Here is a 119301-nt window from a genome sequence, read left to right as displayed (position 1 = left end):
AAGGACAGAAGGAATAGGATAACTACAGTTCCAAAAAAGAGTGGGAAACACAGTAGTTACTTGTCCACAGCAATGGTAGAATCCTGCCCAGGAATTATGAACACCCACTGCAGTTGTTACACCTGCATGGTGGTCAGACACCATGGTTAGTACTGCATTTTAAGAGGATGATTACATTGTTCATTGTGTTTAGTGGACCCCAGCTTTGCCTTCTAAATACAAGTTAACTGGATGTTGGAGGGTATTCCCTCTTTAGGGGAACACTTTAGGACTTGAACAGTTGAGGGCATTTGTAGACCAGGTTTTTCAGTGGGATTTTTCTTAACATAATTTCATGGAATATTCAGTAAACTCTGCTTCCTTTACAGACAGTTTCAGGTGCCAATAAACATACTCAAAGTTGTTTTTGAAGTGAAGTGTTAATTGCTCAGTCATGTCCAGCTCTTTGCAATCCCATGGACTTAGCCCACCAGGCTCCTCTGTTCTTTTCTCTAGGCAAGAATACTGGAGTGGGTTGCCATTTCCTCCTCCAGGGGATCTTCCCAACTCAGGGATTGAACCCAGGTCTCTTGCATTGTAGGCAAATTCTTTAATGTCTGAGCCACCAGGGAAGCTCCTAAAGTTTTTTTTTAAAAGTAGTCATTAAATCTGCCCTATATCCTGACTTCCATATGCAACCCATTCTTAACATCTTAATGATGGCATCCTTGAAATCATCTGAAAAAATAAGCTTAAGTGAGAAGAGAACTCTATTAGTTTGATTTTTGCTTCAGTGTATCTTTCCTTTCTGTTGTTTTTTTATGTGTGTTTGCCAAAAAAAAAAAAAAAATCACATTGGGCTCTGAGAAATCTCTAAGCCAAGTTTTCTCTCCTGTAATTTAGGGTTGCACAAGCTGTCAACTTTTTCAATTTAGTGAAGTTCCAGAATTTCCAGACATTCTGTTCTCTGTCTAGCCTGACTTCAAGCTTTACTAAATGTAGTACCTTATGCGTGCGTGCTCAGTTACCCCCGACTCTTTGCGGCCCCATGGGCTGTAGCTCTCCAGGCTCCTCTGCCCATGGAATTTTCCAGGCAAGAAATACTGGAGTGGGGTGCCATTTACTACTCCAGGGGATCTTGGTAACCCAGTGATTGAACTTGAAGCTCCTGTCTCCTGCACTGGCAGGCAGATTCTTTCCCACTAGCGCCACCTGGGAAACTCTTGTAATACCTTGCTGAAAAGTAAAAGCAGCAGCCACATACATAAAGTGGCTCTTTTTCAAGATATCTCCACTAGACCTACAAGCTAGGGAGGGAGGTTCTCTGCCTTTCTAGTTATTGTAGGCAGCAGTTCTACTAAAACTTTTTGATGTGACAAAGCCTCCCTTTTCCAGACTATTATGCATGCTCAACTTCTAAGAGAATACTACATAGTTTTAGGTTTGGTTATAGCAGTGAGAAGAACAAACCTGGATGGCACTGAGAACTTTTTCCCTCCCTCGTTTCAGTTGCTTAACAGGAATCTAGCTGGGCAACTCTGAGTTATGGGAAGTGCACAAATCCTAGTTCTTTTAGCTAGGTCAAACCTTGGGTCGCAGTTCCAACTTCGAGTGAAGTCGCTCAGTCGTGTCCGACTCTTTTCGACCCCATGGACTAATGTAACCCACCAGGCTCCTCCACCCATGGGATTCTCCAGGCAAGAATACTAGAGTGGGTTACCATTTCCTTCTCCAGGGGATCTTCCCGACCCAGGGATCGAACCCAGGTCTCCCGCATTGCAGGCAGACGCTTTAACCTCTGAGCCACCAGGGAAGCTACTAATCAAAATTGTCATGTTGACAAAATTCCTCTAGTAATTGTTGCACATTAAATTTGAGTAGCACCACTTTAGCAGATGTCACCATTAGTAGAGCTCTTCTCATTAAACCCTTATTTAATAAGGCCATTTCCCTGGTCAGACATCTCCTGTTTTCACATAATCAGCTCTTAATAGATGGTCTCTTCCTCCTTACAGTTCCCCTACAGATGTGAAAAGAAGGCTATCCTCGGGTCCTTTTCCTAGCACATCTTCCACTCTGCATCTTGTGTGCCCAGCTCAAATATGCCTTGCTGTAGAAGTAATAATAATAATTTTTTAAAAAAGAATAGATGAGTGTATATGTTCTGCTGTTTTCTGAGCACTGGTTCCTACTCTGAATCTGTTCCATATGTTCTTAGTGCTATTATCAATATTGTTCTAGAGTCACCTTGTGTTTCCCAGACTAGTCCCTGAATCAGCCACTTCTCGAAGAAGGCCTTGTTCCTTTTTTTTTTTTTAATCTTTTAAAAATTTTATTTTTATTTTTTTTAACACCAAAACCATTTTGTATTGGGGTATGGCCGACTAACAATGTTGGGATAGTTTCAGGTGAACAGCCTTTTATGTTTGAAAGTCAATTTTCTTAGATATAATCAACCTTGGCTCACTTTTCCTTAGATTCTTAAGTGTGATACTCTATTTTCCTGAGGAATAAAGCATTGCTGAAAAATACCTCATGAGAGTTTAATTTTCTTTTCTTGTAAATGACCTATATTTTTTTTTACCTAGATGTCCCCCAATTTATTTTCCTCTCATGTTAAGTAATTTTACTAGACTATGTGTTGTTGGTGGTCATTCTGGGTCATTCTCAGGCACACACTATGCTCTTTTAAGACATAGTTTCAATTTTTTTTTCAACATCATTGTCTCTCATTATAATTTCTTGTACTTGCTGTATTCCTTTGGTTTCTTTCTTCAGAAACTACTATATCTATATGTTAAATCTGAAGATCTACCTATCTTTACTACTAGTCACCTTGCCTCAAAATCTTTTTATTCTTCTTATTTTTTAAAATTTCCTCCTTTTCACTCTCTCTGTCTCTTAAGGCATTATTTGTTATTTTAATTTACTTCTGGTTTCCTTCTAGTCTAGTCTTCATTTCAAAAATTATACTTTTATTTCTAATTCTTTCCCGAGTTCCACCACTCATTCTGGGTGTTTCTAATTTTATGACGTTATCCCATCATGTCCTCTGTTGTTTTCTTTTCAATTTCACTCACGAAAAAAGTGTATGAAGGCTTAAAAAAAGGTACCATCTTCTTTTCAGTTTGACTACTGATTACCTTCCCCAGCATGAGTTTGAGCAAGCTCTGGGAGTTGGTAGAGGACAGGGAAGCCTGGTGTGCTGCAGTCCATGGGGTCGCAAAGAGTTGGACACGACTGAGCGACTGAACGGAACTGAAATACCTTCCCTCTTCTGACAGTCACTATCAAATACTTTTTCTTCAGTAATATATGAGAATATGTTTCATATTTCCTTCCTTTTAGATACTTTAGTACCCCATTGCCTCTTTGTGGTGGTGGTGGTTTAGTTACCCAGTCATATCCGACTCTTATGACCCCATGGACTGTAGTCTTCCAGGCTCCTCTGTCCATGGGTTTCTCCAGGCAAGAATACTGAAGTGAGTTGCTATGGTCTCCTCCAGGGGATCTTCCTGACCCAGCGATCAAACTCAAGTCTCATGCATTGCAGGCAGATTCTTAACTGGCTGAGCTACCAGGGACGCCTTTATTCCCTCTTTATTATACCTCAATAAATGGGGCTCTTAAAATATTTTTATTTCTACCCTCTTCAGTCCTAGTGGAAACCTCAGAACATACAGTATTTACTTCTACCCCTTCCACTTCCATTGAATTCCTAGGTTTCACAGAGAAAAGTTGGTAGTTTTGTTCTAGTCCACCAAATATTTTGTTTTCCTTTGCACTGTCTCTTCTATTCAAGGAATCCTTAATTTACCACTTGTGTTATAATTCCCAGTTACATTGTCATTATTCACTTGTACTTCTATATAAATTCAAAGTGAATTACTCACCAAATTTCCTTTCTCTCCATCTTCCTTGTCTTGTTATGAGGTCTCTGTTCTGATTGTTTTGTTGTTTGGTAGTGTTTACTCTGAAGTGGTCCCTCAGATACTGTGCCGGGTAACAAACTTGTGAATCTGTGCATATTCATAAATATCTATCATCCTGACATTTAAATGGAATTTGGGCCGAGTTGCTGTCCTTTTCCCTCAGTGATCTGTAAATGGTATTACGCACAGTCTTCTAACTTCCAGGATTTCAGGTAAGATCAGTGCAGTGGCGCTAGTGGTAAAGAACCTGCATGCCAATGCAGGAGATGTAAGAGATGTGGATTCGATCCCTGGGTCAGGAAGATCCCCTGGAGGAGGGCACAGCAATGCACTCCAGTATTCTTGCCTGGAGAATCTCATGGACAAAGGAGCCTGGCGGGCTACTGTCCATAGGGTTGCAAGGAGTTGGACACAACTGAGCATGCATGCACCAATGCAGTGATTTCACTCTCTTTCCTGCTCCCTCTCTTTTTCTTTCTCCCTCTTTCCCCCCCTCCCTCCTTCATTCTCTATCTCCCCTTTTTCTCTCTTTCTTTATTCTCTTTGAGAGATTAAATAGGCAAACAGGCAGTGGCAAGACCATATATTAAAATAAAACTCTTAACCCACAGTCTACAGCATCTGGACCAAGAAATCAGTTCACCATCTGCATCAACCATCACAGGATCCAAACAGCAGCTCCTGTAGCCTTCAGTCCCAAATAGTCACCACTTGATCAATAACTACCAGATTCCTGAATTTTTGCTCCCAGTTGTAACTTCAGTTCAGTTCAGTTGCTCAGTCATATCTGACTCTTTGCATCCCCATGGACTGCAGCACACCACACCTCCCTGTCCATCACCAACTCCCAGAGCTTGCTCAAGCTACCATAGAGTTGGTGATGCCATCCAACCAACTCATCTTCTGTCATCCCCTTCTTCTCCTGCCTTCAGTCTTTCCCAGAATCAGGGTCTTTTCCAATGAGTCAGTTCTTCGCAAAAGATGTCCAAAGTATTGGAGCCTCAGCTATAACTTAGGACCAACCGAGGAAAGCTAAATATGCCCCCAAACGACTCACATGATACCTCCCTTCAAGTTAGGCTGCTGGCAGCCTCCTCATGTCCACAGCCTCTTATCAGGGCACACCTGAATTCCCTTTTTCTCCACTGTAAAGCTGCCTGCCATTGACTCAGACGCAAGTGATGGTGACCACCTCCCTTATTATAGAAAGCTCTAAATAAATAGTTTTTGCTTATTGTCATTTGCTTGCTTCTGTTTCTACACTTTGTTCCTCCATTTTCTTCCCAGCACCTTGTCTCCCTCTCCCCAACCCCTTATCCTCCTCATTATTCTTCTTTCTTTTTTTCATCTGTTTGTAGGAAACTTGTTCTTTCCACTTGGAAGCTTTTAAAATATTTCCTTAACAGAAATTTCCCTCAAATATGCTTGGATGTGTCTTTTCCCACTGATCTTAGTTGAAATTCAGTGACCCCTTTTATCTGTAGAGGCAAATCTGTCTTTAGGTGAGGGAAATTTTCTAATATCATCTGTTTAATATTACCTCTCTTTTTTTTCGTTTCCTTTCCTTTCTTTCCTTCTGAAACTGCAACTAGTCATATATGACAGATCTCATGGGTATCTCTTCAAAGTGATTTGCCTTTTTCATTGTGATTTCTCTCCTTATATTTTTGCTTTGTTTTGAGATCTCTCTTCCATTTTTTAGCCTGCTTAGCAAGATTCAGTTTTCCTTCAATATATCTTCAATGTTATATTTTAAAAATCATGATTTTCATGTGGATAGTTGTGTAAAAATGTTATAGCTGCTTTATTTATAATAGTGCCAAGGACAGAAATGGTACAGACCTAACAGAAGCAGAGGATATTAAGAAGAGGTGGCAAAAATACACAGAAGAACTGTACAAAAAATATCTTCATGACCCAGACAATCACAGTGGTGTGATCATTCACCTAGAGCCAGACATCCTGGAATGTGAAGTCAAGTGGACCTTAGGAAGCATCACTACGAACAAAGCTAGTGGAGGTGATGGAATTCCAGCTGAGTTATTTCAGATCCTAAAAGATGATGCTGTGAAAGTGTTGTACTCAATATGCCAGCAAATTTGGAAAATTCAGCAGTGGCCACAGGTCTGGAAAAAGTCAGTTTTCATTTCAATCCCAAAGAAAAGCAATGCCAAAGAATGTTCAAACTACCGCACAATTGCACTCATCTCACACGCTAGTAAAGTAATGCTCAAAATTCTCCAAGCCATGCTTCAGCAATACGTGAACCGAGAACTTCCAGATGTTCAAGCTGTATTTAGAAAAGGCAGAGGAACCAGAGATCAAATTGCCAACATTCTCTGGATCATCAAAAAACCAAGAGAATTCCAGAAAAACATCTACTTCTGCTTCATTGGCTACTCTAAGCCTTTGACTGTGTGGATCACAACAAACTGTGGCAAATTCTTCAAGAGATGAGAATTTCTTACCTGCCTTACCTACATCCTATGAAACCTGTATGCAGGTCAAGAAGCAACAATTAGGACTGGACATGGAAAAACTGACTGGTTCCAAATTGGGAAAGGAGTATGTCAAGGCTGTATATTGTCACCCTGCTTATTTAACTTATATGCAGAGTATATCATGTGAAATGCCAGGCTGGATGAAGCACAAGCTGGAATCAAGATTGCCAGGAGAAATATCAATAACTTCAGATATGCAAATGACACCACCCTTATGGCAGAAAGTGAAGACAAACTAAAGAGTCTCTTGATGAAAGTGAAAGAGGAGAGTGAAAAAACTGGCTTAAAACTCAACATTCAAAAAACAAAGATCATGGCATCCAGTCCCATCACTTCATGGCAAATAGATGGGGGAAACAATGGAAACAGCGACAGTCTTTATTTTTGGGGAGCTCCAAAATCACTGTAGATGGTGACTGTAGCCATGAAATTAAAACACGCTTGCTCCTTGGAAGAAAAGTTATGACCAACATAGACAACATATTAAAAAGCAGAGACATTACTTTGCCAACAAAGGTCTGTCTAGTCAAAGCTATGGTTTTCCCAGTAGTCATGTATGGATGTGAGAGTTGGACTATAAAGAAAGCTGAGCACTGAAGAATTGATGCTTTTTAACTGTGGTGTTGGAGAAGCCGCTTGAGAGTCCTTTGGACTGAAGTCAAACCAGTTAATCCTGAATATTCATTGGAGGGACTGATGCTGAAGCCGAAGCTACAATACTTTCGCCACCTGATGTGAAGAGCTGACTCATTAGAAAAGACCCTGATGCTGGGAAAGACTGAAGGTAGGAGGAGAAGGGGACGACAGGATGAGATGGTTGGATGGCATCAGCAACTCAATGGACATGAGTTGGAGCAAACTCCAGGAGTTGGTGATGGACAGGGAAACCTGGTGTGCTGCAGTCCATGGGGTCAAAAAGAGTCAGACACGACTGAGGGACTGAACAATGACAACAAGGTGAAAACAAAAAACACATCATCAAGAAAGTGGGTAAATAAAGTGTGGTATATTTATTCAATAAAATACGACTCAGCATTGAAAAGGAAAAACTACAGATATATGCAACAACATAAATGAATCTCAGAAACAATATGATGAGTGAAACAAGCCAGACATTAAAAAAAAATGCATGTAATATGGTTCCATCTATATGACGTTCTGAATTGGGAAAAACTAATCTATGATAATAGAGAATCAGAAGGTGCTTAAAAAGAAGAATATGGAGAAGGGTAGGAATTTACTGGGAGATAGCAAGAGGTGTAAGTGATGGAAATGTCCCATATGTTGTGGGTTACATGAGGTGTATGGATATATCAAGGCTTATCAGACTGTACACTTAAGATCTGTGCATTTCACTAAGTGTAAAACCTTAATTTTAAAAGGGAACAAAGTCATGCTTTTTGTTCCATAATCTTGGGTGTATGTATTGAATTTAGTCTTCTAGGGTGCTTTTATCTATGTGTTTCTATGTTTATGGTTTAAGTTGTCTCCTGCCTTCCCTCATGGTTTCAAAGGCTATGCTCTTAGAACCTCTGTGGAAGAGACGTTCCAACACAACTGTGTGGCTTCCTCAAAGGTGCTCTGATATCAAGATGACCAACAGATCCTCTAAATAATAGTGCCAGGGTAGGTCTTATTGTTCCACCAGGAGGTCCATAGATGTTCACAGGCTACACTCTCTTTACTATCCATTGTGACAATCTTCTTTGCTTTCTACCTCTAGACTCACTGCACCCTGAGGCTTTATTTGTGCCACCTAATGCCCGCCATGTCTGTCTGCTGGTTCCCCTGTGTTCATGTTTCAAGTGGAGTCATATGGTTGGAAATGGGTGAAAGAGATGTGCTAGCCTGATTGTTTTTTGTAAGCCACCCAGTACCCAGAACTGTGTGCTTTGTATTACGTAATCACTCAGAAAATACTTGTTAAGTTGAGTAAAGAACATAGTTGGATAGGGACTTCCCTGGTGGCCCAGTGGTTAAGACTTTGTCTTCCAACGCAAAGGGTGTGAGTTTGATCCCTGGTCGGGGAGCTAAGATGCCACATGCCTGGTGGCCAAAAAATCAAAACATAAAACAGAAGCAATATTCTTCTTTGTTTTTTTTTTTAAAAAAACATGGAACGCTTCACGAATTTGCGTGTCATCCTTGCGCAGGGGCCATGCTAAGCTTCTCTGTATCGTTCCAATTTTAGTATATGTGCTGCCGAAGCGAGCACCAGAAGCAATATTGTAACAAATTCAATAAAGACTTTAAAAATGGTCCACATCAAAAAATCTTTTCAAAAAGAACATAGTTGGATAAATAGGAGATTCAGAGAATCCCTGCATCATTGAATATGCTAGTGTTTCCATCGAAATCTCCCTTCTCTGGGGGCATTACAATCAAGGAGTAGACAAATCCAAAGCTGAGTAGGAACTCATGTTGAGAAGGTGAAGAGGATGATCCAAATCTGCCACCAACCATGGCAGCAACCAGAAGCAGATATTCAACATGTGTTGTAAAGCAAGAAGTCTGTGGGCTACTAATACAAATAGGAAGGGGTGGGTTGAGAGAGTAAGCAGAAGGATTGTCCTGGGAAAAACTGTGTAAGCCTTGTGGTTCAACAATAGAGACCCTCAAACCCCCTTAATAAAATAACATCCAGAGGACTTCCAGCTTCTGTTTAGCTGGAGAGAGCTGGAAAAAGCATTGCTCGCTACATACAACAGTAATCTAGGTAACCTAAAGAATCATAGATTTTATTAAGCCACTGAAAGAGCTGAGGACATAGGGCAACTCATGACGTGAAATCTCGGGAAAGACAGGTGCTTCTAAATGCAGAGGGGATGCAGGCACCGTGTCACCTGTGGGAGAGAGTGGGCAGGAAGATGGGGCAGCCATACAAAGAGGAAGGTAGAATTCTGCTGAATTTTTAAATACATTGCTAATGACTAAGTGCAGACTGGGGCTTCCCAGGTGGCATTAGTGGTAGAGAACCTGCCTGCCAGTGCAGGAAACATGAGAGGTGTGGGTTCGATCCCTGGGTCAGGAAGATCCCCTGGAGTAGGAAATGGCAACCCACTCCAGTATTCTTGCCTGGAAAATCTCATTGACAGAGCAGCCTGGAGGGCTACAGTCCGTGGGGTTGCAAAGAGTTGGACATGACTAAAGCAACTTAGCACGCAGATACAAGTGCAGGCTGACATGCTCGTAGAACCCTATGGGAACCACAATCATATAAAGAGTTCATATCCACTCACAGGCTCTTCTCCAGGGAGCACCACTGAGCAGCCCGGACAAAGACCGGGGGCAGAGTGGAAGGTAAGGGAAAGACTTCTGTGTCCTTCAAGCCTAGCGGAGAAGAGTGGCTGTCATTGCAGGAAAAGCAGGAAGAAACCCAGACCCTCCTCCCGCAAGGAACAAAAGACTTAAACTGATGGGAGAAGGCAGCAACCCCAGTTGTTCTCCAAGGGACAGGTAAAGCCCTCCTGCAGCTGGAAAAATGGGAAAAATGAAACAAACAAACAAAAGGTCCCCAGAGCAAAACCTCTAATCCTGAAGAGTGGCCTGGAAACTGTCTACTATTAGAGGTCATAATGCTCAGAGAGGGTCAGGATCCCCAAAACCCAGAGACACAGAGCCTGCCTCAGAATGAACCTGTAACAGGACCACAGGAAACTCTCTTCATTCCCCATCACCACAAGCAGTCTAGTAAGGACCAAGTAACAAGCAGATTACTGCTGGGAGGAGGGCATGAGCTTGGAGGGACTCCTCTGAGTGATAAAAGCACAGAAAACCTAAAGGCTGAAAGTGGGACAGTAACACTGAGGAAAAAAAAAAACCTTTAGAAAATCAGCCCCAACTTTAAGCAGAAAATAACTTTAGAGGAATTTGAAAATGATGATGCACTGAAGGTAACCATAGCAACACTAGAACCCAAGCCCAGCTCAACTCCTGACTAGAATAACTCAGCCTCTTACACTAAGAGCTTAGCAGAAAAAGATGCATGCCCATTTCCAGGCATATATAATACTTACCTCCATCTCTCCAGTTCACAGCTTCCGTGGTGGCTCAATGGTAAAGAATCTGCCTGCCAATACAGGAGATGTGGGTTTGATCCCTGGGTTGGGGAACATCCCCTGGAGTAGGAAATGAAAATGCACTCCAATATCCTTGCCTGGAAAATTCTGTGGAGAGAGGAGCCTGGCGGGCTACAGTCCATGGGACCACAGACAGTCGGACATGACTGAGCGACTAAGCACAGCACAGAAGGGCCACAAATGACGCGATTCAGAAGACAGGGGAGTGAGATGTTGCAGTGATGAAAGGGTAGGTGTCTGCACCTTACGTTTTAATGGTCTTCCCTGAAGCTGTACCTTTTCTTTGGGGATAGTTCAGTAAACGCTATCATTCTAACAAAACAGAAATGAAAACCCACTGCTCCCCCATAACATCCTCACACCCATCTGCACATTGCCTTTTCCTTTAGTTTACCCCAGCAGTGATAGATGATGGAACCATTCAGTAATGGTTTCTAAGATTTAACTCAGGGCTTGGGGAGAACAGAAGGAAATTACACGTGTGTGATGTGGCAGACCTAACACTGGTATTGTGCTCAGGGAAGGTAGGCCTTTCTTCTTCCCCTAAGGTAGATCATGGTCGATCTAGGCAGGAGCCTGAAAACGTTTTCTGTTAAGGGCCAAATTGTATTTTAGATATTGTGAGTCACATTGTCCTCTTTGCTGCTTCTGCTTCTTCTTCGTCTTCCTCTTCTTTTCCCCCTTTCCCCCTTTCCCCTTCTTCTTCTTCCATTTACAAGTGTAAAAATACAGAAACATTCTTAGCTTGTGGGCCATCAAAAGCAGGCCGAACATGCCCTGTGAGGCAATTTAATTTGCCAACCCTGCTCTAGGCCATTTATTGTAATTCCATTTCCTCTTGATAATGAATGGTTTAAAACAACATATGCAGTCCAGATCTGGCCAGTGCATCGTGATGGGAAGTCTTCCGGGGGACAAGTTTAATCTTGCCAATAAAAAGTAGTGCAGGGGAAGAAATATCTCTCCCCTGTGGTTAATATTTGTATTGTGTGTCTTATGTCTGTGTATGCTACTAGATGACAGCCACTGGAAGGCAAGCCTGTGGATTAAAACCTTGAGAACTGTGGTATGGCAAGGAGGAAAGAGCCAGGAAGTTTCAGGATATCTTTTCTCTACTGAATTATCCTAGAGAAGTCTACTTCTATGCTATTGATTTTATGAGCTGTGCAGACAGTTCATGGTGGTCCAATGGTTGGGACTCCACACTCCCAATGCGGGGGCCTGGGTTTGATCCCTGGTCTGGGAGCTGGGTCCCACATGCCACAACTAGGAGTTAGCATGTTGCAACTAAAGACCCCTAGTAACTATGACATAGTACAGCCAAATAAATAAATAAATAAAACATGGGGATAACCCATAAGGACCTACATATAGCACTGGGAACTCTGCTCAATGTTATGTGGCATCTTGGACACAAGGGGAGTTTGAGGGAGAACGGATACATGTATATATAGGGCTGAGTCCCTTTGCTGTCTATCTGAAACTATCACAACATTGTTAATTGGCTATACTCCAATACAAAATTAAAAGTTAAAAAAAATGAATGAAATATACAAGCTACTTTTCCTTGGGCTTTCTGTGACTTGCAACTGAAAGCAGATTAGTTACTATAGTCAGTAAGTTACAACTATGTAGCAGATAGCTTTGTGGATAGCTTTGTGAGTTCACAGGCTCCAGGTCAGGGCCAGGTCTAGAATTTTTACAGAGGAAGAACAAAGAATAACAGTTTCATTGGAATAAGGAGGCTAATTCTGTGTAAGCACTGCAATTTACAAAAGATGGAAGGGTCATTTGTTTCTGTCCAAGAAAAGGGGTGTTTTCATGAAGATTATAAAGTACGAAAGTGCTCTGACCTCCTCCCATGCTATACCTGTTTAGGCCGATGTACACTGCATCTTCACATTTTCCTCCTCTGCTGGTTGGAATCAATGCTCCTAATTCTTCATTTCCTCTTTGTACTAGAATTTGTAATACATCCATACCCTTGGCAGTACCTCTCACTAGAATACAAAGAAATATATACCCTCCATCTCATTGATGCTGAGCTTGGTTGTAAGACTTGTTTTGGCCAATGGAACATAAGTAGAAGTGACAGTGTGCCCGTTGATTAAAGGGGGTGTTAGTTGCTCAAGTCGTGTCTGACTCTTTGTGACCCCATGGATTATAGACCCCGCCGCAGGCTCCTCTGTCTATGGAACTCTCCAGGCAAGAATACTGGAGTGGGTAACCATTCCCTTCTCCAGGGGATCTTCCCAACCCAGGGATCTCCTGAACTGCAGGCAGATTCTTTGCCATCTGAGCCACCAAGTTAAAGCAGAGGGGATGTTCAAGCTGGTTTTAGAAAAGGCAGAGGAACCAGAGATCAAATTGCCAACATCTGCTGGATCATCAAAAAAGCAAGAGAGTTCCAGAAAAACATCTATTTCTGCTTTATTGACTATGCCAAAGCCTTTGACTGTGTGGATCACAATAAACTGGAAAATTCTGAAAGAGATGGGAATACTGGACCACCTGACCTGCCTCTTTGAGAAACCTATATGCAGGTCAGGAAGCAACAGTTAGAACTGGACATGGAACAACAGACTGGTTTCCAAATAGGAAAAGGAGTACATCAAGGCTGTCTATTGTCACCCTGCTTATTTAACTTATATGCAGAGTACATCATGAGAAATGCTGGGCTGGAAGAAGCACAAGCGGGAATCAAGATTGCCGGGAGAAATATCAATAACCTCAGATATGCAGATGACACCACCCTTATGGCAGAAAGTGAAGAGGAACTAAAAAGCCCCTTGATGAAAGTGAAAGAGGAGAGTGATAAAGTTGGCTTAAAGCTTAATATTCAGAAAACTAAGATCATGGCATCTGGTCCCATCACCTCATGGGAAATAGATGGGGAGACAGTGGAAACAGTGTCAGACTTTATTTTTTTGGGCTCCAAAATCACTGCAGATGGTGACTGCAGCCATGAAATTAAAAGACGCTTACTCCTCAGAAGGAAAGGTATGACCAACCTAGATAGCATATTAAAAAGCAGAGACATTACTTTGCCAACAAAGGTCTGTCTAGTCAAGGCTATGGTTTTTCCAGTAGTCATGTATGGATGTGAGAGTCGGACTGTGAAGAAAGCTGAGCACTGAAAAATTGATGCTTTTGAACTGTAGTGTTGGAGAAGACTCTTGAGAGTCCCTTGGACTGCAAGGAGATCCAACCGGTTCATCCTAGAGGAGATCAGTCCTGGGTGTTCATTGGAAGGACTGATGCTGAAGGTGAAACTCTAGTACTTTGGCTACCTCATGTGAAGAGTTGACTCATTGGAAAAGAGTCATGCTGGGAGGGATTGGGGGCAGGAGGAGAAGGGGACGACAGAGGATGAGATGACTGGATGGCATCACCGACTCGATGGACGTGAGTTTGCGTAGATTCCGGGAGTTTGTGATGGACAGGGAGGCCTGGCATGCTGCAATTCATGGAGTCACAAAGAGTTGGACAGGACTCAGTGACTGAACTGAACTGAACTGACTGAACCTTAAAGAGGATACCATCTTTCCACTCCATTTTGTTGTGTTCCTGTGATCCATTAGGAGAAGAGTGTGCCCTAGGTAGCTATTGCCCTATTAGCTTGGGCCCAGAATTAAAATATATGGAACAGATGGGAGCCCAACCAAAAGCCTAGGTTCCTACCTAGCCTACCTGAGCCCAGCGATCTAGGCTAAACCAGGAGACAAATAAATGTTTGTGATTATAAGCCATGACAATTTTAACATATTTTATAATTACAATGAAAAGCAAAGACTTCCCTGGGTTGTTCTGAAGGTGAAAGTCACTCAGTCATGTCTGACTCTTTGTAACCCCACGGACTATACAGTCCATGGAATTCTCCAGGCCAGAATACCGGAGTGGGTAGCCATTCCCTTCTCCAGGGGATCTTCCCAACGCAGGGATCAAACCTAGGTCTCCCTCATTGCAGGCAGGTTCTTCACCTGCTGAGCCACAATTCTAGTGGTTAAGAATTCCCTGCCAATGCAGGGGACATCAGTGTGATCCCTGGTCCAAGAAGATTCCATGTGCTGAGGGGCAACTAAGCCCGTGTCGACAACTACTGAACCCCAGCTCTAGAGCCTGTGCTCCACAACTCGAGAGGTCACTGCAATGAGAACCCACGCATCTCAACTAAAGAGAGGCCCCCACTTGCCACAACTAGAGAAAAGCTCATGCACAGCAACAAAGGCCCAGCACAGCCAAAAAGAAAAAAAATAAACAAATTGAATACTTAAAGAAGTCAACTAAAAAACCTCTTCCTAATTTTTAGTCTTTCTGGAGGCAGACATTTTCTTTTCCCAACTAGATGGAAAGGGCCATATTCCTTCAAACGCATTAAACTCTTTGAGAATGTATGTTAATTGCTCAGTCACGTCTGACTCTGTGCGACCCCTTGGACTGTAGCCTGCCAGTCTCCTTTGTCCTTGGGGTTTCCCAGGCAAGAATACTGGAGTGGGTTGCCATTCCCTTCTCCAGGGGATCTTCCCGACCCGGGGTCTGCTGCATTGCAGGCAGGTTCTTTACCATTTGAGCCTCCAGGGAAGCCTGGAACTCTTATGTGTCCAAGTCCGACTAAGCAAGGCTGAGAAAGAAGAAGCACTTCCCTCTCTCTGTGTAAACCCTTCTTTCAAGTTCCCATATCCTGTCTCAAGATGTGCCTCCCAGGATGACTGATATTGGCAATATCTACTTCCTCCAAGGGAAAACCCCATTCCTAACCACAGAGATGGTTATAACCCGAACGGGACAACAACATCGGAACATAACAGAGGAGCCCCTACTTCTGTCCCTTGTAGTAGAAAAACAAAAATGACTAATACGGAGGCAAAGGAATCATAAAGCCAGAGGAGAAGTAAATGAACTTTACTTAGCATCAACAGATGATTTTAGTGGTTGGTTTTGTTTTTTAGATGGTTTGGCATTATTAATCACATCCTGCACCATAAGTGAAAAAACCTGGCATGTGTTCAAAGCGATACTGATTGGCATACGTGAGTCTCAGTCGCTTCAGTCATGTCCAACTCTTTGCGACCCCTATGGGCTGTAGCCCCACCAGGCTCCTCTGTGCATGGGATTCTCCAGGCAAGAATACTGGAGTGGGTTGTCATGGCTCCTCCAGGGAATCTTTCTGACCCAGGGATCAAACCTACATCTCTTGTGACTCCTGCATTGCAGGTGGATTCTTTACTGCTGAGCTACCAGGGAATCCCTGATACTGATCTACATTCCCTTATTCCGAACCCTTGGGTAGCGATGTGTTTTGGAATTGAGGGTATTTTGAATTTTAGAAAGCAAGGGCACAAATTTTAAGAACTGTCTTTTTTTTCCCCTTTTAACGCTAACTTTAATGGATAATTTACACATGTGTTATAATAAAACACATCCATTGTAAGTACACTCAATGTTTAGGCCATGGTATATGCCCTTATGCAACGAAGACCACAATTAAGGTCAAACACATTTCCACCACCTCAGAAAGTTCCTTCCAAACTCTTTAGCCTTTATCAAATTCCATAATCAAACACATTCATATTTCTGCACTGACATATATGTATATTCACATGAGATGTTCTAGAGAACATTAATACCTTATTGTCATATTGCTCTTCCTATTAAATGAGTTTGCCATAAGCTTCCAGAAACTTTTCAGTTTTCAAAACACTTTGGATTTTAAAATTGTTGATAAGGGGTTTGTGTATCTATTATAAAAAGAATTATGTGATAGTGAAAAAGAAATAAAAGTGATGATTACACCTATATAGATTTACACATGATGGTTGCTTTATAGAGACATCTGAATATATGAAAATGGACCCAAGAGCAAAGGAACTTCTAAATAATCTTTTGGAAACGAATATATTTTAAGAAAATTTTATTAACTTGTGTGTAGTTTGTATCTAGCAGTATATCTGGCACATAATAGGTGTCCAGTAATACATTTTGCTTTTTCATCTAAGCAACTCATACCTCTACACCATCCTTTAGTTTTTTGTTTTGTTTTGTTTTAATATCTTCCTGAGAAACTCTTTTTATTTAAAATCTCTTACTTTTTTCTTGTTAGTTTTTGCCTGTTACTTCCTGTAACACTGTGCTGTCTGGTGCTGTAGTCATTAGCCACGTGTGGCTATTTATCAAATTAATGACAATGAAATGAAATGAAAATTCACACTAGCCATGTTTTCCTTTGCTTGACAGCCACAGGTGACAAGTGGCTACTCTATCAGATGGTGTGGATACACCTGGGTACAAACAGTTTCACCGTGGCAGAAAGTTCCATAGGATAGAGTGCTCTGTCCTCTGTCCTGTTCACCACTTCATTCTCACTGCCTTGCTGAGTGTTTAGGATTTGGTAGATGATTAACAAATACTTGCTAAATAAACACTTTTAGTCCATCTGGAAAAGCCCTGAGGCAAATATAAACAAAATTTCCTTTTTGTTTGAACCGTGGTTCTTAGGGGGTAAGAATACTCCCCTTGAAAAAGTAAAAAGTTAGATTTATTTCAGGCTATATTGTAGCTTTGATTATTACTGGTTTTCAGTCATGAGTGCTTACCACATGCCAGGTACTCTTCCATGTGCTTTATACCTTATTAATCTTCATGACAACCTTGTGATGATACTTTATTTCCAGTTTACAGATGAGGAAGCGGAGGTGCAAGAGGAAAGTAACTTGCTTAGGTTCACACAGCTACTAAGAAACAGGGCCAGAATTTGTACCCAGGCAGTCTGGCTCCAGAGGCCATGCAATTAACCACAACACTGAGCTCTTTGTGATTATTTTTTAATAAGGACCGTTTTGTCTCTTTTTTCCACTATTTAAACCTCTCTATTTAATGTTCTTATTTATTGCATTTAGCTAGGATGCCCTGAAAAATGTTAAATAACTGTTATAACCCTGCATCCTTGTGGGTCCCTGATTTTAATGTGCTTCTGCCTTTTTAATGTATGATATTATTGTTGTTTCCTGATGACAATCTTGATCCAGTTAAGGAACTGTGCTTTTATTTCTAGTTTTTACTGAGCATTTTTAAAATTCAGAAATGGCTGTTGAGGGCATTCCCTGGTGCTTCAGTGATTGTGACTCTTCCCTTCCACTGCAGGATGCCTGGGTTCCATCCCTGATTGGAAAATTAGGATCCTGCAGGCCACACAGCAAGGCCAAAAAACAAAAAAAAAGCTCCAATATTGTCTGTGGTGATGGTAGCATAACTTTGTGAATAAACTAAAAACAACCGAATTACACACTTTAAAAAAAGAGAAATGGCTGTTGAATGTTATATGAAACATCTCTAAGAAATATCATTTGGCTCTTCTCCTTTAATTTAATAAAGGTCCTAAGTAGATTTCTTAATGTTAAATCATCATTCTTGGAATGAAGTGTACTTTGTTATGGGGTGAATTTTTTTATTACTCCATTACTGGATTTTATGTCTTCATACTCAATTTTGTGTTTGTAACAAAGTCATAGTGAGAATAGAATTCTCCTTTCCTTTGGTGCTGTTTGCCTTGGGGGGTTTTTAGTATCCAGATTATGCTAGCCTTGTGGAATAACCTGAGAATTTTTCTCCTTTTGCGGGACAGTCTCTGTTTCCCTAGGTTCCAGCCCGGTTTGGGTACCCATCTCACTCTCTTCTTCCTTCCAGAGCTGCCCCATGGTACCCACGAGGATGTTTTCTTCCTGCTGCTGCTGCTTAGCCGCTTCAGTCGTGTCCGACTCTTGTTTTCTTACACTGGCCCGCAAAGCTCTTCATAAATGGAACTCACCTGCTGATCCTTAATAACGCCTGGGCATCATTCCGCTTTCTCAGCATTTTCTTGCACAGACCCGGCCTCTGCTAATTTCATGCCACTTGGCTTGCTTAAATCCTAACCATAGAATTTGGGTGTGCTGTTGATTCTGGCAAAATAGAACTAACGTTTGAGGCAGACAGTGTGTGTAGCTGCTGACACCTCACTTTACATGATCGTCGGGATCCTAGGAAGCTTTGTTATTTTTCTTTTGTAGATGGGAAAAGAAACTTGATAACGTTATATACCAATTAGTGAAGGTGCCAGAATTTGAAACCAGGATTGCTTGACTCCTAAGTGACTGCTGCTTCCACTACAGCATGCCTCACCTCCATTGTGTTCCCAAGCTACAGCCTCCCTCCTTGACCTGTATGTCCTCCGTGCTCCATTAGCAATTACAGACTGTACCACACCATTTATATTATGTATACTCTGTATATATTCTATTGTTTCATCTGCAATTTTTGTCTCACACAGGGCAGTTATTAACGGAATCTCTGTGCGTGTGCTGATCCGACTCCAAATTTGGGTATCTTTTCTTACTTTATAAAAAGAATAGCGGGCAAAATACAAGGAAAAGGTGACCAAATACCAAGAATTTGGATTGTGTTAGTTTTGGCGGTACACTAAAAAAAAAAAGTCCCTTTCAAAATAAGTTTAACTCTGCGTGCTGTTCCAGGGGCTTTTTAGTGACCCCTGCAAAACCAGCGCCTCAGAAACTAAGAGATTTGGCATTATGTGACGACCAATCACTTTCCCACGTAAGCACATCAAACAGCGGCAAGACGCTGGAAATCGCACCTACTGCACAGACTTCCAAACAAGGAAAGCTGGACGATGAGGCAGTCCCTTCAACCGCAGGCGCGATCCCGCGCCCCACACACACCTCCCCCGCGCGCCCCCCCCGCCCCCCCCGGGTTCAGCCGGATGGAACATTCCGTGCGAAAGCTTTGACAGAGCGCCCACTCGGCGTCACGTGGAGCCGGAGCGCACTCGCGGCGCCTTGCGGGATGACGCCGGGTAGGGTTGCCAAGGGGCGGGGCCAGGCGCCGCGGAAGGGGCGGGAAGGAAGCCGGCCGGGGAGGCGGGGCGGGCCGAGCGGAGGGGCGGGCCGAGAGGGGCGCGCGGGAGGGGAGGGCCCAGCGTATTATGGGATGCGGCGGTGGAATGGCGCTGGGCGCGTGATTTTGAACAAACCCGGGTCTGTGTCTCGGAGGCGCCGCCGCCGCCGCGGCTGCTGGGAGCCCAGGGAGCGCGGCGTGAGAAGGAGGCGGCGGCGCCGCCGCCGGCTTTGGTGAGTGTCAGCCCCCCGGGGTGGGGGGCCCCTGGGCAGGCGGGCGGGAAAGGGGACGCGCGGGCGGGGGCCCCGGACCGCCCCCTCCGGGAGCCCGGGCTAGAGGGCTAGTGGCGGAGAGCGGGAACCTGCAGTCTTGGGGGCCGCCGCGCCCCATCCCCCGGGCCGCAGGAGGCGGGAGGATCCTCCGGGCTCTGCCCCTTCCCGCCGGCACTCGAGAGGGCGGCTGTCACCCGGCTGGGCCGGCTCTCGGCCGGCAGCCCGCCCTTCCCGGCGATCCGGAGGAAAGGCTCCCGCGGCTGTTGACACGCACGCTACGCGGCCCGAGGAGCCGCCGTGTCGGCCCCGGGTTTCTGGGAACCGGTTTGGCTGCTGTGTCATTTTGTACCAGCCCCTCCTTTTCCCTGCTGCCCGTCGCCCCGTCCTTCCTGTGCCCCTTTGTAGTGTCTTCTTCGGGTCTGTCCGTTTTCCTCGCGAAGCCCACCGGCCAAATGTCATAATGTTCCCGAGGTGCACGGGGTAGGGAGCGGGCCAGCACTTAGCTTGGCCAAGCAACGGTAAGCACCAAGCGGAGTGCGGGTGGCCGGGGCTGGCGGTGGGGAAGTAAAGTTTACAGATGAAAAAATTGGGAAGGCTGGATACTCTCAGCGTCTAGCCGGCTGCTTATAGAAAACGGCGACTGGGCTGGGTGATGATAGCACTTGTTTAAGCCTGAAGCTATCGACTTTTCTATGGAGTTGTCATTCAAGCCAGGTAAGGAAATGAAATGCCTTCTTCAGCTTCTACCCTTCTCTTCTTAAACTAACTTCTAAAAAAAGACAGTAGAGTGGCTCTGTTCGAAACCTGGAAATTCAGTTTGCTCATTTCAGACAGATCTTTTAGAGCTTATGCTGTAGTTGAATGCTGGGCACAGAATTCACCTTTTAAAAAATGGGTGGTTATCAAATCTGAAATTAGCAAAGGTAGCCAATTTAGTTTTTTAGAAAAATTTTATTCCTTTCAGAAGCCACGCAGCTTGTGTTTTCTTGTTATTTCTTTGATGATTAAAACATGCCTATTTTCTCTTTTAGTTATTTATTAAACTACATGGTGAGAGATGCTGGTAATGCTGAGTAGGTAATTCTAGGGTCTTTTCTAAAGCACGCTGCTTATTTTCACTGTATCAAAAATTTCAGCGGCAGATTTTTTTTTTAATTTGATGACTTAGATTCTAAAAACGTTTGGCAAAAAAAAATTTTTAACTCCGAGTTATATTTTCTGTATTTTAGATATTGTTCACTCATGAGTAGGATCCGTACATTTTAAACCTAGTTGCTCTTTGACGTCTTAAACCAATGACAGACGAACTGGAAGTCACAGTGTTTATGGACAGAAGGGATCAGAGGAAGTTAAGAGGAAACAGTTCGGAACTTTTATTTTGAAAACTTAGACGTCTTGACCACAGTATCTGCATAAGAATCAATGCCTGTAAATTTACGAATGTGTCGGAGAGGTCTGAAGTGCGGTGGGAAGCAGCCCATTCTGTCAAAAGCGGTGCTGGCGGTGGAGGAAAGTGTCAGAGCTGGTGAATGACATTCCAGGTCTTGATCCTGTTGTTGTTTTTCGTGTCTGCGATGGACACAGCGCATCAAAGGCATTCCATCATCTTTCTCTCAAGTTGCCGTCCTGAAAGTGGCAAAGAGGGGAAGCTCTTGGTGGTCCCTCTGCCCCTTTCCGCTTTTTTTTTTTTTTCTTTTTTTTTTCTTTTGCTCTTCAAAACAAAAGTGTGCCGGTCTGGGGGCTCTGCAGGTAGCGCGATTTCCCCTCCGTGGCGGGGTGAAAGGTCTCGGCGTGGGCTCTGTGTGCAGTGGAGTCTCCCCGAGCATTTGAAGGTTGGCGGGGCCGGCGGGAGGTTTCCCCGGATATGTGGGTGTGCGCCTCTCCGGAGGGGAGGGCCGGGGAGGGGAGGAGGAGGAAGGGGGAGGTTACTGGCGGCGGCGGCGGCGGCCCGGGCTCGGGCTGTCGGGGAAGCTGCTGAGCTGTGATGGTGATGACGAGGTGAAAATGGCGGATCTTTCGAAATACAATCCCGGCCCCTGACATACCAGAGGCGGCGGCCGCGGCGGCGTCGCCACCCGGGACTCCGTCCGCGGCCCCCGGGTTCCCCAGTAGCGTTCCAGGTCCGGCAGACGAGGGGAGGAAGCGGCTGGCCGGAGCCACCGTGCACACGCAGAAGCAGCACCGCCCGGGCTCGGGATTGCCCGGGACCTTCTGGAGCCCCCACCTCGGAGCCGGAGGGAGGAGAAAGCGGCCGCCGCCGGAGGTAGAGGAGCCGGGGGCTACCCGAGGGCTGCTCCGTTGCGAGGCCGCTTTATTTGTGGGGAGGGGACGGGTGGGCGAAGGATCGCCCGGCGGATCAAGGAAGGGCTAGTTCAGAGTGCAAAGGATCAGCAGCCTCGTCATGACATCAACATTATTCTTTTGAGTATTAAGAGGACTCGAGTTTGCTCTTATACCCAAGGCTGCTACTGAGGCCTAGAGGAACCGCTAGCAGTTATCCTGGTTTCCTGATTGAATGTTTAAAATATCCACTCCGGCGGGTGTTGGTTTGATGATGTCCAGCAGTTTATGGGGTTGTACGTTTCTTTAGGGAGGCCGAACGTTGGCATTTTATTCGGCATTTAAGCTCTGGGTCTTAGATCATAGTCTGTAACTTGTTGGGGTGTGGATGTTCACATTTTGTGAGCCCGTGGACCAGTTCTGTAATCACTGAAAATGTTGTCTCTTTCTTTGATGGCTCTGTTATCTATAGAGGACTCCTTGGCCCCTGCCATCGGCAGATGACAATTGAGATACTGTCAGTCATATCTGATATCCATGTGTTCCCCTGCCTCTCATCCATTTCAGGAATTCAGAGAGTAAACTTATGGAAGATTTTACAGTAGATTTTATGATCCAAGTGAAATACAGCTTTGGCAGCCCTATTTTGGTTCACAAGTTTTGCCTTCATTGTTAAGAAGGAAGTTGTGATGACTTGATGCTCACACTTGATATGAGTCAAATTTTGAGTTGGTTAAAGACAAATTGAGACCTCCGTTTTATTTAACTTACTGGACTTTTTAGCCCTTTGTTTCAAGAGCTGGAGAATTTGGGCTGATTGAGCTTTTGACAGCCACAGTCTGGTTTGGTTAGGTTGCCTAAAGATCCATGTATGTTTTAGATTGTGGTGTAGATCCCCAACAGTAGTGTTACTGAAAAGTGACATGTGAATCACATTTTTATACATTGATTTGGGGCCCTCTGATTTTTTTCCCCCCAGCTTTTGTAGTGGTAGGGTGGGTCAGTTGAAGGTTGAGTATATGAGTGAACAGAGAGATGAATGTTTAAGAAATGTCTCCTGGTAGTGTTTATGATTAGCAGTGGTTTTCCATATCCAAGTTTCCTACAAAGAGATGATGTCATAGCATGTCATACAGTTTTATTCTTTGTTTTATTCAGAGAGGAAATATTTTGTGTGTATGTGTGTGTATAGCTTGTGCATTGTATGTCCACATTTATTCACTAGAGGACTAAGAGACCAAAGGTATTTTTTCAGGGGAAATAACTAAGAGGTACTCAGAGGTTTTAGTTAATGAGTTTTTAAAATAGTTTTTTCCTCATGTTTTATCCAGTAGGAATTTGATTGTTGTTATTGTTATTTCTTATAGCTCTTACATTGCAGTTGTTTGGTCTCTGCCAACTCAGCTGCCAAGTCAGTACTGAGAATTTTAAAAATAAAAATAAGTGCAAGGCGCTCAGTCGTGTCCCCCACTCTGCAACCCCATGGACTATACAGTCCCTGGAATTCTCCAGGCCGGATAACTGGAGTGGGTAGCTGTTTCCTTCTCCAAGGGATCTTTCCAACCCAGGGATCGAACCCACATCTCCTGCATTGCAGGTGTAATCTTCACCAGATGAGCCTCCAGGGAAGCCCAATAAATAAAGAAGCACACTTATTCTTTGGCTTTTTTTGTTTCTTAAGTCACCCATTGCCATTGTCTTTTGTGATTCCTTGTGATTGTCTTTAAAGACCAGTTTTTAGATGATTTTTGAAAGAGTTGCCTATTAATAGTTATAGGTGTGTTAGAAAGCAGTGAAGAGTTATGCGGGTGGAGTTAGTCGGGTGCCTTTTTTGGTGAAGCGGAGCATTGCAGATTCCCACTACTTTTTTTTTCTGAATGTTACTGTTGGGTATCTACTGTGTGTCACGTACTGTGCTAGGGCTTGGAGACGCCTCAGTATCTTGGCCTTTGCAGACTGTTCATGGGGTTCTCATGGCACGAATACTGGGGTAGTCTGCCATTCCCTCCTCCAGGAAACTTTCCCTTTTGGAATTGGTGGAGGTAACATTGGAAGGATAGGTTGGGTAGGGCCTTGATGCAGAAGGCCGTGAGGGTTACAGAAAGTGTTAGAGTAGAAGAGTGACAGCCTCAGAGGTGCACTCGGGTGAGATAAGTCCTGTGGCTTTTTCTGTGGGATGTGTCGCAGGTAAGAGATAGGAGAAGATAAAGGTAAAAACTATGGTAGTCGGAGATTTAAAAACTCTTGGTTGCAGTGGGGAGGAGGTATTGTGAAGGTGTAATCTGCATGATATTTGACGGATTAAAAATTCTATGGGGAGGGGATTCCCTGGTGGTCCAGTGGTTGGGACTCCAAGCTGTCACTGCCCAGGGCCCCAGTTCAGTCTCTCGTCAGTGAACTGAGATCCCACATGCCATTTGTGCACACCCCAAAATTATAAAAATTAAACAAAATAGAGAAATCAGGAGAAGCTAATTTAGATAGAGAAAGAAGAGAAGAATTTTCATTTGCGCTTTAGCATACCACATAACTGTCTTCACAAGTAACTGCTAGTAAACTGGGGCTTAGAGAGGTTAGTGCTTAGGGCTGCATGATAAGCAATGAGGAGAGTCAGGATTTGGAAGCACATCTTTCTGATTTGAATCTCTATGTTTTTTCCTCCATGTTAGTCTTAAAGCATGAATGATATACAGTCCCCCTTTAAAGGGAAAAAATATTGTGTATTGTCAGGATGGACCTAAATAGTTTCACTGTATTAAAATACTTGATTTTTAGATGTATATAAATGCCTTATGCTTATTGCTTTTAGGGAAGTATAAATGAAATATAAACAAAACTGTAGAGCCAGTAAAATTTAGGGTAATGAATGATGTTTTGATGAAATGGAAACTTTGCTTGCGTAGTCAATATACCATTGTCTGCCTTAACTAGACGTGGAGATTTCTATATGCTGTGTGTGGGCGTGCGGGCTCAGTCACTCAGTCGTGTCACTCTTTGGGACCCCATGGACTGTAGTTCGCCAGCTTCTCTGTCCATGGAATTCTTCAGGCAAGAATACACAGAGGGTTGTCAGGTTCTAGTCCAAGGGGTCTTCCTGACCCCCGATCGAACCGCATCTCCTGCATTGGCAGGCAGATTCTTTACCACTGAGCCACCTGGGAAGCCCCATGCTGTGTATCATATGATAACTCAACTCCTACACTATTTTTCTAAGTTTGAGTGTCACAGAATTTTCCTCCTTAAATCACCGGTTAGGTGGTTTGACTTCCACATGGCTTAAATATATCATTTATCTTTTAAGATCCTTATATACCTTTTTCTTTAGCCCACTCTGATTCTGGTACCACTGATGGTGGTAATCCAGAATATACTTTTTTAAAAAATATATTACTGAAATGAAAATACAAACTTTCCAGCATTTCTTCAAGACTCGTGTCTTACGGTCCACCGCTCCCAGTTTAGTTTGAGAAATGTAATTCTGTACCTAATTTTTGAGTTGCTGATGCTAGACCTTACAAATGAAAGCTAAAATCCAAGTAGTATAGTTAACCAGTTAGTGCTGGTGGTAAGCTCTAGGTACAAAAGTGTATTTCTTTTTTTTTTTTTTTAAGTGTATTTCTTAAACATCCAGATGTTTCTGTCCCAACATCTGACAAGTTATCATCTATAATATAGTGATAGATCACCACTTTATATTATTATGTGCAAGAATGAAAATAATTGTTTACCAGGTTGTCCTCCACCTGTAACTAAGAAAAAGAACAGTGCTTCAGCTCTGGTAATTGTCTCAAAAAAAAAAAAAGTGTGAAAGCATAGAGCATTTGTCATATCTATCTTACATTGTTTTTATGTTGTATTTATTTCTTTTAATGTCCTAAATCAGACCCTCCGTTTATCTCTGTCTTGAACTAATTACTGTAATAGCCTTGTAACTGGTTTCCCTGCCTTCAGTCCAATAAAACACCAAGATGAAGTTAATCCTCCCAAACTACAGCTGTGATCATGCCACTCTTCTATTGACATGTAAGGTCTGTCTGGGCAAGGGCTTTGGTTAATTTCCCTCCACAAAGTTGGAAAGCATTACATATTTGTTAAGTAAATACTGATAAAAATAAAAAAGTAGTTAAAAACTAAAGCTTTAAAAACTTTGTTTTATGAGCAGAAAATATTGGAAGCCTGGAAAATGCATAGTATATTTGGTATTCTTTTCTTTCCATACCTTGAGAGGTAACCCTTCAGACACATGAGGTAAACTACAGCTCCTCTGTCCTATTGGCTTGTAAAGATCCTCCCTGTCTCTCTTTTCTTGGAGTGGTCCTCAACACAGGGGTGATGAGGTTGCATGTGCTAGGGCATATCTTCCATTCCTAAGGGATAAAATTAGAGTGATGATTCATGTCACTAGATGGCCAAACCCTTTCCTGCCATGCCCACAAGCTCCTTCTGAGAGTTTTCTCTTAGCGGAGGCCACCCTGCCCTGCATGTGACCCTGATTGAAACAGCTAGAGATGTCTAATCATAAAGCAGTTATTACAGTCTGCTCAGTGGCCTGTGAGGTGTGCTGGCTCCAGAACTCTGCACAGCCCATGCTACTTAGAGACCAGCCAGACCAATCAGACCTTTTCTGTTTGGAAGTTTGAACTTTACTCCTACTTCCAAGGGAGACTCCTAGCCCTATAGCTCCTGGTCTCTTTTAATAGGACCAGTCAGAAGAGGACATGTTCAACCTAATAACAGAAATACATAAAGAAGTAAAAAGGCACAGGAGAAACAGACAAATCCACAGTCATATTTGAGAATTTTAACAGTCTTTCTCAGTAATGGATAGAAGAGGAAAAAGAAAGACTGGAAGATCCGCATGGCACTCTCAGCCGTTATGACCATTCATGGGGCACTACTCTCAGCCACGGAACACGTGTTCTCTTCAGGTTGCACGTGCACTGTTCACCACGGTGGACCACACGTGAGCCTCAAACAAGTCTCCAAATGTCATCTCACACAGTGGAAATGGTAGAGTATTACATTCTCTGACAATGATAGGAGTAAATTAGAAATCAATAATAAAAGGTAGAAAAATCCCCAAATACTTGGGGATTAAGTAGCATACTTCTTTATTTTCCATGTGTCAAAAGATGCAATCACAAAGAATATTAGAAAAGATTTTAAGTGAATGATAATAAAAACATTTGAGACTAGCAGAATGCAGTTAAAGCAGTGTTGGAGGAATTTTTAACACTAAATGTTTAGGAAAGAAGAAAGGTTTAAAATCAATGATCTAAACCAAGTGTTGACAAACTTTCTATAAAGGGCCAGATGGCAACTATTTTAGGTTTTGTAGGCCCCTCCCCCAACTATTTACAAATGTAAAAATCATTCTTAGATGGAGAGCAATACATAAATGGACTGTGGTCTTAATTTGATCTGTAGGTTATGGTTTGTTAAATCCTGATCTGTGATTCCATTTTAAGCTTCTAGAAGAAACAAAGCAGAAGGAAGGAGATAAAGGTAATAGTCAATTAAATTAAAAATGAACAAACTGTTGGGAAAAATCAATGAAGCCAAATGATTCTTGAAAAGATCAATAAAACTGAAAAATCTCCAATCAGACTGATGAAGAAAAAAAGGAGAAAAGACAGAAACTACCAAAATAAGAAATGAGGTTTCCATCTCTACAGGCATTGAAATAATATTGTATGTAACTTTATGCTAATAAATTTGGCAACTTAGAGGGATAGACATATTCCTTAAAAGATACAAACTGTCAAATATCAAAGGTCATTTGAAAGAAAGATAACCCGAGTAACCCTACATCTAATTAAGAAATTGAATTTATAGTTAAATAGATGGCTTTACTGGTGAATTCTAACAAACAGTAACAGTTCCATGTAGATGCTTCTTGAAAATTGAAAAGGGGCAATGTCCCAACTTATTTTGTTAGACTGGCATTGTCCCCAGAGAGCCATTACAAAAAAACTACAGACCAAGAGCCCTTATAAGTATAGACAAATTACTTAATAAAGTATTAGCCAACAGAATTTGGCAGTATATATAGAATATAATTGTATATAATTTTCCTGAGTGGGGTTTATTTCAGCAGTGCAAAATTGACTTAGTAAAATCAATATAACTCAAAGACTAAAAGAGAAAACGGGCTTCCCTGATAGCTTAGTTGGTAAAGAATCCACCTGCAGTGCAGGAGACCCTGGTTCGATTTCTGGGTCGGGAAGATATGCTGGAGAAGGGATAGGCTACCCTCTCCAGTATTCTTGGGCTTCCCTTGTGGCTCAGCTGGTAAAGAATCCGCCTGCAATGTGGGAGACCTGGGTGCGATTCCTGGGTTGGGAAGATGCCCTGGAGAAGGGAAAGGCTACCCACTCCAGTATTCTGGCCTGGAGAATTCCATGGACTGTGTAGTCCATGGGGTCACAAAGAGTCGGACACAACTGAGTGACTTTCACAAAGGAGAAAAAGCCATATGTTTATCTCACTAGTTGCAGAAAAAAAAAACATGATTAGGTATCCATTTGAAAAAAGAAACAACTACACACTGGCACTATAAGTTGCCTTCCTCAACCCAACAGAGGGAATTTATGAAAAACCTGCAGCTAAGATTAAGATTGGAAACAAGGTAAAGATGTCTGCTCTTACCACTTTTATTCAACATTTTACTGGAGGTCCTAGCCTGTATGGTAAGGCAAGAAAAGAAACAAAAGACGTGCAGAGTGGAAAGGAAGAACTACAGGTTATTATTATAAGTAATAATACCGAGAATTGTTATTCTCAAATAATATGAATTATTTTTCTAAAAATCCTGTGGACTCTACACAAGATTTAGTGAGTTTAGCTAGGTTGTAAGATACATGGACAATGTAAAATAGTCAGTTGAATTCCTATATACTAGCAACAACCAACCAGTTGGAAAATAAGGCCATTTACAATACATCAAAAAACACAAAACACTTAGGGATAAATTTACCAAAATATATACAAGACCTAAACACTCGAAGAACAAAACACGTTGCTAAAACAAATAAGTAGGGAGGTACACTGTTAGGAGACAGCTCCCCGTGGGTCTTTGTAGTTTTGTACTTGTTACAAGCGAGGCAGTGATAGGCCTTTTAAACAGCTTTCTCCAGGATGTTTGTATAGCATAAAGCCTTGGGTGATCGAGTTAGTGACTCCTGTCATAGCAGAGGGCAGATTTGCTTGTACGTCCAGTGTCATAAAGATAATATCTTCCGTTGGACAAAGGGCAGGTGTGTTTCAGCCCCTTATAAACGATTCAGGTTCCTTAGGCTCAGGGTTCCTCAGTGTGAACCCACTGCCTGTGCAGCGTACACCTGGGCGCCTCCCCACGTCTGCCGCGTGGGACGTGGGGGCAGCAAGGAGCCAGGACACACACGGTGCTCCCATTCCTTGCCCTGCTGGGTGTGATAAGTCCCCTGTCTCTGTCCTAGGACTGCCGTGTCGTCTGCCAGTCTCCACGGAACAGTGACAGGCAACTTTGTTAGCTTGCAAGGAGCGTCTAGAATCTCGACTGCCTCCCAGTTCTTGACAGTTTTAAGCCATAAGAATGGCGTGCTGACAGAGACGTGGCTTCTCAAAAGAGGAAGGATGAGTGCCTTGAGGGCTGGGCTGGGGGATATGGAAAGACTGGCTCTGGTAGGGTGACCACGTGGCGGGCGAGGGTGGTGGGGCAGGAGGAGTAGGCGCCCTTCGTGTCCCGCCTCCTGGAAGCTTTCGGGGCTGAGCTGAGGGGTGGCCTGGATGGTGCTTGCTTTGGTTGCTGCACACTCCACTGTGTGGCCCTCGCCGAAAGGCAGCGGGGTGTAGCTGCTGAGTCAAGGAGTCCCCCACGCCAAGAGGAGGAGCTCAGAAATGAGGGTTTGGGTGGATGGAAAACATTAGGAGTTTTTCAGTTGAGCTGCAAGTATGAGTGCGTGAAACTGAAAGTAAACGCACCGCCAGGCCACCGTCTCCCTCTGTGGCGTGGCCTCTCCTCCTCCAACACCTTGACTTAGGGTCTGACCCTGCTGGGGGAGCTTCAGGGAGAAGAGAGTCAAACTTAATGGCTGCATTGGATAGTGACACCCAAGTCATCCTCCTCCTCGTTCTTTGTGGGGTGGAATGTTGAGAAACAGCTGATAGGGCTTGGACAAGGTTTGCAGTGGGAATAGGAAGCTGATGTGCCACTGTGTGTGGGGGTGGGGGAGGGGGAGTGGGTGTAGTTGGTATTGATGTTTCAGCAATCCTGTTCCATGAATTCCCTGTTCTGTAAGTGCGGGAGGGGGACTCTACTGACCAGGAAGAGCCGAATCTAGAGAAGTGCTCATACTTTGGGATCCCCAAACCCTATTGATTTCCTCTAAGCTATAAGTTACTGCAACTGATGATGTGGCAATATGCATAAGGAACTCACCCAACTCAATAAGAAGATTAAAAACCCCAATCTTTTTTTTTTTAATTGGCAAAAGACTTAACACACAGGTACTTTAAAAAAGAAGATATACAAATAGGTAATATTCATATGAAAAGGTGCTCAACATATTTAGTCATCTGGAAATGGCAAATTAAAACCACGATGAGCTATCACTTCACACCCACTAGAATGGCTGCAGTTAAAAAGACTGACAAAACCAGTTGTTGGTGAGGACGTAGAGCAGCTGGAAATCCCATGCATTGCTGGTCGGTGTACAAAATGATACAGCTAAGTTGGGAAGTAGTCTGGCATATTTCATTCAAAGTTTAAAATTGTTGTTGTTTACTCACTAAGTTGTGTCTTGATTTTTGCAACCCCATGGACTGTGACAGCCCACCACGCTCCTCGGTTCCTAGGCAAGAACACTGAAGTGGGTTGCCATTTCCTTCTCCAGGGGATCTTTCTGACCCCAGGATCGAACCCACTTCTGCATTGGCAGGCGGGTTCCTTACCACGGAGCCATAAGGGAAGCCCCAAGTTAAATTTACCTTATGGTCCACATCTAGGTAATTAAATATCTATCCACAAAAGCCTTGACTGATTTTTAGCAATATTATTCATGATAGTCCCAAACAAGAAACAATCAAAATGTCCATCCACAGATGAATGGATAAACAAATCATGGTAGATTCATCCAATGGAATATTACTCAGCAATAAAAAGGAACTGAGCTACTAATTAGTGTAAGAATAAAGATAAATCTCAAAAAGCATGTTGAGGGGAGAGGCTCATCGTTTATACCATGGGTTCACATAATATATGATTCCATCTGTGTGAAGTTCTAAAGTGGGCAAAAAGGCAGCACTAATTTAGTGAAGTTGTAGAATAGACCGGTGGTTGTGTAGGGTAGGAATTTGGGGTAGAGGGTTGGCTGTAAAGGAGTAGACTTATTTTTTAAGGCAGTAAATTGTGTGATTAAAATTATGAACTTTGGTATCATAAAACATATCCTGAGTTTGAGTTCTGGCTCTGTCATTTACAAGCTATGTGACCTTGGGCATAGAGTTTAACCTTTCTAAGTTTCCTCATCTGTAAAATGATGCATCTTGGAGTTGTTATCAGGATAGGTTAAATTATGCCATCACTGGTAGGTAGTAAATGCTCAGTAATGATGATTAATTTTGGCAGTATTAGTTTTTATTAGTGCTACTCAATTATAATTTGCCACTTAAGTCTGTTAACTTTTAATCTTGGAATGGGTATTACATTTTTATATTTTTTTAAAAAAGGGAAAAGAAAGAATTACTGATTAGGTTGCTATGAATCTTTGATGTACTCTGGGCAAATAGCTTGTTTGGTGGTGGTGGTTTAGTCACCAAGTTGTGTACGACTCTTCGTGACCCTGTGGACTGTAGCCTGCCATGCTCCTCTGTCCATGGGATTTCCCAGGCAAGAATACTGGAGTGGGTAGCCATTTCCTTCTCCAGGGAATCTTCCTGATGCAGAGATCAAACCCACGTCTACTGCATTGCAGAAGGATTCTTTACTGCTGAGCCAGCAGGGAAGTCCAAATAAGATATGTAGTCAGTCATAAATATGAGATACTCTTTAATACGTGAAGATAATGGTACTGACTCTTTTATTGGAAGTTTTCATGACCTTTGACTGAAAGCATCACAGTTCTGATTTGTTTGTGATCTACTTTATTATTATCATTACCATCTTTTTTTTCCTTTGTGGGAACTGGTTGTATACCTCTTAACTGGTTCCCTTTTTGGCATTCTAAATAGCTGAGGAGGAGTTGAGAATCTTCTTTCCAAATAAAAATTTCTTTAATATGAAGCTGATGGATCAAACTGGGGACCTATAACCCATTTGACCTGCAGTTGCTGAGGTGGCTTACTCTGGAAGCTTCTTTAACATCAATTTGAGTACTTAATGGATTTTTGTAAATGATATAGTAACCTCATTTTAGAACCTCTTTCACTGGAGGTTCAACTGTATTTTCTAATATCTGTTTTTATTTAAATCTTTATTTGCTTGTGCAAATCAGAAGTTTTCAAGTCTTGTTAGTAGGGAAGAAAAACCCAGAACTGGGAAGAAATAAGATGGTCAGACATGTCAAATATTAAAAGGTTTTATTTATGAGCAGGAATTGGAAAGGATTTTCCTGTAATTATGTATTGCCTGAATGCAGTATACTTTTGGATTGAGATATGGTAAATGAGAATGTTTGCTTCTAGTTTTGTGTCCCATAGGACTTGTATTTCAGATTCTTGAAGGTTGAGTATTTGTTGAAATGGTTTAACACAAATATGCATCAGGAATATCCCTCACTCAGCTTATACATCAGCAGAAATTTTTGTTTTGTCATTTGCATTTTTTCTTGGCTGATTTTTTTTTCTTCTCTTATATCTGTTTTGAAACATAGTAATTTATTCATCTTTCAACTTTTATTGCAGCACCTGATCAACTTTCTCGAAGGAGAACGATCATGGAGGTGGTGCCAGCTGAGGTGAATAGTTTGCTTCCAGAGGAGATAATGGACACTGGTATAACTTTAGTGGATGATGATAGTATTGAGGCTGTTATTGTTTCATCCCCAATTCCCATGGAGACAGAACTGGAAGAAATTGTCAACATAAATTCTACTGGTGACTCTACAGCCACGCCCATTTCCACGGAACCAATCACAGTGTACAGTAACCACACTAACCAAGTTGCAGTGAACACCACAATCACTAAAGCAGATTCTAACACCACAGTGAAACCAGCTTTTCCAAGTGGCCTTCAAAAACTTGGTGCTCAGACTCCTGTGACTATATCAGCCAATCAGATTATTTTAAACAAAGTATCACAGACATCTGATCTTAAACTTGGCAATCAGACCCTTAAACCAGATGGACAGAAGTTAATTTTAACAACTTTGGGCAAGTCTGGTTCACCAATTGTTTTAGCACTACCCCATAGCCAACCCCAGGCTCAGAAAGTTACAACTCAGGCCCAGTCAGGAGATGCTAAGTTACCACCGCAGCAAATTAAAGTAGTTACCATTGGAGGGAGGCCAGAGGTGAAACCTGTCATTGGTGTCTCAGCATTGACCCCAGGAAGTCAACTGCTTAATACTACAACTCAGCCCTCTGTGTTACAGACCCAACAGTTAAAAACAGTACAGGTAAAAAAAAAAAGAGGGGGCTTCTTAATGAAAATGCATGTTAAATATTAAATTGATTCGTAGTTGTATGTGTAGGGTGATTAAATGCATAGTTGTTACTGAATCTTTTTGAATGTTGCTTTTAGTAATTGTGTGGTTCTTTTTTTTGTAAAGTCTTTGACATGTCTAATGCTTTTGAAAATTTCTACCAGAGAACTTAGAACTTAATTGTGGTTAAATTCCAATGTGTAGTGTATTTATAGCTTTTTACTCATTTTGAAACACATTTCATTCTCAGTCGTAGTTTGAGTCCAAGGATGTTCTGCTGGTGTAAAGATGGCAGAGTTGGTGCTGGGCTGTCAAAAAATCATTCAGACATGATATTTTCAGCTAACAGATGGCCAAAGTCTAGGAGAAGTTGCTGCTCTGAGAAACCGTTCGAGCCAGCAGTAATGCAAACCAGCCAGTATGTGCCTCTTTGGAATTTACTGTCCCCTGCATCACTCATATTTGCAGTGTAGAAAGACAGTGCCCTGTGATGGAAGGTTTAGAATTGGACCAGCTGGACTTCAGTCACTTTTCTGCGGGACCGATGGTGCTGTGGAACTTTGGATAGGCTACTTATTTTCTCTGAGTTTTTGACTTTAGCTGTAAGATGGCTATTTGATCATGATGAAACACGTAAGATCAGTACTTGGTATGGGTCTCAAAACACTGAAGATCTTTCAAAATGGTACCCATTGTTAAGTGTGAATAGAAACCCAAGCTAGAAGGTTATTAGAATATATGTTAAGTGGTTCCCCATTTTTCGTGTCCAGATAGGCCTTTTTAGGTCAACACCATGCTTAGAAATACAATGATCCAATTAAGACCAGGGAACAAATGCATTTCCTGTTTTAAAGAGTTGGCTTTTAGAAAAAAGGAGAAGGCATGAGAACTAAAGAATGCATAAAAGGAAGGGAGAAAGATTTGGGGAATTATCCACTCTCAGCTGATACTAGAAAAAATGTTATTATGTTGGCAAAATAGAATCTTATTTTTCGTGGGCTTTTCATTTAAGAACTTCATACGATTTCTCAGACTTTATATATAATTTGCCCATGTCCCTTTTGCCACTGTTAAACATTTAATGTTCTTTGCTTTCTCATTCACAATTGTCTCTCATTTATCTCTGATTTCCTTTTACTACTTTTGATGAGTATCTCTTGAATGAGATATCCTGTCACCATCAGGCACCTTGTCCTCAACTTGTCCTTTTAAAAATCAATTGTGAAACTTGTTTTTACTGGTTTACCCGAGTTTATCTGGCTTTGGGGATGTGGATCATAGCCATGTTTATAAGATACTGATAATGTAAATCAGAATGTCATTTTTGGGTTTTTTTCCCCCATTTAATAGAGCAATGTATGCATGCTGTTTGTAAGACCAGTTTACTTGTATCCACTAGTTTCGTCTATAATCCCCCAAGTACCAACAATAAAAACAAAAACTGGGGTCTAATATTTATAACTTCTCTTATTGTTATTACTTTTATAACATTTGATTCTATTTATTTAAAAAGAACTTCTATTTAAAAACAAAAGAAACCCCATTTAGAATATTGTTCTTCTTGGTCAGTTATTTTTAGGCAACTCAAATCTTTTCAACTCATGAGTAGCCTCTAAAACTCTGAGGCTCAGAAAAAAACAAACAAAAAGCTACATGCCTATCTGTATCCATTTTAGGCACCAGGGTATTTGGTTTAGTATTACATAGTGTGTATGATCATCTCATTTTTTTTCCCAGATGGTCCTCAGCATTGTCTTAAATTTAATCAGATTGAAGCTGTTAGGTAGGGTGTGGACAACAGGAAAGGGTGGAAGGAGACCCATCTTGAAAAATGAAGGAAAGAGGTGACAGTTGAAACCAGAGGCAGTAACAGAGATAGTTACACTTAATTACAGATACATAAACCCTTTCCTGTGATTCTTCTGCATAGTATGTATGGATAATAAATAACTAGCAGTCTTGAACAACATAACTCCTTATTAGTTCCCAACACAGTGCCCCAAATTACCTGCATGTATTATTTGATCACATATTTGGCAGTCTTATTTGTAAATTTCCTTTTCTGATTCATTTTTGTGTTAATCTGTTAATTAGATACATTTGTTTAAAAATGATCCTTTATACTCTGTTTTATTTAATAAAAGTAAGTTTCTCCTAGGGTAGTTTAACTCATGATACAAAAAGCAAGGTTCCTTAACAGAACTGGAAATCCTTATTTTCAGCTATGCTCCATTAAAGAAACAAAACCATACGTGCAAGTTGAGATTGTTCATTTGAGTAATTAATGAGCTTTTGGTAGTAGTGTTTACATTTTTTTCCTGGTTGGTAAGTATTTGTATAGTTGTATGATTGTGAAAATCAGTTAAAAATGGGGAAATACTTTAAGTTCCCAAACTGTAGCTAAGATTATTTTTTTGCAAGATACAGATTTCCAAAAATATCAGTACCTCTGCCTCTTGAGATTCTTAATACTAAGTCAGTAGGCAACCTATTTAACTTATTTTAGAGTTCTAGGCCTGTAAATACACTTGGGAAATATTTTCCCTTTATGTCTCTCAAATTGCATCAGTTTTGTAAAGTACAATTATGGATTTATTCGGGTATGTCAGAGTTTTGCAGTCTGGATATTTTTTAATATATAGTTGTGGATCTCTTTGGTTTGTTTTTTTTAAAGGTGGTTTGTATTTCCTGTACATTTTTGTTTTGTCAGTACTGTGTTCTGAGTGTAAGGAAGTAATTTATTCTAGATGTAAGAAAATATGTTTTTAAGTTTAATTTATAGTTAAAGCACAAAGCTGATATTTACTTGGTTCTGTGATCAGTTGCAGCTTCTAGTATATTTTGTAATTTAAGTTGGTCATGTTTGTTCATTTTGAGTTATTATTTCCAATAATAGTACTTTCAGGGCCTCAATTTTCATATCTGCCAAAGGTAAAGTTGATATTTAATGTCCTTCCTGCTGTGAAAATTTGTGATTTTTGTCATTGCTAAATTTCTGCTTCTGGCTTTAGAAAAAGCTTTTCTTTGCATACATTGATAATTTTAATATAAAAACATCGGTAACTCTACATTCCTTGACTTAGGAAGAGTTTTAGTTCAGGACAACAATGTGCCATGTATCATGTAAAATCAGAGGTGAATAAAACATAGATTCTCCCTTCAAAGAATTTATAGTCTAGTAAACTATAGTAAATCATATTTTAGTCAATAATATTTCAGAGGCTTCACCTTCAGAATAGTCTTTGTTTTGCCAAACATGTCTCTTTGTATCCTAAGGCATTAACTTGTGCAGTTCTTTGTTTATTTGCCCCTGATACATAGATCTAAAGTTGAAGATAAAGTCATAAACCTGTCTTTAATGTGTGTTTATATTTTGCTTCCAGGGGCCAAAGAAATTATATTTACAGATGTCTTTATCATTTGCACTATGCTTTCTTAATGTATTCTACTCCATCTTTTATTATTGAATAATTTGTTATTTGGAAAAGAATACTGCTATGCCATTTTTTGGTTTCATTATTATTTAACATTTATTTTAAACATTATTTTTAAAAATTAATTTGGTTTTCATGATATGCATATGTCTCAGAGACTAAGATAAGGATTTGAAATAAAATTCAAAGGTATTACTACATAATGGCTTAAGGATGTGATGTTAGTATTTGGGTGAGTGGCTGCATTTTAAATGTTTTTAATATTAATACTGAGATATGTTTTTGTTAAATGGGCTGGTTTCACATGTACTTCTCTACATCAGTCTTGTCTAATTTTTATTGAGTAGATGTTTTATAGAAAAATGGTTTTCATAGTTATTTATATATTTCAGATTGCTAAGAAGCCTCGAACACCAACCTCTGGTCCGGTAATCACGAAGCTGATCTTTGCAAAACCAATTAATAGTAAAGCAGTTACAGGACAGACAACTCAAGTATCACCACCAGTCATTGCAGGTTATATTTCTTTATAGTTTGTTAAGCTAAATACTTCCCTTCCTTTTAGTTTTAAAAAAGGCTGTTCTACCACCTTGAAATGTTTCAGTGTTTATTACTATAAATCAAACTGGTTAATGAGATATATTACACTTGTTAAATGTGTGCTTCAAGCAAAATGCCTTATCTCAAAATCAGTCCATTGCTTAGTGTCCTTCGTTTTTGGTGTACCTTTGGCAGTAGTGACGCCTCAAACTCTGATCATACCAGCTAACATTTGCATAATGTTTGCTGTGGGCCCCATGCTGTTCTTAGCTCTTCCCAAAGAGTGATATATTCTCTGGCAATCCTGTGGGGTAGGTACTAGTAACATCCCCATTCTGCCAGTATGGGAACAGGCACTCAACTAGTAAATGGCCAAGTTGGGATTTGAATCCAGGCAGTTTGTCTCCAGAGCACATGCTAAGTCTAGTAAGTTTAAAGTAGTATATGTGATTGTACTTCATGGTTTCTGTTTGAATTTTTGGTTTCAGTGTTTTAATATTTTCTGTATGCAGTTCTCTGTGAAACAAAAAATTGTCGTGATGATGATAATTAACTTCAGTGAGAACAGCATTTTAGTTGTATTACTTTTACCAGCAAATTCTTTAGTGTGGCCCAATTCTTTTATTATATACATTAAAATTTGTCATCACCAATAACACCTCCAAAATCTTGATTTTGAGTATTTCATTCTCTTTATTGTTCTAGTTCATTTGCCTTTGTACTTCCAATCTGGCAATTCTTTCACTTTGAAATCTCTGATCTGTTAATTCTTCCACTCATTAATAATGAGTTCTTTCCAGTCCTTAAATTCATCTCTATTCAGCACAGAGTTCATAACCCATCATTATTGCTCCCTGAAAACACCATTGATTTTCCACTGTCTTTCCATAGTGGCCCAGCTCTCTTATTTCTTCTTGACTGGCAGGTACCTCAGTACTTCTGGAGAATATCACACAGCCATGGTGCTCGTGCTTGGTTACTCAGCCGTGTCTGACTCTTTGCAACCCCATGGACTGTAGCCCACAGGGCTCCTCTGCCCATGGAGTTTCTCAGGCAAGAATGCTGGAGCTGGTTGCGGTTTCCTACTCCAGGCCACGGTGACTGGTCTTTACTTCAGAGCTATGCTAACATTACTCCTTTTACCACTTAGGAACTCATTTCTACTTTCCATTGTGCTAAGAGCTTATGGAAGCATCTCTGGGTGGTAGACTTTGATTAGAGACTTTCAAATGCTAATTACCCATTTCCACTATGTGTATTCTTTATAAAGGTACTTCAGATGTTAACAAACCATCCCTGGGATATGTATTAAAGCCACCTAGTAGTGTCTTTCCCTGTTGACTCAGGTGGTAAAGAGTGCGGAAATCCTGGGTTTGATCCCAGGGTTGGGAAGATCCTCTGGAGAAGGAAATAGCAATCCACTCAAGTATTCTTGCCTGGAGAATCCCATGGACAGAGGAGCCTGGCAGGTTACAGTCCATGGGGTCTCAAGGAGTCAGACACGACTGAGCAACTAAGCATTTTGATAACAGTAGGCAACTCTGAAGTCAGTGGCAAAGACTTGATCATTTTCCCGAGGCTTTGAATTATATGCAGGGAGGCTTCTCTTTTTTAGCAGCTGAGAGAAGGCATGGGGAGGTGGTTGTTTGAGGGCAGTGTTGGGTAAATTCTCTTTTTGTTCTCTTTTTCTTTTGGTCTTCAGTAGAGATTTGGGGTTATGCAGGATGCTTGTGTCTTGAGGGCTGTCATGGGAGCTGGGTATAGTCCCAGAGGAAAAATTGGAAAGGGTTTAGGTTTAGAGCTGCCTCAGGAACTGGGCTTCAGTTGGCTGAAAGTGAGTAAGGCTTGGATATACTGATGATAAAGGGACCCCCAAACCCTTGGAAGGTAGGGTGGGTGGAAGTGGTTAACTAGGAGGACTGTCTCATTGTAAAAGTTCTTTACTATTTTTGAGTTTGAGAGCATCCCTTAAAACTTCTAATTATAAGTGGGGTGGGGGAGTTTGCTAGACAGTTGTGGTTTTGCAGAAGTGTATCTGAGTGAATATTTGGTAATGTCAAGATTGTACCTCTCACATTTGACTGTAATGGATGTATGTCATTGCTCGGTCTTTGGGTCATTTACAGTGTGTTCCACACTAATCATAGCTTCACCTTTTAATTGCAGACATTAGCCCTCCCAAAATGCATAGGGACAGACTTCTGTTAAATTTCACTAGGGTTGTGGGCATTAAGTTCAGTTTGGAGGTATGATTTCAACTGTTAACTAGTAGTTCATAGCTTTTAAAATTCATGTAAGCCAAATTTAAACCACCAGAATAGCTCTCTTGTTGAATTGTCTTATCGAGGCGATTCCATTGTCTTTAAGTTGTAGCTAATGATCTTTCAAACTACATTTAGACTGCTTTTAAATGACATTTGGGCTTCTCATGGAAAATGAATATAATTTTTCTTTCTTTCAATCAAGATGAACTTAGTGTTTATAAAATTGACTTTTCTAAAATTCAAATCTTGTCACCCCTTGCTTAAAATTTCCTTGGTTACACCCATTTCTTTTCCATTTCCTGGCCTTAAATCATCAGGAATAGGTTCAAAAGCCAGAGCTTGCTTAGCATTAAAGTCATTTATTATCTAATACAAAACCTTTTTCATTTTCACCTTCTATTAGCTCCAGGCCTACTGATGTAACTTATTTCTAAGAGATCACCACATTGACCATGTTCTCTTAGAACTTAGGGTCTTGGCAATGTTGGGTTTACCAGAAATGATTTTTGTTTTTACTTTCCTTGTGGCTAAGTCATCCATTTTATCTTTGGATTATCTCCACTGTCGAGTAATTTTTTGATCCTTAGGTTAGCAAGGTACTCTCTCTGACCATCTCCTATGTATTTTCCATAAAACTTGGTTATACCTACCAAATACTTAAATTTAGACTTCTGTTATACTTCACAGTGACTTTTAATGTTTGCGTTAGTCTTGATGTATTGTAATACTTGGTTTTCTTACCTGTCTGTCTCCCCTACTACACTTAAGATTTCTCTCAATAGTAATTTTGGATTTTGTTTGCCATCTAGTTTTTAAAAATTAATTATTTTAAAGAATTGTGATAAATATGCATAATATGAAATTGACCATTTTAACCATTGGTGGCTTTAAGTATATTCATGCTGTTATGCAACCATCACCACTGTCTGTCTCTAGGACTTTTCATGTTGCAAAACTAAATCTCTGTACCCATTAAACTACAACTTCTCAATTTCTTCCTTCCCCCAGCCCCTAGCAGAGACTTTCGGTCTCTATCAATTTGACTTTTCTGTGTATCTTGTATAGGTGGAATCAGACAGTATTTTTCTTTTTATGACTAACTTTTTATGAGTCTCTGGTACCTACAGTTTCTGGTACATAGATGTGTTCAGTGAATGTGTATTGTTGAGTGAATATGTTATATCATGGAGCCAGTGTGGTGTGGTATGTTGGAGGAGCTATTTGGAGACTTGGGTTTTGGTCATGGTTCTTCTATTAATTTTCTCCCTGATCTTGGGTAAATATATTTTCTGTTGCTCTTATTTCTTTCTATAAAATGTTGGTCATTTTATAGTTCTATAAAATAGAATATTATAACCAATCACTTCACATGACTTTTGAGATGGTTAAATGAGGTACAGAAGTCCTCATTGTCAGAGCTCCCAAGGTAACAAGTTGCTATAGTAGAGCTAACTTCATCAATGTTAAAATATTTGATAATGAATTAATCTCTTTAGAATTAGTCCTGGGTCAGGTAAGCTAGCTCCTGCCCCCAGCCTGTCCCATCTGTAGCTTTTTGGATTATGTCTCTTGTCTCTTGGACAATACCTGACAGCAGAGTATGAAATGCCTTACAAACTGATTTCAAAGTGAAACTGTGACTTGTATACTTTTGTGCGTCTCTTGAAGAGCCAAGGATAAATGGGGATTTGGACATCAGGAGAAATGCTATCTGGGTGAAAAAAAAGTAGCCCTTCAAAAGAGAATAATTTGAATTTTAAAGGATACAGAGGGTTCTTGGGAAAACTGATGAAATCCTGAAATATTTTGTCAGAAATAATCTTCTGTGTCATGTGCCCATCAAGTAGGATGTGCTGTCATAAATTTTCAGAAGAATCCTCCCTCAAATTCAAACTCTTTATTCTAAGAGACAGTGTAGTTGAAATTATAAATAGAATTTTTATGAAATATTAGCCAAAAACTTTTAGAGGTTTTTGTTGTTAATTACAGTGACATTTTTGTCCTTGTTTTAAATGTAATTCACTTTAAGTGGCCTTTTCTTTTGATGTACTTACCCAATTTTATTTTTCATTTTAATTTTTAAAATTCTACAGAATACTTGAACAAACCATAATCACATTTTATTACTTATAATAACCTTCTGACTTACTATTATTCCTTTGACAATGATAGAATGCTTAAGGTCACATTGTTTTTATTTTTTGATACTTATTTATTTTTAATTGATGACTGCTTTATGATATTGGTTTGATTTCTGTCATATGTCAACATAAATTAACCATAGGTGTACATATGTCCCCTCCGTCTTGAATCTCCCTTCCACCTCCCGTGCATTCCCACTCCTCTAGGTTATCACAGAGTAAATGGCCTTTTTTTGGTACCAGTTATCCTCAGGAATTGGAGATTTTATATATATATATATGTTTCCTGAAATGTATGTAATACCTAACAAATAAGAAATTGTAGTAATAGCCATAAAAATGAGCATTTTATGGAAATGTGTCTTTATTGGTAGTTTCTTTTCTTAAAATAATGATTGTTAGGGCTTTAGGCTTATCCCATAGGTATTAGTTTTGGAAATCAGAACACATAAACATGTTACTTGAGGCAGGCTCCACACTTGAGGGTGGCCTTCTAAAAATATTTGATACAGATTCATTTAGTTTCTATAGAATTGACTTATTTAGTTATGATGTCAGTCAGTTCAGTCGCTAGGTCGTGTCTGACTCTTTGTGACCCCATGGACTGCAGCACGCCTGGCTTCAGTGTCCTTCACCATCTCCCAGAGCTTGCTCAAACTTGTGTCCAGTGAGTCAGTGATGCCATCCAACCATCCCATCCTTTGTCGTCCCCTTTTCCTCCTGCCTTCAGTCTTTCCCAGCATCAGGGTCTTTTCCAATGAGTCAGTTCTTTGTATCAGGTCGGCAAAGTATTGGAGCTTCAGCTTCAGCATCAGTCCTTCCAATGAACACTTGGGACCGATCTCCTTTAGGATGGACTGATTGGATCTCCTTGCTGTCCATGGGAGTCTCAAGAGTCTTCTCCAACACCACAGTTCAAAAGCATCAATTCTTCAGTGCTCAGCCTTCTTTATGGTTCAACTCTCACATCCATACATGACTACTGGAAAATCCATAGCTTTGACTAGACGGACCTTTGTTGGCAAAGTAATGTCTCTGCTTTTTAATATGATGTCTACTTTGGTCATAGCTTTCCTTCCAAGGAGCAAGTGTCTTTTAATTTCATGGCTACAGTCACCATCTGCAGTGATTTTGGAGCACAGAAAAATGAAGTCTCTCAGGGTTTCCCCATCTATTTGCCATGAAGTGATGGGACCGGATGCCATGATCTTAGTTTTCTGAATGTTGAGTTTTAAGCCAACTTTTTCACTCTCCTCTTTCACTTTCATCAAGAGGCTCTTTAGTTCTTCTTTACTCTTTGCCATAAGGGTGGTGTCATCTGCATGTCTGAGGTTATTGATATTTCTCCTTGCAATCTTGGTTCCAGCTTGTGCTTCATCCAGCCCAGCATTTGTTATGATGTACTCTGCATATAAGTTAAATAAGCAGGGTGACAGTATGCAGCCCTGATGTACTCCTTTCCCAATTTGGAACCAGTCTGTTCCATGTCCGGTTCTAACTGTTGCTTCTTGACCTGCATACAGATTTTTCGGGAGGCAGGTAAGGTGGTCTGGTATTCCATCTCTTTAAGAATTTTCCACAGTTTGTTGTGATCCACACAGTCAAAGGAGTTTTGGTAGGGTTTGCTAGGATTTGTGTTTTGTTTTTTTTTTTTAGCCTAGTTACGATGTAAGTCAGGCTAGAAGAACCCTAGCAAAGCTCTCAGCTGAAATTCACTAAGGAATATGTCTGTAATATAAAATGTAATCAGGAAGTAAAAGAAATTTTTTAAAATATATTTATTTAAAATAATTTTAAAATTCATAAATGCCCAGTAAAACTTAACTCATTTTTTAAAAAGATACGTATACTATTACATTGCTATTAGTAATAGCCCTTACATGCTGACTCTTACATGCTAGTTCTCTGTTAAGTCCCTCCTTTTTTTCCCCTCTCTCCTTCTCCTTCATCTCTGACTAATAGTTGTTGTTTTGTTTTCAGTACTGCTGTAAGTCACGTTCGACTCTGCGACTCCATGGACTACAGCATACCAGGCTTCTTTGTCTGTCCTTCACGGTCTCCTGGAGTTTGCTCAAACTTACGTCCACTGACTCAGTGATGCCATTGAATCACCTCATTCTCTATTGCCACCTTCTCCTCCTGCCCTCAAATCTTTCCCAACATCAGGGTCTTTTCTAATGAGTCAGCTCTTCACGTCAAGTGGCCAGAGTATTGGAGCTTCGGCATTATTCCTTCCAATGAGTATTCAGGGTTGATTTCCTTTAGAATTGACGGGTTTGATCTCCTTGCCATCCAAAGTCATAGCATCTAAAGGGATCTTAGAGATACTTTAGTTATCTACCCTCTCTGTTTCTTGACTGCTTCAGTTTCCTCTTTAGCCAGTGGATTCGATTATCCAGCATCTGTTTCGTAGACCTTCAGTGAGTAGGAACTCACTCATTAAAACAGTCATTTTAACTGGAAATTTTTGTTGGAAGTTCTTCCATACTGATCGACTGAAAATTTTCTGTTCCTCTATATTAGTGCTATGCAGCTCATAGATAACAGATGGTCCTGATTCTTCAACCTGACAGCCTGGATCAGTCAGGATAACCTTGGTTTTTCTGCCATAATAAACAGTCTAAAAAAAAAATAATAAAGAAAAAAAAATAAACAGTCTAACTCTCAGAAGTTAAAGAAGTTTTATTTTAGAGTTTTACTTCAGGGTTATCTACATATCTGTGGTGGGTTAGAAAGGGGTGGGTCTCTTCTCATCATGGTCACTCAAGGACCCAGACTGACAGGAACCACCATCTCAGCCGTGGAAGGAGAGAGGGCCTAGGAGGGTCTGCCTAGGCAGTAAATGATACACATCACTTCTGCCCACAATCTGTTGGTCAGAACTAGTCACATGGCCCAAATCTCACCACAGGGAAGAGGTGGGGGTAGGAAGGGCAGTCCTACTGTGTGCCCAGAAGGGCACCATCGCCCAGTCTTGCAGGAATTTGGAGGAGTTGTCACATCTTTGTAATCCTCTCCTACCTAGGATAAAAATCCCTAATATTTCAACTCCTCCTCATCTGATTTCCAGTTCTGTTAGTCATCCAGGCACAGTGGAGTTTTTCTCTGTTATTCTGGAAGTATATTTCCAGACTGTTCAAGTTAGCCCAGTAACTGCCTGTTTCATGGGTGTGGCCTTAGATCATATGCTGAGGTTTAAGTCCAAACAGGAAGAAGCTGCGGCAGAGAACAGAACTGACGCTTTAAGGCTTGGAGTCACGTCCTGACTTTGGGAACCCCTTTCACAGGACGTGTTTGCATGCTTGTTCTGAGTGCATTTTCTGATAGGTATCACTTAACAGTGTTGATGAGGCCCTTCTCTGGTGGTCCAGTGCTTTCACTGCAAGGGTGTGGCTTCAGTCCCTGGTTGTAGAACTGAGATCCCCAGAGCGGGCAAAAAAACCCCCCCAAAACAGTTTTGATGAGAATGTGAGCAGAGTTGTTTTTGTGGGCTTTCATAAGGTGGTATTAAGATGCTAAGTGTTACTAAGAAGCATTGTTTTGTTTCTTTCTGTCTAGGTTGATCATAGTTCATTAGGTTCACCATGGTTCATTAGACCTCCTTACGTGTTTCAGTTCATATGTGGCTACATGTGAAGTTTTGAGCATATGTACTGAAGTGGGTGTAAATCATCACCACATTCGTTTTTATACGATTATTGAAAAAAGTCAAACTGATGTGCTGCCTCTCATTTGCAGGTAGGGTTCTTTCACAGTCTACTCCGGGGACTCCATCAAAGACCATAACAATATCTGAAAGTGGTGTTATTGGATCAACTTTAAATTCTACAACACAGACACCAAATAAAATAGCCATCTCACCTTTGAAATCGCCAAATAAGGTAAAAAAAAAAAAAAAGAATTAGCCACAAATGCCAAGTATTGTGGTTAATGACTTTATTTATATTCCCAAAGAATTAATAGGTATTTGGTGAATACCAGATTTAGTGATCAAGAATGTGTGACAGATAAAAACTTAACTCTAAACGCATAGTAACACAGTAGTCATTTTGCATGCTAAGATGATTTTCATGGCCCATGTGAATGTGGGTACAACATAAATCTTTTGAATGAAGTATTTTATGTAAGTATGTGATTCCTCTTCAGTTTATATTTGTGCACAATTATTTTCTTTGGGTCAGTCACAGATACAGTGACTGTAAAATGCTAAATGCAGGTTTTTTGAAAATAGGATATTGATGTCTTCTGCTTAAGCTGTCCTGGATTTTATAGAGAGCTGAGATTTTGCTGGGTAACAGAGCACCCAGAGTACTAGAAATTGCCATCAAATGCTGGTTACCATATTACTGGGTTAACACAGTTCACTCAAAGCATTTGAAAACTTGTCATAATTTGTTTTCATTTTAACAGTGTGAAGTACCTATCATTTTAGGTGAAGTAGGTAGTCCTAGCTCACTTTCCTAAAATGTACAGATGTCATTATATAGCACAGCATTTTGAAAAAAGTATATTGGAATGGATATGTTCAAGGGAAAAGCCAGGATTCTATTCTGTAAGGTGCCACCCTTGGGATTCTGGAAACACACTACCATTTGTACCTGCCTTTTCCCTTAACTTGTTACTCTATTCATGAATAGAACGAATGTTAAATGTTTGCCTTACATGTTTAAAAGGTCTAACTGTTGGCTTCTGTTTCAGTAAGACTTGACTATAAGGTATAAATATGGTATCTATTTCAGTTTATTAAAATTATCTCCTACCTGCATAATAATACAGATAATTATTTACTTAAATGGAATGAATTTAACAGAAATTTTGAGTGCTCACTGTTTTCTTCATAGTGATACGCTAAGCATAAAAGCATAGATAAGCTTTGAGCTTCAGGTAGTTGAGTAGGCAAGTTAGACTTAAAAGTTAAAAATTACTCTACAGGATTGTTACGGTTACGAGTGGATTGATGAGCTCCGCTGTGTGTGTCAGCGGCTTTTGTACAAAGGCTGCTGTTCCTAAAAGGTCCTAATCTGAAAGGTGGTTTGGTCCTTGGCTGTAGGTGAATTGAGGTAATACTTTACATGAAAGCATAAAAGCACGGCCCATGTATAAATGTAGTGTCGGGAGCTGCATTGCTTTGGTAGTGTGAAAGCTGAGGGTGCTAAGGTTGGAAGCAAGGTTTCGCTGCCCTCAGGGGAGTTTGGATTTTACCGTTCTTAAAGACTTGCTGTGACTTCCCATTGCTTCTAGGACAATGGGTCTCAACCTCGTCTGCACATTAGAGTCACCTGGGGAGCTCTGATAAATACCAAGGCCTGGTTCTTATCCCCAGGGCCTCTGTTTTAATTGGTCTGGAGTTAGGCCTGGTATCAGGAATTTTTACACTAAGTGATTCTAAAGGGGCAGCCTAGATTGAGAACAACTGCTGTGGGATAATGTGAAATTTGCATTTTTAAAAAGATGACTCTTGTAGCATAATGAAAGATAGTTTGGAGAAAGATAAGCCTGGATTGTAGAAGAGGCCAGTTAGGTTAGTTATTCTCAATCTTGGCTGCACTTGCAAAGCTCCTGGGGACCTCTTGGAAAACCTCATGGCTGGCCTCTGTGTGATCCCATTTAAATCAGTCTCTAGGCTGGGGCCTAGGTATTTAAAACAATATTTAAACATTTTAAGGTATAGGCCACACAACATTGTAAAGCAATTATACTCAAATTAAAAAATAATAACAATAAAGTGTAGGCCAGGGTAGAGAATCAGTAAATTAGATTATTATAGTACTTCAGATTCGAGCTAGATTAGTAGCTCAAGGGCCAGGGAGAAGAGATGTGTTTAAGACATGATGGCCAGGGTGTTCAGAAGAGAGAGACTCTGGGGGATGACTCCTAGATTCCTCACTTGAGTAACAAGAGTAGGTGGTGGCACTGTGGACTGGTATATGGGCTTATCTGACAGCATACGAGTAAGAGCTTGCTTTATCTTCCTTTTATCCTTGACTTTAGCCCTGTTGAATCTCCTTCCCTGCCTCTTTGACAAGACATCATTTTTACTATAAGAATGAGCCATATTGGGATGGTTAAACTCAAAGGTATGAAAAGTCGGCTCCAAACCTTACATCCAGTTGAATGAGGTAACTTACACCCAGTCATGACTCAGGGTCCGTGCAGTGGAGGGGTACTGTGTGTTACTTCACTCTTTTGCTTCCTCCCTCTTTCTGCATTTGGCTTCTGATTGGCAGGAAGATTAGAGGAGAAAGGACAAAGTTTTGCGTGACTGGGCCTGTTGTTGTCCAGCTGCCGGTACCCTCTGTGTGGCAGGTGTCCAAGTGTGGCCTTTCGAGTTGTGCATTCAGGATGGTTTCTGCAGGCCCCACGGTGTGCCCATGTTGCCCAGGTTCCTGTCTGGAACACACCCCAACTGCCTTTGGTAGTCTTCTCGCTCTCTCTTCCTCCTGTAGTCCACCTACAGCCTGTTACTGCTGAGTATCCTTCCTCAAGATGGCACATGTCTTTGGCCTAGCAAATGCTTTATCCCTTCCACAGCATCTCGTTGGCGAATGGGAAACCTATAGAACCTGGTGGTGGAAGCGTAGCTCCTCTAACGGTGGTCCTCTGTGTCCTTGCTCTGCTGTTTTGAAGCTCCTTCCAACCTTTTTTTTTAAAATTACTTACTTATTGATTGAGTTTACTTTTGGCTGTGCTCGCAAGCTTTCTCTAGCTATGGTGAGCAGAGATTATTCTTCACCGCGGTAAGTGGACTTCTCACTGCCATGGCTTCTCTTGTTGCAGAGCACAGACTCTGGGCACACAGGTAGTTGGAGCTCATGGGCTCAGTAGCTGTGGCTTTTGGGCTTAGTTGCGCTGAGGCATGAGGGATCTTCACGGACCAGGGATCAAACCCATATCCCCTGCATTGGCAGGCAGATTCTTATCTACTGCACCACCAGGAAAGTCCCTCCATCTAACCTCTTGCTTTTTACAGGCTGGGACCCATGTTCACATAAGGCCTAAATTCCTGGGGATGTATGTCAGGTCCTTCTGGTGGCTAGACCCAAATGGGCTTAAGAGTTCCTTTATCCCAGTATATCACCAGCCAAAGATTGAGATGACCAGTTTCCTAGTCTGTCCCAGAGATTTTCTGGGGGAACCCCTGCCCTTGTTCTCACTAAGGTGTAAAGCTCTAGTGTTATCTATGTTTATGAATTCACTTCTGTTTCTAGTCTGTTTTGTTTCATTTTCGATAGGCAGCAGATGGATAATAGGGGTACTGTCTTTTAGCAACTCACTCTGGCATGGATGGTTTGGTTTTTTTAGAGCATAGGGAGGTTTATCATTTGTCGTTCTCAGCTTTGAAGGTTGCAATAGAGCCACATTTTAAAACAGGAGAGAACTCCCTTATCCCTTTATCCTAGAGAGGAAGCAATAGCCGGTTTGGGCAAAAAGATAATGTTTAGCTCTTGGAGCTGTTTGTCATTGAAGTGCCCACTGCCTGTCTAAAGGAGGATGTCCATTAAGAAGCTGAATATAGGTAGTGGCTAAAACTGGGCATATGGATGAAGTCAGCCAGGGAGCATGAAGTTGTGTGTGGAGTGAAAAGAAAGGCAGGACTGAACCACAGAATATTAAGAGTGGGTAGAAGAAAAGAAGCCAATGGAAGAGAAGGAATGAGAGAGGTAGTATGAGAAACTTAAAAAGGGGGGAAGGGAAGATGGTCTCAAATTTCAGATGTTAAGACAAATCAGTCAATTAAGAAAAAGACTGAAAAATCAGGATTTGCTGGAGATGTCCTTGCTCCCATTAATCGAAAGTGGTCAAAAGAAACCTCAAACACCATCCTTCCTTCCCTGTCAGCACTCACAATCTGACCATCATCGTCTTTGAATCTGCCATGATTTCTCTCATTATTTATTCCTGTTTATATGGTACTGGCTATCATCAAAAGAGCCAGACTGCTCGATTACCTTTCCTTTCCCACGTCTGATCTCCTTGAAGTCGTCAGTATCTTCTGCCTCGTTACCCACTACCTACCCCCAGCTCTTGAAACCCTCCCCCCATATGGGGTTCATAAGCAAAATAATCCCCTAAACCCTCAACCTCTTCACCGAAGATCCCTTTATCTTTTTTCTCTAACGGATACCTGACTCTTCCTGATGGCACTGTTTCCCTTGAGGGCGGACTGTGCTTCTGCCCTTTATGCCATGGAGCCTGGAAGCGGGGACCTATTATGTGTCCAGATGTGTGTTTTGTTTCTGTTCTTTTCTTTTTAAAGTGCATGCATGCATGCATGCTAAGTCATTTCAGTCAATGTCCAACTCTGCGATCCCATGGACTGTAACCCACCAGGCTCCTCTGTCCATGAATCCTGGGATTCTCCAGGCAAGAATACTGGAGTGGGTTGCCATTCCCTTCTCCAGGGGATCTTCCCGACCCAGGGATCAAACCTGCGTTACTTACTTCTCTTGCATTGGCAGGTGGGTTCTTTATCACTACGCCAAAAGTGCATATGTATCTCAATTTTAAAGCTTCTTGGACCTCTGATTTATTGTCTTTTATTTTTGGAAAACTTTGGACCATATCTCTTCAAGTCTTTTTTCTGCCTCATTCTTTCTTGCTCTTCATTCTAGGACTCCGTTTTCCAAAGTGCTAGACTGAGATCGTTCCGAAGCTCTTGGATGCTCTGTTCTGCTCCCTCCCGCTTTTTCTTTGTTTCACTTGGGTCATTTCTATTGATCTGTCTTCAGATTAATTAATTCTTTCCTCAGTTGTGTGGAATCTACTTAAGGGCCCACTGAAGGACTTCTTCATCCCTGATAATTGTGTTTATCATCTTTCTATCATTTCCATTTGGCTCTCTTTTATAGTTTCCGTCTCTCTACTGACACTCCCCTCTGTTCATTGTGTGTTGTTTTCCTTTCCCGCTAGGCCTGTTAACATTTTGATCATAGTTATTTTAAAGCCCTTATCTGATGGTTGCAGCATTCAGGTTATCTTTAAGTCTGGCTTGCTTTCATTTTAGAATGCCATCTGGGCCTTTTTTAAAAAAAAAACAAGCTTATACACCCAGAATGGGGAAACTGTTCTATGAGAGGTGAATAACTTAGCCCAGCACTGAAGCTGGGTTGTTAATTCTTAGGAAACCTGATTAGAAAGACTTCAGGACAGTTAAATTTTTGGATACCTGAAGTTCAGAAAATGTAAAGATTTGTAGAGTTTGGGTCCTGGAAAATTGGATCAAAGAAACAAGGGTTAGAAACCTCAAAACCCTTTCTTTCTCACTAATTTGGTCTTAGAGTAAGTAAATACTCTTAAAATGTAAGGCCTGGTCACCGTTTACCTGATGTTGATGGGTTCTTTTTTTTTTTCCCCCTATCTTTATATTGAGCACAAATACATTTTCAAAATATCCTGCTCTTTACCTTTAAAAGTCTATGGAAATTATCCTGGACATCCTTGAATCTACCTTATTCACACTCTTGTCAGTTTTTCTCTCCTACCCAGGGGAGTGCTCCTCTTTTTTGGCCTTATTTGGCAAACAGGGAAGATCTGTTGGTAATTGAATCATCACATAGCCATTTAGGATGCAGAATGTACTTCAGTCCCAGGGGAGGAATTTCACAGCATAAGCTGTGTACAAATGAAAAGTTTCTTATTCCTCTGAAATCTATGACCAGTACAACTTCTTGAACTCTTTCTACTTCTGAGTCTTCTAGCTTGGGTAGAATTCTGTAAAGCTTCTATAATTAAACTCTAGATTCAACATTTTACTATAGTTGCTTTATCATTTATTTAACCCATCCTACTCTCCAGTAATCATCTTATTTTTAAAATGCATTTCAAAGTAAGTTGCACATATTCAGTATACTTCTCCCCCCATATTCCAAGCATACCATTAACTAGAATTCTCTGTTTGTTTAGAGGGTTTTCTTTTTTGTTTTGAGGAAAAATTCACATTTACTGAAATATGCAAATCTTAAAGGTACAAATATGCAAATCTTAAACACTCAGATGTTTTCAGCTAAAATGTATACATCTATACAACAAAAAAATTGTTAAGATAAAGAACATTATCACCACCATAAGAAGTTAATAACTAAAAAAATGTCTTTTCCTATTTCTGAATGTATTACGGTAAACAGTGCACCTGTCATGTGGTAGGTTTTGGTCATATTTCCTAGAAACTGATAAACAAATGACTGCAGATTATTAAAGATTATTTTGCTAGTAGTTCAGATAGTTTCCAGTTTTTTTCCCTACTAAATTGAAGGAGAACATAAGTAAGTTTATAAATCATTAGAAATAATTTTTGATGGTAGAATACAATGTGATTTTGGGTATAAAACTCAGAAGGAATTCTAAGTATTAATGTATATTATTATACGTTAAATATCTTTCTGTTCATATATATAGATTTATGAAAATAATGTTTTTCAGTGTTTACTTAAAAATAGAAATAGAATTGATGCTGAAATCTCACTTTAGTGATATATAATGTACATTTATGGATACAGGAAATGATCTTTTAAAATGAATCCCATCAACTTATGGAGCGATGCATTCCAGTAAAATTTTTTTATTGTAATGATCACAGTTTGTAATGTATTTGTTGTTTTCAATGTATACAATAACTGTATTATGAACTCAGTCAAGACAAAATTATTTAACACGTAGAGTTTTACATAAAGGGTAATGTGTGTGCTCAGTCATGTCTGACTCTTTACAACCCCATGGACTGTATCCGGCTAGGCTTCTCTGTTCATGGGATTCTCCAGGCAAGAATACTGGAGTGGGTTGCCATTCCCCTCTCCAACATCAAGGTGATACAAAATGTTTTTAAATCTTCCGTTTATACACACCTTTTTGTTTCATAGAATTATGATAAAAGAATTTCAAGGATAAAAATGTTACACTAGAATAAAATTTTTAGAGGACATGGAATTCAAACACAAGTTCATAGAGAAAATGGAATAATGTAAATTTCTGACTGCTGAAGAGTTCTTTATTTATATTTTAAAAAATATAATAGATACTGATGAGTATCAAATCACTATGTTGATTTGATTCCATTGAATACATTTTAAAAAGTAATGTGACAGTTTTATTTTTTAAATGCTAATATTTATAATGGGCTAGAAATTACAGTAAACTGAACGATGTGCTCAGTCTCCCTGAAGGTTATCTCCATTCCAGCCAACTGGAACAGGGAAAAGTCAGGGAAAAGGTACATGTTGGTAGGCTTTATGGACCGGACCAGATGCATGGTGCATTTTTCACTTCACTAGCTAAAGGTCTTGTGGCCTTACCTTGACTGCAAGGGAGCCTAGGAAATGTAACCTGATTGTATGCCTAGGAAGCAGAAGAGAATATGGATTTTGGTTAGCAGTAAGCAGTTCTATAGCGTAATTGTCCATATATAGAGTAAGTAGTGCTATATTAACAAATTGACATTAATTAGGCAAGAAACTGGAAAGCTGAACAATAATGAAGATTTCCTGTTATTAAGAGTCACTCTTGGAGACTTCCCTGGCAGTCCAGTGGTCAAGTCTCTGCACTTCCAGGGCAGGGGGTACATACAGGTTGGATTCCTGGTCAGGGAACTAAGATCCCACATGCTGCATGGTGCAGCCAGTAAATAGACAGACAGTCACTCTTTCCTTCCTGTTAATGAATGGCTATCAGTAGGTCAGTGTGCTGGGTCCTGAGGCTGTGAAAACTATGGAAGAGCTTACGGTGCTTGGTCAGACAATTGAATGCATGTAAAATAATAATGAACAATGAAATAGGTGCTAAGTTGTGTGTATAGGCAAGGTGAGGTGAAACTAAAGAGAAAAGAAAAAGAAGCCCTGGCATTCCTTCATTTTCCACTCAGCAATACGTTCCATGTGTTAGGGGCTGTACTCTCTGGGGAAATAGAACAAAAATAGACGTGTGGGACCTAAAGTCTGTGGAGGTGCAGGAGGGAGTGTGACAGAAATGACTTTAAGTGATAACAAAAATATAAAATTACAAAAGCTCAAGTGATGACATGAGCTCCTATATAAGGGGATTCAGCTGCAGTTGGTATGATCAGAGAAGGCATCCCTGAGCGAAGATTTTTTTAATGGGTAGAATTGGAGTGGATGTCAGCCACAAGAGTGAAAGATTGGAGGTAAAAATACTTAAAATGTATAAATATGTATACCTGTGAGAGTACATGCATACAGAGTAGTAAGATAGCTACTCTGATTGGAATTAGTAATCCTTTGCAGGCAGTGGAGAACATGTAAGGATAGGGTTAGATTTTGGATAATTTTCAAAACCAAGCAAATTTAGACTTAATTTTGTCATTAAATGGAGACTTATAAAATGTCTCTAATTACTTAGGCAGTGTTTGTGTGGTAGAGTCAAAGCAGGTAGAGATGAATCATGAGCTGATTTTGAATTTGTTTTACATACATCCAGGTAAGAAGTGATATGAGCAATGACGTTATTGGGAAGTTGAGAGAACAATTTTGGGACAGAAGTTTCAGAAGTTGATAGCTTCTGCTTTTGCTGTGAGTCTCTTAAATGAGTTGGGGATGGTCCTGTGAGTACAGTTTGAAGTGAAGGGGATCTGTTTTCCTGATAAACTTTAACATAGGTTGTTTCAAGATTGATTAAGAGTTAGGGTGACTGCAGGTTCTAGTACCATTAATTCAACTGCCTGAGTTACTTTCTAGATAAATATGTTTCTCATATCAGCACCCATTAGCAGAGAATTTCTTTTCTATGTTACTATGTTGGTTTTGTTTTTATGCTTTTATAATTAGTGATGTTTGAATGCCTGTGGGGTCTTGTTGCAATATTATTAAAAACTTTTTTACTATGGAAATTTATAATATGCTAAAAAGTTAGAATAGTATAATTAACCCCTGTGTACCCTTCATCCAACTTTGGAATTGTCCACTATTATGTTATCATCTATAACACTTCCCACTTTTTAAAAAAGTCAATCATTTTATCTGTAGGTATTTTGTTATATATATAAAAGATAGAGACACTTTTTCTTTTAACTTATTCACATTCCATTAATGCCATTAAATACCTAGTTAATTCACATTTCCGCAGGCGCCTAAATTTTTACACTCTGCTTGAACTTGGGATTCAGAAAAGTTTGTGAATGATTGCTGTTTCTCTTAACTTTCCTCATCTTCCTTTTTTCCTCTTGCCCTTTAAAAAAAAAATCAAGTTGTTTACATCCTATATTTTTCATAGCCTGGAGTTTGCTGGTTGCATCGCTATGGTGCCATTTAGTTTTGAGAATTTCTGGAATACAACTTGGATGACTCCTATATCTTTAGACCTTAGCATGTGTTTTATAGGTATTTTCTTCCAGTCTTCGGTTTGTCTTTTTATTTTTTTAACTGTCTTTTACAGAGCAGAAATTTCAGTTTTAACGAAGTTTGACTCATCAGTTTTTTCTTTCATGGATTGTACTTTTGGTATTGTATCTAAAAAGTCATCACCAAACCCAGGGTAACCTAACTTTTCTCCTGTTATCTTCTAGGAGCTTTGTAGTTTAGTTTTATAGTTTTAGGTCTGTGATCCATATGTGAAAAATATCAGATCTGTGTTGAAATTCACTTTTTGTGTGTGGACGTCCTGTTGTCCCAGCATCATTTGTTGAAAATATCCTTTCTCCATTGAATTGCCTTGGTTCCTTAGTCAGAGGTCAGTTGGCTCTATTTGTATGGGTCTACTTCTGTGCTGTCTTGTTTATCAGTCATTTTTAGTTTGCCAACATAACTGATTTAAAGATCTCAAATAGATTTGTATTTTTAAAAATTCTTCATACTTGTGTGTCTTCTGGACTCTTCCTCTGAACTCCGATGCTCTTTGGGTGGTTTGTCTTTTTTGTTTGTTTAGGAACTAGAACAAGCTCATAGCATACTATGTAAAGTACTCCTTTGTTATCAATGTGGTTACAAAACTTTTTCTCAGTTGGTTTCATCTTTTTATTCTTGCCAGACATTTTGCACATTAAATTTGTCAAAATAGTGTCTTCAGTTGTGAATTTTGAGTTTTTGATCTATGCTTAGGTAAGTCTTCCTTACTCCCAGTATTTTATTTATCCATTAAAAAATTATTATCTGGTTTTATGTAATTATTTTCTATATAATATTTTATTACAAATTAAGCACAAGAACAAATAGATTTATTCTTGTTTTTTAAGCATGATGGAATGGTTACATTTATATTCACCAGTCTACCAGTTTGATCCTGACTGATTTATATAACACATCTTGCAGGATGGGCATCTAATTTTTATATTGTGGTAAAATACACACAGCATAAAATATGCCATCTTTGTATATATTTTTAGGTGTTGAGTTCAGTGGTATTAAGTGCATTCATATTGTTCTGCAGTCTTCTCCACCATCCATCTCCAGAGCACTTTCCGTCTTGGAAAACTGAGGCTCTGTACCCATTCTTCCCTCTCCGTAGCCCTTGATAGCCACTAATCTATTTTCTGTCACTGGGATTTTGGCTACTCTGCTTCATAAAACTGAGATGATAGATCATTTGTCCTTTATTTGTTATTGGCTTATTTAACTTAGCATAGTCTCCTCAAGGTTCACCAGTCAGAATTTCCTGCCTTTTTAAGGCTGGATAATGAATGCTCCATTGTATGTATATTCATTTGTGGAGGGACACTTGGATTGTTTCCATATTTTAGCTCTTGTGATTAATGTTACTATGAACATAGGTGTACAAATATCTCTTGGAGACCCTGCTTTGAATTCATTTCTTTAAAATCTCTCTAATAACGTGGTCCTTTTTTTTACTGAATTAAAAAAAAATTTTTTTAACTGAAGGATAATTGAGTCATTTCTAATAAGGTGTATGAACCTAGAGCCTATTATACAGAGTGAAGTAAAAAAGAGAAAAACAAGTATTATACATTAATGTGTATATATGGAATCTAGTAAGATGGTACTGATGAATCTATTTGCAGGGCAGCATAACTATAATTATATATTATAATTCCCTGGTAGCTCAGCTGGTAAAGAATCTGCCTGCAATACAGGAGACCCTGGTTCGATTCCTGGGTTGGGAAGATCTGCTGGAGAAGGGATAGGCTACCCACTCCAGTATTCCTTGGGCTTCTCTTGTGGCTCAGCTGGTAAAGAATCCACCTGCAATGCAGGAGACCTGGGTTTGATCCCTGGGTTGGGAAGATCCCCTGGAGAAGGGAAAGGCTACCCACTCCAGTGTTCTGGCCTGGAGAATTCCATGGACTGTATAGTCCATGGGGTTGCAAAGAGTCAGACACAACTGAGTGACTTTGACTTTCAGTTTCAGTGGGATGCAGACATAGAGAACAGAGCTATGGACATGGGGGAGATGGAGGGGGTGGGACAAATGGAGAAAGAAGCATGGGAGCATATACACCACCACATGTAAAATAGACGGCCAGTGGGAATTGCGGTACGGCTCAGGGAGCTCAGGCAGGGGCTCTGTGACAACCTGGAGGGGTGGGTGGGGGGAGCGGGGAGGGAGGTCCAAGAGGGAGGGGACACGTGTACACCTGTGGCTCATTCATACTGATGTACTGCTTTTGACTCTTTTGAGTGTATACCCAGAAGCTGAATTTCTGGATCCTATGGTAATGCTATGTTTAGTGTTTTGAGGAACCACCATGCTGTTTCCCACAATAACTGTTCTGTTTCACATTCCCACCAACAATGCACAAGGGTTCTCATGTCTTTGTGTTCATGCCAACACTGTTTTTCTGATAGTAGCCATCCTAGTGTACGTGAGGTGGTATATCATTGGAGTTTTCATTTTCACTAATGATTAGTGATGTTCAAGTATTTTTTCATGTATTTATTAGTCATAATATATCTTCTTTGTTGTTCATTCACTCAGTCGAGTCCAGCTCTTTGCAACGTCATGGACTGCAGCACGCCAGGCTTCGCTGTCTTTCACTGTCTCCTGGAGTTTGCTCAAATTCGTGTCCATTGAGTTGATGATGCCCTGATGGTTTAGTTGCTAAATTGTGTTCAACTCTTGTGATCCCATGGACCGTAGCCTACCAAGCTCCTCTGTCCATGGGATTTCCCAGGCAGAAATACCAGAGTGGTTTGCCTTCTGGTAAATCCTTCTCCAGGGGATTTTCCTGATCCAGGGATTGACCCCAGGTTTTTCTGCACTGCAGGCTAATTCTTTACCATCTGAACAACCAGGTGGTGATACTTAGGAGAAATGTATATTCAAATTCTTGGCCCATTTTTGAATTGATTCATTTGCGTTTTATAAGTTCCCTCCATATTCTGGATCTCAGTCCCCCATTAGACATATGATTTGCGAATTTTCTGCTGTTCTGTGAGTTACCATTTTACTCTGTTGACAGTGTCTTTTGAGGCATAAAATTTAAAAATAGCTGCAACACCTAGGGTGGAAGAATAGAGTCCTAAACACTGAACCACAATGAAATTCCCTGCTTTCTGGTTTTTATAAGACTGCTGCCTCCTAAAGCACATTGTCTAAACTTGCCTGATAACGATCATTTGACCCTTTCCTTGAATGCGCCCATAGATTCTAACACATCACATTTATCTTACTTATCTTTGTCACAGTAACTGTGAATAAAGCGTAAATTAGGTTAATATCCATGGAAAATTGTCAAATGAACACCTTACATCTTTTTTGTAATATTTCACCAGTCAGTACATCAGTGCCAAAAGTTGTATCCATCCCAAGGTTTGACTTTGTCTTTAGTCATATAACATTTGTACTATCTATCTTTTCTCATTTTCTTATTTGTCTCTTATAGCTTGAAAGCATTTTTAAGCTTTCAAATTGGTAGGTTTATTTTAGTAACCAAAGTTTGGAAATTAGGATAATATAAACATAGTTTTTCCGTGATGATAAGGTCTATAAACATTCTGTCACAAATTTCTAAAAAGCGTATTAAGATGGAACCCTATAAATTCCTGATTTCAAACTATATTATAAAACTGTAATAGTCAAAACAGTGTGGTATTGATATAAACACAGAGAAATTGATCAATGGACAGAATAGAGAGCCCAGAGATAAACTCACATGTATGTGATCAATTAATCTGTAAGAAAGGAGCCAAGAATATATGGTTGGTATTGAGAAACCTGAACAGCCACATGCAGAAGAATGAAACTGAACCACACACAAAATTTAACTCAAAGTGGATTAAAGGCTTGTATGTAAGACCTGAAAGTATAAAATTCTTAGAAGAAAACATAGGAGGTGGTAAGCTCCTTGACATTGGTCTTGGCAGTTTTTAATTAAGTTTGGGAAACATACACCATACCAGTCTAGGAGCTCTGTCATGCTCCTTGGCATATTGAAGACTCTTAAGAATTTCCATAGCAAAGGCGTTTGTCTAACTTTGTTTACCTCAGGACTTCATAATTAATGTGACAAAAGTAGATTGTTTCATGTACTACCTGATCTTGAAGAGCTTATATTTAAAGAACAACAAGTTTAAAGAACAAACTTTAGTAAGTGGTACCTAACCAGCATTGAGGAAAGTATTATTCTGATTTTGCAGTCGATTAAACAAATAGCATCTTAATATCTGTTCAAAATGGTGAGATTTGTGCAGGTGTCCCAAAGCAGTATAAGAATTTCATTCAGTGGTAACGTTCTCCCCTGCACAGGTAGAGACAAAGGTATAAAGAAGCATTAGGTTGCTTGACAGAGTATACTCAAGATTGAGGCAAACTGGAACCAAAACTTGTATGTCCAAACGTTTGATTCTAAGCTGTGTTTACAAACGGAATCAAATTTCAAAGTGTACTCCTCCCCCTCAAAATAGCTAACATATTTATATGGAGCCCCACAAATTCAGGGTTTGGATATTGATTGAGCCTCTGTCTCTAACTTCACTAAATAAGAATCTTCATTTATAGAACAAGAAGAATATTTTATTATTCCTTTTTTTTCCCTTTAAGGTAAATCTTCAATTAAGCAAGGACTTCTGGTATTTGCTAATTAGAAAACAATAAAGAAATCTATCCCTATATAATTATTACATTAATATATAAAGAAGTCTATCCCTATATAATTATTAATATTTAAATAAAAATGGCTTAAAAATAGTACAAATAAAAAAATGTCAAGTCCGTGTTTTTCAGGACAACCACTGATACATGTTAAATGTAGCTAGTTTGAATATAAATTAAGATATTTGCTTTTTAACCCAGCTGTCAGTGGTGGTAATCAGGAACAGCAATAACTGAAGATTTTTACTGAATGTACGTGAACTATTTTTCTGCTAATGTGGTATGTTCAGAGAGACATGCATTCACATGGAGTTTCTCAGGCTACTCCAAGGAAGGTACCAACTTGTGAATTCTTAAAGCAGTTAAGTGTAGTATTCAAATGCTTTTGTCTTTTACAAAATTAGTAGCTTTGATATGTTACTTAGTTTATTTTAGGTGTTAAAAAATGCAATTTAATCAGTGGTTGCCAGGAATTAGGGTTGTGACTATAGAGGGAAGTGCAATAGAGTCTCTTTGTGGTGATGGGAAAATTTTGTATCTTGATGGTGATGTAGGTTACATGAATTTATACAACCTTCAGTGTACATCCAAAAAAGTGCATAAAAACTGGTGAAATCTGAATACGGTCTGTTCTGTGGTTTAGTTGATCATATTAGACAAAATGTCAATTTCCTGGTTTTGATAATGTCCTATGGTTATGAGATTTTTTTGGAGGGGAGGGGAAAGTGTATATGGGAACTTTGTAGTAGTTTTGCAGTTTCTTGTGAAATCTAAAATTATTTCAAAATTAAAAAGTTTTTTAAAATGCTATTTATACTTCTATTCAGTATTCTGTGGTGGTGATTTAGTTGCTAAGTCATGTCCGACTTACAGTCTGCATGGATTGTAGCCTGCCAGGCTCCTCTGTGCATGGGATTCTCCAGGCAAGAAGACTGGAGTGGATTGCCATTTCCTTCTCCAGAGGATCTAACTGACCCAGGGACTGAACCCTGTTCTCCCACATTGCAGGTGGATTCTTTACCATCTGAGCCACCAGGGAAGCCCAAATGTCTACTGTAGGAGGCATTACAGTGTCTAACTTAAGAAACTGGGCTTCAGAGTTGGCTCTGGTTCAAACCCTAACTCAGCTGCTCTTAGCTATGTGAACTTGGGGAAGTTAACTAAATCTATCTGAGCTTCAGTTTCTCCATCTATAACAGGTATAATGATAATACAAATAGCAGCTCACATTTTTTTAGTGTTATATCAATAATATGTGATTAGTTATTGTTTGCACCTTATATAATTTAGCTCAGTTAATCCTTATAACAATCCTATGTGAAAGGTGCCAGTTTAAGATTTTCAAATAAGGAAACATAGCTCACAGAAGCTAAGTCACTTGCATAAGGTCACTCACCTAGGAAATGTTGGAACCAAGATTAAAACTAAGTCTGTATTTTCTGTTTTTGACTATACAAAACTAGCTTGTGAAGACCCATCCCACCAAGAACAACTAAAAAAGAGAACGTATTTTAAAAATGTGTTTGAAGGCATTGGAGAGCCACCAAGGGACCCAGGACCTTAGAAGTCACCATCTTGGAGTCAAGGGAAGCCTAGAGAAGTCGCCTGGTGTTCAATGTGACCCTTTCCCTTAGGGCATTTTGAGGTGCGGCTGAGAGACTGAGAAGAAAAGCAGAACGTGGTCCCAGAGAGTTGAGGAGCTGAACAGACCTTCAGTCTTACAGACCTCAAGGACAAAACTCTGGGTTCAGGCCCCAACAAGGAGAAGGAAGCTAGGTAAACCCTGGAGCCCTACTTGGAGGGGGAGTGAACCTGCCCCTACTTTTAACTGCCTGCCAGAAGCTGACGTGAATGCTTTCTAGAGGAAAGTAAAAACATTCTGAGCCTCAAATTATTCACTTAATTTTTCATAAACAATGCCTGGTACTTAGTCAGAAATCATTAAGCTTATCAGGCAACCAAACCAAAGTATTCAGAACAGGTATAGGTAGTATAATTATCAGATTGGATTTTTAAATAACTAAGAATAATATATTCAGGAATTTAAAAGCTATGACAAACCTAGGCAGCATATTAAAAACCAGAGACATCACATTGCCAACAAAGGTCTGTGTAGTCAAAAGCTGTGATTTTTCCAGTAGTCATGTGTGGGTATGAGGGTTGGACCACAGAGAAGGCTGAGTGCTGAAGAATTGATGCTCTCAAATTGGGATGCTAGAGAAGAGTCTTGAGAGTCCCTTGGACAAAGCAGGGAGATCAAACCAGTCAGCCCTAAAGGAAATCAACCCTGAACATTCATTGGAAGGACTGATGTTAAAGCTGAAGCTCCAGTATTTTGGCCACCTGATGCAAAGAACCGACTCATTGGAGAAGACCCTGATGCTGGGAAAGATCGAAGGCAGGAGGAGAAGGGGGCGACAGTGGATGAGGTGGTTAGATGGTATCACTGACTAAAGGGACATGAGTTTGAGCAAACTCTAGGAGATAGAGATGGACAGGGAAGCCTGGTGTGCTGCAGTCCATGGAGTTGCAGTGTCGGACACTGCAACTTAGTGACTGAACAACAATTTAACAAGATGAAGAACTCCAGCAGGGAATTAAAAGCTATAAAAAGGATTAGATGAGTATTTTCAAATTGAAAGCTTAAAACTGAGATTAAGAATTCAGTAGATGAGTTTGTCAGCAAAAGAGATACAGATTAAACAAAAAGGATTAAATATTTTTTGAGAAACAAAGGGTAGAGAATTTCTCAGCAGACCTGTACTTAAGGAAATCCTAAGGTGAGTTCTTTAGGCAGAAGGAAAACAATCCCAAATGGAAGCACAGAAAGAGTATAGAAAGGTTCGAAAGGGTAAATTGTGGGTATATTTAAATGAATATCTTACAGAGTTTCAATTAAATGGAGAATTTAAAAATATTTACATATTTCTGTAACACAAAGATGGGGCAGGAATAAATGATGTTAGTGTTCTGTGGTTCTTTTGTTATCTGGGTGTTATTTAAAGTACTCATTTAATTCCAACATTGAACATTGTAATCTCTAGGGTAGTACTATATAAAAATAGTAACATAATATATATAAATAACAAACTACCATGAGGGAAATAAATAATAAAACATTTAACCCTAAATCAGGCAAAAAAGGAGAGAAAAAAGAACAGAAGAGGAAAGATTGTTCAGATAGGAAATAGTTCAATGGTAGATTTAAATCCACATAGTTATTTAACTGTTAGATATAAATAGATGTATACAGATAAAAAAATATAGTCAGATCTGATTTGTCCTCAGAGACCCAGTTATATACAGCATTAAGAGCTGTAAAGTTTTAGAGAAGTTGAGAGAATTCTCTGGCAGTGCAATGATTAGGATGCAGCGTTTTCACTGCCATGTCCCAAGTTCGATCCCTGGTCAGGGAACTAAGGTCTTGAAAGCTGCATGGTAAGCCAAAAGAAAAAGAAAATGAAAGTAGAGTTGGGAAACAGTACACTGTGCAGACTTAACTAAACCAGGCCCAGTTACTTGTGCCATGCTGTGCCTAGCTCATAATGTGATTGTTAGATTCATTTCAAATAATCTTTCTTAGAGTTTTCAGAAGCAATGTCCTCCATGTGTATTAAGTATCCAGTAAATTTAATTTTTTTTTTAAATTTTTTATTAGTTGGAGGCTAATTACTTCACAACATTTCAGTGGGTTTTGTCATACATTGATATGAATCAGCCATATGGTATCCAGTAAATTTAATTATTATCTCTGAAGCAACTTGTTTCTTTAACAAAATTTTTCTTTTTTTATTAAAGACAAATTTTAATTGAAATATAGTTCACTTACAGTGTTGTCTTAGTTTCAAGTGTACAACAAAGTGAGTCAGTTATACATGTATATATCTATTCTTTTTCAGATCATTTTCCCTGATAAGTTATTGTCAGATATTGAATATAATCCCCTGTGCTATACAGTAGGTCTTTGTTGTTTATTTCATATAGAGTAATATGTATCTGCGAATCCCAAATCCCTAGTTTATCTATCCTCCCCCCTTTCCCCTACCTTGTTTCTTAAAATAATATTCTTTTTCCATTTAGAGTTGATACTGTCTCTTGCATCATTATACATCTGACTCATAGGTTGCTTGACTTTTAAGTAGCTTCCATATGTATACATTTTCTTAAGCTTTATGTATTCATTTAACTCAAATGACCACCAACCTGTTTTATCTTTTTTTAAATCTGCTTTGTGGTGCCTCTGCCTAATGATAATATGTGTATTATTTTATGCTGAAGTAATGTACTTTGACTGTTACTTGTAGAGTTGCCAAACTAAATGACACGCTTCCTTTTTCCCCTGTACTTCTATGAAAATGGTCAAATTCTTCAGAATTATTCTCTGAATAATGAATATGAATTGTTATCCATATAATGAATTTGGACTACTTCCCTCATGTCACCTGTCTTAGCATGAAGGCTGTTTGAAAAATAGGTGGGGGTGTAATTCTTTATCAAACAGTACCATAGAACTAGTTAGAGAATTTTGTCTGGACCTTTTCTTTGTAGGATTGCCTGTTGTACATTGGTTAAACATTAACTGGAGACATCTTAAAAGACTTTTGTTCTTTTCTGCCTTTGATGTTTCATTTAGCTTTTGGGAAAGTCACATTGCTTTTTGTTGGACTGAAGGAAAGGATTTTAAATGATTATATTGTCTCAGATCTGAATCATCTAAAATTAGTTTCCCTAGACCAACCAAAATATAGTTGTAATTTTGGACTGAGTTTGGCCTTCTGCCCATAGGCTAGTGGGTACAGTTGTGTCTGTGGGATATTATATATATATATATGCCTTCCAGAATTGGCTAGATTTAATGAAGGCTTTTCTTTTGATTTCTTTCTCCTTTAGGACATGTGAATATGAAATTTGCCATAGTTAATTTGGTGGGTAGCAATAAAACCAAATATCTGTGTCCTTTTTCCCTCTGTGTTGAAAATGAGGCTTAATTCTGAAAGTTTTGAAGTAATCTTTTTCTTACAAATTTTACCTGATATTAACAAAACTGTGTGAGTGCTTGTAATTTACGCAGTAGTTTGTTCATAGCAAGTCATCTGACCTGGACTGTCAAGGAAGTTAACTACTAGAGATGGAAGGTAGAACTCACTGATTTTGGTTACACTGATGTTTTCATTACTATTCATTTCTCTTTGAACAGGTCATTCCTTTCAACAGCTGTTGATGAAATTCAGGAACATACTCTTTTATTGAGCAATTGTCATAAGTGCCAAGGAGTAGGAAAGTGAAATCCCAGATTAATGATAGCCATGTTGTATTGTTTAATAGGCAGTGAAATCAACTGTGCAGACCATCACTGTTGGAGGCGTGAGCACATCACAGTTTAAGACAATTATTCCTCTGGCAACTGCTCCCAATGTCCAGCAGATTCAAGTGCCTGGAAGCAAGTTTCATTATGTCCGACTTGTTACTGCCACAACAGCCAGTAGCTCCACCCAGCCAGTTAGTCAGAACCCCAGTACAAACACTCAGCCTCTCCAGCAAGGTTGGTAACCGTTTCTTTTAAAAACAGTAATGAATGTGTTAAACCTGATCATAGGAAGTGATCCTTTTCTTGCTGAAATCCTGATTAAGCAGGCATTTCAGCTGAGAGTTTGAATCAGCAGCTGTTGCAGAAGGCAGTGAAATAGAATATATCCCAGTTGTATGTAACTAGAGTATTTTGTTCTGCTAGAAGCTGATACATAGCGTGCTGTAGTACCAGGTGATGATTTATCAGTTTGTGGGTAGCCATTTGATTGCTGATTTAAAATCCTACCATTATGCCAGTGGGATTGATTTAAAGGGAACCAAATTATTTATAATCTTTTTTTCTAAACTACAAAGCTGTCTAAACTGCACAGGGTTTGGGATCAGCTGAAATGACCAGTAGGCAAGGTATAAATGATTAGTATGTACTTCATCCTTTATGTACTTTGAATGTATAATTGATAATGAAAATCAGTTAAAATGTCATTTTGCTCGATTTTATTTTTCCTGGGAAGTATTCCTGTTAGTAGTCCTACTTCTATTTGTGCTTAATCCTTCCAACTGCCTGATGTACATACACGGATTCACACATATAACCTTTATCCATATTTATCTACTTGTTAAAAAATTGAAACTGAAAGGATCAGGACAGCTTATATTTAAGGTCTAATTTTTTTCCTTGGAAGATCACTGCATATTCCATCAGTGTCAAATGGCAGGTGAATGATCTGTTGTTTATTGGATGTAGCTAGATGGATTAAAGACCATTTGTTTGCTCCTTCATTTTTATTAAGGGATCAGAGGGTTGGAGCTGTCCATTGCTAATAGCTCGTTCATCTGAGTCTAAGGAAAAGTGGAAGAAAAAACTTGTTTTATAAATTACTGATGGGAGAAAACGGAATATGCCTTAGGGAAATAGTATTTTGGTGTGTATTAAAATTAGACACCTTAAGTAATTATAGTTTCTGTTCTCTCTTTAAACTGATTATGAAAGAAAATCTTTTGTTATAGTGTTCTTAATGAGAGGAAAAATGACATTTGCATGTACTGGTGACTGAGGGAGTCAAATTTATATTCTCTCATTGCCTAGGAAGTGCTGCTCAGGGCTACAGTTTTCTTAGATACATGACGATATAAAGCAGTCACTAGATACAGTTGGTTATATCCTATGTTTGTGTGTTTGTATGTATGGAAATATGCTGAGCATCCACTTCCAGAGTGACTTAACACTGATTTATTCATCATCAAGAATAAGTCTTTGGTGTGAGCAGAAAAGGAAGCTGAAGATCCAAGAAGAATTAGAGGAATGGGTTGGGTGTTTCATAATTCTGGTGTGTTTACTGGTTCCTTCTTTCCCCACCATACGTCTGTCTTTTCTGCTTCCCTCTGCTTCTCTGTTCTCTTTGCCTCCTTGCAATCCCTCACCCACTCCTGCTTCCCCATAGCTTCCTTTTTTGCTTTCCTTCAGTCTCTCTTTGTCCCCCCGCCCCCATCTCCTTCACATCTGTCTATTCCCTCTTCCCTCGTACTTGCATACATACACCACCCATGCTGTTTCCTTTCTATTCACCCAGTTTTCCTCTTTTTGTCTTTCTCTCCTATCCCATGGAAGATCTGGGTGTATGAAAAAGATATTATTTCATAGAAATAACGAATTAATATCTCTATTTTCATTAGAGAGATACTAAATAGTCACTCTAGTTCATGAAACATGCTAAAATCTTTCTGAAGGCTTAGTTCCCTACGAGGGATTTACTTAAAATCCAAAGGGAACTGGGCTCATCTTGTCCATTTTCCCATCAAAGCCATACAGACACCAGTAGTCAAAGGTTCCGCCATGGTGTTTTCTGGCTGGATGGCAGATAGCACGGTGGAAGGACCCAGAAGATTGCTTGGTTCATTAACCTCTTTAGAATATAATCTACAGTCTTGGTGAGTGAGGAAATCGACTTAAGAAACTAAAAGCCCTCAAAGCAGGTATGGTTTCTGAAGTTTTGAAATGTCCAGCAGATTCAAGTGCCTGGAAGCAAGTTTCATTATGTCCGACTTGTTACTTTTCTTTGTAGGATAGCCTGTTGAATCATCAGGATAGCCTGATGAATCATCTGAATCATCTAAAATTAGTTTCCCTAGACCAACCAAAATATAGTTGTAATTACAATCCTTACAATCCTGAAAGGATTGTTCAGAATTCCTATTGAAGACCAAAACATTAAAGATTATGCCAACTTCTGTGAAAGCCGCAGTTGGGATAATGTGGGACCATGCTCAAAAGTTGAGGAGGAGAAATCTAGACTGTTGACTAAGACATGTAACATCAATATGACCACCCCCCATGTATATTTTATCATGTTCTTTTTTTCTGGCCACTATGTTTTCTGTTTTCTCCATTCTCTAGATATCAGTTAAAACCCAGCATGCATATGGCAAGCTAATGTAAACCTGGAGTTCCCAAGTCTTCTAGCTCTTTGTACATGTGTGCGTGCTGGTGTGTGCATGCATGTGTGTGCGCACACATGGGGACATGTCGGCTGTCCTAATCCAAATGAGATCCACTCAAGTCTCCCGCGGGAGGTGAATGAGGGCAAGAGGCATACTCCTTCCCTGTCATCTCACAGCCCACCAGGAAAGTTCCTGCATTTCTGTGCACTCACCTCCACATCACTGCTGCCACACTCACGGAGCAGTGACCAGCGTCACCTTGTCAAGGAACAGGTGGTGTAGAGAGACCCCTTTTCTATGTCCCAGGCATGAATTCAGGCTTTTAATTTCTTTTTAGTTCATCTTTTAATTCTTCATAGTATTGCTGAGACCAGTGTAACCTGTATTAAAATTAAATCAGAATAGGAAACAGTTTCAAATCGGGTGTCAGGTGTCACTGCTCCTGTAATTCATGGTCACACTTTTTTTGTATAGCAACTCTATCGAGATACAGTTCAGATCTACTATAGGATTGACCCTTATGTAAAACACGGGACAGTTTAGTGATGTTTAGTATATTCAGAGAGAGCGCAGCCCCCCGCACTGACCACGCACTCTTTCTGGAGGTCTCTCTCCTCCCCACCTCCCCGCTCCTCCCTAGTCTGTTACCTTGTTGTGGAGGCTGCGCCCTTTCAAATCAGAGTACTCACTCTGTCTCCTGTTCTTCCAGGGCTCTCAATGTTTTGTCTTCAGCCATCAACCCTCCCATCCCTACCAAAAGTGTAAAAAAAAAAAAAAATCTCTTAACATTGTTAACGGCCTTTCTGTTCAAGGAATTCTGTTCTTTACTGTTCTGAACAGTTTGTCTCAGTTTCCACGGCAGTTTATTATCTCAGCTTCTCTTTCATCACAGGCTCTAGGCCTTTGGTGTAAATAAGACCTGAAGGATGTCCTTTCTGTCTTCTCAGATCCCTCCTGTAGACTGTGGAAGTGGCAGTAGGCTTGATTGGAACTTGTACGCCTTTTGATCAAAACATACAGGTCTAGTGCCGGCCTGTCTCCTGAATTTCACCATCTCACGCCATTTCTCCATGTCAGGTTTCATCTTCCCTTCCGGTCAGCGCATCCTTGAATGTTTCACGCTAATGGCTACCGTTTTCCCTTTCACTTGAGAGTTCAGGATGGCTGACCCTTCTTCCCTCGTGCTTACATCTCCATCCTTTCCCTGCCACCCTGACTCTTCAGCTCTTCCCTCCTTTCCATTCCCAGTGCCATCACCCCAGGTCAGGCTCTCAGGTTCTGTCCTCAGAATTCCGACTTCCTTTGTTCCTCACGGCTCTGTTGGGTTTTACATGCTGCTGCCGCGAACAGCTTCCCTTTGTGCTCTTCCAGTAATGTTTCTTTACTTCACAATGCTCAGAAACTTCTGATCGCCTACTGAATTAAAAATACAGATGAAGTTTATAGATCTGTACCCTGACATTCAAAACCTTCAACAAAACAGCCAGAGTCAGCTTTCTTTTTTTTTTTTTTTTGGCCAGCACTAGCCTACTTTTAACCTGTAGTTCCAGCCAGACTTATCTGTTCCCAAGCATTTTGTGAAGAGAAGCTTCAAATGCTAAGCTTTCCAGCATCGGGCCCCCCACTTGTCAGGCTCTGCCTCTGCGGTGACCTCCCTCCTCCGGTCTGCGTGCCCGCGCTGCAGCCTGGCCGTCGGTCAGGACCCACCTCAGGCTCTGCCCTCCCTCCTGTTCCCATCCCCTGCCAGGCAGATGTATGTTCGTCTCCTCTGGACTCCCACGGTGCTTTCTCTTTTTTTTTAATTAATTTTATTTGAGTACTTGTCTAATCTGCTCTGCTTGAATGTAATAATCTCTTTGAGCAAGTGTCTTGTACTGTAGTTTCCCTGGAACACTGTTCACAATGACATTTGTGCAGCAGTAAGGTGTAACACCACCAGTAACAACAGTGGCTACTAACATGTATTGAGCGCTTGCTGTTTGTTGAGCACTGCTCTAATACATTTTCATGAAATAACATGTTTAATCCTCTTACCCTGTGAGGGAGATACTACCCCTACACTGCAGGCGAGGACACAGGAAAGAGAACTTAAGTAGTGAGAAAGCACGAGGATCGGGGTTTGAACCCCTCAGTCTTGACTTGTGACTTAGGAGACTATTCATTTTTTTTAATTTATTTTTTTATTGAAGTGTAGTTGAATTAAGGGGATGATATTATTAACCTTCCTGCTATGCTGCCTTTTAGTAGTACTCTGTAAGTAATGAATTGTACAAGAATGATATTTTCTCTGGCTTGAATATCAACACAGAGGTAGAAATAGAACAGCATGTAACCCACGCTCCTGAATGACAGTTTTTAATTTATGCATCATTTCATCTGACCAGATTTAGTAGTGAATCGACATAGCCTCTGAATACAGGGATACAGGTTGAAATATTTTCAGGAGAATATCTTAAACAACAGACAATCCCTCATAAAGCGGGCAGACTAGAGCTACCTTAGATATAAGTTCCCTGGTACATGGGTTAAAGAATTTTGAAAATAACTCTCTTGGTCAAAGATTCTACCAAGTAGGAAACCAGTGGAATTATTTAAGCTTTTTCATGAGGATATTCTGAAGGAACTAAGTATCTTAAATGTTTTAAACAACTATTTTCTGTAAATAAACTGTCCTTCTCCTCCCTCCTTTTTTACAAAGCAAAACCAGTTGTTGTTAACACCACCCCGGTGCGGATGTCCGTCCCACTTGTCTCAGCGCAGACAGTCAAACAAGTGAGTGTCATGCCACTTCTCTCAGTCTCTCCCAAACAGAAGTTTACCTCTAGAATTGAAAGTTAAGAAAAGATTTATTTGTGTATTTTTATTAAAGCAGAGTTGATATACAATATTATATGTTACAGGTATGCAGTATAGTGATTCACAGTTTCTAATAGTATACTCCATTTCTAGTTACTACAAAATGTTGGGTATATTCCCTGTGTTGTACAATATACCCTTGTAGCTTATTTCTGTATAATGGTTTGGACCTTCTAATCCCCTAAGTGTAAGAGATTTCAACTGAATTGAGAAGCTATGAAATTTATTTTTGTGGTCCCTGATACACTGCTTTTCTTTGTAGGTCGTTCCAAAACCAATCAATCCAACTTCTCAGATAGTCACCACCAGCCAGCCACAGCAGCGGCTCATCATGCCTGCCACCCCACTGCCACAAATCCAGCCAAACCTCACGAACCTGCCACCAGGCACTGTGCTGGCCCCAGCTCCAGGAACAGGGAACGTGGGCTACGCAGTGCTTCCTGCTCAGTACGTGACTCAGGTATGGGCAGAAAATCGAGTCACTGCATTTCAAAAAGCTTATGTGTGTGTGTGTGTGCATGCTGAGTCGACTATTTGCGACCTCACAGACTGTAGCCCTCCAGGCTTCCCTGTCCATGGGATTCTCCAGGTGAGAATACTGGAGTGGGTTGTCATTTCCTACTCTAGGGGATCGTCTCGACCTAGGGATTGAACCCACATCTGCATTGGCAGGCAGGTTCTTTACCCCTGCACCACCTGGGAAGTCCCCTTGGAAAGGTTAATCAGATCTAAAATGTCTAGCATTGTCACATTCTAAAACTACTCAAAAACATGTAACTCAGTGTTGAAGACTCTTCCCAAAACCTTGACATGTTAATAAAAACTTTCAAGTTTATTTTTATATATCTTTAGCATTTAGATACGTACAACGCAAGTCAGGTATACAAGTCAGGCAGTTTGGAGCTGAGAACAGTTTGGTGGGAGGGCGAGATCATGTAGATAGAAGAGAAAGTAGGTTGAGTCAAGATTAGCCATCCCAGTGAGTTTAGAAAGGGCTGTAATGAATAAGATGCCACTGACTTGTTCTTGGAAACTAGACTGTGAGATGTGTTTCCAGGTGACGTATCTGGTGGCCGTCTCTCCAGACCTGGTCATCTTTAGATGACAGCTGTAGATGACATCTGGTTATCTGTGGCATCAGAACCACATTGTCTGGTTGGCTGGCTTTCATTAGGAGTGCTGCTTTCTAGGAAGCAGATAGAAGTAGTTTTCCTTTTCATGTAAGAGTCAATCCCTGGTATCTCAGATGGTAAAGAATATGCCTGCAGTTGAGGAGACTCAGGTTCTATCCCTGGGTCAGGAAGATCCTCTGGAGAAGTGAGTGGCAACCCAGTCCAGCATTCTTGCCTGGCCTGGAGAATTCCATGGACAGAGGAACCTGGTGGGCTACAGGCCATAGGGTTGCAAAGAGTCAGACATAACAGAGCAATTAACACTTTGACTTTTCTAAGCTGTTCAGTTTTGATGTATTCATATTATAAGAGAGAGACAGGCAAATTTTTCTGTGTATGTTAAAGAAATGTACTTTGGAGTATAATATCTGGCTACTGGTTGAAGAAATTAGTGTTCACTGTTTTTATCATTAGCATCTCTTTTCTTATATTTAGAATCAGTACGAAATAGAAACTTAATTACTATGCATATAACTTCTCCTTCTCTATAACTTGTGATAAATGATCACAGTTTATTTGCAAGTAGACACATTGCATTTTTCTTGCTGATACAAGTTACTATAGTATTTTCAGGACATTCATCTAGAATTTTCTAATTTTGATACAGTTATTCCTCTGTGAAAGAAGTTCTTCCATTTGTGCCATGTAGTACTTTAAAATGTTCACATTGTTTTTTTACTTCTGGTATTCGTTTTGGGTCTTTAGAAGAGCTCCATGAGGTAGTAAGTATTTTTGTATGAAATTTTCTGGTTATTCCTATTTTAAGAGGTGATTTTGTGCTTTTCCCCCATCATTATATTTAGGGATACTGTCCATTTTTGTAAACAGGGTCTGAAATTACCTTTCTTTATATGTAGCTACAGCAGTCTTCCTATGTGTCTATAGCAAGCAACTCTAACTTTACTGGAACACCTGGTATCCAGACCCAAGCAAGGCTTCCATTCAATGGGTGAGTTATTTGGATATATTTTAAGTTGTTGTTTCGGGTTAAATGCAGCATCAAATATCCATACATATTTCAAAATACATGTATTTGATTTTTCTCCCCTCAAAGCCATGTGAGCGTGCCCCTGCAGTACTTTTTATTTTGTAATACTTTAAACAGAAAAGTTGCAGGAATCGTCAAGAGAACTCCCAAATTATCTTTTACTCCCATTCACCAATTCAGCTGCAGGTGTTTTGTTATTTTCTTTCTGTCTATTTTCTCTCTTTCTCTATCTCCTGAATGTGTCTGAAAATGATATTACCTAGTTTTTAAATTATTGTTTAGAGCCTTGCTTTTTTTCATTTATAGATATTTTTAATCCATTAATTGCTGTCTTTATAATATTGGTTGAGAAGCTTTAGTTAGTTACATGGAACCAGTCTTCCCCTTCTCTCCCCTCCTGAATTCCAACTTCACACACCCTTTTCTACTTACTACGTTTTATAATTGAATCTCAAAAGAGTTTAGGAGATTTCAACTGTAGTTCTCTTAGAAGAGAGAGTACTTTTTGTGGATTGTTCTTTAGAAACTGTTGATAACTTCCTTTTCTCTGTTTTAGTCCACCTTTCTTTTCACATTACAACTTGCTTTTTGAATTTAATGTATATGGAACAACATAGCAAACTTTTATTAGAGGCGGATATATTTGTTAAAACTTTATTTTAGGAGGAATTTACAGGTTAGACACTTTTCTAATTGTACATAGTTACCTTCGATTGATTAAAATGTCTATTTTTTTGTGTGTCTCTGTATAGCATAATCCCATCAGAGTCTGCCAGTCGGCCCAGAAAGCCCTGTAATTGTACAAAATCGCTGTGTTTAAAATTGTAAGTCTTTTTGCTACTGTTTCCTCATTTGATATGACTGAAAGTGCTTTAAAAAATAAACGGAGCTAACTAAAAATTCTTAACAGACTGATTTCATAAGTCATAAGTAAACAGATAGGTGAATGCTGGAGCACATATGACAGTGTACAAACACTCTCAGCTGGGAAGAGAGAAGCAATTTTAGGGTCTCTACCACAGGGGAGGTACCGCAGCATGAGACAGACTGGTCTCTGACCTTACTAATAAGTTTGAACTTCTTTAGGACTTTTGTGTTTGGTCTCCTAAATGAGATGGTACTCTTGAATAGTCTTTTAAATTGTTGATTAATTTGCTTGTTAGTACTGAACTAAGAGATTTGACATGAAACGGTTAAATAAAAAGCAAGGGTGTTACGAGGGTTTAGAATCCAAAGAAACATGACAGTAGTTCAAGTGAGCATGTTCCACTAATAGAACATAGCCCATGTTTTTCCTTTTTGTGATTTTGAAATAACTTACTTTTGAGTGCGTAAAGTCACATAGCTCTTGTATTGACAGCTGTTACTACTAGAACTAGGTTTATAAACCAAAATTCTAGGGATTGGGGGCTTTACCTTTGAGCCCTGTCTTGTAGTTGACAATCAGTGTACGTTGTCAACTCTGTAAGTAAGTGGCTCCGAGTACATTTCTAAAATGCTTTACTGCATGTATAATGCTACTAAAGAAGATAATTTCTAGTTTTGTGTTTCTTTAAACAATGACTTTTTTATGTGACTTACACTGATTTTTATATTCTAGATACTGTGATTGCTTTGCAAATGGTGAATTTTGCAACAACTGCAATTGTACTAATTGTTATAATAACTTGGAACATGAAAATGAAAGGCAAAAAGCAATAAAGGTGATTATTTTTTATTTCTTTCATCTGACAAGCTTCCTGTTTCACCTGTTTTTTGTTGAGCTCAAGTATTTTACAAAAAAAGTTAATTCCCTTTTGCAGAGTTGAAGTTTAATCTATTGTGATTTAACATGGCTTGATATCTGATCTGTTTTGACAGGCATGCCTTGACAGAAATCCAGAAGCTTTTAAGCCTAAGATAGGGAAAGGGAAGGAGGGAGAATCTGATCGACGTCACAGCAAAGGATGTAATTGCAAACGATCAGGATGTCTTAAGAACTACTGTGAATGCTATGAGGTGAGATGGGTTGGGAAAAATGATCTAACCATCTTTTGAAAATAACTTTAGAAAGGGCATACAAAAAAATTTACTGTGGGACTTAACCTGGCGATCCAGTGGTTAAGACTCTGTGCTTCCACTGCAGGGGACGCAGGTTCGATCCCTGGTCGGGGAACTAGGATCCTGCATGCCTCACAGCACAGCCAAAAAAAAAGTTTATTTGTAAATTGGGAAATTACTTTGCTTTTGCAGTTTGAAAATACTGCAGTTGGAAAAGTCAGCCTTAATTTGAGGAAGACCTGCCTTCTGGCTTCCCAAGCAGGACTTTGGAGGAACAATACCTTCCTTTTGTCGTTACAGTTTGGGGTCTCACTGGCAGATTTATCAGCTCATAACTTCTTGTACCCGGAAGTATGCAAACCATAGTACCAGTTTATGGATTTTCAATAAAAATAACATCAAAGTGAATCGGAAACTGTAGTAGTGGTTCTCCACTGAGGGGTATTACTACACAGTTTCTCCCCGAGAGACTTTTTTGGAAAAATACATGGATAACAAAATAACCTGCATCCCAGGGTGCAGTCCTGAGAGTGTAGTCTTATCCTGCCCCAAATGCCACTAGTGCCCTGTTGAAGAACTCTGTAGAAAACAAAATTATGTTAGGAGGTTTGCCTTGTGAGCATAAAAGTAGGTAAGGAGGAATATGTAGTTGCTGGATGAGGTTACTGAACTACTGAAGGGTTTAGGGAATCCAAAGCGGAATGTCGGGAGGGAAAGGAATTCATAATAAAAATAGCATCTGTGAAATCCCTTTAATGTGATACTGTAGGTATATGTTTGCATAAGCGGGATCACCAGTGTGTTCATGGTGATTTGATTGAGGTGGCTGGATTATAGATGACCTCTATTTTTTAATATTGTAATGTATCACTCATATTTTTTAGAAAGAATATATGTTATTCACAGCAGGAGGAAAATCTATAGTGAGGGGAAAATTGTATGGAAGGCCTCAATCAAGCATAGTATAGCCACTCTCAGAATGGCCAACAATACTGGACCTGGCTACACGCAGAGCTGGCCTGTTGGGTGTTGCTAGCAAGAGATGTTTCCATTTTATCGTCTGTCAGTTGACCAGCTAACTATTCTGTTGACTTGATCACAGAATCTGTTGCAGTGACGTCCTGTGGTTTTTGTTTTGTTTTCACTGGCGTTCAGTTGCCTCACAGTGTTGCTAGTTTCTGCAGCACCGCAAAGTGGGATGAGCTGTAACACGCATACATGTACCCCTTTGTCACCACAGCGCGCTGAGCAGAGGTCCCTGTGCCGGACAGTTGGTTCTCATTATCTTTTGGGTTTGATTTGGAAGCTTTTCTTTTGTAAATCTTTTAGGCAAAAATAATGTGTTCCTCAATATGCAAGTGTATTGGCTGTAAGAATTTTGAAGAAAGCCCAGAAAGAAAGACGCTGATGCACTTGGCAGATGCAGCTGAAGTTAGGGTGCAGCAGCAAACAGCCGCGAAGACCAAGTTATCCTCTCAGATTTCAGACTTGCTTACCAGGCCAGCACCAGCTTTGAATAGCGGAGGAGGGAAGTAAGTTGATATTTTAATAGCTTTTTATAGTATGATATATTCATTTCTGATAAAATTTCTCTTGGGGGGCAGAATTGGGCTCATATTTTTGGTTGTTGCAAACCTGACTTTTCTATTTTCTTTTTTTTAAATTTTTAAATTTTTTAATTTTTATTTTTTTTTACTTTTCTATTTTCTACCATGAATTACTTGTGAAGGAATATAAAAGTAACAGAAAAATCACTGTCATATATTATATAGTTGTAAAATGCACAGTAAAGTTTTAGGTCACCAGGCTTATTAATTGGATTTCTTCCTACTAAATGAGGTAATTATGTAATTTGACAAACCCTGAAGAAAAAGAGAATTTTTGTACCTCTTCCTGGTGGTTATTCACCTTTCTTCCCATTCTTACTTCTCTTGCCTTTCCCGTGCCCCCCTGGCACTTTCCCCTCCTCATTGGAACACCTCACATACTGCATTATTGAAGCTCCTCCTTTTCTTAGACTGCCGAGCTCTGGAGCAGGAAAGCTGGAGCCTTACTGTCGGGCCAGCCTGAGTTTTATAGTTCCCGGTGCTCTTGTGGTTTGTGACTTTGACAGGCACTTCATCTCTCTGAGCCTCACCTCAGTTTTCTTATCTTCACCGTCACCCTTTTCGTGTGGCCGTGAAGAGTCAAGGAAAGCTTGGCAGGGCCCAGTGCAACAGAGTCTGCTGACTTGAATTTGTATTTGAGTGTGTAAGAGGTTAATTTGAGGAATTATTAAATGGAATGAGCCTTGCAAATGGTATTTTATTTAAAATGCCTAGGTTGAAATAAGATCCAAATTATAAAACTTATAAAAGTAAGGCTTTTGTACAAAATATTTTGGATATTAATTCTAAAGAACTCTTATAACTGGCATATAATCAGCAAGATGTTCTTGGACTAACTGAAGTAGAAGTGGGCAGACGCGTTCATGAGAGGTACCACAAGGGGTCCTTTCTGGTCACCTGCTTCCAGTATACGCCTGTTAGTCTCTAAGTCATGACTAACTGCATACTCCATGGGCAGTAGGCCACCAGGCTCCTCTGTCCATGGGATTCTCCAGGCAAGAATACTAGAGTGGGTAGCCTTTCCCTTCTCCAGGGGATCTTCCCAGCCCAGGATTGAACCCAGTCTCCTGCGTTGCAGGCAGATTCTTTACCACTGAGCCACCAGGGAAGCCCAATCTAATATCTCTGTGGAGATTAAAGATACTGCTACGCTAAAACATTTACAAGTAATTTTTCAACTCTGGAAAGTGTTTATTATTATGAAGTGAAAGAACACAGAATCATACTCTATAATCAAAACTTAAGTATAGAGACTTCCCTAGTACAGTGGTTATGATTTCATGCATCTAATACAGGGGGCAAGTGTTCAATCCCTGGTCAGGGAACGGAGATCCCACATGCCACGCGGCACAGCCAAAAGGAAAAAAAAACACTATAAGAAAAACTTACAAGTATTAAAAAAGCCCTACTAACATGTTAATAGGCTTTTGTCTTTGAGTGGCAAAAATTTGAATTTTTTTTCTTTCCGTTTACTCTCCTATAGTTTCCAAATACTATATAATGAATGCTACCATTATACATGATTACTTAATTATACAATATTATTGTAATACTAACTTTAGTATCTTAAGATTATGTTTTCTAATTTAAAATTAGAAGTTTTTATATTTTAATTCTAATTTTTTATATTAAAAAAATTTCCATGCAAGTGTATAGCAGCTGAAATCCTGTTACCCTGTCTTGTCATAGTGGGCCTTCATTTCTAACTTCATTCGTTTGGTGGTTCCCTTTGATCAGAGACTGCTCACTTACAGGTTGTTTAGTGGTTAGAGTAGGTTACCTGATTTTTGTCTCTTAGGCTTCAAGACTTGGCTCCATATAGCTAGCCTCAGGATGGATTCCTCTGAGTTAATAATAGTTTAGGTCTTTATGACTGAAACTTCCTGTACAGAACAGTATCTGTGCCCCCATTGTTTTGTTTTTGTTATGGAATAATGGAAAATTTTGGTGTGGTTTGTTTTTTTTACAAAAACATAAGGGACTATAGGAAAGTGCTGTATTTTCTTTGTTGTCCAGGAGAGGACAGTGCTTTCAGGTTCCAACATTACACGTTTCATCCATTGAGCAGACATTCGTGGAGTGTCTGTGTGTGTCAGGCACCACTCTCAGAAGTGCAGAAACAATAGTAAGACAGACAACAACTGCACTCAGAGCTTACATTCCTGAATCAGGAGGACTTTTGTTATAGCAGTAGCCCGTCAACATGTAGAATTACATCATTCAGTTAACCAGGTAATCTTGTCTAGGTCAACGTGTTTTATATCAAATGTTATATTTAAAAATGTGAAGTTCTTTGGGATGTGCTTGTGTTCATGGCACAAACTGTGATGTTCACTGTGCGTGCTGAATCATGAAAATGTAGACAGAGTTGTCCAGGTGAATCTCAGCCACTTCTGCCGATATTCAACACCACCATCATCTCTTTCTCAAAAATCATTGCAGGTTGCCATTTACGTTTGTTACTAAGGAAGTAGCTGAAGCCACGTGTAATTGCCTTCTTGCCCAGGCGGAGCAGGCAGACAAGAAGGGAAAATCAAAGGCAGCTGCTGAACGGATGATACTTGAGGAATTTGGGCGATGCTTAATGAGCGTCATCAACTCTGCAGGAAAAGCAAAAAGTGACCCTTGTGCCATGAATTGCTAACTCTTGCACAAAAAACTGCTAAGATGGAACTGTACAGAAAATTGAAGGTGCAGGGACACTTGATTTTTCTGGAAATAGCTTGACAATTATTGTATTGTTAATTCAGTCCTTGAGACCTGAAATTATATTGACGGAGAAGAAATTTTAAATGAGGAAATTAGTATATTTTAAATCTTGGTTAAATCTGCTTATGCCCCTTCTAAATTGAATTTTTCTTCATTGTGTTATATAGATTTTTAATTTGCTTGGGTTTCTTAAGAACTAGATGTTCTATCCTTCTGATTCTATTGACAAAGAACATTTATAAATTACTATTATATAATTTATAATGTATGGCGTTGTATGACTTTATTCCAGTACAAAAAGCCAGAGTAGTACTGGTATTACCCAGTCATTCTTTGGTACTAGCAGATAGAATGTCTATATAAACAAATTCTTATGAAACATATTCAAATGACATTTTATGTTTAGAAAAGCACTATCTTTTTAAGAAAAATCAACTTTTTAGGGTGAATCCTGGAATAATACCCTATTGTCAACTTTGGGAATTGTCAGAAGGGGAAATAATTTGTAGGCACACTTTTAAAATAAAAAAGTTATTTTGCTTTTTTAAAAAACATAAAAGTGTTACAGGACAGAAAATAATTCTCAAAAGATGGACAATTTGTTTCTACAATAAGGAGTGACTAAGAAAGGTTCTGAGATGTTTCCCTTTTCTTTCAGAGAGGTGGTATGTATTTGAAATAATAAATTGTCAGTGATTAAGGGGTACTATTAAAATGAACGGTGCATATGAATAGAAGCAAACATACTATGTAGTGATAAAGTAGAACCTTACATAATTATCAGGTATGAAATTTGACTTGGATAGAGAAATAAAGGGTATTGAAGCTCTAAGAGATGAATTTAGAGGAGGATTTTTCATCTATACATACAGTTCTCTTTATAGACTTTTGAACTAAGAGGTTTCAAACCAATGTATGGCTCTTACTTGATTTACTGAAAGGGGCCTCCTAACAAAGCTTTCAGAATTATAGTGGGGTTTCTTTTTATAAGGGAAGCTTAATATGGCATTATTTTTAGCCAGTGATTTGGTAAGCCTACAGTATGAGTGTTTTCATATAATTACTAAAATAACATAAATCATTTTCAATAATTCAGAATTCAGAAGCTTTATGAATTTAAGAGCCCATTATAATAGGACTCTGGATTTTATGAGAAAAGACCATGTTGGAATTCAGGCATTTTGTTTGGTACCTTAATCCTCAGTAATTAGTAGTATATGATTATTACATTTCCTACAAGGAATCTATAGTTGTATGTATTAAGTGTGTATATATGTTCATATGAACATGCAAGATATAGGCAATAGAAACTAAGTAATCCAAAAGAAGATTCCGTTATTAAGTATCTTCCTTTTGAAATTTGGATTTATAAAGTCATAGTGCAGTAACTTTACATGTAGATAGTGTAGACATTGTTAGCACCTCACTCTAGTATGTTTAATTAAAATTTGTATAAATGTAAATTAGTGTAAGAGGATAAAGTAATATCTAATCAAGTTATTTTTCAAAAGATTACAATACCTTTTTGGTCTACACCTAAACTGTTCATTTTGTACATATTCTGTGTTTAATTCTAATTGCACCTTTGTGATGTGTATTTATATACAGTGTGCATAAAATGTTTGTGAAATTTGGATTACAATTGTAGATTATGTATGATGGCATTGCTTGAGAATGTTTTGCTTGTAAAAATTTGAAGGTGCAATCAAATGCTACTAGTTTTTCTGATTTTCAAGAAGCTATCTAAAGTATTAAGCCTTTTCCTTCCTGTGTAGTACTTACTAAACAACTTTTTGTATTTAGGCATTTGCATCAAATTGCTGAACAAGATTAATATCCACATTAATTCAACAATTTTAAAAGACTATTTGGGGAGGGTTGGGTATATAATTTTTTAGCTCTATTTACATCCCAAAGTAGAAAGATAAAATTTATATTTACTAGAGCTATTCAAAGAATACACTTTTCTATATTGTAAAAACAGGAACAGCAAAGTAAATCATACAGAAAATAAACATTTATACTATTCTGTAAAAAAAAGGTTTTGCATTTTTTTCTTTAATAATACCACTTTTAACTATTGAACATGCAAGAAACCTTTAAAAATATCTGATATTAAATAAACTTGACATTACTTCTGAAGGCACACAACTGAAAAATAAATATCATTTTGCTCAATTATGAATATAAATTGTGAAAGGAGAATATCTTCTTATTTCCACTGTTCTTTTAAGTAGAAACTCAACTACTCTCGTTCCTCTTCATGTTTGATGTTCTTATGGGGAGCACCTTAATTTCCTTTTCTCAAGAACTGTAGGTCTTACCTCTGGACTGTGTGGGAAAACAGAAACTTAAAGTTGCAGGTAATAAAACAAGCAGAGCAGTGACGCTGGGGGATAGACAACTGCTGTAGCTTCCCCATTTTTTTGATATGGACGACTGACATTTTCTCAGTCTTATGTAAAATGTGAATAAAAATACCTTTAGAAAAGTTTTCTATTTTTACTGTGTTATAATACAAATAACTAAGATGATGAATACTTGTTAATGTAAATGCAGCTTCAAACCAGGACCTCCAGCCCTGTGATCATACTGCATCCTTAAGTATTAATATTTTATATAGGAATTCTGGAGCAGCAGCTCAAAGGAGAGGGAAGTGAATCAGCTAAGAAGCCTTTATTACTGTAGTTACTTTTCATTATGTTAATACTTAGGAATTCTTTTTTTCTTGTTAGGGCTTCTCTAATGCACATTTTTTCCTGTATCTATAGACCAAATGTGAACTTTTTATAATCCAAGTAACTTTATAAAATACTAAGTTATAAAGGCTTTGATTAAAACTTTATTTTAAAATTGTTTTATAAAAGCATTTAAGGCATTTTTGGTTTATTCAAAAACAAAAAGTATATTCAGGGTAATGTTTATTATAAGGCCACAGACTTTAATTTAACTGTAATTTAGTGAAACAGTGACAGATTTTATTTTCTTGGGCTTCAAAATCATTGTGTACGGTGACTGCAGCCATGAATTTAAAAGACGCTTGCTCCTTGGAAGAAAAGCTATGACAAACCTAGACAGTGCATTCGAAAGCAGAGACATCACTTTGCCAACAAAGGTCTGAATGGTCAAAGCTATGGTTTTTCCAGTAATCATGTACCGGTGTGAGAGTTGGACCATAAAGGCTGAGCGCCTAAAAATTGATATTTTCAAACTGTGGTGCCGGAGAAAACTCTTTTGAGAATCCTTTGGACAGCAAGGAGATCAAACCAGTCAATCACAAAGGAAATCAACCTTGAATACTCATTGGAAGGACTGAAGTTGAAGCTCCAGTACTTTGGCCCCCTGGTGCAAAGAGTCGACTCATTAGAAAAGACCTCGTTGCTGGGAAAGATCAAAGGCAGGAGAAGGGGATGACAGGACAAGATGGTTGGATGGCATCGCCGACTCAATGGACCTGAGTTTGAACAAGCTCCGGGAGATGGTGAAGGACAGGGAAGCCTGGCGTGCTGCAGTCCAAGGGTTGGACACAACTTAGCGACTGAACAACAACAAAAATCTGACAGTAAATAAGGAGAGTACATCGTGAACAGGTTGGGTTTACCCCAGAAATAAAAGACTGACCCAACATTCAAAGAAATCAATGTAGTTCAGCATACAAAGGAAAATAGTGTCAGCATACAAAAAAACAATCATCTCAAAAACTGCAGAAAACAGCCTTTTGACTATACCAACTACTACTACATTACATTTAAAAGGGTGAATACTATGGTATGTAAATTCGATCTCAAAAATTTCCCCCCAGAAACATGCAGAAAAATCATCTGAGAAAATTCCAACACCCATTTATGGTTTAAAAAAAATCTTCAGCAATTTAGGAATAGAAAGGATCCTCCACCAAAAAGCCTACAGCTAACATCACAAGAATGGTGAGGACTGTGTTTCTCCCTAAGATTGGGAACAAAACACTTCCTGTTCAGTGTTGTTTGAGGTCACTGTACAATAAGATTTTCTTTTCTTTTTTTTTTTTTTTTTTTTTACAAAACGGCCATAGATGGGGAATGAATAAATATGACAGTGTCTATTTGTGGATGGTGTGGATGTGATTGCCTATATAAGGAGTGTCAAAGGATCTTAATAAAAAGGTACTAGGACTAACAAGTGCATTTAGCAATATTAGTATGCAAAAGTATATTTCTACATAGTAGCAATGAACATTTAGAAACTGAAATTCTGAAATTACCATTTATAGCAGCACCACAAAACATGAAACGCAACGTAGCAAAAATATGTACAAGATCTGTATGTGAAACAAAAACACTGATTACAAAAATTGAAGATCTTTTATATATATATAATTTTCATGGTTTGGAAGTCAATATTAAGATATCATTTCTCCTCAGCCTATAGATTCAACATAACTCCAGTCAGAATCCCATAAGGAATTTTTGTAAAAACAAGCTGATTATAAAATTTACATGGAAAGGTACAACTAGAATAGCCAAAACATTTTTTATAAAAAGAACAAAGTTGGAAGACTGCTGCCTGACTTCAAGAATTATATAAGGCTAATCAAGGTAATGTGGTATTGATGAAAGACCCATGGATCAAGGCAACAGAATACAGAGCCCAGAAATAGATTCGTATTTATGTGGTCAATTTTTGACAAGGGATCAAAGGTAGTTTACTGGAAAAGAATAGTCCTTTTAACAAATGGTGCTGGGATACCATCAGTATGTAAAAATATGAACTTCTACCACACACGAAAGTCAACTGAAAATGGATCATAACCTAAATGCAAAACCTAAAGCTGGAAAATATCTACAAGAAAAATGGGAAGAAAAGTCTGTGACTGGTTTAGACAAAGATTTCTTAGATAAGAAACTAAAAAGTATAATCCCTAGAAAAATCAATAAATTAGACTTACTAAAATTAATGTTCTTCAAAACATACTAAAAAAGTAAAAGCCACATCATAAACTTTAAAAATTGTGAACCACTCACTATGTTGTACACTTGCAACTTAACACTGTACATCAGCTTTACCTCAATAAAATTTTAAAAGCCATAGACTGGGAGAAGATATTTGCAAGATACATCTAATAATGTACTTTTATCCAGAATATTTAACTAACTTACTGTTTTTATTTCTTAACTTTTCAGTAAGAAAACAATCAACCTTGTTTAAAATAGAGGCAAAAGACTTGAACAGACATTTCACCTAAGATGACAGTGACTGGCAAATAAGCCTATGAAAACATGTTCAGCATCATTAGTCATTAGAAAAAGAAATGAAAGCCACAATGAAATATCATGGCACACCCACTAGAATGGCTAATTCAAAACAGAACCCTGACCGATACCAAGTGTTGGGGAGGAAGTAGAGGAACTAGAACTTCTCATATATTTCTGGTTAATGTACTGCATGGTACATCACAGCAAAAGATAGTTTGTTACAATGTGAAACATATACCAGTTGACCCACCATATGAATACAACACATTTTTTATGTATCCATCAGTTGGACATTTGGACTTTTTTACTTTTTAGCTATTTTAATGTTATGAAATTTGTACATTTCTCTTGGGTATATGCCCGTTGGTAGAAATGCTGGGTCATTTGGCAATTCTATGTTTAACTTTCTGAAGAACTGCTAGGCTGTTTTCCAAAGCATGTGCATTCCTACCAACAGTGTATGAGGGTTCTAGTTTCTCCACATTCTTGCCAACGCCTGTTATCTGTCTTTTTTATTACAGCCATCCTAGTGGCTGTGAAGTGATATCTCTTTGTGGTTTTGATTAGCATTTCCCAAAAGGCTAATGATGTTGAGCACATATTCATGTATATCTCCTTTGAAGAATAACTTTGTGTTCTTTACCCCTTTAAAAAATTGGGTTATATTATCCTTTATTATTGAGTTCTTTGTATACTCAGATACAAGTCCTTTACCAGACACATGATTTGGAAAATGTTTCTATGGCTTGTCTTGGACTTTCTTGATGGGTGTGCTTTAAAGCACAAAGTTTTCAGTTTTGATGAAATTTTTGCTTGTACTCTTGGTGTCCTATCTAAGAAGCTATTGCTGAATCCAAGTCTCCACTATTTTATTCTAAGTTGTTTTACCTCTTACATTTGTGTCTTTGTTCCCTTTAGAGTTAACATTTTGCATGTGTATATCCAGTTATTCCAGCACTATTTGTTGAAAGTAGGAAGGATACATTTCTGAATATTTGTTTTCTCTGAAAAAGAGAAAGAACAAGGGTGCTGAGTAGAAACTGTAAGCTATTAATTACCCTAATCAAGTGTGAACAGAAAGTTCACTGTGAAGTGTATCATATCAAGTAAGTCTGACATGAGACTTGGAGCACTGCACTAAGGCAAGAACAATTAACTGTGCTAATGGCAGTAATGGAAAGATTCTTGTCGTCAGGGTTTGTCCAGTTTATACTCAGCACTTAAATAAATGCAAAACACTATTTTAATAAATTGCACAGGACATGGGTCAGATGTAACAGCAGAGAACCTAAGACACTGCAGATATGAACCTAGTTTTAAGTAAAAATAAGTACAAAACTTGAATTTATATAAGCAATAAGTTAAAGGTGGTGACATAAACAGGCTTCCTTTGAATAAGATTTATCCTGGTGCACCTAAACTCATTCTACTGCAAACAAAACAAAACCAACAGTATTCAGACTCCTTAGTAATATCTCCTTATAAAATGCAATACAGGACAATTCTGGTTACAGTTCAAAACTGAAGCCTTTGTTTGAGGTAGACCCAGCATAAATATATCAAAATATACTATTTATGGGGAATTTCAATTTTAATAAAACTGGTTTTACCTGTCCTTAATCTTTTACAACTTTGTCTTCATATTAACTGTAGTCTATGAACATTAACTTAATGACAATAAGAGATATTTTACATACACAGGTGAATAATGTGTTCATTTTTTCCCATTAAAATACCTCCATTTCTGAAAGTACATATATGTTTTTCTATTTTATCTTTTCAGATCTGGATCTGAGAGAACGGAGAAAATTGTTCTTATTAGTAGGTTTCCATCTTCAGATTATTTAAGCTTCTCCCAAATTTCTGAAAAATCTCATTATGTGGTTAAGACAAACTTTTTCATACTCTCCCAACTGACCATTTTTCCCCCAATTTATTTATCATATGATATGAAACACCATTGTGCCAAACTGAAAATGTTTCATTATTATCCTCTTCAGAAGAAGTTGAAACAAAGGCTTCTTTTCATTCTCTGATGAGCACTGTGCTCCTCCAATAGGAGTCAGGTATCCACTCTTACTATTCAAAGTAGTGTGAGGTCCAGACAAATGGGCTGTGAAAATCACATCACCTGCATACTCCCCAGACATTTTCAAGCTTGGTTGTAGCACAAGAAGTGTCCATTTCATGGCTCATGTGTTTACCTTCTGCCTAATAGAGTTTAATGATTTCTATTTAAAGGTACCCCAGCAAAAGGGTTTTTGTAGTGTTTGGTATTTAACTTGGCCTAATTTTCATGTGTAAGTAGACTATATTCACAGTTTGATAGGTATTCTGTTAACAGTCTTCTTTTTATTTTTTTAAGTGTTATTCTTAAGAGTTGTAGACCAAATCTCTTCTGGGAATGTAGTCTTTATAAAAGGAGTCAATGTTTTAGAGACTCCTTTGTCATCATTCTCACTTTTTAAAAATTTTATTGGAGGATAATTGTTTTACAATATTGTGCTCGTTTCTGCCATTCTCACTTGTTTTTAAAGTACATCCAGTTGAATTACTCAGTTGGATAGTGGTAAATTCAAACACAGCACCTGTTGGCTAGTCTGTTCTTACTGACTTCCCGCTTTCTACATTTTAGGTAACTCTGAAATGCTTGTAAGCCCTACCAAATTCCATGTAGATTTGATAACGTACATAATAGAAATTCCTAAGACATAAACACAAACTTGTCCACTGTGCAGAATTTGTAAAATATTGTCAGTTGAATTTTAAAATAAATGTTGACCAATTATTTTTAATAAAAATGTTAATATATTTTAGGTCCTTCATTTGAATGGGTATCTATTGTTCCTTAGCAAATGCCTGCATTTATTGGTATTCGCAAAACTTGAACATCTGTAATTCTGTGAAGATGACCAGTGTTTCCTTGACAAAGATTTCAGCTCAATTCTTTCTGAGTGGTGTTTTAAGGAGTACTGAGTTATATCTTTAGCTCTGATCTTTAAGAAACAGATTATGATATCCTTTAGTAACTTTACAAAGTGATTGATGGCACATACTTCTCCATCAAAGAGATGCTCATCTAACTCTACAAAAAGATAAATATGCCCAGAAAGCTCATATAATATTTTCTGTTGAAGGTAAAATTCCCTCTGTTTGGGAAGCAGTGGTTCATGAACTGTCGGCTTTGAATGGGTTCTTACAACTCGCTCACAAGTATTTATGACTCGGCACAAACTTTCAGAAGGGAAATGCACACCATTCTCCTTTTTAACACACAACAGGGATCCAATTTTAGAGGCTTTGAGATCCGATGCATACAGCGCACTGAGGCAGTCCTCGCATGTTAACAGAGCTGATAACTTATTGGCAATATAACCAGCGTAAGAGGTGAGATTTCGCCTACGAACTGACAGATCTAGTAATGCCTCACTTAGCAAACAGTCAGACCAGTCTGGGCAAATATCCTCTTTGTAAAAAAGACTCTCTATAATGCTGACACCATACTCACGCTGAACTGTCCCGAGGGCCAGGTCAGTCCTTCGAGCAATTGAAATGTCAAGGCTGCTTACTTCACTTAGAAAGACCTCATCTTGTAATCTGTGTCTGGTATCCAAATTATGGTAAGCTTTCTGGAATGCCATGCAGGTGGGGTTAGAAGTGGTTACTGATACCTGTCTGAGCATCTTTAGAAATAATTCCAGATGATCCTGACTGAATTTGTACATCAGGAGATAGGGGAAAGGCATGACTTTGGGGAAAACATAATTTTGGTAGAGCCATTTTAAGCTCTCAGCATTAAGCAAAAATCCCAGGAATCCCAGTTTTCGCTTACCTTTAAGGATTTGATTATTGCTAGTGTCAGATAATGTAACAAAAATAGTCTTGGCTTCAGTTAACACATGGTTGATTTTATTAAAAGTTTCAGGTAATAGAGGTCCTTTAAATTCCTTTCCATAAAAGTTCCTACTATTAAGAATGTCAAACAGATTGTTAATTAACCGTAAGAAGTGGATGGTACCAACACAGTTCTGAAAAGGAGGCAGGCCTAATGACAGCAAACATTCTAATGCCCTGACCACACTCTCACTGAAGACCTGGCTGGCACAATTCGTTTTCAGTATGTGGTTCTTCAGATTTGCAAGTTTTCGTGGGATTCTCTCCATATGCGATAATTCCTGTTCCTCTAGTGCTGCTAACTCCACGAGGTGCTGCCAATGTGCTGTGCCGTTGATAAACTGAATGCTTTGGAAATTCTGAAATGCATTTCTTATTAATTTAAGCAAGTGGCAAGAATCAAAGAAGTAGGCAATCTGTTGGCTGGATGATGAAGGATGCTGAAATGTACACTTCACATTGTCTCCGTCGAGATGTATCCCCAGTGCCCTCGCCATCTGAACACTGTGAGCTGAGGCGTCAGACGTGACAGCCAGCACTGTGATCCCTATGTCACTTAGCTTGCCAATCGTCAGACGAAGCAGCTGAGCTTGCAAATATCCAGAGGCCCTGTTTACAAAAAAATAACCGAGAGGTGTGCTCCAGTGACCAGAAATACCCACTGCCATGAGCAAGACAGTTTCTGAGGCGAGTGGCATTTCATCAGCATCAAGGGTGCCAAGACCGAAGTCCATAAACCCCTGCAGATGGTGACTGCTGGGGTCCCACTGAAGCTGCTGTGTGAGAGACAGACCTTTTATCATCAATGAACAAGACTGGTATCGCTGGTCTCCATTCTCTACTTTTTGCTGAAGAAAAGAAAAAACGTTGCTGTTGAAACCTGGACCAGGTTTGCATTTGGACAGCCATCTAGAAAATGTAAAAGATGAAAAATATAAAACACAGAAGAAGAGGGACTGTCCTGGTGGTCCAGTGGCTAAGACTCCCGGCTGCTAGTGTAGGGGGCCTGGGTTCGATCCCTGATCAGGGAACTGATCCCACGTGCTGCAGCTAAGACCTGGTGCAGCCAAATAAATATTTTTAAAAAAACCACTAATGAAGGCATTAAAAAAGGGGAAATGCCTTAAATGGTTCTAAAGTAGCCTCAACTCCCTATTGAAATAAATTCAAGTAGCCAAATTGTACCCACACTTTCAAGCATATGTTCCTATTGTTACCATAAAACAGTAAGATAATAGAGAAATGAGTGTGTACACTCAGGTGCTCAGTCGTGTCCAACTCTTTGCAACCCAATGGACAGAGACCTCTGTCTATGAAATTTTCCAGGCAAGAATAATGGAGTGGGTTGCCATTTCCTCCTCCAGGGGACTTTCCCAACCCAGGGATCGAACCAGCATATGTTGCATCTCCTGCATTGGCAGGTGGATTCTTTACCGCTGTGCCACTTGGGAAGCCCCAGTAGAGAAACTTAAATAGAATAGCATTTTTTAAGACGCAAACATACCACAAAATAATTGTAAACTTCTTATTCACTTAAAAGAAGTGTACAAATCAATTACCTGGTTTGTTCTAATTGAGGTGTTTATCATTTAGATCATAAACCAGCCTTACCTGTATATTCACTGCAATGAGAAAACTGTAGAGGGGAAGAAACTTTGAGAAATCGCATGCCTCGACCTCACTTTACCAGTGAGGAGATTGCGAGGCTGCTGCTGTGCTGTGCCTAGCTGCTCGGTCGTGTCCGACTCTCTGCAACCCCATGAACTGTGCCCCGCCAGGCGCCTCTCTCATGGGGATTCTCCAGGCAAGCAAGAATACTGAAATGGGTTGCCATGCCCTCCTCCAGGGGATCCACCCAACCCAGGGACTGAACCCAGAGGGAGAGGGTGAGATGTCCGGCCCATGCTGTGCTGCTGGTCATGCACAAACAGGAAACTCAGCTTTCCTGAGACCCTCGTTCAGTGCTTTCCTGACTGCTCTTTACAGGCAAAGAATTATGCCCTTTGGGACAATTAAGTGCCTGCTAGCTCCCAACAAAAGTACCTATACTATGATGTTTATCTTAGGAGTTTGGTTTTTTTAAATTTATCTTAGGCTGCACTGGGTCTTCGTTGCTGTCCGAGGACTTTCTCCAGTTGCAGAGTGGGGGCTACTCCTTGATGGGGTGCACGGGCTTCTCGCTGCGGTGGCTTCTCTTGTTGCAGAGCACCGGCTCTGGGTGCATATGTGCTCAGTGGTTGTAGGACCCGGGCTTAGTCACCCTGCAGCATGTGGGATCTTCCTGGACCAGGGATCGGATCCTTGTCCCCTGCACTGGCAGGCAGATTCTTAACCACTGAACCACCGGGGAAGTCTAGGCGTTCTTTTACAGTTTCCTTGACCTTCCCAGGCTGCTGCTAATTCTCTCCTATTACTGTTAGTGAATGTCACTAACAGGATTCTATCAGTTCTAATTTACTCTAAATTGCTACAGATCAGGAAAGGAAGTAGTCAAGTTTAATAATTGTCTAAAATAAGACTAAATGGATTCTGAGGTAGACTGAAGTGTCTGTTTTTGCTGAAGTTTACTTTTATAACTCTCAAATGACTTTTTTTTTTTTTTGTTGTTGCAAAGTTTTTTTTTTTATTTTTTTTTTATTTTTATTTTTTTTATTAGTTGGAGGCTAATTACTTCACAACATTTCAGTGGGTTTTGTCATACATTGATATAAATCAGCCATAGATTTACACTTATTCCCCATCCCGATCCCCCCTCCCATCTCCCTCTCCACCCGATTCCTCTGGGTCTTCCCAGTGCACCAGGCCGGAGCACTTGTCTCATGCATCTTTTTTTAGGTGGAATTTTTTATTTGGGGGCTATATTCTAGGTTGCCAAGATTACTTCCTAGACTAGCTGATCTCTATTTAGTTGAAATTTTAAAGTATGTTTCCATATATTTCAGAACAGAGCTTTTCAAATATTTTGCTGCAATCTGAAAACGTTAGTTGCTCAGTCATGTGTGACTCTTTGTGACCCCATGGACTGTAGCCAGCCAGACTCCTCTGTCCATGGACTTCTCCAGGCAAGAATACTGGAATGGGTAGCCATTCCCTTCTCCAAGGGATCTTCCTGACCGAGGGATCAAACCCAGGTCTCCTACATTGCAGGTAGATTGCTGCAACCCAGAATTTTCATAAACAGAATTTACCCTCATTATATGCCATATCCTTACTATATGTATGTGTGCATATAAATGCATATATAAAATTTAATGTGAATTATGACTCACTAAATTGATTTTAAGATGCACTAACAGATTTGAAAAACAATTATAAGATGCAAAAGACATACTGTAACTATTTAGGAGGCAGAAATATTAATCAGTTGTTTATATTTTAAAATAGGGCAAAGTAAGACAATGAGAAAACATACAGTGGCTCTTGACCAGAGTGCTACAATTCATTGGTATGGTGAAAAACCCTTTTCAAGTGTGTCACCAAAGTTTAATCAAATTAAATTTATTCTTTTGCATTACGATTCTCAAATGAACTCTAAAGATGCTAACTGTGTTACACATACAGTAAGTATATAATGAAACTCTTTAATACTTCTAAGTAAGAGTTCTAGCTTAAACAGGTTAAAAAAGTTTATGTTCTGGTGAGCTTGCCTTTTAAATGGAAATCTGCATGATACCTTAATGTCCACAACTACTAGACTGAAGCTTATCAGGTAGAAAGACAAGTGAACTTCTTCATTTTAAGTTTTTATAACTTAGAGTAGAAATACCCAAACCAGGTTTTTAGAGTTGTAGGGAAGCAACTGATTTCTCTCTCACACCAACTTTTCCCCTGACTCAAAGTGAAAAAAAATTTTTTTTTCTGATTGTATAAAATGACACTTTCATTTTTTTTTTTTAATAAATGAAACAATACAGAAAAGTACAAAATGGAAAGTAAAAGAAAAAAAAATCACTGTTAATAGGCGAACTTTATAACACTAACAGACTCACAGACATAGAAGACAAAAGTATGGATCCCAAAGGCAAAAAAGCAGAAGGGATAAATTAGGAATCTGGGATTAACATACACACACCACTCTATATCAAACAGATACACAAGGGCCTACTGTACAGCGCAGGGAACCAGTTCAAAACCTTGCCATGACCGATAATGGAAAAGACTCTGAAAAAGAATATATATATACAAGTAACTAAATCACTTTGCTCTACGCCTGAAGCAGGACAACACTGTTCACTGTAAATCAACTATGTGTGCTAAGCTGCTTCAGTTGTGTCCGACTCTGTGCGACCCCATGGACTGCAGCCCGCCAGGCTTCTCTGTCCATTGGCTTCTCCAGGCAAGAATACTGGAGTGGGTTGCCATGCCCTCCTCCAAGGGATCTTCCGAAATCAACTACACCTCAATATAAATAATTTCTTAAAAATCACTTAATATTTTAAAGACATTCTTCCAGATCTTTTTCCTTACATCTGTTCACAATCCTAAATGCACATCCAGGCATTCTTTCATTCCATAAATATTTATCGAGCGACCACTGTCTTCCAGGCACCCTGTCAGGGCAGGAGCTCTAACAGAGAACCAGATGCAGGCCTCGGACTTGAGCAGCTCAGTCTCATGAGGTAGACAGTGTCTTGAGTACTAAGATTCAGTTCCACATTGTGTGTGCAAGAGGGCACCTCGGCCAGAATTGGAGGAAGAGCAGGCTGGGCTTCAGAAAGGATGTGTCATCTGATCTGAGTCTGAAGGGTGAGGGCTAACATCCAGGACTAACAGGGAGAATGGGCATATCAGGCAGATGGAGGAGTAAGTCTCCAAGGTCAGAATCAGCAAGAAACGCCTTATAGAAGGAACACGGACTCTAAGAGGGCAGGGAAGGAAGCAGGAGATGAGCCACAGAGCCCAGCAGAGCCACGTTTCATCGCAGAGGCTCCAGGAGCCACAGGAAGGAGTTAGTCTACAGTCTCCAGGTAATGGAAGACCCAGGCAGCAGGAATGTGACTGGTGTGAATTGAACTGTGTGCCTTGAAAAAGATGTATCGTCAAGCCGATCCCCAGTTCCTCAGAGTGTGCTCTTATTTGGAGATGGGGATCTTCACTCATCAAGTTAAAATGAGGTCATTAAGGCACACCCTAATTCAACATGACTATGTCCTCATAAGAAGAGGAAATGTGGACACAGAAACACACTTGGATAATGGAAGACAATGTGGAGAAACACAGGGAGACGACCACCATCTATCAGCCAAGGAAAGAGGCCTGGAACAGACCCTCATCTCACAACCCTCAGAAGGAACTAACCCTGCCAGCACCTTGATTTTGGACCTCTAGCTTCCAGAAGTGTGAGGCAATACACTGCTGCCATTTGAATCAAATAAATAAAAATAAAGGGATCTGTAAAACCAGTGATTTTAAATAACAGTGAATAGTGAGTATTAAATTTATAAGGCATCACAGTCACTGTGGTTTTTTGCTTCCCACTAAGAGAAAATAATAGTGGAGGACAGGGAAGCCTGGTGTGCTGCAGTCCATGGGGTCGCAAAGTCAGACATGATTTAGCGACTGAACAACAACAAGAAGAGAAAATAAATATATCTATGTATTTTGACCACGGATCCTAAAAAATTCTTTTTCATAATCTGTTCTCTGGACAACTGCACTGGCATCAGTGATCCGTGCCTCAAACCAACGGTATCAGTCTAGAAAATCTTCTAAACTAATCACATATTAAAACTACTGAAGTATATGAGAAATTCCACTATTTCAAGATTCAGATTTTACCACCCAGAGTCTCTACCATCTGAAAGATGCAAAAAAAAAAAAACAAATTGTCAGCTTACATGTCCTCATTTTGCTGATCAAATATCAAGATTGTGATGCTATGCAAATACCACCTGCAAGTTTTTAAAAAGAGAAAGTGGATGAAAGGAAGAGTGTGAATACAAACAGTGTTAGTGGATAAACTGCAAGAAAGAACAGTATGTTTTATTTTACATCGAAAAGGTAACTCACGTTCTGAGGATGGAAGAATGAGGCAGCTTGAGAATCTTTCTTACATGATCATAGACCTTGCTACTGCATAAGTAGAGTGTACATGCAAACTGCTTCATTTCTGCGGAGTACTCAGCTGTTTCTCTCCAGTTATACAGCTCCCACTTAAAATCTGTTAAGAGTAAATTTATTCCTTGTGATGAAAAATGTGTACAGTAACATTTTCAGACATAGATCATAGTATTTGGATATAAAAATGTGCTAGGCACCAAAATTCAAATGTAACCACCTTTTAACTGAGTAGGTTCAGAGGTTACTATCCAGTCTTAGAGACTATCAAATTTATCTTGTTCATTGTGGATCATTTCACTAAAAAGAGGGATGAAAAATGTTCCAACTTAAGTTATTTATGTTTTACTATTCATTAGCAGCCTATGTGGATATTTTTGGAGGAACAGGGTAGAAAATGAAATAAATGAGTAAAATTAAGTCTCTGGATTATGAGGACATTCATTTGTTTTAGTTTGTTCCTTGGTTACCATTTATCTGAGAGTAAAAATTAGACACAAGAAACATTTTAAGGGATATGGTATATGGCATTAATCAGAATGAACAGATAAATCTTTCCTACCATTGAGAAAAAAAAATTCTCTGTTCCTGGTGAGGACCCCTATTTATAACCTATATTCCCCTCCTGGAAAAACATAAAATATGCTCCTCCACTGGAGGTATCTACTCCTTTTGACATGCTGCTTCTTCTTTTTTTTTTTTTTTTTTTACCAGAATGCAAATCCAAAAATCCCTACCCCTTTCATCAAAGAGTATGTTGGCAATTCTTATGTTACCCCTCTTCAAATATCCTGGTTCACAAAGACTAGGTAGTCTTTCAATGAATATATATATACTCTATAGAGTATTTCAGAATTAACTTTGGAGACTTACACAATTTTCAGACTCAAAGAGATTTTGCAAATTATGTAGTTCAACTCATTGCAAAAAAGGCTTTACTGATAAATTATGCAGCAGTTAAAACTGCTTACAAAGAATCTGCAGTGACAAGAGTGTGACTATAAAAAGTGAAAATTACAATATATGGCATAAACTATATGATCTCATTTCTGGGTTGTAGGATTATGTGTTATTTTTATCATTTATACATTTCTTTGCTTCTCCTCTAATAAACATAGAACTTTTAAAAATGGACAACTGTAACAAGATTTTGGTGATTATTTTTCATTTTTCTTACTTATGCTAGAGAACCTCCGGCTAAAGGCATATTTTCATGGGCAATACAACATAAAAATGTAATGACATTTCATAAAAATTAGGAGCTGTGCAGTAAGTATTACTGGTCACTGGGGAACATACCAGAAAATTGTGCTCGTAGCAGACATTCTGTTTCCTCTGTAAGTAGCTTCTCTTCTATAAGCGCATCAATTAGTCGTAAGCCTTTTCTCTTCTTGATCATCCTGTAGTTTTTTGCAGAAGCAAGTCTTTTTTTGGACACTTGTAGCATCTGCTGCACCTCAGCTAGCTTCTCTGCTCCTATTGTCAGAGGTCTCTTTAAACTGTAGTTATGGTCTTCAGTAGCAACCTCTTGAGAATTATCAGGAAGTGGCTCTTTCAGGACTTTCTGTCTTGCTTTACCTTTAAGGTGTACACCTTGGAGAACCTAGGACACAAATGGAAAATGAGGTTTATTTTAGAAATTATCACACAATGATTATCTATTAAAATATCACTGAATACAAAGCACTCACCTGGCTGCCGTGGAGAGTTAGTTATGAAAGAAAAGGTAATAATCTCTGATTTTTAAAAATGTATAGTCTCCAGGACAAGGTACACAAGTTTTTTGGGGGTGGGATCTATACAGAAATAGTAACATAATGCTGAGTTTCTGAAGTGATTCAAGTAACTAGTGAAAGGTGGTGATAATTTGGGAAGGTTTTGAGTTGTTCTTTGAAAGAGTAATAACATGGTTAATGAAGGGGACTGGGAAGTTATTTGTGCAGAAGGGAAGGCATAGGACAGAGCATGGGCCTTGGAAGTAAGACTCCTGGCTCCCTCACTTAAAGCTGTAACTTAACCTCTATAATCCCTCAACTTTTCATGTATAAAATGTGGATAACAATAGAGTTGACTTGAGGCTACGATAAGCTAATTTACATAAATTGCCTAGTGCACTGCCTGGACCATTGTGGGTCTCAATAAATTATAACTATTACTGATTTTAAACAAAATCATAAAAGCAAGGCAATTTAGCATATATGTAGTGGGTAAGTATTTGTGGTTCCAAAAGAGAATTCAGAGCAGTTACAGATGCACAAATTAATTAATAAAAAGCTCTTGGAACTTATGAGTTTGGATGTGACACCAAGTATATTCTTCTGAAAGAGGGAATGAGATAAAACAGCACTGAAAGGAGATTCCAGTGAATAAGAGGATGGTGAGGGCAGCACCAGGACAGAAGAGTTGGGTGACTATACGAAGACTGCAGACAGTGACTGAGTCATGTACGGAGTGAGTGCATGACTAAGGGCTAAAAGGATAACATAAAAACAATCAAAAGAAACAGAAAAATATAACACCAATACTGGTGACTGACTCACAGAGAATCTTCTATTTTCTGTATACTTCCTTCCATATCAATGCTAATGACTAGGTACATTTCTGGTCAAAATCAATAACATTTTGGGGGAGAGCCAAAAAAAAAGGGTAGATAATTTCAAAGTATTGGGTTGGCCAAAGAGTTCATTCTTTTTTGTAAGATGGCTCTAACAAAAAAGAGCCATTTTACAAAAAGTTGTCTTTAACCTCATTTGAAACAATTATGTTAGACTGTTTTGTGACAGCTGTCATACCAGCATACATTAAAAAAAAAAAAAAAACCTATCAAAATTGGTGAATTTTTGTGTAGTCATTTTAATATTGAAGGGGGAGGAAAAAAGCAACAGTTTCAGCATATTATACTTAATTACTGATATTTCAAGAAAGGCAAAAATGCAACTGAAATGCAAAAAAAGGTTTGTGCAGTGAATGGAGAAGGTGCTGTGAACTGATTGAACGCATCAAAAGTGGTTTGCGAAGTTTTATGCTGCAGATTTCACTGAACGATGCTCCATGGTCAGGTAGACCAGTTGAAGTTGATAGCAATCAAATCGAGACATTGAGAATGATCACCATCACACCATATGGGAGAGGGCAAACATACTCAAAACATCCAAATCAAGCACTGGAAATCATCTGCACCAACCTGGTAATGTTCATCACTTTGATGTGTGGGTTCCACGTAAGTTAAGTGAAAAAACCTTGACCACATTTCCACATGTGACAATTCTCTACTGCAATGTAACGAAAACATTCCATTTTTAAGACAAATTGGGGTGGGCAATGAAAAGTGGATACTAGACAATAATGTGGAATGGAAGAGATTGTGAGGCAAATGAAATGAACCACCACCAACCACAAAGGCCAGACTTCATCCAAAGAAGATGATATAGTATGTATGGTGGGATTGGAAAGGGGTCCTCTATCATGAGCTCCTTCTAAAAAACCAAGTGATTAACCCCAATAAGGCCAACTGAAAGCAGCTCTCAATGAAAAGCGTCCAGAATTACTCAATAAAAAACACATAATCTTCCATCAGGCTGATGCAAGACTGTGTGTTTCTTTAATGACCAGGCAAAGCCTGTTACGGCTTTGTTGGGAAGTTCTGATTCAACTGCTGTATTCACCAGACACTGCACCTTCGGATTTCCAATTATTTCAGTTTTTACAAAATTATCTTAACAGAAAAAAATTTAATTCCCTGGAATATTGTGAAAGACACTTGTAGCAGTTCTTTGCTCAAAAACATAGAGAGTTTTGGGAAGACAGAATTATGAAATTGCCTGAAAAATGGCAGAAGGTAACGGAACAGAACAGTAAATACGTTGTTCAAAGAAGTTCTTGGTGAAAATGAAAAAATGTGTCTTTTATTTTCACTTAGAAACCAACGGAACTTTTTGGCTAGCTCAATATTATGAAAACTGTCTCATATTTAAACAAAACCCTGAATTCTAAGGCTATTTACATTTACTAGTTGATTTTTGCGATCACTTCAGTAACCTTTATGTATTTCTAGACATGATTTGCATATATACACCTTCCAAAGCAGAATTATTAATACATATGTATTTAAAAATATTACATAATGTTACATATATATTTAAAAAAATAAAAGTATTGTATTATTGGATTTACTTTTTAAGGCCTAGGTTTTTGGTTTTGCTTTTATCTCTGTAAGTCCTAGCTATAATGTGAGCAGTCTCGATTTTCAGTTCTATAAATTGAATTTTGTTTACACCTAGATTTAAGTACCTTGTATAGAGAAACAGAAGGCACAGCTCCTTTTTTCAGCTTTCTTCTTATGCCATATGACTCAAAGTCACTTTCTTGAAAATGTTTGGAACATAGCATAGCACCCGGTCCTGGGATCCAAATCTTTTTGCTTCTCGGGTCCATACGATTAACAGCCCTGATCCATTTTGAGCGCTGTATGGTATCAGTTGGAAATCTACAGCAATCATATTAAAGTTCCATTAACAAGAAACCTCATAGTAATACTACAGTATTATTTATTACACAAACCCATTTATTATTTAATTGCTTTTATGTAAACATTTAGTCCAGCTAAAGTTTAACTCACTTGATCTGATTTCAAAGTTCTTTGACTTTTTAAATCCAAAAGCTCAGTATCTAAGTGATCTCATCTGTTTTAACTTGCATGTGGACAATTCTCACATTTAATATTCTGCACATTCTATCTGCACAGCCTACAGTTAACAGAATCTGCTCAAATTTAACATGTGTCTCTTTCCTTTCCTGTGGCAATTTTAAACTATATCCACAGATTCTTTGGTATGCCTCCTTTCAAGGGGTGAAGTCTAATTCCCCTCCCCTTGAGTGTGGGCTGGAGTTTGTGACTTGCTTCTAAAGAATATTAAAAAGGTAGAGGTGATAATGGGCTGTAAGAGTAGATCAGAAAAAAATACTGAGGATTTGTCTTTCTTGCTCTATTGAATGGTTTTTCTTTGGGGGAAGTTACCTGCCATGTCATAAGCAGCCCCGTGGCGAGTCCACTTGGTTAGAAACTTGAGTTCTCCAGTCAAAGGCCACATGAGAGCCTTTTTGAAAGGATATCCTTTGGCCTCAATCAAGGCTTCAAGTGACTGCAGTCGCGGCTAACATTTTGATTGCAATCTTATGACACTCCCAGTCACACCTAGTTAATCCACTCCACAATTCCTGACCCTCAGAAATTTTGTGAGAAAACAGATGCTTCTGATGAATTTTGAGGAAATTCATTACTAAACAGTAGAAAACAAGTAGAAAAAATCCACTGGATCACAGAAAAAGCAAGAGAATTCCAGAAAAACATCTACTTCTGCTTCATGGACTATGCTAAAGCCTTTGACTGTGTGGATCACAACAAACTGGAAAATTCTTAAGAGATGGGACTATCAGATCACCTAACCTGCCTCCTGAGAAACCTGTATGCAGGTCAAGAAGCAACAGTTAGAACTGGACAAGAAACAAAAGTCTGGTTCAAAATTGGGAAAGGATCACATCAAGTATGTATACTGTCACTCTGCTTATTTAACTTATATGCAGAGTACACCATGTGAAACGGTGGACTGGATAAACCACAAGCTAGAATCAAGAATGCCAGGAGAAATATCAACTACCTTAGATATGCAGATGGTACCAGCCTAATGGGAGAAAGTGAAGAGGAACTAAAGAGCCTCTTGATGAGGGTGAAAGAGGAGAGTGAAAAAGCTGGCTTAAAACTCAACATTCAAAAAATGAAGATCCTGGCATCCAGTTTTATCACAACAAATGAAATAGGTTGGGGGAAAAATAGAAACAGTGACAGATTTTATTTCCTTGGGCTCCAAAATCACTGCAGATGGTGACTACAGCCATGAAATTAAAAGACGCTTGCTCTTTGGAAGAAAAGCTATGACAAACCTAGACAGTGTATTAAATAAAAAGACATCACTTCGCTGACAGAAGTCCATGTAGTCACAGCTATGGTTTTTCTGGTAGTCATGTATGGATGTGAGTGTTGGACCATGACAAAGGCTGAATGCTAAAGAATTGATACTTTTTGAACTGTGGTGTTGGAGAAGACTCTTGAGAGTCCCTTGGACTGCAAGGAGATCCAACCAGTCCGTCCCAAAGGAAATCAGCCCTGAATATTCATTGGAAGGACTGATGCTGAAGCTGAAACTCCAATACTCTGGCCACCTGATGCGAAGAGCTGACTCACTGGAAAAGGCCCTGATGCTGGGAAAGACTGAAGGCAAGTGGAAAAGGGAACAGAGGGTGAGATGGTTGGACAGTATCATCAACTCTATTGACATGAGTGTGAAGAAACTCCAGGAGATGGTGAAGGATAGGGAATCCTGGCATGCTGCAGTCCATGGGGTCGCAAAGAGCTGGACACGACGTAGTGACTGAACAACAAAAGAAAACAAAGTACATTTCCTACACTCAGTTTTTCTATTTTGTTTTGAAAGGACATTTTCTTAGTCTTGAACATAAAAACTACCTTCCATTTTTCTACTTGTCAATCCCAGCCAAATTACTATATTCAGAAATGAGTGAGGGGGAAAAACTCATGAGACTAATGTAATGAAAATCACAGAACTGCTCTTTCTGCACCCTCTTCTTTATCTTGGAGACAGATCGACAGGTATGACTCTTAAATATTTTAATTCATGCTTTAAAGCATATAGTTGTAAGGAACTGAAACTGGTAAAAAAGTTTCATTTTCTCAGCTAATTTTGTTAGGAAAATGATATGTCAAAACGGTAAAACATAATTCTGAGATACTCTCTCAATCACCTTGAAAAACAACAGAGTTAGAAAACCTGCATTTAAGCCTCAATTCCCTTTTATCAGCCTTGTGGTATTAGATACATCTCTCAATCTATCAGCTTCCTCCAGGGCTGCAGGTATATGACACAGATGTGTTCAAAAGCACTCTGTAAATGGAAAGGTACCATCTAAAGTTTGTTCTTTGTTAGGAACAACCAATGCCACTTTGGGGACTTTTTAATCTTATTGTTCCAGGAAAATGGTGCTACACAATCATGAGAGAATGTACAGGGAATTATTTTCCAATAAATAAAGGCACATCTCTCTCTTTTCTCTGGGTTTTCTTAACAATGGTACGTGTTTGTGAGGCAACACTTCCAGATTGAGTGTAGTCTCTTAACAAGTAAGGGACCATCAAAAGTTCGCTGGTCTACCAAGTTACATTACTAGCCTGATTCTCTGATGCAAAGCTTCCCAACTGGCACACCTGGAGCTCTTGAAGTAGTTACATTAAGCTAGTTCCAAACAGCTTTGTAGGTTTGTAGGTTTCTGATGTGTAAGATGACATGGAAAAGGCTGGTAAATACTGTAGTCTAACCAGCATGATTGAGTTCTGGACAAAAATAAATTGGTATTAACAACTGATAATACTTTTAAAGCAATCACCTTATGTTTTGTATGTTTTAAAAACATTTTTAATCTTAAAAACAAAACAAAGCTCTGTAAGATAGGTTTTTATCCTCTCACAGAAGATGAAACCAAGACTAGAGCAGCCAAGTTTAGCCATCAGTAAATAGTTAAAATTGGAATTCAGGAACTTCCCCGGTGGGCTAGTGGCTAAGACTCTGTGCTCCCAATGCAGGGGGCCTGGGTTCCATCCCTGGCCAGGGAACTAGATCCCATATGCTGCAACTAAGAGTTCCAAAGACAGAACTAAAGATCCCACATGCTGCACCTAAGACCAGGAGATCCTGGGTGTCACAGCTATGACCCAGAGCAGCCAAATAAATAAATAAAAGTAAATAGATTAATTACCAAATAAAACTGGAATCCAGATGTCCCTGGTCTAAAGCCACCTCTGAAACTGAAGGTCATTCATTCGTGTCCGATTCTTTGCAACCCCATGGACTATACAGTCCATGGAATTCTCCCGGCCAGAATACTGGAGTGGGTAGCCTTTCCTTTCTCCAGAAGATCTTCCCAACCCAGGGATCCAACCCAGGTCTTCCGCATTGCAGGCGGGTTCTTTACCAGAAAAATTCTAAACCAATCACCGTCTCATATACATAATAATGAAATGGCTTACACTGTAACACAGAATCCATTTCCTTCCTCCTGTTGACTATGCCTTTTTTATAATGCTAGTGAGGATTTACCTCTGGCTCCCTGCACTTCAAATATTTTCCAGAAAAGTGGCTAACAAAACCTCTTCTACAGGGGTTACATCCAGAGAGGGAGAGAGAAAGGACTGAGGGGCAAGGCTTTAACTACACTTATGGCTTATGTCTCTTCTAAAAAAGAGAAAAAATCAAACATGTTACCATCTGCTTATTCTCAGTGATGGGAAACAGATGTTTGTTACATATAAATAAAAGTTTAAAAGAGAATTCATTACAACAGTTCAGGCAAAACTCTTTCAAATCACCAATACATATATTTCCTTGGTTATGAAATAAATTTCTTAATCTCTTTATACCTACAGAAAGAGAATATATCAAATTTTTAACTTGCCGGTCCCACTTTCCATTTAAGTCATTCACATGTTTGACAGAGCACCAATATTCTCATAATATCAGAGGCATGTATTCAAAATTTTTGTTATGGAAAGAGTGCCATGATCAAATAGTGTGAAGATGGCAGCTTCAGGCAACAGCAAGTTGATTAACTCTCTCTTTCCCATATTACCTTTTTGCTGAGCCCGTACTTCAGACCAGTGTTACCTTATAACTAGGACTTACACCACAGTATCCTAACTCCTTCTCCCCTCTCTATTCTTTCCTGTCTTCCTTAAAACTTTAGCTGTCAGGAAGACCAACAATTCCTTCTCATTCATACATAGATGGTGTCTAATTCTGCACACATGTGCCATTAACAGAAGCACAGAGGGAATGTATTTAGGTTGGAAGAGAGGTATAGAGGAAAGGCTACACAGAGGAGCTTAGACTCTATCTTTTAGGCACTAAAGAGCCCGAGGTCTTAAAACACTTCCCTGAGGGAGCAGGCATGATAAAATTTGCACTTTCAGAAACATAATTTCCAGTAATCTAGAAAATGAGGGCTTCCCTGATAGCTCAGTTGGTAAAGAATCCGCCTGGAATGCAGGAGACCCTGGTTGAAGAGCCGCTGGAGAAGGGATAGGCTACCCACTCCAGGATTGTTGGGCTTCCCTTGTGGCTCAGCTGGTGAAGAATCCACCTAATATGCGGGAGACCAAAGTTCAATCCCTGGGTTGGGAAGATCCCCTGGAGAAGGGAAAGGCTACCCACTCCAGGATTCTGGCATGGCTTGCAAGGAGTCAGACACGACTGAGTGATTTTCACTTCACTAATCTAGAAAATGAAATGAACGGGGAAGAAATTAGGCATCAGAAATCAAGAGTCACAGCACACTGGTGTAATAATTACAAAAAAAAATTTTTTTTTTAATTAAGCGGGCCTTGCTTTGGTCCTCAAAATATGAAACAAAAGCAAAAAGTGAGTTCTTCCTTATTTAAAGAAACTAGGAAAAACGCACAGGAAAAACAGGGCAGCAAGTGTTGACGAAGAAATCAAAGAAAAGGGAGAGAACTAGGGAGAGAATGTCAGTAACAGCCAAAGGAGGTGAGGGCTTCAAGTAGTGACCAATATGGTTAAAAGTTAAACAGAGGTCAAGAGAAAGACTTATTAACATAATTGCTCATTTAGATTTGCCAAGATTACCAATGACCCTCAGTCAGTGGGTGTGGACAGATATCTGGCTGCGGTAGGTTGATAAGTCAACAGGACTTAGGGAAGTAGGTGTAGGCTTCTGTTTTGAGGAACCTGGTTATAAATGGAAGGAGAGTGGTAGGGTAGTGCAGAGGTGCACAAAGCTTCAAGAGTTTGTGTGTATTTAAAAGTGGAAGTAATTCAAGCATACTCAGTGTTTTTAGGCAAGTAAGCAGCAGAGAGAGCAATTTAAAATAAAACTAGAACAAGAACTAAGTGATGGAAACAAATCTCAGAAAAGAAAGGATACAATTATAGCAGCTTAGGTGGAGGAAGCAGCCTTCCTTAAAAATAAGCAACACTACAAAAGACCTACCATACATAGTTGAAACTCCTTGACATGTTTTTAGAATTTGTTTCCAAACTACTTTACCCAGGCTTCTACATCTTCACTTTCCATTCTTTTATTTTCCCATGCTGTGCTCTGTGCTGTCCAGCTGTTTGCAACCTCATGGACTGTACCCCGACAGGCTCCTCTGTCCATGGGGATTCTCCAGGCAAGAATACTGGAGTGGTTCACCATCTCTTCCTCCAGGGGATCTTCCCAACCCAGAGTTTGAACACAGGTCTCCCATATTGCAGGCAGATTCTTTACCATCTGAGTCACCAGGAAAGCCCAAGAATACTGGAGTGGTTCGCCATCTCTTCCTCCAGGGGATCTTCCCCACTGAGCGATCAAACCCAGGTCTCCCACATTGCAGGCGGATTCTTTACCTTCAGAGCCACCAGGGAAGCCCTTTTCCATTCTATTTCTACTTAAATGCTATCCCCTTTCCATCCCACCCTCCGTTCTAGATAGGGCTCAAGGTCCAACTCAAATACCACTTCTCCCATTGAGTTCTTTTTGATCTTTTCATAAAAGTCCTTTGTCTACCTTTGTCTAACTCTCTGCCTCCTATTGCCTTTAAAAAATACCGTACATTTCTTTCCCTCTGAGAGGATCTGTTCTACCCACTTTTCTACCTCGCATTAACTTCAGCGACTTTTACCAGACTGTCCCACAGATGTGGGTTCAAATTTGGTCGGTCTGAAAATACACCCCACTCTTGAGCCAAATGAAACCCGCTTGCCATGACCAGATACAGCCAGAATCGGACCTGGCTTGTACAGCTGGGCTAATGATAGTGAACAACTGGTAATGACACATAGTACTAGTTAAAATCTGAAAACAAGGGCCTTTCGGAACCCTACTGGGTACAAAAGCCTTGTGTCTCCCGTTTCTTATTTTTAAAAGGGGGGTGTTGGGGGGGGGTGTGTGGAATTCAGTCTCCCAGGCCTTCTCTGCGTTCCAAAGAGTAGATCAAAGCAATGGCTGATTAGGGGAGTCAGGGAAAGCAGAAAAGAAAAGTAGCACTTAAACTAGATAACCTGAACAATAAATAGTTCGGTGACAAAACAACAGTCCCGATTCCTCCTCAAGGGATACACATAATAACGTCTTGGCTATCTTTATGTAGTTCTGTAAAAACTAAACCCCACCCAGGTAGAGAACGGTGACCACCTGCGGATCACAAGCCCTTAGACCTCAGGTTTGGAACCAGAGGTCTAATCACAACCGAAAGGCTGATGATTCAGCTTCTCCAAACACCAACCTGTTACCCCCAATCAGAATAACGTCACGCGCCCTGTAGCCCTCACCCCAAATGCCGCTTTGAAAAAACCTAAAAGCCATCAGGGAGTTTAGAACTTTTCAACACCATCTATCCATTCCCCTCGCTTGGCACCCTGCAATTACCGCTGGACTTTCCTTCACCTCAACCCGCCACCAGTAAATTGGATTTGCTAACCGGAGGGAGAGGGGAAGCGAGCTCTATTCCGTAACAAACGCATCCGTACTCATGCTCCCAAGGAAGACACACACTAACGAACGCGCACGCCTTCAACAGTTCTTCTCAACTGCCTTCCTTTCTCGTCTCTTCAATAACACGACGGAAAGGCAGCAAGACTCCTTTAGAGTAACTCCTACTGAAAGCTACTGGGGGTCAGGAGGCAAGCTACAGGGCACGGGTAGGCAAGGAGAAAACGAGCACTCCGCAGACACACATTGAGCCGCATGACAAAACAGCGTTACCCTCCAAGTTGCCCAATTCCCTCCCCCGCCCCTCGCTACGCACGTCACGTCGACGGCGTCACGCTCCACCCGGCCCCGCCCCCACCCCCCACCCCCGTGGCCTGCAGCCCGCCTGGCCGTGCTGGGAGTTAGCGCGGAGGCTGTTCTCACGCACTGGTGGAAAGAGAGGCCGCGCTCCCGGCTCAGCACGGTGTCTCGGGTGCTGCAGCCCACTGCCGAGCAACTTCGGGTCATCTTCTTGCTACGTGGGGCTCCACCTCCGGTGTTCCCGCGACAGCATGAGTCGCGGTGAAGTTAGCTCCGCCCGCTGACTCGGCAGCTACCACCTTTATTTGTTTGAGAAAGGCGGGCTCTTAAGGCGCTTTGGATCCCGCCCTACCTCTCCGCGGGCGCTGCGCTCGCCGCCGTGGCCAATCACAGAGCACGTCACGTCGCAGCAGCCAATCGGAAAGGCCGGGGGATATTAAGTCAACCTCTGGGCCTCCCCTCGCTCCTCGTTGGAGGGTGATAAGTGTATTTTGCTGCAATGGGCTGTTTTTCGTCTGGCCTGGTGAAATCCAGGGCCATCGCGTTTCCTCCGAGGCTCGGCCAGAGAATGCGAAGGGAGAGAGGCAGGACAAAAGTTGAGGCGAATCCAGAGGCGTGCCAATGGGTCTTCAGGTGCGAACTCTGAAAGTAATGGGAGGACTAGGAAAGGATGAACGTGGCGCCCTAGAAATATTAGAACCCAAATTATTTAATGAAAGGCATGTCATTTTCTTGCACTTTATTTTGCAGTTCTCTGATGCGGAGATGATGTCGGAGCTCTTGGTATGGTAGGAATGTGGACTCAGGATTTAATGAGAATTTAATACCAAGATAAATCGGTTTTTAATTCAAGGAGGTCTTTCTTGCAAGATCCTTTGCCACAATGGAGATTAAGAAGGAGATAAGGTAAGAAGGTTTGGGGGGAAGAGCACGGTCTAGTGGGGACTCGTTAATAGAAGTACTAGGAGGGGCAGGAGAGGGGGCAGTGCAGTGGTTTTGATTGGGATGTGGGGCATCGTGGTTAGTTTTCAGGAGTGAGAAGATCTTAGGACGATGTCTTTTCTTAAGCTCTTTATGTTTACGATATGAGACTTCAGTTTTTACGGAAGAAACAAAACGGAGCCAAGGTGGGGCGTAGTTTCTATTTTGTATCCTTGAAGAGGTCCTTAGTATATCATGTAGCATCTTTCCTGCTTAACGTTGGAGGCTCATTAAAGTAAACGAATGTTAGTCACTTTTTTATTTCTGTCTCTAGCTGCAAGAATGAGTCCAACATTTCCAAGCAAGGTTGTTCTTTCTCCCATGTTACTTAATCCAGATTCTGGCTGAAAAGATTCATCTCAAGGTATTGTTCACAGTTGCTTTCCATTATAATATGCTTATGTCGTATTAGAATGAGATTAACGTAGGTTTTACTTATGTAGTTTTGTGAAAAGTCACAAGGCCTAAGGATAATACAAGAGTTGAGAAATTGGTCTATGGGGGATGTGTCTACTTGGCTGTAAGATGTGCAAAGTATAGAACCTGGATTTAAAGCACTGTCGTTGATCAGACTACTAGAAACTTTTCTAGCACTTAACCTATTAAGACCTGCATGAGACTAAATAGAAATAATTAAGTTTTCAATTAAAAACTGGTTGCCTTATTTTTTTTTTTTTTGGCAGAGGTTTTGTAGAAGTATAGTGTACATATCATGTAATTAACCCATTTCAAGTGCATGATTGGATGGGTTTTAGTATATTTATGAGTTGTGCAGTGATCACTGCAATTTTAGGACATTTTCATCACCCCAAAAAGAGACTCCATTTGCAGTAGCAGTCATTCCGTACATTTTCCCTCCCCTAGTCCTTGGAAACCGCTCATGTCTGTCTGCGTGAGTGCTCAGTCAGTCAGGGTGTCCAGCTCTTTGCCACCCTTTGTAACTGCAGCCCGCCAGGCTCCTCTGTCCGTGGGATTTTTCAGGCAAGAATACTGGAATGGGTTGTCATTTTTCTCCTCCAGGGAATCTTCCTGACCCAGGGATTGAGCTGTGTCTCCTACTTTGCAGGCAGATTCTTTACCAGCTGAGTGTAGATTTGCCTATTCCGGATATTTTCATATAAATGGAATCAAAAATTAGTCTGTGCTCTTGTGACTGGCTTCATTCACTTGGAATATTTTTAAGGTTCCTTCATGTTAGTCCTTCATTTATTTTTATTGCCTGCCCCAAATATTCCATTGTATGGGTATACAACATTTTCTTTATCGATTCATCAGTTGGTGGACATCTAGGTTATTTCCATTTTGAGGGGCTGTTATGAATAATGCTGCCATGAACAATTGTGTACAAGTTTGTGTGGGGCGATATGTTTTCATTCTTCTTGAGTATATACCTAAGTGTGGAATTGCTGGGTCATACTGCTACTCTTCTCTTTACTCTTTTGAGGAAATGTCAGACTTTTTCCAAAGTGGCTGTACCAATTTACATTCCCATGAGCATTGGAGAAGAGTTCCAGTTTCTCCACATTCTCATGGGTGTGAAGTGGTATCATTGTGGTTGCCCTTATTTTTAAGGACTTTTTTACACGTTTGTAAGAAATTTTTTAGAGGATGCTCTTTGAGTGCAGAGACAATGTCCTTCAGTCACCAAGTCGGAAACAATGTCAAAGGTGAATTTGTCTGTTCAATCCTTAACCTACAAATAGATAACATAAGTTTCTGCTATAATGTCACATATTTTGTGAAAAAAAAACTCATGCTCAGCACAACTGTACGTTTGCAGATATAAGACTTATGGGGAAAATAGGATTAGGATTGACTACTCAAAGTATACGAAGTTTGACACTATCTTTAGTGTCGGTACCAGGGAAGCACGCTTACACTCTTTCAACCCATTAAAGGTAACGTTAAATGGAGACTTAAAGTTACCGTTATGGAGTATTAAAAGACCAATGCTTGTGGGTGTTGGACATTTCCAATGGAAGTAGAGCCCTGGGCGAAAGGGCTGCTGTTAAGATGGGTTCAGATGTAATCAAACCTGCTGAGAGGCAGTCATGGAGGTGGGTGCTGCTCCCAAGTGAAATCCTGTGCAGGCACTCATTTCCATTTTATTAAGCTAGAGCTGCCAGTTCAGCATCAGAATATAAAGAGGGATTTTTTCTTTCCTGCTGAATTAGCTCATGAGAATGTAGCTCTCAAAGTCTTGACAGTATTTGTCTGTTTATTAATTACAGATGGGTTTCAGAAAACTGCAATGCTTGGGAACAACTTAATTAAATTTAATTAAATGCACATCAACTAAATGAAAGTAACCAACTTACTTTCCAGCCACAAGGGGCTGCTACTCTGGGTAGCATGCAATCCCTTGTAAATGGAATCATTGATGTTGAGTTGTATTTATGTATTTTTACATTTGCTAATAAGCTTTATGTACTTTCAGTGCTATTTTTTTATTGTTATACTGGTCACACTGAAGTTCTTGATTTAATCATTTGATTGTATCTTTGCTTCCTTTGATAGCTTCATATCCAATGATTAAACGTTTTCACTGCTGTTCACATAATGAACTTATGTGATTATTGAATATGTGAATGAGGATATGTAAGCTGTATTAAAGATGTTATTTGTAGAAAGCATTGACCAGTGCAAAAAATAATTGGAAATAAAATATCTTTTCAGGAATTACATTATTGAAGATGTCGAAAAAGATTTCCTGGATCTTGGAAGAGAATTACTAAAACTGTGCAGGGGAGGTAGTATAATATCTTTCTTTTTTTAACATATTAAGTATTCCTGGCACCAAAGCAGTGAATGGGAGGGGAGGATTGTCCAAGTGAAAAATAGGTTTATAAAGGATCGAGTGAAATCTGATTTTCTTTTTTATGTTATAAAATCTCATTAGTTGCTTCACTTCAGTTAAGTCACTCAGTCATGTCCAACTCTTTGCAACCCCGTGAACTGCAGCACGCCAGGCCTCCCTGTCCATCACCAACTCCTGGAGTCGACCCAAACCCATGTCCATTGAGTCGGCGATGCCATCCAACCATCTCATCCTCTGTCGTCCCCTTCTCCTCCCATCTTCAGTCTTTCTCAGCATCAGGTTCTTTTCCAGTGAGACAGTTCTTCACATCAGGTGGCCAAAGTATTGGAGTTTCAGCTTCAGCATCAGTCCTTCCAATGAACACCCAGGACTGATCTCCTGTAGGATGGACTGGTTGGATCTCCTTGCAGTCCAAGGGACTCTCAAGAGTCTTCTCCAACACCACAGTTAAGAAGCATCAATTCTTCGGTGCTCAGCTTTCTTTATAGTCCAACTTTCATCACATCCATACGTGACTACTGGAAAAACCATAGCCTTGACTGGACTGACCTTTGTTGACAAAGTAATGTCTCTGCTTTTTAATATGGTGTCTAGGTTGGTCATAACTTTCCTTCCAAGGAGTAGACATCTTTCAATTTCATGGCTGCAGTCACCATCTGCAGGGATTTTGGGGCCCAGAAAAATAAAGTCAGCCACTGTTTCCACTGTCTCCCCATCTATTTCCCATGAAGTGATGGGACCAGATGCCATGATCTTAGTTTTCTGAATGTTGAGCTTTAAGCCAACTTTTTCGCTCTCATCTTTCACTTTCATCAAGAGGCTCTTTAGTTCTTCTTCACTTCCTGCCATAAGGGTGGTGTCATCCACATATCTGAGGTTATTGATTTTTCTCCCGGCAATCTTGGTTCCAGCTTGTGATTCCTCCAGCCCAGTGTTTCTCGTGATGTACTCTGCATATAAGTTAAATAAGCAGGGTGACAATATACAGCCTTGATGTACTCCTTTTCCTATTTGGAACCAGTCTGTTTTTCCATGTCCAGTTCTAACTGTTGCTTCCTGACCTGCATACAGGTGTCTCAAGAGGCAGGTCAGGTGGTCTGGTATTCCCATCTCTTTCAGAATTTTCCACAGTTTATTGTGATCCACACAGTCAAAGGCTTTGGCATAGTCAATAAAGCAGAAATAGATGTTTTTCTGGAACTCTCTTGCTTTTTTGATGATCCAGCCGATGTTGGCAATTTGATCTCTGACCTTTGCCTTTTCTAAAGCCAGCTTGAACATCTGGAAGTTCACGGTTCACGTATTGCTGAAGCCTGGCTTGGAGAATTTTGAGCATTACTTTACTAGCGTGTGAGGTGAGTGCCATTGTGCGGTAGTTTGAGCATTCTTTGGCATTGCCTTTCTTAGGGATTGAAATGAAAACTGACCTTTGCCAGTCCTGTGGCCACTGCTGAGTTTACCAAATTTGTGGCATATTGAGTGCAGCACTTTCACAGCATCATCTTTCAGGATTTGAAATAGCTCAACTGGAATTCCATCACCTCCACTAGCTTTGTTCATAGTGATGCTTCCTAAGGCCCACTTGACTTCACATTCCAGGATGTCTAGCTCTAGGTGAGTGATCACACCATCGTGATTATCTGGGTCATGAAGATGTTTTTGGTACAGTTCTTCTGTGTATTCTTGCCACCTCTTCTTAATATCTTCTGATTCTGTTAGGTCCCTACTATTTCTGTCCTTTATCGAGCCCGTCTTTGCATGAAATGTTCCCTTGGTATCTCTAATTTTCTTGAAGAGATCTCTAGTCTTTCCCATTTTATTGTTTTCCTCTATTTCTTTGCATTGATCACTGAGGAAGGCTTTCTTATCTCTCCTTGCTATTCTTTGGAACTCTTCAAATAGGTATACCTTTCCTTTTCTCCTTTGCTTTTCGCTTCCCTTCTTTTCACAGGTATTTGTAAGACCTCCTCAGACAGCCATTTTCTTTTTTGCATTTCTTTTTCTTAGAGATGGTCTTGATTCCTGTCTGCTGTACAGTGTCACGAACCTCTGTTCATAGTTCATCAGGCACTCTATCACATGTCCCTTAAATCTATTTCTCACTTCCACTGTATAGTCATAAGGGATTTGATTTAGGTCATACCTGAATGGTCTAGTGGTTTTCTCCACTTTCTTCAATTTCAGTTTGAATTTGGCAATAAGGAGTTCATTATCTGAGCCACAGTCAGCTCCCAGTCTTGTTTTGCTGACTATAGAGCTTCTCCATCTTTGGCTATAAAGAATATAATCAATCTGATTTCAGTGTCGACCATCTGGTGATGTCCATGTGTAGAGTCTTCTCTTGTGTTGTTTACTAATTGCTTACTTGGGGAAAAATTAGTAACATGAGAAGGAAATGGCAAGCCACTCCAGTGTTCTTGCCTAGAGAATCCCGTGGACAGAGGAGCCTGGTGGGCTGCTGTCCATAGGGTCGTATAGAGTCGGATACGACTGAAGTGACTTAGCAGTGCTTATTGAGTTGTACTAAATGTTTTGTATGTGCACAATTTTTTGTTTCTAACACATTTTTCTCAACTGTGAAAGCAAAAATAGAAGTTTTGCCTTCTAGAACTGGTATCGTCCTTATTCAATACCTTTTTGTCAGAGTTTTAGCTAGTTTTACATTTATTTGTCATCCTGATATAATAAAATGTATTTCTAGTAATTGACATATTCTTGCTGAATTTTTCATCCTGTTGGTTCTCTGGGGATTTTTGTTCTTCAGAAGGCCTTGGGATCTTGAAATTATTTCTGAGTATAAGTCAGTTCTGAATCCAGTCCTTTCCCATGAATTTTGGACCTTTTCAGCTAATTCAGAAGTTGTATGTTTTACTTTTTTGGATATGGATTATGACCTCCTGGGACTTCCCTTGTGGCTTGGTTAGTTAGGATCTGCCTGCAATGTGGGAGACCTGGGTTCAATCCCTGGGTTGGGAAGATCCCCTGGAGAAGGGAAAGGCTGCCCACTCCAGTATTCTGCTCTAGAGAATTCCATGGACCATATAGTCCATGGGGTTGCAGAGTCGGACATGCCTGAGCGACTTTCACTTCACTTCACTTCTGACCTTCTGTGTTAGTGTTTATTGCTGTGTAACAGGTTGCTCAATGTTTGGCGATTTAAAACAAACACTGATCAAACAGTAAGGACAGGAGGTAGAAGACAGACATCAGCTTCCGAACTGTCTTCAGTTTGCAGGCCTCCATTCCCTGATGGCTATTGGCCTAAGGCTTCGGTTCTTCACCATCTGAACCTCTCCATCGGCTGCCTGAGTGTTCTTACCACGTGACAGCTGGCTTTCCCCAGAGGGACTGGTCTGAGAGAAAGGCCAAGATGGATGCTTGTCTTTTAATACTTTTTTTTTTTTAATATGCTTGAAAGTGACCAGACATCGCTTCTGACCTGTTCTGTTGGTCTCAGTGTGGTTTAGGTGGGCACTATACAAAGGCGTGACTACCAAGAGGTGAGGGGTCATCAGAGACCATCTTGGAGCCTGACTACCTCTCTGTAATTAAATACTTTGATTAAGTGTTACTGTTGTTGGACCCATCTCCCCTCTCCTAATTCCTCCTAAGTGGACGTGGTTAGACAGGCTCAGTAGCACTAAACCGTAGATAGAAATCGTGTATCTTTTGCCTTATGATTTTGCTTGGGGTGCAGAATGACTTGGAAAAGTTGAAATTTCTATTTAAAGTATTTCAAGGAATGTAGTCTGATTGTTTATAGGCAGTTTCACAAATATTTGACATAGGATGGAGTCAAAATACAAATATGCAGCAGCAGAATTAGAGCAGTTTGCCCTTTTGCCCCAAAGGGTGAGTATACATCCTTTTCTTTCTGCTGCTCACCACCGCCATGGTCCCTCTGTCCCTCTTACTGAGCAAAACATAGACCTTGTCAAGCAGTCATAATGTTCCAAATGGGCAGAATTCTAATTAGTTCTGGAGACTTGTAATCTTTTGAGTCTTTTCCCATCATCACTGCTTGAAAGTTGTTAGTAGAGATGACTCTTCCACTTTTTTAAAGTTTTAGTGTTGATGATCATCGGAAACCTTGTCTAATAACAAAGCCATTACACACAGAGCAAGGCATATCCATTTTGGGGATGTGTTAAGGTATGGGTACTCTTCCATTATCAGGGTTAATGTTGAGAAGACACCTCCAAGTTAGCATAACCTAACCTGTACAAAGTAGTAAATGACATGCTTGAAATTATCTTTGTTATGAGTTTTTTCCAGTCATAGTAAAATTGGAAGTCTTAGCTGTTCTACATGAGAAAATGGAAAACTATAGAAATGTGCATTTATGTATTTTTAACAGGGAGCTAAGCAATAAAAACTTAAAACTAGAGTTTAAGTGGAAAGTAAGTACAAATGTCCAATGATTAAACTTTTTCACTGCTGTTCACATCATGATTTGTTGTGATTAATGTATGTGAATGAGGACATAATGAAGAAAAGAAAATCATGAGGCATATAGTTAAGATGTGGTTTTTGTACTTTGACTTGCCTGTAAATGTTTTTCGTTTTAGGAATAAAATTGAAGGGTGTTTTTCTTAGAGAACACCATGTGTGAGATTTATCAAGAATTCGAAGATTTATATAAGGTAAGAAGTTTATAAATTTTTTTTTAAGATAGTAATTTTATTAATTTATTTTTTGGCTGTGCTGCGCGGCATGTGCAATCTTCCTAGCCACAGATTGAATCCGTGCCCTCTGCACTGGAAATGCAGTCTTAACCACTGGACCACTGGGAAGTCCATATGCACTTTTTTAGTTTTGACAAAAGAAGACCAAAAAAATCTGACTTGAGAAAAAAATTGGATTTTGTATTCGTTATGTATTGAGCATAATGTGGATATTTAATTAAAAATTTTCCTTATTCAGCTTTCAAAGATAAAAAATATTATTTCAAAGATAGTGTAATTTTCATTTGATTCAGGAGAGGCTGTTGGGTGGGTGGGGGGTGGCAGGACTTTTAACCTTGATAGTCATCTTTTTTAAAAAAAAATAATGATATAATTCTTTCAGGCCCTGAAATTCTTAGAGATCATATATTCTGGGGTTTAAATTGGCTGAATTATTGGATATTCTGTATGACCATCCTTTTACTTGAGCTTTGTTCAGGAACAGTAGACAGGCAGGTAGTCAGAGCTGAGAATCTCAACCCTAATACCAGATTAACCTGCTATGAATTAGGCATGGTATCTTGCGGTGTTTCTCAAATTTAACTAAGTTAATTTTCTATTTCTTAAAGTTTTGATATAAACTTTATGGCCCTTAGTGATAAGATATATGAAATAAATGCATTCGAAAACAGAATTTAAACATTAATGGGCTGGATGATACTATTCTCCAGAAGTAAATGTAGTCCTGGCTGCTGTTCAGTAAGTTTTATATACATATGGTCTTGTGCCTGTGATTGGGAAGATTTACATCTGGACAACAGTACAGTTATCCAGAACCTTAATCTTCTGCAGTCCTTAAGACTATTGAAATGAGGGGAGGGGCTCTAAATTCTCAATAAATTTATACACTCTAAAGGGTGTTTTTGGACTGTCTGCAAATCCTTATTTGAAGAATTTTATATAACATTATCTCCAAATATTCTTCCAGTGAGTATTTCAGAGTCTAGGAATTAACATTGTTTTCAGGAAAACTTCAGAGTCTAGGAATTAACATTCTTTTCAGGAAAATTTCAGTTTTATTTGATCTAGAACTTGGCTTGGCTAGTAGTTAAGTAAATTGGGTTAAAAGTTGACTATTTTTTGAATTACCAATGCAAGTTTTTCTTTTTTAGATACAGGTCCTTTGAGCCATTTCAACATGCTTGAATCAGTTGTCACACTGACCCACAACACACAGCACCTGACCCACAACAACACAGCTGAACTTTAAGTTGTCACAATATTAACTGTGAATTATTGCATAAACTTGGCTACCTCTCTTTATTCCAGAATCATTATGCAAAGAAAAGGTGTGCATGAAGAATGGATGGTAACAGAAAAAAAGAAAATGGTAACAGTTACATCACTTCTTTCCAAGTCTTGGTCATTGACCATCTATTAGTTACACAGATAGCAAAGCCTGTAACTGTTGCCTCCTTGTCTCCCAGTGATAAACCCATGGAACATTTTACAAAGATGGATATTCAGAAGAGGGAATTGGTCAATAAATATGACTGAACTACAAAGAAATGAAAAGTGGTTAACACTGCAGGTAAAATTAGAAGCTTTGAAAATAGCCACTGCAAAGGAAATATAGGACGATATCATGACCTACATGAAGCAACAGTACAAGCCACATTTTAAGAGTCTGATGAATATAAGAGCAAGATAAAGTTGGTTCAACATCTTTAGTGTAAAATTTCACCAAAGAACAGAAAGCTGCTTATGGTTGAAATGGAGCATTTACTTTTCCTTTGTAGTGTAATCAAGAACAAATACCAATCAGTTTGGCATTGAAGTTAGTTGCTACATTGAAGGAAATAGTAATTACAAGGACATCTGTTTACTGCCAGTAAAGGCTGGTTTCATCTCAAAGTCAACACAAATTAATGGTAAACTACCTAGTGAAGCTACAAACTCAGATAAGGATGCTACTGTGAAATGTGCACTCAGATTCCAAGAATTACAGGCAGTCCTTGCTTTGTACAATAGTGAGAGGCTGTACTGTGGAAAAACTGCAGGATTTGGATGGGATGTAAATGGAGATAAAGATGACTGTGAGAGTGTTGACCCTGCTGCCATTCAAGAAACAGTTCTAGGTATGTAGGAGGCAGAACTTAGTGAAGTTTTATGTGAGGAAAGCAGTCATAAACAATGTATGCATCTCAAAAGAAGTGATGCTATTGAACTTCACATTGAAGGAACTCGCAGAGCTGTATCATGATATTGACTGTTAAAAAGATAAAATTTTGGAAGCTGATTCAAAGTTGGAAATGAGTATGACAGTTTGCCAAGGCATAGATAAGATGCCTTGGCATCTTACTCCATATTATAAGTTTTATAATGAGAAAGCAAGCACATTTCAAAACTACTTGATAGATCTTTTTTTATAAAGAAATAAAACATAACTTTCAGTGTGTCTAGTGGTTTGTTTTGACCTTTTTTTGTTTTGTGGGGGAGAGTGTTGAGTTTGATTTTTTTTTTTTGGCTGCACTATGTGGCTTGTGGGACCTTAGTTCCCCGACCAGGAATTGATCTTAACCCCGCAGTGAAAGCCACAAATCCTAACAACTGGACTGCCAGGGAATTCCTAATGTTCATAGTGTTTTAAATATTACTTTTAAACTATAAATTACATAAAAACTTATAAATTACATTTATAACCAACATCAAGAAGTTTTTTAATGTTTTGCCAAGTCACAGAATAATTGTTAAATATTAACAATTACTGTTAATCCCATAGATTAAGACTTTGCACCATTTCAGCTTGTATAGTCAAAGGCAGAACTGCCTGCCTTTAAAACAAGGTGAGGAGTTTTTACATTCAATCAGACATAAATGCATCAAGCCTAGAACTGTAAGCTTTATCATAACCAATTATTATTGACACTTTTCACATTGTATGCTACTATATCAAGGCTTTGAAATAAAAGTCATTTACACTTTGCAGGCAAAATCCTGTCTTAACAGAATGAAAGAGAAATTCACTCAACAGCGTCCAACTCTGACTCCATAGACGAGCTCACCAGGCTCCTGTCTGTGGAATTCTCCAAGCAAGAATACTGGGGTGGGTTGCCATTTCCTTCTCCAGGGGATCTTCCCGACCCAGGGATTGAAACTGGGTCTCCTGCATTGCAGGCAGGCGTTTACTGGCTGAGCTACTAGGGGAGCCCCCAGATAAGGTACGACTTTTAAGTCGGGTTTTTATTGACACCATTTTAGGTAAACTAGTCCTTGGAATGAGAAGTGAAAAATGGAAGGCTTTTTAGAACTTGAAATGAACAACTATCCCAAGCCTCTTGAGTAGGTCTACTTCAGCCTTACAGAACTAACTATATTTGCTTTTTGAACTGAATCAGAAGTGTACAACACCACTAAATGGTTTTACAAGTGATGCCAAAATCTTGTCTCTGTGCACTGATGCTGAACAGAAATAGTATGGAAGAGAAACAGTGGCTTTATTTCTTTGCCAAGCAAAGAGGGGACACAGTAGGCTAGCACCTCAAAATTGCCTCCTTTAGGGAATAGGGAGAGGCTTTGTATCTCAATGAAGGTCCTGTTTTTTTTTTTTTTTTCTTTTGCAAAATTTCACAACAGCCACAGCTGGCATCACACACTCAGTAATCAGGTCATGTCTCCCTGAAGTTAAAACAACCTGTGACCTTTTTTGAAGTGGTACAAGAGAATGTAGGGGGAGAAAAATGCCAGATGCAAAGTATAATTCATACAGAATCAGAGTGATTAGTTTTGTTTATCTTTGTGAGGGGCAAGTCTAGCAGCTAAAGAATAAACAAGATTGCTTAACTCTAGCAGTCCTGTTTGGCTGGTATGTGCCTAAGACCATTCACACATTTATGTTTTTGCTACAACAATATAGTGAATATAAAAACGTGCCTACTCTTAAATACGAGAGTTTGCTATATTTTACTTTACTTCCAGTGAAGGCGTTTAGAAAAGACCGTTGACTGCTGTATTGGGAAGAGAACTGCACATGTACAGGCTCTGGCGAAACCAGTCAAGTTACAGTGTGACAAATGCTAACAGATCTTAAATAGTATCGCAGGACACTAACAGGATACTAACTATAGTACCTTATTCACTCCACTCTGCCTCTAGGGGCTTCCCTGGTAGCTCAGCTGGTAAAGAATCCGCCTGCGATGTAGGAGACCGCGGTTCGATTCCTGGATCGGGAAGATCTGGAGAAGAAAATGGCAACCCACTCCATTATTCTTGCCTGGGAAAGCCCGTGGACAGAGGAGCTTGGCGGGCTACAGTCTAAAGGGTCTCAAAGAGTCCGCCATGACTGAGAGGCTTTCACATTCATGCCTCTTTAGAGTAATAAATCAAGCACGTCCACAACAGCCTTTGGTATGACCAGATCGTTTGTTTCTAAAGAAATTCTCAATAAGCAATACCGTAGAACCAAGTAAATAAAAGAACCCAGTAACAGTCTTGTTTGTAATAAGGCCCTTGCAGCCCGATTTTTCGGTGGCCGGTCGCG

At 39.5% G+C, this 119301-nt stretch overlaps 2 protein-coding genes, 1 long non-coding RNA gene and 1 other non-coding gene across 15 annotated transcripts; 2 read left to right on the top strand and 2 right to left on the bottom strand.

Moving 5' to 3' along the window:
• Positions 1–8520: 8520 nt before the first annotated feature.
• LOC122428535 lies at positions 8521–8627 on the bottom strand. The gene has a single exon (XR_006265753.1). It is a non-coding gene; the product is annotated as a U6 spliceosomal RNA (small nuclear RNA).
• A 10842-nt stretch (positions 8628–19469) lies between these two features.
• Positions 19470–81300, top strand: LIN54 (lin-54 DREAM MuvB core complex component). Of its 10 annotated transcripts, none has more exons than XM_043447788.1 (13): positions 19470–19613; positions 32814–32866; positions 37380–37503; positions 45671–45813; positions 65246–65462; positions 70587–70660; positions 71007–71204; positions 72774–72865; positions 73657–73728; positions 74505–74607; positions 74765–74902; positions 76274–76476; positions 78994–81300. In XM_043447788.1, the coding sequence occupies exons 2-13, from the start codon at positions 32846–32848 to the stop codon at positions 79193–79195; spliced, it is 1587 nt and encodes a 528-aa protein (XP_043303723.1). In that variant the 5' UTR covers positions 19470–19613; positions 32814–32845; the 3' UTR covers positions 79196–81300. The 10 variants fall into 10 exon arrangements, with proteins under 10 accessions (XP_043303723.1, XP_043303715.1, XP_043303717.1 ...); XM_043447780.1 differs by having other exon boundaries at positions 32814–33526; XM_043447782.1 differs by lacking the exon at positions 19470–19613 and adding an exon at positions 19707–20170 and having other exon boundaries at positions 32814–33526.
• Positions 81301–83247: 1947 nt separating this feature from the next.
• On the bottom strand, positions 83248–106648 carry THAP9 (THAP domain containing 9). 3 transcript variants are annotated; one of them, XM_043448156.1, is made up of 5 exons: positions 106426–106648; positions 98733–98928; positions 95742–96045; positions 94395–94545; positions 83248–89294 (listed from the first exon to the last, which is right to left on the bottom strand). In XM_043448156.1, the coding sequence occupies exons 1-5, from the start codon at positions 106503–106505 to the stop codon at positions 87314–87316; spliced, it is 2712 nt and encodes a 903-aa protein (XP_043304091.1). In that variant the 5' UTR covers positions 106506–106648; the 3' UTR covers positions 83248–87313. The 3 variants fall into 3 exon arrangements, with proteins under 3 accessions (XP_043304091.1, XP_043304093.1, XP_043304092.1); XM_043448158.1 differs by having other exon boundaries at positions 83248–88994; positions 106426–106604; XM_043448157.1 differs by lacking the exon at positions 106426–106648 and adding an exon at positions 99460–99831.
• LOC122428256 lies at positions 106592–110030 on the top strand. Its single transcript, XR_006265678.1, has 4 exons — positions 106592–106931; positions 107049–107204; positions 107554–107643; positions 109956–110030. It is a non-coding gene; the product is annotated as an uncharacterized LOC122428256 (long non-coding RNA).
• The last annotated feature ends 9271 nt before the right edge of the window (positions 110031–119301 follow it).

The sequence above is a fragment of the Cervus canadensis genome, chromosome 26 (assembly GCF_019320065.1).
Source record: "Cervus canadensis isolate Bull #8, Minnesota chromosome 26, ASM1932006v1, whole genome shotgun sequence".
Taxonomy (NCBI): Eukaryota; Metazoa; Chordata; class Mammalia; order Artiodactyla; family Cervidae; genus Cervus; species Cervus canadensis.
Note: the sequence above shows the minus strand (reverse complement) of the source record. Positions and strands in the feature narration are given on the sequence as shown.

What these genes read in the sequence shown, in the direction of transcription:
- LIN54 (XM_043447779.1), top strand. Translation starts at nt 20,345, where the DNA reads ATGGAGTTGTCATTCAAGCCAG. An exon ending in CTTTGAAATCGCCAAATAAG is followed by an intron (nt 45,814 to 65,245) that starts GTAAAAAAAAAA and finishes ATTGTTTAATAG; the next exon opens with GCAGTGAAATCAACTGTGCA. An exon ending in ACTACTGTGAATGCTATGAG is followed by an intron (nt 74,903 to 76,273) that starts GTGAGATGGGTT and finishes TAAATCTTTTAG; the next exon opens with GCAAAAATAATGTGTTCCTC.
- THAP9 (XM_043448156.1), bottom strand. Translation starts at nt 106,505, where the DNA reads ATGACCCGAAGTTGCTCGGCAGTGGGCTGCAGCACCCGAGACACCGTG. An exon ending in CTTCTGTTTCTCTATACAAG is followed by an intron (nt 96,046 to 98,732) that starts GTACTTAAATCT and finishes TTTGTGTCCTAG; the next exon opens with GTTCTCCAAGGTGTACACCT. An exon ending in GCTACGAGCACAATTTTCTG is followed by an intron (nt 94,546 to 95,741) that starts GTATGTTCCCCA and finishes TACTCTTAACAG; the next exon opens with ATTTTAAGTGGGAGCTGTAT.